Below are 144179 nucleotides of genomic sequence, written 5' to 3' on the forward strand. Positions count from 1 at the left end.
GAAATCCACTTGAAAAGGAGGTCTTTTGGATCATTTGCATCCAAGCTCAGCCCCGTAATGGAATGAAATATGACACACCAATTTAATTACTGCTTCAGAATTGTCTCGCCTCACAGTATAAATATTGATTCAGGTTTCTCTCTCCTTGGATTCCCTTTCGCTCCTTCTTCTTCTGCTGCTGCTGCTGCTGCTTCCACCTCTCTCATATTGTATTCCAGTCCCTTCTCTTTCTAAACACTCCCCCTCTCTCTCTTTGTGACACATACTCAACGCTGCCGCCTCCCCCTCAATTTTCCCTCTCAGTCCATCCACCTCTCATCTCCCCTCCCCAGCTGCCCGCTCCCCAGTCTGTCCATCCCTTATTCTGCTGGCATCAGGTGATGCATGTCATGTTGTCGGGGCAAAGACTGGCAAAAGGAGCATCGAATATGAGATTCTGCCCTGGGTGCTCCAGTGTGATGATAGCAGCGCTCTATATGCATGCCTGCACTTTCACCGTTAACGGGCCCTGAAATTACACACAATTTCCATAGCAATAGGCTTTATAGAAGGCAAATGGGTCCCTGAGGGGGGCCCGGCCACGCCTTTACAGTGCAGGACAGAGCGGGGGAAGAGAAGATAGGCAGCGTGTACAAAAGCACAGAGGAGGAGTAGGAGGGGTAATTTCCCCTCAGGCATCTCCCATGTGGGCTTCTATAAACTCTTTGGCCCCGCCGCTTCTCCTAGAGTGTGTGATGGGTCAGCCTCATGGCAGACCTCAGCTCTTAGTGGGAGGGATAGCGGCCCAGAGATGTGGCCCTGACTGTGAATTTGTCGGCTGCGTTGTGGCTGTCTTGACTTCAGCCACTGCCAAGAGGCAGGAGGAGAAAGAGGGAGAAGATGCTGGTCCAGAAAGCCTGTAATGAATTAAACACATTGAGCCAAAGATGCCCTTTTAAGCCTTTAAATGGAGAAGATCAGAGAGCCGGTGCTCTTAGCTCCTTGGACCTTTTTCTCCCCAAAGCTTTTCTGAGTCAGAGGGAAGAAAAACATGTGGCATCCGTAAAAGCCAAGGCGTTTTGTAAACAACAGATCCTTCCACTCAAGGACTAAATGTTCCTCATGTTTTCACAGCTCTTAACAGGCTGAGTGCCTAACAGGGGTGTCCAAACACGAGATGGAGAATTGAATCCTTGTCTTAGGAGTTTATCCATGAAAAGTGAACCGTCAATATGCTCCTAACAGCTCTTGTTGTCTTATTTCTATTAAATGGATTACGTTTTTACAAGTTTTAATGAGTGAGTTTTAATGAAGCCTGAAGACAATTAAGAAGATGGATCTGTAAATGTGTTTGTGCACAATGTCTGTCTCACACGCAGGGAGAGGGTATGTGGGCTATTAAGGCGCCTGTCTTCCAGAAAGCCTGCACTTTCAACCCACTCGCTTTCCTCCTCACAGGGTCATGAAAACATCCATTTCCTAATGGCTCACTCGTGTGAATCATCACAATGTAGCCTTAAGAAAATGTGACAGCGCTGCCCGAGCTGACGCATCGTTAACACAGTGTAGCCGGAGCAAAAGGAAAGGCAGAGGCATGACCCGCCGGAAGATTAATCCACCAAAGTCAGTGGCCGCAGCTACGGCCACCAGCACAATGCAGCCATTGTCACCGATGCCGAGAGGCAGACAAAATTAATGTGACTAAACTTTTTGATTAAGAGAAACAAAACAGGAATTTAAGAGGTGTGAAAGGAGAGAGAAGAATGTGTAGGGAAAGCAGATGTTTTGTGTCAGTGATTAAACATCTACGTCTGCAGGGATCTCACCAGCAACGATTATGCGACAACTGCAGTCTCTGATTTTTGTCTTCATGTCAGCTTACAAGCTCTCATGCTGAAATGTTGTGTTTGATCTTTCAATTAGCTTTTTTTTTGCAGAACTGTTTGTGCAATCTGTGCATAAAATAGAATTGAAGGAACCATTTTAGGGAGGGATCGGAATTTTTATAAGGCAAATGTGATCATTCACCAGAGTCCTTGCAGTCCAATTAAACTGCACTTTTATCAGTTCATGCTGGAAGTTGCAGCATTTATTAGCAATGCAACTCAACTGAAAAATATGTGTGCCTCTATTTCAGCCAGTGACACTAAGTTTTTTTGGATGGACAGAAAAGACTTCCAGCTCACCACAAAACAGACCGACTCATCAGAGACCCCAACTATCCCTTTAAGGAGGCAATAAGTATGGTTTTTACTGCCCCATAGCACAAAACGACTATAATATATCTGCAGAGGGTTGATAGGGTTATGCTTTAAAAACTCATTTTCTGCCTCATACTCTGTTTTAAAGCTCAAACTTTAAATTCCCAAAAGTCCACTGGCTTTTAAGACACCAGTATCCCAAAGTTTATTCTTCTCAGGGCAAAGCTGTCAGTGACAAAGCACTATTTATATTAGTTATTAATGTGACTGGGATAATTATTGCATCTTCACGTGACGTTCCTGTGGGACCTCCACTTTAATTACCTGGCTCACGTCTCTCTAATAGGAAAACGTGACTTAATTGTTTGTCAGTGTTGATAGTCCCCACAGAGTTTGATATGGGTTTAGGGTGCAGAGATGACTCAGTGATGCTGTAATTCCTACTGCTCATCTCCTGAGGTGGATTTATTATCAAATACCTGATGCACCCGTAAGTTATGAAGCAGCTTTTAGGGTCTGATGAAATTTATACTGACAAGGACGCCAATCAAAGCATTGTCAAACTGCGACTGTGCGCTGGCAAAGATGGAAATAGTTTGTTACAGATGCTGCCCTGTGCCAGAGATCTTATTGGGATGCAACCTAATCGCCTTTTTTGGCTTTAAATACCTGTTTTGGTCACCACAAACACGGCTGGAGATTTCCCGACTTTTGTCCAAAATACCCAGTTTTTGTCATCAAAAACACGGCTGGAAAATGTCCTGAGCTCTCCTTAAAGGAGCACTGTGTAGTTCTGGGAAGACATTTTAATTTGACTGACTTTTTATGCCTAAAGAAACTAAATAAACAACCTCTTTGTTTCATGACTGAATAAACTGAATAAACAAACTGACCTTAAAGGGCAACACAATTTCAAACAGTTTCACTTTGTTGATATTTGGCAGACCCTGCCACCTTTCTGGCTTCAAACAGTGTACCTTATTTTCCTCTGAGAACAGCTTGTTCATTCAGTAATGGAAAAAAGAAATATTTCTGAGTTTGTATTATCATCTTATTAATATTTCTTGAATTTCTTGAATTTCTTCTCCAAAACTTCACAAATTAAAAATATCTAGTGGAGTCACGGTTACAAATATTGAAACACAGTGGTTTGGCACTTAAAAATGTTCAAAAGGCAGTCTCAAACTGCGGTCACTGGCTTGGCAGCCTTCTTCACCTCCTAATATGAAAGTCAGATCATGAACATGTAATGTGAATTTTAACAACGTCCACTAACATAAGCTAAAAACTGGCTTCCAGCAGAACACGGAAGTTTCAAAGAGCCGCTTTAATGGCACCGGTAGATCGTGTATCAAACCTCATGTGACTACACTCTTAAAAGCAAACTCGTGAACTACAGTCTTGTAAATCTGCCGGCTAGCCAGCCATTAATCAGGCCATTAGAAATGCTTGGGTCCCTGTGCATCTACTGCACTCTATTATGTTAGTTGTACAGAATGTAAAAGCTCAGTAAAGGCAATGATACTGCTAAAGTGAACGTGTGTAATTGTGCAATACAATTGAAGGTCTCTGAGCATTTTTCAGTGAGAAAATGCTAATTTATGTGCTTTCCATACATGTGAAAGTCCATCGGGATGAAACTAATAAAAATATGTTTGATAATTTAAATTTTAATAGAGCGTAGGTGGGGGAGATAGCGTCATTTTGCTAACAGTCCCAGAAGAGCTGAAAGAGCAGAGAGCAAACACTTTGAGCCGGTAAACTGGAACAAATTTAATTTTCTTGCATACTCACATTGAAACATAAGACTGCTTAACCTTGATACATATTTAATCTTTCTGTTCAGATATATAGGCAATGTTGGCGCACTACAACTTGCCCTTGCGTGGTCACAAAATATAGAAAATCATTAGATCTTTTTATGGTTCAAAAATGAGAGAATGAGGATGATCAGTATCTTTTTATGCATACTTCCACCTGGACGACTTGCAGGCGAATCTTGCAGTATGTGGAGTCATTTTATTCCTTATCATAAGAACTGCTCAGCATATTTTACAGAGCAGGGTCTCTTGCTGCTGGAATGAAGAAAGACAAAACAACCGGTTCACTTGGACAGTTTATGTCAGTCATACTCTGAACATAAAACACAGCCCTGAGACCTGCAAGTATTAAAGAGTTGATAAAATGTCACCATTTTGACTTGGCAGCTTATTTCTCATTTCGTTTTATTCGAGGATGCACCTCCACTCAAGAAAAAGTTTTCTTCTAATGCCAACTTACCAAAGCTTCAATTTATTGGACTTCGCTGTCAGGTGCTGCTAAGTTGACCGCTTGTTTTTCCGAGGTCGACCCAGGTAGTGAAATTCTGCAGGCTAAGCAATTTTTCACACCTGGACAAACCGACCGATATCTTCATCCCTTTGAATATGCGTCGGCAGTGGGCAGAAAATAAACTTTGGCTAGCAAGTCAGAAAAGCTTGTCTGGGACATAATGAAGCAGGCAACATCCTTAAGCCTTCCGGTTACCAGCGCAGAGCATTTCTCTCTATCTGAACAGCATGTTGTCCCATGCAGGCTAATGTCAACTCAGCTGTTACATCTGCCCAGGCTCTCCAAATCTCCTCCTTAATTCCTCCAGCAGGCAGCTGGAATCAGCAGAGGGGACATGCCAGAGATGGAGAATCAGGTGGCAGCCGTTCTGAACTCTTTATATATTTTATTACACTTTTTTTTGTGGTGATTCCCTTTTCATAAAGGGTTCTCTGTTCAGAGCAGTAATGTATAACAGTGACTTTAAAAGCTATCACATATCTATTCAAGAGTGCGCAGATGATATGCTTACTCTAGCACTTGCATTTGCTCTGCCAGGGGACTAACCAGTGTTAGAAAGTACATCAGCGAGTGGAACATTTAAGAGATTTCGGGGAGGGCTGTGAAGATAAGTGTAATGGCTGTAATAGTGTACTAATCCAATTACAGCTATCCCATTACATTAAATTACAAAATTTCTCTTTAATAAGGTATTACCATGGGAGGGGTCACGGTGCAGCAAGGTTTCCATGGCTACAGCCAGAAACCCAGAGTTAAATGAAATATAGAGAGGAATATAACACCCACGCACACTACACAGCTTCAGGACTTCAAAATATTTCCCCTATCAGCCGGCAAGTATTTGTCAGGCAGAGAAAACAGATGGAGTCAAACCCACAGGATGAGTTCATATAACCGACAGATAGGTGGAAGATGATATTTTGTCAGGCGGTAAATGAACAGGTAAGATAAAAGAAATGAGCACAGGTCTTATTGAGATGTATCAGTGGCGGGAAGAGGGAGAGAGATCCATACTGAGGTGGGAGACTCTGATTAGCCAGATTCAGACTGTCTGCTGGGGGAAATATATATATTTCACATGACCTATGCTGTCAAAAATGCTGCTAAGATCCGACATAGTACCCAGTGGAAACACGCCGACAGACAAGTCAGATATAGCTGGCTACATTACATGTCGACCATCTGCTTTATTTCTCTTCATCTGACTTCCATTCAACAGCAAGTGGGTGTCCAGCTCCAAAACAACCATACCACATTGCTCTTTGAGACCAATTATACAAGACAGTTTCCAAACATTGAGGTTATTATGTGATTATTTTTGACAAGTGGCCTAAAAAGGGTTTGTTTTTATATTATTTATATCATTTTGAAAAGGGAACTGTGAATCAGGTAAACTTGTGGCCAGAGATATTTCTAGAATAGCTAGAATAGCAATTAAATCCAGTAATGATGGCAATTTTTCATCCTGACATATGGTTGAATTAAAATAATAACACCAGTGATTCTCGAATTAAGATTCCAATGTTTCCCACTAATAGATTCAATTGTGTGGAAGATAACAGTCATTAATTTCCATTTAGCTCGGTGGAGAAGGTGTTTTGTGGAAATCTGTGCGGGAGACAAATACCCAGGAAAGAGCAGGACTACATTCTGGGCTGTCAAATGAAAAAGAATAAGATATCCTAAGCGTGTTGTCTACCTCACAGGCAAGCAAGCCCCTCGAGAGGCATTGAAGTAAACATCAAGTTTGTCCAAAAAAATGAATCAAGGGGAGGCGGTGATATGTGGGACGATACCTGCTGAATGAGCTTTCTCTGCTGCAGGTTTGACGAAATATCATGATGTTGTCTCTTCCTGGCTGAATTTTCTTCTTTTTTTTTTGGATCCATGAACTTTGTTAGCTCGAGATGTGTCGACAGTTTTGCTTAAGCAGCATGACTGGAGCTGATCTGAGGACGCGGTGAGCTAGCGCCGGCAAACAATCCTCGGTGCTGCGGCGTATAACTAGCATGAAATCAACTGCAACTTCCTGACAGCACGGCTCCACGTTAATGCTGACAATGCACCTGCACTCAAATGATTCATATATATCATCACATTTAGCAGTGTGCCATTATCTGTGTTGTCTTATTTTTGCGCAAGCCTAAGTGAGGGTCCACGGAATTACAGCATACAAGCATCATCGATCTGTCACTGTCAGTGAACTCCTGCTCTCCTGGCACAGATTCAGGCAGTGAATTAATCAAAGGAACCGTTATTGCCAAATTACTGACATGGGTTCAAAGATAAATGTCTCCTGGCTGACGCCAACTGACAGCCCAGAGAGTGATTAATCTCATCCTACTCCTGTGATTGGCAAGAGACTCAAACTGAGGCTGGGGCATCGTCATCATCACATGTTGCTCATGTTTCTCAGAATTCAGAATCCTATTACTTTGCGAGCTGAGGTGGACAACATATTCTTGGGTTTTTTTATAGCTGAAAAGGCACCGAGTGAAGCCCGTGGGTCAACGGCACCGGACTCTCTCAAAAGCCTCAATTTGAGCCGGTGACAGGATTGAGTTATGTTGTCGCTTTCCTGTCAGATGCAATAAGGAAAGCAAGGTAGAGAAGAGCCCAGTGTTTTCTTTCTCGAGAGCCTCATATAACACAGCTATCCAACCACAGCTATTGTAAGTGGAGCAAAGACATTATCACCTTTTGATCTCTGCCTGTTAGCCTAAACACCACTATCAGTCTTGATATCGGTCCCGTGGAGAGAAGCGAGATCAATCAAATCCATTTTCTAGCTTTTGTGTTTATCACGCTTTAAAGTTGCAGCAGGGGCTTGCGTTGTCATAGAAACAGCTGCAGTAGAAAGAGGTTAGATTGTTGTTGAACTTGGTAGGATGCATGGAGTAATGAGAGTCATCATTATGTGAGATATCAGCAGCACAATTGGAGAGGGGACTGCTTCTTTTGTTTGTTTGAAAAGCAAGGCCTTACAAATTAATGTGCGCCGGCGACTGCAGATTCTTCTCTTCCCTCCTTTATGAAGGTGCGGGGGAATATGGTGAGGCTCACGGACAATATCGAGTCAAGGCAATATACTGCCACAGGTGCAGGGATTTGGCTGAATTCCTGCATAGTAATAAAACTCACTGATAGAATTTTGTTTTCAGGCTCACAATTGGTTTGTGCCTGCACCACAATGCAATCATCTTGTCTTGCCTTCCTTCAGAAATGAATCCTGTCTGGCCCACCTGCAGTAAAGCTGTGGCACGATGTGATGTCTCTTTTACTTGAGGATTGCACATTAGCATTCACACCAACTGGTGAGCTTACCGAGCACCCGCAATACTGCTTACAATCTCTGAGACGCAAGGCTGTTTGGAACAAGTGTTTGTGCTTCAACTCAATTTTACAAAGACATGACAGTAAGAGATCTGTTATGTGAAGAGCCATTTCATTTTCACACATGGAAACCACATTACTGCCTGGTGCGTTTATCCAGGCAAGAGAGGACATTTTGTATTTGATGCAAGATCAAAATCCGATACAGATCTTATTTCCACATAAGTTCCAAGTAGCAAACTTACAGTTTGTCAGTTATTGGAGGAAAACTGCTGTAATCAGATCAAACAATTATATGCATGTGAAAGGGGAAGCTTGAATCCACAGAGATTATGTCTGATTCTGTTCCCTTAAGCTCAAAATGGAGCATTTTGATGTCTTTCAGCTGACTGTTTTTGTTTTGTTTTGCTTCCCTCCCGCCGCTCTCATTATTGTCATTTTCAGCATAAGCAGGCAGCTAATTTAAAAAATAAAAAAAAACAACTGTAAAATCCCAATCTAGGCCATCTGCTCCAGCACAAAACAACAGACAGGCAAAGTTAGCAACTAGGTGGTGAATATATAGTAGATTATTTCAGTGCTACAGAGACAATATATTTCTCAGGGGCTGGTGGAGACAAAAGCAGGGCTAAATGGAGATTCACTGTATCAAATCTACACAGTGATAATTTGTCAATGGCATATTATTTTGCCATGGAAGTGCCCTCTTGGATGCCCCTATGGTAGATTAAACATGATAAAGTGCCCTCGAGGGCACTGCGCTGGTGCCCCACCACATATAGCAGGTGCCCTTCTTAGTTTTTTGCCCCTGCCCCTCAATCATCCTCAGCCTGCCACTGGTCAGAGGTGTATTTTTAGCTTTTTGCACTGCCCTCAGGGCTTACGTTGGTTCAAAGTTCATGCAGGCAAGCAAAGTGGCTCAATTGGGCCAGTAAACCAATCCATTTCAATCAATCTTTATTTGTAAAGCACCTTCCATACAGGTCATGAAGGTCAGAGTGCTACAGTTATAGGTGACTCACAAACTGGGTCACATCAGTTATAGGGTAGAATAATGTACTAAAAGAACTAAAACTATAGAGAAATAAGATTAAAATGTGAATAAAATTGCTTTAAGATAAGATAAAAGGCAATAAAATCATTAAACAAAACAACTAAAGATAGGATATATATATTATTATGATATATATTTTTGTAATTCCACTCTTATGATACAATAACCCTGATGGTGGTCACCTGGAGGGAGGGTGGGTTGTGGGTTTGAGAGCTTACATCTGATATCATGATACTGTATTTCTTCAAATTTCTGTAATTTTATGATGGAAAATCTATAAATCTGAAAATGGAATTTGTAAGGCTCAGTCGTCAGCAACGATAGACATAGACAGACATCTAGTATATAACTATGAAAGATGAAAATATTTCCTGACAGAGGCAGCATGGTGAACGTTTCTCTCTGTTTCTTCCGTCTGAGTCACAGTTTGCACTTGATGTTGATGGCTATAGATTACTACTCAAGTAGATTCACCAGGAAGTGCAGGGAGTACAAAAGTTTTATCTTGTGAGAGCCACAAGGTCAGAGTGGAATCAGAGTTGAATCCAGTGTTTCAGCGCTGTGCAAGATATTCAGACAAGATGAGAAAACAAAGCGGCCAGATTCGAAGCGTGGACAATGTGATTGCTGCGAGATAAACAGCGGGGAGTATCGGCTGCAGCATCGCAGAGGAGATAAGGTGAGGAGAGCCATCTCACCAGAGGTGAGTGGTTTGCACTCAACTCAGCTGAAAGTGAATGGCTGATCTGTTTCCACACACATACACCTTGTTTAAAACCCCCAGTTCTTCTCTTTCAAAGGCTTTCAAAACTCAAGAAGCACAAAGGGGCCTTTTGAAGCAAAATCTCCTGGTGTTTCAATGGGACAGCCGAGTGCGCCCCAAAAAATTCCTCTAAACTTGCGGATCCACCCACCGCCTGCTGCTTCACAGATGTTTGGTTAAAACCGGACCCTTCTTTTCCCCTGAGGATTCTACTCAGAATGGTAGTAAACATTGCAAATATTTGATACTTGTTTTAATTGGACTATTTGACTTTGTAGATGCAAACATATTAATCTTTGCAAAGCCACACATGCAGGTGAAAAAAAATCCTGCTGTAAAATATGGAATATCAAGACCCAGTTAAGTTTGAAACACGTTTTCCTGCACAAGCACTGCAGTAGAAATTGGGTTTTTCTGTACACCTTTTCCATCCTTAAAAATTTAGTAGAGTAAGGTACAATAGTGACCCCATTTGCACACCCATAACAAGTAGCTGGGTCATGACTTTGTTTTGCTAGCAAACAAGAGAGACCTAATATTCACCAGTGGCACACTTTAAAAATCAGACTGATTTGAATAATGAAAGGAAAAACCTGCCATCTTCTGTAAATCTTGGAACATACAGCAACATAATTTAGCGGGCTCACAGAAAGGAAACTGATAATACGGATTACTTGATAAGTGCTTTTTTTATGGGACGATTACCCATTCTGAGAAGTCAAAGGGATTTGAAGATTTGGCTGCTCTTAGTTCTACAATCACGTGTGCACAAACACACAAACATGCTGTGTCTAAATGCAAAGGCCTTTTGATTCCCCCAGAAACCTCTCAGCAGGGCCTATATCAAAAGCTCAGAGGAGAGGCTCGCACCTCTGGGAATTACCCACACAAACATGCAGCCGAGAAGAAAGGCGGTTATTGTCCAAGTGTGTTTTGATTCGACTCATAATTACATTCATTGACGGAAAACAACAAAGCAATCTGGAGTGCTTGAGATGTCACATCCATAGTTTTAATGAACTGATTCCCCATTAAAGGTGACGACAAGATGTTTACGATAAGCAGAAAGTGGAGACGATCTGCGAGAAAATGGATGAGTGCTTACCCACAGACAAATAGCAGTATTTGTTTCATGCTGCCAGCTTCTATTTTCCAATACGTTCATTGGATCACGTTAGCAGACATATATATGGGACAAAGTGTCACCAATATGCATGGCTGGGCTCAGACTAGAAACCATATCAAGGCACATTCAAAACTAAGAAAAGGAAAGCGGGAGTGAAAACATACAGAGAGCAATAGGTTTCAAAATAGGCCAATAGTTCAGGAGCTTTATGGAGCGGCAAAGACGCGGCTTGGTTAAGCGATGAGGCAAACAATATAAAAACGTGGATTAAGGGGCGGGAAGAAAGCCTTATAGTGGTAGATTATAATTCCATTACCACCTGGTGAGACACAAGCACGCACGGCAGGTTTGAGGTGTCTGTGGGATGACGGGTCTGACACTCAACGTCTGAGTCACACAGCAGCCGAGCGGAGGGGCGAGGATCATACAGACTGCTGCTCAGCACCAGTGAGTCATTCTCCATCGGTTTAGACCTTCGTCAATCAGACCTTTCATCAGCTGTGTTTGTATCCACAGCTGAAGTTTGGATTGTGTTTGTACTCCATCATTATGAGCCAAATAGTCTACATTTTCAGTCTTAATGTGACTAAGAGAACATTATGATTAAGGCATGGATCACGAGAACACATTAATCTTATTATGGTATTTATGTTTAGGCCATATGGAAGTGATTCATATACTGCAATTATGACACGCACTATTAGTCACGTTGTTGGGGGCTTATTTAGACACTTTAATCCAGGTAAGATTGTTCTCCACTGTTTTTTTAAGATGCACGATTACCCATTATTCCTCAAATAATTTGGTTTTTCACAGGTCTCAGGTTGGGTTGCAAGAAAACAACATCTTTAATACAAAGGGACTATTCTGGATGCTATGAAAAATGAAAAACAAAATAAGCCCCAGCTATTACACAATTCCAAATAAATGAAAATAAATATTTAGGTATTAATGCATGCAGACAGTCTCATTATTATTCCCACTGTGTTACAGGAATGATTTGAAATTTTGCGAAACACGCTTGATCGCTTTCTTGCCGAGAGTTTGGCAAGAAGATCAGAACTACTTCGTGTGTGCATTAAATGTGAAGCTACAGCCTGCAGCTGGTTAGCTTAGCATAGCATGAAGACTGGAACAAAGGGAAACCAGCCAGCTTGCTTTTGCTCCAATGTAACAGAAGCATACACTTGCATGAACTTAACCCACAGTGCGTCATTTCTGCTGCTAGGAGTCCCTCACTGAAAACAAAAGATGGAGTTTGATGATGTCGTGACATAGCGTGGGATCATGGGAGTTGTTATCCTCATTGTTAAACAACCAGTATTTCCGAGGAACAAGACTTCCTTCCTCACTCTCTCACATATCATCAGTGTTTTCTGGTGTTTCTCTGGAAGTTATAGGCTCTAGCTTCATATTTAGCAGACAGATATGAGAGTGCTATTGTTCTTCTCATCTAACTTGCAACAAGAATTTGAGCAAGCTTATTTCCCAAACTGTCGAACTGCTGCAGTAACTAACATAACCAAGAGGAAGTCCTCATACTGGGTCATGTAGACTTGTTTAGAATATTTGAAATAACCCAGTGAACCATGACCAGTAAATCTAAGTAAACACTCTGGCAGTAGCAGTAAATTGTGTAGTGTGCCTGATGCTGACCTAACTCATTCCATGGTGGCCCCATGTACCTAGTTCATTTTGCCAAGCTTTCCAATCCAAGTCAATTTCACAGCCCAGCTGTAGTGAGGTTTTTTCCCCCCCCCCTGCCTTTCGTCTCTTTCAAACTCAATTTCAAAGAGTTCTGGGAGACAGCAGTGTCTTCAGCGTTGGTCGATCACATTTTCTCATTAATTTAAAGGCGCCATAGATGCCTTCCGATTACAACATGAATAATGAATAGGCCTGTTAGTCTCCTTGTGGCGGGAGAAGCCCTGTTTAATTCGCTGTCTATCCATGTGTATTAAGGAAACTGCTTCTCCGCGGCAAAAAAACCCTAAACAGCTTCAGACACATGACATTGTTGTTCCAGAGTTAATAAACAACCAGTCAGGATGTGTTACAGCAGGATGTTCCAGCAGGGCTCTGGGGCACAGAAAACACTGACATTGTAAAGCCACTAATAAACACAAAACGGTTTAGGATGCAATGCTAGTGTGTGTCAAATAACATTTTTCATATGACATATGATCTGATCGTTCACTTTCTGCTATCAGATTGAGTGACACCTCCCATATTTCAGTGTGATTACACCTGTATCAGTTTCTCGGATCAAAAGCCATGATGTGACCGAAACTCCAATTTGCAAAGTAATTACAGATTATTACATATTTTTTCTATCATATTGAAAAAAAACGTGAAACATTAAAGAGGGAAATTGATGAATTTACATTCAGTTGCCCCCATCAGTGCGCTGCAGGCATAGATGTACAGGGGTCAATGTTCATCAATTTATGAGCTAGAAATTACACAGATCACAGATCTTTGGCTCATCAAGTGATTATCATTCAGTGGGGCATTCCTTATTACCATAGCATTAATGCTACATATGAAGCCACCATTAATAATTCAATAGGCTGTCTCCCTCCATAAAGGACTTCCTACTGGTCTCACATCCACTTCATACAACATGTACTGCTTCTCTGCATGATGACTGTCAAGGTGTTATGTCTCCACCTAAAGGTAACCCGAGGAACTGAGTGAGAGCCCTGCGTCTGTGTGCGAGTCCCACATGACAAATGCTGAACTGATAGGCAGGATAATCATATAAACACTCTGAGCACCATTTTAATCAGAGCCTGTTATAGATCGCTGTCATATTTAATGATGCATTGGGTACAAGTGGATATGATTAGGCTTGTGAAATTAGTGGAATTCAAGGGGGATACTGTATGCATCAAATTAGACCCTCATATCTAGCGGTATACAGCTTTTAATCAGAAAATAGCAGATTAAGTACAAATCACCATTAATTCAGTTGTGTAGTATACATTAAAAGTAAAGTTTTATTATTCAACTTGAGCAATACATTTACATGAGCCCAAAACAAATGTACAATAATTTGTGTGCTTCTGTGCAAAACTTTTTAAAAGTAGCTAAAAATGTGAAGTGACACAAAGTGGAACTAAAAGTTACATTAAATCAGAAAGTTTCTCCTTCACTTTCTCCTCGATGTTTGCGTAGTATTTCATTTGGGCAAGCAGTGCTTTTGCAGTCTGAAGATCTCCTGATAAAAAATAAAGAAAAAGAGAGAGAGTGCAAAAGGAAGTTCAATCAATGACTCACTGAGCGACTTAAAGCAAATCTTTCAGCATAGATCACAATACAAACAAAACAGTGAGTGGGAAGAATAGAAAGTGTTTCAATGCAACGTCTGAATACCTTTGAGCAGGGCAGCATCTATCTCCTTTGTCAAGTCTGCCAGCTTCCCTGCAAGTGAGGAGGAGACGAGTTCCGGTTCAACAAAGCAACTTAGAAAAAACAAATAATCATACATGTTGTGTTGACACACAAACCAAACAGACCGTATACACAGAGATAAATCTGTTGTGCATGCATCAGTCATTGGTCTGAAGTTTTCAACCTTGTCGTGCACTGCTTTTTAAGATTTTCATGAAATCACATCCCATTTTTGCTACTATTTATGGTTTGCATTATCCGTTCAATGCATTAACATTGTGTAAATATCATTCTTTATAGTAGTTTTCATTGTTGGGAATTGGTGGGAATGGCGCCATTCCAACTGGCAGTGAGATATTGCTGTTGGGTATAATTTATAGAAGACGCTAGCAAAGCATCACAGTTCATAAAATAAGCACAGAAGAAACAAACAAGTTGGCCGATTTCATGTATCTCTCCAATGCAAATCAACCGCCAGTTGTCTACTTGGAAGTAGTCTCACATTGCCAGACCTATCTCCCAGGACTGGACAAAAGGTTTGGCTGTACCAATTATTATTCTGGTATCGGGGAGAACAAAACCTCTCTGGCTTGTTTGTATTTCTCTAAACCAATCGCAACTGTCTTGGGCGGGGCTAAACCCAATATGCAGCGAGGGTGCCCCCACATCCATACAGTTAGCGATCAGTTTAGTGTTAGACTAGCTTGCCATATTCAGCGTGTAGATTGGTAGCCAAGAGGTTATTCTAAGTGCTGTATCGTAGGCAAGTGGACTTGTTTCAGTTTCTTGAAGACGTTTCACCTCTCATCCAAGAGGCTTCTTCAGTTCTAACTAAATGGAGGGGAGTTGCAGGCTTTAACACTCTGTGTGGGAGTGTCCTTACAGAGTCGTTAACGACTGTAAAAGCCTGCAACTCCCCTCCACTTATTACCATGACCTGGATGACTGAGAGCCTTCATCAACATGTAGCTAAGAGGTTGTTGTTGTTTCCTTTTCCAACAGGGTTTTTGAATACAGTAACACACAGGTAGCGGAAGGGAGGAGAACGCAATGGCAGGCTTATACCTACAGTCTACATCCACCGAGTCAGACTTACCTGGAAGTAAATGTTATTAGCTCAACGTCACATTGATTCAGTCTATTACACTGCACTTGTTGTTACCATGGTAACCATAGGTGTCACCAAATCAGTCAGAACTGAAACCTTAACGATTAGCCATTTAAAGCCTCGAAACAAAGCATGTCTGAGTCAGTAAGTTCAGTCAAATAAAGATTTTTTTCTTTCTTAATATTATTATTTTTTTGCCTAAGACGGATTGTGTGCCAGCGCCAATTAGCCAGGCGCATACTCTCGTCCTCCAGTGCTAGTTTATGACCAACAATCAGCTCAAATCAATCAACCAGACTTCCACTCAATAAATAGAACAGACATATTCGTTTACCTTTTGTGTCTTGGCCGATCCTATTGGCTGCTTCTGGAGTCTGTGCTTCATCAAGGGCTTCATTGATCTCCATCAGCTCCATTAGAAACTCCGAATCAGCGCTGGAGTCGGTGCCCTCTTCTACAGGCATCCCCTCCAGCTCCAGCTGAAACACAGGATGGGGGATCGTGAAACCCGGCTGCTCCTTTAAATGCATGTCACTACTCTTGGCTCTCAGATGGTGGAGGTGTTTAAGAACACGTGATCAGACAGACAAAGCTTGCAGTAATGAAAATAAACTATTCATTAGAAGTTTAGTCAGGGATTTCAAACTCACCATATAAAGACCTCGACTCAAAGGCTTAAGCAGAGTCTTGTATGCTTTGTTCACAAGTGCCGACTGAATTTCTGAATACTCCTGTTCTTTCTGCAAAAGAGGGTTCTGTTAATTTTCTATTCATAGAAAGTGCAAATGCATTCATTTAAAAAAATATATAATTTCTGTTTTTAATTAGCATACTGTGCATTTGGAACAGCAAATATTCACATTATCTAGAGTTACAAGTCAATCTGTTACAAAAGGTAATAACATCTGAGCTAGTTTACACCTTGCCACCCCAATGTATACCGCTGTCAGTTTCTGAAACACTGAATCCTTGGTGATACTGACAATTAGGTGTATGACATACAGCTACTCTTTTGTAGTCAAGCAGTTTGGGACCCTTCAAGGGATGCAGGTGTAAGTTCGACACGACAGATGTGTGGAAACAAGCCGGGGAGGAAAATATCTTGGAAATGGTTGGCAGATCCGAGTACATTTTGCAGCTATCAGGTCTGTCAGCTCTTGTGAAAATCAATAGTCTCAAGCTCTGGCCCATGGGCCCATCGTGTGGAGCTGTTTCTGTAATAACAACCAGTGCAGTAGGTGGCTGCCTTGTAGCCTTGTATAAGTAATGAGTTTTCTATATATGATGAAGACCCCTGAGGCTGGAAGATGTCTAATTAAGAAAAAATGGCCAGAGGTGCTGATAAATAAAACACAGTCGGTACAATATTGGACAGGCTGTGTGTGAAGAAAGCATTTAGGTTACCCTTCCTCTCTCATAGTCTGATGAATATGAGTTTAGCTTTCACATCATATGATGACAACATTCTGCATTGTGCTTTTCCACCTGAGTGTACAGAATAAATTACGTGCGAAGCAACACACCTCCGCACCACCTTGTACTCATTATGCTTATTCTTCTTAACTGCGGTGCGATTTTTTTTAATGATCCACGGGGGGGAAACTGGATAATGTGAAAATTTTGTCAATTGTTTACCACTTTGTAAAATAACCTATAAACAACTTGCTTTAAACTCCTCGGCAGCGTTGGGCCAAGTCTTAATTCTTTCCCGGACGTTTTTAAAGCTGCACTAGTCGAGGCTTTTATGTAAAATATTGGCCTACCTGTCCCGTCAGCCTAACTGTGCTTTGGGCTGTATGTGATTTACCAAGTGCATGAGACCAACTTTTCCACACACAATTCTGCCGTTAGTAAAGTGCACTTGTCACTCTATGAGAAGTGATAAATCAAAAGTGAAGACCAAATTCATTTCCTTCAGAGCAGGTTGATCGCTCCATCACAAGACAAGTGGACAAACCAGAATTGGATTTCTTTCCTTCCTTTCTTTTATTATAAGTCATCACCATGAGTTTGCTGTGTGCATTTTACTGATGACATTCTATACGATTCCTAAAAAGCAGCAGAGGCTGAGACGTCCTGACTTTAAGTCCCTACTATGAGTCAAGCTCCCATGATACTGCATCGTACATTTTAATGACTATTGTCTTGATTAATTTCTTAATCAAGACAACAGTCATTAGCTCGGGCTTATATTTAATTTTGCCAGGTGTTTTGGGGGTAAAAATTTACACTACTTAATTTTGCTCTACTGCCCAAATACACCTTTAAGCCTAAATTGGATGGATTTCAGCTTTAATTGCATGGCTTATTTGAGGCATGTAAGCCAGTATTTCTTACGTAACAACTCTGCAAGTGAATTCAGCTGTTAGTTGCATAGATGCCATGCAATTAACTTGGAACGACTTTGATACACTCAAAATCTACCATTCAATTTGTCCAGCAAACTTTATTTGTTCTGCACCTTTGGCATTTCTTCATTGTGTTTTTAACACTTATATCTCTACTTTGTTCTTTATTATTGAAAAGGGAGTCATTTGCCCGCTTTCTTTTTCCTTCTTTGCAATTTTCTAAGTTTCAATGTGCGGTAAGTTGTTTTTCACAGTAGACATCTCGACATGCCGTCGCAGGAAAAGCACGGGTGTATATAATGAGTCATTCCATACTGACTCACCTAGGCCCTCCCAGTTTATGTCATGGATTGTCTTAAAAATTCATGTGAAAACTTTTATTTAATTCATGGGACTTGGCAAAATCGTATAGCTGTACTCCAAATTCTTTTTTAGTGATAAACTTTGAAGTTTGGTCCCAACAAGTATTCATTTAAATAGTTGTTGCAGATTTTACAGTAATCACAAAAATATCTAGCTTCAGAGCAGTGGATATCTGTCTATGTGTGATTCCCTTTTGAGCCCTATTCTTTGGGTTCAGGAATGTTACAGCTTATAAAAGGTTTGGTTAGTTACATAGTAGATGAGGTGAACTAATTTCTGACATCAACTTGTAGTATTAGAAAACCATACAGCAAGTCCTGGCTAATCTGACCTAAAACAGTTTTGGGAGGACTATTGAAGCATTTAAAGAGGGCAATTATAATTAATTTCATCATGAAGCAGTTTGATGTGGTAGTGAGATCATTTAGACCCGCTCACTTGGAAATTATATATTTCATTAAGTTAAAGACTAAGCTTGGTTCATTGACAGACACAGGGAACAAGATGACATCATCTCGTATGCAACAAACCAAGTCATTACATGCTGTAATTTGCAGTGAAAATAAGCCAGTGGCGAGGCTTAGAATACACAGATTTAGCTCAGAGGGTCAAACCTCTTAAAAAGTATTTTGAGTACAGCTATAGGATTTTTGCTTTTGAGTTTAATCAAAGTTTTTATATGAATTTCTCCGGAAAGAAAATCCATGATAGGAACTGGGAAAGTTCTGACGTCAGGCCGACTTGGCATGATATGACACAATAGTATAATGGTATTGTGTATACTGGCTTGCTGGAAGCGCCTCTTGAGATACTGGCAACTGAGACATTTTTAATGTCATTAGACACACTTTTGCTTTTTCTGAGAGAAAATATCATTCACCCCCGTTTCCATTTTTTGCACGTTTTCCACTTGTCTTTCCTCCTCTCTTTCATCTTTTCAGTTGTTTAGCTTTTGATTCCTCCGACTTGCTCTGACCTCATTTGCTCAATAGCTTAATATATGCAAAGCTGCCTTACAAACAAGGACCAAAGTTTGCCGTGTCTTGTTACAGACCCATTTTTAAACTTTGTCCGGAGTTATTCCCTTGGCAAAATCACAATGAATCATACAAACAAAACACAAATGCACAGAGAAGTGGCGTAATAGGGACACTGGGTCAAGCCCAATTTCCTGTGTCACACTTGCACTAATAGATAGGCCAGCCTCAGATGACTCATACACCATGTTACTCAACTAATCCCCATTACATTTCCGTCCCTACCGCAGATTTCTGGCTGAAGTTGTCTGGATGTAGAGATCGCTGGAGCTGCAAGTATCTTTTCTGCAGCTTTTGTGTGTCCAATGTGAATGTGTGGTCACTGAAAAGAGGCAACACATGGTAACATGGATTTTTGTTGCTCACATACTGACTTGTAGATACAATTGTCATGAGTTAGATAATGGGTAAATTAGGTAAAAAATAAATAAATAAATCTCACCAATCCATAATTTTGAAGAAGGATGTCCCTTCATCAGGAGGCTGGACTACTTTGCATGACATGCAGAAGAATGCAGGCGATTTCTCAAGAGGCTGTTTGCATTTCCAGCAGTTCAGTTTGACTTGACCTGTACAGTAATTCCTGGGTGAACGGACTAGGCTGGTGTAATAAAATGTCTTTCTTTCCTTTCCCAGTGCTTTGAAGTTCGTTGTGTGGTGCCATGTGTCCTTCGTGGGGAAGCTGGTAGACATGCAATGTGCTGAACATGTAACAGCTTTATAAACAGACTGTCGCTTCGTCGTCATGAGCCCGTTTGGGCGCAGTGAAGCCCGAGGTGAGCACAAAATCCGAAGAGAGTTTAATGCCAACATTTCCGCTATTCAAATACACAGTTCAATACTGTTGTGGACTCAATCAAACACATAAGGGAGGCTCCTTACTGTCATAACACGAACATCTCTCCTCCAGAGAAGGGAGCGGAAGTGCGTTCTTCTTCTACGGTTTCAGCATGCACCACACTGACACCCGTCGGCCTGGCGGTGTAACTGCTCCGGAGGTGCTGGGGAAAACAACAGCTAGCAAGCTGAGCTGCTAGCAACAATGAACGCAATTTGTTAGCAACTATTGATATTAAAGTAGAGTTGGATTAAATCGCAGCACATCGAGCGTCGTAAGTTGAATATCGTAGTAGTTTTAATACATGTTAGCGGTGTAGCACTGTCATTAAGTTCAGCGTTTGATAGGATGTAAACTTCCCGATGAGAGAGAGAGCCGGTGGTCAGTATGTAGTTAGCTAGGTTAGCGCACTAGCTAACAGCAGCCTAGCCTAGTTCGCTAACGTGCTTAACAGCGAAAATTGTGCTTCTCTGTGGTCGGTGTTAATATGCAGCTTGCTGTCAGATATCGTTGTACTTACATAAATACATTGTGTGTCATTATTTAGTCGTAGATATAATGAAACAGCAAGTTTTAACAAACTTTCTGTTCAGGAGCGCTTGCTCAGCTACCTAGCGAGATGACAAAGACATCTCATGCTAACGTGACGAGCGGTGACAGATGTATAGTCGGTACAGTCATCTTAATTAACACATGTATCTGACAACACGAACCATATCTGGCACGATGTATTATATTACCAAAACCCGTAAAGGCAAACGTCGTTTGTTAGAAAGTATTGTTGTTTAAACATAACTTGGAGCAGTAGGACGCATTCAGATAACTTTCTTGACGCATTGGTAAAGTATATCACTCCCGAGTATGCTAGAAAAAAGCTGAAACCACATTTCTATCTGCCAATATCTCTGTCAGGTTTTCAATTCAACCCCATGGCGATGAGAGAGGCAGTGGTCCATGAAGAGTTCTGGATACACAGAGAGTGGCTTGTCCACCAGGGACATCATCAGGCACTGGAGCACAGATAACACATCCAAACTGGTGAGTATTTTATTTACTGAGTGTACTTGCTGCTGATCCATCATCTACCCAATCCAGGCTGTTACACTGGAATGGTTATTATGTGTGCAAAAGTTCCTCTGAACTGGAGCCAGTCCAAATATGCTTATTTGGCCGAGGATCAGACTAGACGTCTTGACTCCTCGCCTTTACAGCTTCCTAACAAAGTACAAGCTCTGATGAATGCCCAGCCCCGACACTTGTTGTGTATGTGTAGGTGTGGGTTTTTGGGGGCGGTGGGGTTGCAAAAGGTGACGGTGGAGTATTCCAGAGAGACACTGGTTGGAGACAGCGGCTCCTATAAGGTAAACAGGATCTCCTCCTGAAGGTCAAGGGAGGTGCTTCTCAAGGCCCCCGCAGACAATACTCTGGGTATTATTAACGGAAATGGCTAAGAATAGAGAGCAGCCGAGCAAGGTGGCTCCTCTGGCGGTCGTGTTGTTTGGGTTAAACAAGCCAAAACGGAACATCATCTTTAGAAGAGTGACTTCTCAAGCTTACATGCTGGGTGTGTCACACTCACACAAGGCTAGAGGTTGATTTGGGTGGTTTTATCCAGGAGTAGTTGTGGATTGCTCTTGACTGTTTAGGTATGGAGTTTTGTGCTTTCAGATCTGTAAGTAGAACCTTTTTTTAAAGTGTATTACAAACATTTTTATCTGGCACCACGAGCAAATATTTCTCGTGTGTTTTTTGTTGGGTTATATTTCATACCAACAGCTTGAAGTAATAACTTACGAGGGTCTTCCAGCCTGTGTGCCTGATGTAGAGATGAGGTGTCATGGTTACATACAAGATTTACTCCTAATTAGAGACAGTAAATATTGATAAAGTCCTCTTTCACAGTATTTGTAATTTTATTTCATAATATAATTATCTAATACTTTTTCTGGAACATACATTAAAATTGTTAATGGATTACATAATCATGCAGGAATTTGTGGTTTGGGCTAATCCAACAACTTTAATACCTGAGTGTATAATGTCTCACAGCATGTTATTATAGCACCTTCCTCTATTCCAAGTTAGTGGTGTTGCATCTATAACACCCTCGAACAACAGTATCAGCACCATTACTGACTCACAGGATATTTCATTATAATGACTGATCTATGTTACTAATTCTTTGTGACTGTTATTTTTGTGCAACAATGCAATTTTCAGTATCACAGTACTTGATACAGTTTGAAGTACTTAGTTTCAGTGGTATAATCAGAATTAGATGAGGAAAAGTGGGATCAGTGCAACCCTGCTAATTACAGTGCTCTCCCAATGAAAATCGGGCACAAAGGTTTTTCTTGATTAAGTCTATCCGAAGTGATTGTTCTGTTAATTTAGTCATTTATTTTGTTTATAGCCTGGATAGACTTTCAAGGCAGCTGCCTCATTGTCTTTTTTTCATTTGCTTCAACAACCACTTAAATCTTGTAGGGACTAAATAAATTGCAGATAAATTACCTTAAGATTCCATTGATAGCTGATCATTTGGCCAAAACATTTGAAACACTATGTCCAGTGTGGTAGTACTTTAGAAAGTGAGATTAATTGAGTCTGTTTAACAAAAGTTAAATCGATAACATGGTACCCCACTCAGTGGAGTCAATCAGGCAATTCTTTGTCACAAGCATGAATCTTTATTTCATTACTCCTGACAGCCTTCAAATTAACCGTCTGCAATGTTCTGATGTTTGACCTTGTTAGTTAGCATTCTAGTATTGATTTGTCATCTTGCTATTGTGTTGTGGTTGAGGTAAAGGCTATTCAGGCATTAGAGGGATTTTGTAGAAAACCATTTCTGCAGTGTCTTGATGTTTAACAAAGTTATTTAATTCAGCATATCTCTGTCTCATGATCATGTCCTCAATTCATTTTCCACAGATAAACCATGATTCCCATCACTGAGCTGCGGTACTTTGTGGACACACAGCCAGCATACCGCATCCTGAAACCATGGTGGGATGTATTCACGGACTACATCTCCATTGTTATGCTTATGATTTCTGTGTTTGGGGGGACGCTGCAGGTCACTCAGGACAAGATGATCTGCCTGCCCTGCAAATGGGTAGTCAATCAGACCTGCAAGAAGAACTTCAATTCTACCCTCGCCACATCTTTGTTCTTGGAGCCCAAAGGGATCCAGTATGATCTGGACCGCCACCAGTACAACTATGTGGATGCTGTGTGCTATGAGAATAGATTGCACTGGTTTGCCAAGTATTTTCCTTACCTAGTATTACTTCACACACTTATTTTCCTAGCTTGCAGCAACTTTTGGTTCAAGTTCCCACGGACAAGTTCCAAACTAGAGCACTTTGTATCCATCTTGCTGAAATGCTTCGACTCCCCATGGACAACTAGGGCACTGTCGGAGACTGTGGTTGAAGAGAGCGACCCAAAACCAATGAAAATGAATGGCTCAATGGACCACAAGGAGTCTGTTATCAGTGAGGATGTTGAAGCAAGTGTTCCTATGCTCCAAAGGACAAAGACACGCTTTGAGCAGGGGATTGTAGATAGAACAGAAACCGGGGTTTTGGACAAGAAAGAGGGCGAACAGGCGAAAGCCCTGTTTGAAAAAGTAAAAAAGTTCCGTATACACGTTGAAGAAGGAGACATTGTGTACAGACTGTACATCCGTCAGACTATCATAAAAGTCATCAAGTTTATTTTGATAATCTGCTATACAGGGTATTACGTGCACGATATTAAATTCAGTGTCGACTGTTCGGTAAATATAGAGAGCCTGACAGGTTACAGCGTGTACCGTTGTGCTCACCCACTGGCTACACTTTTTAAAATTTTGGCCTGTTTCTACATTAGCTTAGTGGTGGTGTATGGTTTGATCTGCATGTACACACTTTGCTGGATGCTCCGGCGCTCTCTGAAGAAGTACTCCTTCGAGTCGATACGGGAAGAGAGCAGCTACAGTGACATACCCGATGTGAAGAACGACTTTGCATTCATGATGCACATGATCGATCAGTATGACCCTCTGTACTCAAAACGCTTTGCTGTGTTCCTCTCAGAAGTAAGCGAGAATAAGCTGAGGCAGCTCAATCTCAACAATGAGTGGACACTGGACAAGCTCAGGCAGAGGATTACGAAGAACTCTCAGGAGAAGTTGGAGTTGCACCTTTTCATGCTGAGTGGCATACCAGACACAGTATTTGACCTGATGGAGTTGGAGGTTCTTAAACTGGAGCTTATCCCCGATGTCACCATCCCCCCGATCATCGCCCAGCTCGTCAACCTGCGAGAGATGTGGCTCTACCACACCCCGGCCAAAATCGAAGCTCCTGCACTGGCTTTTTTGCGTGAGAACTTAAAGTCTCTGCACATCAAGTTCACTGACATCAAAGAGATTCCCTTATGGATCTACAGTTTGAAGAACCTGAGTGAACTTCATCTTACAGGGAATCTGAGCGCGGAGAACAACCGTTACATTGTCATTGATGGTCTCCGGGAGCTCAAGAGGCTCAAAGTTCTTCGTCTGAAGAGCAATCTCACCAAGCTACCTCAAGTGGTGACAGATGTGGGCATGCACCTCCAGAAGCTTTCCGTCAATAATGAAGGCACCAAGCTAATGGTGCTCAACAGCCTGAAGAAGATGGTGAACCTGACAGAACTGGAGCTCATTCGCTGTGATCTAGAGCGCATACCGCACTCAATCTTCAGTTTGCACAACTTGCAGGAGATTGATCTGAAGGACAACAACCTGAAGACCATCGAGGAGATCATCAGCTTCCAGCACCTTCATCGGCTGGTCTGCCTTAAGCTCTGGTACAACCAGATCGCCTATATTCCCATCCAGATTGGCACCCTGACCAACATGGAGAAACTGTACCTGAACAGAAACAAGATTGAGAAGATCCCCAGCCAATTGTTTTATTGCCGCAAGCTGCGCTTCCTGGACCTGAGCCATAACAACCTGACCTATATCCCTACAGACATTGGCTTCCTACAGAATCTTCAGTACCTGGCAGTGACAGCCAACAGGGTGAGTACTTGAATAATCACTTTTTCATTTTTGTTGATCGAACACATACATTGCAATATTTCTTTCTATATTGTTTGCAGCCATTTGTATGCTGCTGAAAACTTACAAATTGTTATTCTGCTTCGCTTCTCTCCCGTTAACCCCCACACACACACCTTGAAAATGAAGATTGAGGGCCTGCCTAATGAGCTGTTCCAGTGCAAGAAGCTTCGCACTTTGAACTTGGGGAACAATTGCCTGCAGTCTCTGCCATCACGGTTTGGAGAGCTGACCGGGCTGACACAACTAGAGCTGAGAGGAAACCGGCTGGAGTGTCTGCCCGTAGAGCTCGGCGAGTGCCGACAGCTAAAGAGAACCGGTCTCGTGGTAGAGGAGGACCTTTTCAACACCCTGCCCACGGAGGTCAAGGAACAGTTATGGAAAATTGACAAAGAACAAGCTTGAACAGGACTGTGGCTGTGAGTGAAAACGGATATTATACAACTGGGCTCAGACACAGGAGAGAACGCCTGTTCTGTCTGCAAGAGCTCGTTGAAGCAGGCAGTAGTCCTGCTGCAGTGTACTGTCAGTAAGGATGGGTATCATGAACAAGAGCCAGTTTGGCAGAACCAAATTACTGATAGTTTCAGGTTGTTCTCTTGAGTCTTAAGTGTGCAGTCGGTTTTCCATCTTTTACAAACAACTTCTCAGGCCTACCATTATAACCCAGTAACGATGCTTTTTAGCAATAATGTAGCATTGCCATTGTGATCAGCAGTGTGTGTTTACATTTTATGCTTCGTGGTTGTGGTGAAGTTTAAAAATGCAAAACTGCAGACCAACTTTGCTACAGACAGAAAAGAACTTGAACAAAGTTTTACCGCTCACAATAACTTAAACAACAGGTCTAATGAAGATAGAATACATGATGAAAATAATCTTTCCAGTATTGTTAGATTTACAAATGACCTTTCCATTTTTAATTGCAGTGTATGCATTGTCAAACTGCAAACATCACTTGTTCCACTTATTTTAAGTTTTAGCAAATTCCTAATCCGGTCATAACATTGATCAAGAAATCCTGACAGGCAAGAGGCTGTAACTCTCATTTTCTCTTTTCTTTCAGAAAGAAATATGCAGATGTTCACTCAAAATATTTGACAAGTGATCTGATTATATTACCAAATGCTCTATTTGTGTATAGGGAATGATATTAACCTTTTGTCATTGCCTTTCTGCTGAAGAGGGATGGCAATGGCGGAAATAGCTTGTGTACTTGTTTTGAAATTCATTGGAAAATCATGAAAGTAAGTAATCCAGGATAACTAATGATGAGACATGTAAAAAAATTAAAAAGAAGGATTCTGAGGTCCTTGTGTCTGAAAGGGTCGTCAAGGAGACTGTTAGTTGTACAAGTCCTGCAGAAAGGTTGTCCTTGGTTGGCCTGAGTCTTGGTAGCAGCACAACGTGTGCTATCAGACAAGAAAGTGGGGAGCCAGTTTGGTAGAGTGAATTCCTTTTCCTCGGGTAAGATTGGTATTGTGTTTGACCACCAGCTGTGCTTGAGGAAAGGCAGTTTTTCCACTGTATGCTACCAAGTGTATGAGTATTACAAAACATCTGCCTCATACAATTACATCTGTGAAGCATGTTATCAGCACGAAGATACCCAACTCCTTACTGCCAGTATACTATCACTGGGAATTCTATTCTAATCTATTTTATGATCATGCTGCATCTGCATTGTTTGTTTGTAATGAATTGCACAGAAAAAAATGAACAAATCTGGGGAAATGCTGAGAAGGTTTTGAATGAGATGAATCATGTCTGAGTCAATGGAATTAGAGGTTTATGCAGGATAATAGCGTATTGACATTGAAATTGAGCCTCCAAACATTGGTAATATGTCTAAAACATACATAACACTAGATTGGTTTCTGACCCTTTTTGTAGTGCATATGTAGTAAGCACTGGTCTGCTCTTATGTCCTGAAAGTGGAGTGATATTGTCTGCAAATGACAATTAAAAAAACAAGACTTTTCTTAAGTTAGGTTTTCTAAGCACCAGGCCTTGTGTTTATTTCAGTTTGTTATCATAACATTGTTTATTAATTAATAAATTAATTCATATGTTTCTACCTTCAATTGGGTAGTGTGAGATTACATCTCCAATCTAAAAATATTTAAATAGCTATATTAGAATTTTGGCCATATATGGCAATTTCTGACACATTTCTGAAATTCAAATTTGAAAGCTTTTACGTTGAAAAGCTTAAAGCTTGTTTAATCTATAAAGCAACATTCCAGTTAATGGAAAGAAAAATGGTGGTTACTATAAATTAATTTGTCATTGGCAAGAAAGATAATGAAGCATTTTTTTTCAGAAGAGCCATGACTTTCTTGTCAGTTGCCTTAACTTAAATTAACTCCTTCTGTGTTATGTACTGTTTCTGTTTTTGTTGTGGCATCTGTGCAGTTGAGAACAAGTCATTATACTCTTGATCATGATTTTTATGCAGATAAATGTCTTTAAATCTGCACTAGACTACCCAACCCCAAATGCTAATGGGAGTAACAGGACAGGTCTGCTGTTTGTTTTATGTTTTGGTCTAATGGTTCATGTCCTCACTTCCTGTGTACTTTTCACAATTGACCCAACTTGACACCAGTAATTAGATTTGGGCAAATTAAAGAGAAATATGGTGTCTATACCATCTGTGATTAATGATACGTTATTTTCTGTTGGAGCTTCACTTTGTCAAATTGGCTGTGATTAACTTTATTTTATTAGACCTCTACTTTAATGCCGCTTTAACTCTCTTTATCAGTGTTGATGTGCACTGCTGACAACTTCTATATAGTGTTAAAGTAAGAGGGGTATGAACATTTTGATTTAAGTTAACCAGTAAAAAAATCTGTTTCAGTTTGATTTGTAAAAGTGATCTAGAAATGTAGCAGCTGGGTTTAGATTTTGATTATTGAAGTGACACAAGTTCATTTTGGGCATGAAAGTGGTTTTGTTTAATTGTATGATGGATTTCTTTTTTGTTTGTGTGGGGGTTTATTTGTGCCACATACACTCACCTCTTATGGAAACCCCTCCATGCCAGGGGATTAAAAAATACAAAAATATAGAGAAAAAAAATTTTAAATCTCAAAAACAATTACAAAGTAATATCTAATTTTAATTTAAGGAATTATCTATGTGATTGTTAAATCTCACAGCCATGTTCTGGTTTTAAACCTACCAGGTATTACAAATTCTATCTTGTGGGGGAAATGTGAGAATTTGTATTATTATAAATGTTTCTTTTCTTTTTTCTGTCGCAAATGGGCCTCCATACATTTTAGGTCAGGTCATTTAATCGTCATTTATTTCACAGCTTTCAAAGTGTGTTCATTTGTGAGGGATTGTTAAAAACTTTTTGCCTGCGAGTGACTGTTCTGCCCTTGTATTTTGCCACAATAAGCTGCACGATGCTAAAATTGTGGAATTCAAAATCAATGCACAGCTCTAACAGAGCACAACACACAATAGGGGTGCTGGTGTTGAGAAAAAATATCTGTTTATGTCTTGATAAACCTAACTGCAAAGAAAACTTGGAGAAGTAGCAATACACAGTACAGGAACTGGGTTAAAAAGTATAGAAATAGTTTAAGCTATGTACATTTATTTCAGTAACATGTTTAACTATGCTATATTGTGCAATATTGCCTTTATTTAAACTATGTAAAGGTTAGTCGTGATGTAGTTTTCTAATGTGCATGGGCATTCCTTTTGTCACATTAATTTTTACTAAGGTGATGGTGAGAGGTTAACTAGATTAGAGGTGATTGTTTTGGTCCTAGAGAATGCTTTTGCACTACAGCACCTCTCCCACAAGTTACATTTAGGTAAATGCAAATCATGGTATACAACTTGACGTATACAACACATGTTTTCTATGTTCTCCGAAATGGGAAGGTTCAACTGAATGACTGCCAGCCATGAGATTTAAATGGTCTTAGTTCAAATTAATTAATGTTGGTCCTTTAAGTCCCAGCTGGAGCATTCTAAATGACACCTCAGCAATACTCCTCCAATTAAGACAATCAACTATTAACTAATTAAGTGTGACTTGAGAACACCTTGTGTCAAATGTTGAGCACTGAAAGTTAAATGGTCAGTACAATAAAACATGAATAGTGTAGGTTGCTAGTAATGTGCTATAAGTAACTAAATTAGCTTTTGGTCTCATAGTTTTATTCTCTTTGCTTTCTGCATTTTCCTTCATTTTTTATCCTTTGACTTTTTTTTTTTCATTTTGACAGCTATTAGTATTATTACAATACAACTAAATTTCTCAGGAAGCCAGCTAGTACTCACTTCTTTTTTGAGTTGATTGCCTATTTTTTTATTACACCTGGTATTTTTATTAATTTAAACAGTTGTTTTATACAGTTACAGTTTTATATGCATTTCTATACATTATTTTCTAGTTTGGTGTATTTAATAACGACTGCTGGTTTAAAACAAAATGTGTTTGTGTTTTTAAAGAAACCACTCTGTTTAACCTTGATTCTGCATTTTTCCTCAATGATGATGTATAAATTGAGCTGTGTTGTTTCTCAGTTGTGTTTTCATTGTGATTAGCACAGATGAAGTGTGTGTGTGGGAGTGTTATGTGTGTGTGTGTGTGTGTGCGTGTGTGTTGGCGTGATGAGACTTTCTCACCCCTCAATGTTCATCTTCGTTCTTTCTCCTCATTCGTTAAGTTTGGGTACATTTCTTTTTCTCCCGACTCAAAACCGGTCACAGGTGATGTACAAATTTGGTTTGGTTGCCAAAACTTTTTCATTAGTAAGGAAATCATCAGTGCATCAGTATTGACATGAATGATGTGACAGTGAGTATTCTGTTTGAACACGTGTCCCATCCTCTCCTGCACACCATCCACTAGAGATAAAATAAAATAAATTTGTTCGACCAAATTTGTGTTGAGCGCCTTTTTTAATGTTGTGAATGACTCAGTTCTCTGTTATATTTCTGTGTTGGCTAGAGAACCTGACTGTTACCTGCCCAGATAACATATTAGATATTAGTCATAAGGTTAATCATATTATTCTAAAATTATTTATAACCCCTGTACGTGGCATTTTAGACAAACCCAGGGGCTGTCTGGTTATGGGACTGTCTCTTTTAATACAAGGCCACTTAAAGTTAAACTCCAGTTGCCGTTTTCAAAGTTTGTTATTCTGGATTATGATACACTAATGCACAATATCATCTAACATCATGAGGGCCTAAAAGTGCATCCTGTATTGTTATTTAATGTTGAGGCCTCATTCTTCAGACAGTCCCTGTATCAAGATCCAGTTTTAAGACATCCATCATCTCAGTTTTGTGCCTATATGTTGCATGTTGTGAAATGTCTCCAGTCATATGCATGTAGTTATTGTATATATGTCATACATACATCTGTATTATGTGACAAAACCAAATCAGTAAAAGAAAAGACAAAAACAAAACGACAACAACATAAATAATTAAACACTTTGAGGCTTATGACAAAATCATACAAATCCTTTAGAGATTGATTATCCTTAGATGGCATCTTTATGGATGAATAATAGTTTTTAATTTCATTTTTTAAAATATACAGACCTATGTCACTTTATTAACGCTATGAACGTGCTCTTTCTAAATCACCGTAAATTCCTTGCGGAACCATTGAGCGCTGAGCTCCTGCACCTACACGGACGTGTTTCTCCGACACACTCGTTCACAGACGCGACGTTCAAAATGGTAAATTGTGTTATAGAAATTTCTAGTACATTAGTATCATTGTGAAAACAACATAACAGTTAAAAAAGCTATTAACTTATACGGTGATTACATACGGATACGCTTGTTCGGAGCCAGTTCCGAAACCTCCTATTTGTAACAAGAACTAGCTTGTTTTAACAGTCCGGATAATAAGCTAAGTTAAGCTAGGTAGGAAACGGTAATGAATAGCCATTCGTGAGCCTCTTAAAATGTACCGTTTGATGATTTTATGGCTTTCTGTCTCTTGTTAATTTCACAGGCTGTTACCCTTCACACAGATCTAGGAGAAATTAAAATTGAATTGTTTTGTGAGCGCACACCGAGAGCATGTGAGGTGAGTAACGTTACACTACAGTAAACTAGGTAACGTAACTTCAACGTTACACGGTCCAGTTCTTCCGGGGGCTGGTTTCCGTTCATTTCTAAACGGGAATTCATTTAAGTTGTGTGTATTAGCATGAATTTTGCAGTTTTTTTCTAATACTCTGTGGCACCCTCTGTGATAATAAAGCCACAGTCATTTTTAAAAAACTTAAATGTAGATGTACACATTTGTCCAACAATTTAATAGAATATCCTAACATATTTTTTTACTTCTGCAGAATTTCCTTGCGCTATGTGCCAGTGGTTTCTACAACGGCTGCAACTTCCATCGAAACATTAAAGGTTTCATGGTTCAAACTGGAGATCCTACAGGTGCGGGATTGTTGTTGCCCCTGCTGCATCTTAATACTGAAATGTCACAACTCACATTCTCACTCCCTCTTGTGTTTTCATTGCACAATGTAGGCACAGGTAAAGGAGGAACAAGTATATGGGGCCGCAAATTTGAAGATGAGTACAGCGAACACCTCAAAGTGAGTACAGGCTTGACTCTGGGCTTGTTTCGGCTACATCAGGAAGAAGTTTCACCAAATGTATCACGATGGATCAGGATGTAACATTGTCACTTTTGTGTTCTGCTTTTTTTTATTTCAGCATAATGTACGAGGAGTGGTCTCTATGGCAAACAATGGCCCCAACACAAATGGCTCCCAGTTTTTCATCACATATGCCAAACAGCCCCATCTGGACATGAAGTACACAGTGTTTGGAAAGTAAGCAACCTGTATATCAGTAAATGGGTGTTATGTGAGATGGACATGATGATAGCATTGCAGCTGACACCTTGCTCTCTTCAACATGTAGGATTATCGATGGCCTGGAAACAGTGGATGAACTGGAGAAACTGCCCGTCAATGAAAAGACGTTCCGACCGCTGACTGAAACCCGAATAAAGGATGTGACCATTCATGCCAACCCTTTTGCTGGATAGACGACTTCCTCTTCGAATATGCAGATAGACCTTTGAAACAGATGTGGTCTCTGTGGACAATATTTTACATTGCCGAAGTTAAAGTGGATAACTAAAGTGGATAAATGCTGAGTTTTCTTCACAAAATTATGTATACCAGCATTTCAAAATGGGTATAACTCAGAATCTAAATGTCATTTGTCACCTTGATCACTGTTCAGGGAGTAGGGGAATGTTTTCTCTAGTTTCTAGCTGCATATGATAACTGTTAGATGTGACTAAGTCTTTGTAATGACGAGGTACAGGTCATTCAAAACCAATTCATCTTTATTCAGTCTAAAAACAAACACCTGACTTTTCACAGCAATGTTATTCAGATTCTCATCTTTTTTTAAAGGTCTGTGTAAATAAATTGCATTTTCTTTGTCAAATAAAACTTTTATAATTCATGTGTTTGACCTGGTTTTTAACATTTTCTGCATGCAAAAATACATATTGTGTATTCATATTCATATGTTCTGCTTAGAGGTTTAGAGGAGGAGTAGTGTTGTAGTCATGTACGAACTACAGAGCAGGACCTGACGCGTCAAACTGCGTCATCACTCGTGGACGAAGCACACGCTCTAGCACAAACAACACGAATCATGGCAACAAGCGATGCGTTTAAAGTAAGTTTACTTTCTTGCACGTGATTTCACGTTGCTTCCTTGTATTTTCAGCGCTGTGTTACTTTTACAGATTGAACCAAACTAAACTAATCTCAATTCAAATCGGTTAATTTATTGATGGTGAGGCACAGCGTGAACAGCTGATAGACGTGTGTGTGTGTGTGTATTTAGGTTTCTTCACTGAAGGGCAAAGTGGCTCTGATAACGGGGGCCAGCTCGGGCATCGGGGCAGGTACGAGCGTCCTGTTCGCCAAACTCGGAGCTCTGCTGGCTCTGAACGGCCGCGACGTGGAAAACCTCAACAAAATAGCCAAACAGTGCACCGACTGTGGAGCTGCTGAGGTAACTCTCATACTGAGGACACTGTGTGGTTTACATAACTGGAGTAGAGACACGCCGACACTGAAAAAATAGCTCATTGTGGAGCAGGATACGTCTGAATACGAAGGGAACCTTAAATGCACTTTAAATCTGTATTTTTTTGAATGGGGTTTGGCGTGACAGCATCCAGCTGCAAAGTTGAAAGTCAAAATGTTGCCTTAATATGTAATCAATAAGTAGCCGTGGTGCATTGTGGGATGAGCAAAAAGCATTTTTGTTTTCAACATTTCTTTTGTAAATGAAGCATATTTAAAAACACTGTCTGTATCTGAGGGGGAAACTAACTTTAATTTGTGTTAAGCCATTTGGGCATATGCAACATGAATGTAACAGATGTAAGTACATGTAGGTGATATAGAGTGGGATTTAAAGACATGCAAACAACCATACTTTATCATCCAAACATTACTGCCTTTAACACAGTATGTGTTTTGTACTATGACCTGTCTGAACATAATGAAACACTGAATGTGTTTAGCCTTTGCTTGTTCCTGGAGACCTCACTGATGAGGAGACGGTGAAGAAGACGGTGGAGCAAACTATCGCCAAATTCGGCCGGCTGGACGTCCTGGTCAACAGTGCTGGTATCTTGGCCATGGGCAGCATCGAGGCGACAGACCTGGCTCAGTACGACAAGGTCATGAACATCAATGTCAGGTAGGATTTCACCTGATGTCGTGACCTCATAGAGACATGTTAGTGCTGAGGGTAGCCCGCATATGTCCCATGGCTGTTATGGTGTTCATTTTCCAGGTCTGTATACCACCTGACTCAACTCTGCGTGCCCCACCTGATCAAGACCAAAGGCTCCATCGTCAATGTATCCAGCATCAATGGACAGAGATCAGTGGGTATTAATGACCTGGCCAAAACATGTTCCGCTACATGTCTTCACAAGAATTGTGCCTCACAGTTTTCTCTCTGTAGTTCCCCGGTGTGCTGGCATACTGCATGTCCAAGTCGGCCATTGATCAGTTCACACGTTGTATTGCACTTGGTGAGTGTGCCATTTTTCCTCCACATACTGCATGTTCATCATTGTAAAAGTTCACAATGAAAATAACACGACTTTTGTTTCAGAACTGGCGTGTAAGCAAGTCAGAGTGAACTCTGTCTGGTGAGTGTTGTATACATTATTCATTAAGGTAAAACACACTATGAATTTGTAATTTAAAGAGCGTGATGTCAGTTGTTTCAATATTATGTATCCCTGCGCCTGCTGCATTTCTTCAGCCCCGGTGTGATCGTCACCGATGTCCACAAGAGAGCAGGACTAGATGAGGATCAGTATGCCCAGGTAAAATATCATGTCAATACTTTATGGTGCCACTAAAACTTTTTTTTTCCTTCAGAGGTTCTGTACAAGAGTGTTGGACATGTTGAATAAATACATTGAATAAAGGTAAACATACGCCCAAATATCCTTAGGCTCATTCTGTAAATCTTTATCCACCACCAGTTTCTTGCAAAGTGTAAGCAGACCCATGCCCTCGGTCGACCAGGGGAGGTGGAGGAAGTGGCCCACAGCATCGCCTTCCTGGCATCCGACGCCGCTAGCTTCATTACTGGAGTCAACCTGCCTATTGACGGGGGCCGCCATGCCATGTGCCCAAGATGAGATCACGTATAAGATACAGCTGTCTGCTAATATAGTGATTTCAACTTCTATGTCTGCCTGTTTTTTGTAATAAATATGGCTACAGGTGAATGACAACTAAAACTAATGGAGGTGTCACTTCATGGATAAAATATTTCTCCATGTTTACGGGATTCAATGGTTCTAGTTGTGAAATGAATGGAAGGAAGCTAAAAAGCAGTGCAGGCAGTTTAAATGCGTTTTATTTTCTCACTTTGCTTGAAGTTTTCTTTGATGGAAAAAAATTTGAAAGCTGCTTATCAACAAAGGTTTCAGACATTTATTGAATTACCTGTTGAGTCACTAGACTTCATTCACGCAGCATGAAACGTCTGTACAGACCAAACACTGTGAGCTCATGTACCATTTGTGGTTTAGTGTTGTGTATTGTAAGAAATCCTCTGAGTTTTTAGATTGGCGGGACCAACCTTCATTGCTGCACCTTTGAGTGAACAGTTATAGAGAAGAAAAAAAGGATGGAGATCTCCTAGAAATACAGTTGATTTTCCAATTAAAAACAAACAGACTGAAGAATCCTTAAAGCTCCAAATGAAAAAAAAAAAAGTGATAAAACATGACTGATGCCTGGTTTTGTACTTGAAAGCTTGTCAGAATTTAAATACAATTTAAATAGAATCCACTGTAGATAATAAAGTTTGCATAATTACTGACATTTACATTTTGAGAGATAAAAAAAAATAATTAACTTATAGTGTCAGACTCAGTGTCAGATAGTACAAAGAGTATCGAAAACGTTAAAATACTACCTTGAAAATATAATTTAATGAATTTGGCCTGCGTGTATATTTTACAATCTTCCCTTTATAGCTTTGCTGAGAGCTGACAAGACGTTATCATTCGCGTGTCAACTGTCGCAGCACCAGGTGTCACCTCTCTGTCATCTCGGATTATATCAGGTAACATCTTGCTTGCTGCTAGATGAGAGGTGCGGTACGAGGTAGCATATTGACACACTTTTCTCGGTCCACACTGTGGAAAGCGTCGGTCCACGCTGACATGGACCGTACCACACAGCAGTTGTTTGTGTGAAGACATCTGTATAAACGTGGGTTCTCTCAGCACTGGACAGTTATTAGAGGCTCAAAAAGACTTACCTGGAGAAAGTACGCCTGTGTGTCTGAGGCACACCGTATACCTGAATGAGTGATATGATGTTGATACTGTATATGCCTAAAGGCTGTGGAACAATAACTATTGCACTTTATATTACAATATACAGTACATATACATGTATAAATAATACTTAAACATTAAAATAGGAATTATTGCATTTGCAGATGTAACTGCTCCATGTCTCTGTACAGACCTTGAAAAAAAAAACCTTTTAGGTATCAGACCGTGAAGAAAATATGATACAGCATGGTCCGAGAGATGACAGAATGAGACGTCCATATTACTTCCTCTCAAAAGCGGCCTTCAGGTCTTGTGTCACACAAACAAGTCTCTGAAAAAGAAGCTTATTGTTTTCCATAGGCTGATTAGTGCTAGAAGTCTCTGCATTTTCAACGGGCCTTCTCACTCTGGTGCCCCCTCCTGTTCCTGCAGTCCAAGCATATTTTGTGGAGGGAAAATTGAGAGCCAGGGTCTGTTGATCTGGAAACCACAGAAGCTTTAGTCTCCCTCCCATCCACACTCCTCTATGCAGTAACTCCTTTGAGGAGTATTCCCAGCCCCTCCACAGGGTCCTATAAGAAGCACACGGGTCCAACCTCAAGGTGATAGCGTGCACCGGGTTCTGTGGTCGGTAGGTTGTACACATCCACGATGGGGAGTAAGTTTGGGTCCTGGGTCTGGAAGATAAAGTGGGTCTGATGCCAGCGGCCATCTTTGATCTGAAAGTGAGGGTTAAATGATGTCACATGAATTGAGGATGTGGAAGACTTAAGAACATGAAAGGGTCATCGATTGGAGGCAGAAATATTACAAACCAGTGTCTCAAAACCTGGACTAATGAAACCAAACCTATCCGCATGGCCAGATACAACAAGAGGTAAGTGAGAATTTGTGTATGTGTGTGTTTGTCTAATTAGGGAGCTAGCACAAAAAGGTGATTAGCTTAGCTTAGCATAAATACTAGTAAGCAATAAATACTAACAGCAGAGAACACAGCTAGCCTGGTTCACTCCCAAGTTTAATAATCCGCCTACTGATGCATAATTAACATCTTTGTTTAATTTGTGCAAAAACAGAAAAGCAAAAACAACATTGTGGTTTTACAAGGACTTATATGCAAGGCTGCACAAAGTCCTTACGCCTGGCCAAGAAACAAGTCACAGCACGTAACTCCTAGGGTTGAGCGGGTTCTTAGCTGAAACAAGTTTCTTGGTATAGATAATGTACTTTTGCTGATTAGACAGGTCGATAATCAGTAGACCCATAGTGCACAGTATATACGCCCAAATGTGTTTTTTAGCTTTACTTGTATTTTTGAGACTGAAGTACATTTAATATCAGCTACTTAAGGACTTTCACTGAAGTACTATTCATATGGACGACTTTCACTATTACCAAAGTAACATTTTAACACAATGTCTTTTACTAAAGTATGACTTGTGGATACTTCTAATCTTCTCATCTAACTCTCAGTAAGAATCTCAAAGATGTCTACTTTGAATTCAGGCCAGAGAAGTAGCAGTTCATACCCAGCAGTCGTCCCTGGGTATGAGTGGCTCCAGGAGGTCACCTGCCTGAATCTTCTCTCCTGTCCAGGCTTTGAAGCTCACAGCCCCGTATGGAGGCTGCAGGGATGGCCCTGCTGCCCACACAGGTGTGTTGAGGCAGTGAATGGTGATGTGCTGCACCGCCTCGGTGCTCAATAGGTGGATGAAGTTCATCTGGATGCGACCCACTCCTATCTCCAACTATAGAGTGGATTATAAAGTAAAGTTTTGATAAATTGATTTGACAAGATGAAGAATTAGTGTTTCTCAAATAATCATTACTTTCAGAAAATTATGACCGTGTCAATGACCGTTTGCTCATAAACATTCCTACATGTCGGCAACTATTAGTCTTTGTAATAGAAGAACTTAAGCACAATCAATCTAGGAGCTGATAACAGACTCCAGTTCTGTTATTTATTAGAATGAGTTACATCTGGATCACATATTGTGCACATATTGTATGACTGTCTGCCCCCAGTGTTTCAGTTACAGTTAATGCAGGCAATGAGTCTGTCTGTATTTGTGTTTGTGTGTGTGGTGATATTTTGTTGCAATATCTCATGGCTGAAGTAAAACAAAACAAGACAAAACAAAACAAAACAAAGAAATGTGAAGAAAAACTGAGGATTCACAAGGTTTTCTTGCCAAGCGAGTGTGCCTTTGATGATGCCAGCAGGACTAAAGGGAAAGCCTTAAGATTCATTGTGAGAATTATCTATTGAAAAAGAGCTAAGGTTTACGGTTTTGAGCCAGAAATTGAACAGCTCTGCGCCTTCATTTATCACATGAACAACATTTAACCCTTAGCATTTCTACTTCTTAAGAAAGACAACGGAGAACATTTCTCACATGCACACATGCAATCTGGGATTTGATATCCATCTACTGTCTACACAGTAAGCTCCCAAAGTGATCTTGTCTGCTCCTAAGTGATAAGAGTTAGCAGCTCACTGGGTGTTTTGTCTGGTTGGAGCAAATTGCTTAAAATAGAAGTGATCTGAACCTTGGATACTGTGATAGGTTTCAGGCAAGTCTGTCCTCCACCGGTGAAGTTGCACGTCACCTCAATAGTGTCAGCAGCACAGCCGAGGTTTGGGTCGATCCAGTAAGTGCCTGTCATAGAGCAGCAGCAGAAAAAGAAGTGTCAAAGAAAATTTGTCTAATCAGACATTTCAGACTGACTGTCCTCACTATTATTTGTAAGTTATCTGATCGGATTTCTGTGTCCAGACATCACCGACCTATCTGCATTGGTTGCTATAGTAACAATGTAGGTGTCAGTAACTTGTGGTGGTGACACGGCTGTCCAACACGGAAGTGTGAGAAATGGAAATCCATCATCTCACCCTCCAAAGAATCGCACTGTCAAGTGTTGGAGCAGCAACTTCTACGTTCTTGTCCTCAAAGATACTCTGCAAGTGACCAAGCAGTTATATTGTCTCCTCACCATCGTACATCCTCTGTTCACAGTTGTAGAGGTCTCGGCAGATTCGTGCAGGGTTGTCGCGGGTTCCTAGCGGGTTCTTAAGACTTTGGATCAGAGTGCTGAGATGCTGCAAGGTCTTGAGGATCTCTGTGCCCTGGTCTAACATGGGCAGGTCCATCCTCTGATGATTAGACATAAATAATGGCATGATTATAAATGTAATTTCTATAAAAATTGTATCCGATTAGATCAAGTAACTTTTTTTTCATGGACTTTAATTGTATCTCTAACTTATTCTTCAAGTTTATACAGACTCACAATAATAAAGACCATTAGGCTCACATCAATCAACGGTAATTCCTTGCAGCAAGCATAATTTCCCTCAAAACTAACCTCTGGCCTTTGTGCAGCATGGGAATCGATAATGACTTGAAAGGCGGCACCAAGAGCCTCATTTGTCTACAAAGAAGACAGCGAGACAATGAGGAAACCACAACCACGGTCATTTTTACTTTCCACTTTGTACAATAACACATCATCGTTCCCAAAACCCTGAATTGACAATAAAGACAAACATACTCACAAGTGAGAGGGCAGGCGTGGGAAGACCCTGAAAAACAAAGAAAGAAGCCTGTATTATACTGACACACTTTGGTTGTTTTATCTTGTGAGCACTTTTGTAGTGTAGTGTATTAGTGTTCAGGAAGCATTTCTGTAAAACCTAATCTCCACTCTCGGTGGTGGGTTCTGCCATCCTTACACAAGATGCAGATATGCAAAGAAACAATCATGAACGCACAGGAAATGAGGCATGAATGCACAGGAAATGAGGCATGTCAAATGCAGAAAAGAAGAGCCGCTGGCTAACAGCTATTTGAGTCAGATCACAGTGGAAAACAAGCACAGCTATAACTAGTTAGATTATTCTCTAAATTACACAATTGATATGCTCACAGTTTAGTTTGGGTGTAGAGTCACAAATGACTTTTTCTTCTTTCTCAGATTATTTTCCAGCATGCTATATGCTGTGCCCACAGCTTAATCTACTTTTTTGTCCTTTATATGCAACTTTGGGATCTCAATTACGAGAAACACACTCAGTGTGACCCCCTCAAGTGTCATCAGATCCACCAGGAGACCATTTTCAGGATTAATACCAACTGGAAGAAACTGCCAAAGGTGTAACATATGTAATCTTGCTTGTGTTCAGTGCAGATCAGCTTATTCTAATAATTAGGCTTGACAGATTTATTGATCAAGTAACCATATTTTGATCCTAGTTGAGGAATATAACTCATGTCTAAATGCAGTTTCTTGATTCATTATTCATTAACTTTTTAAAATGCATAAAAAAGTAATTTGGAAACAAGTGACATTTCATCACTTCTGTGTATGTGTTGCTATCTCTCTTCGTACAGTTTGACACTCATGAAGACACAGAAGAGTCAAAACACAAGTCTGTCACTGTAAAAGACTGCAAATCAATAAGTGTTCTCCAGTCTCTCCTTGACCTCAGACGTATCTAATTCAGCTGCACATTTCAGTAAAATATACGAAGAACTCCTTTCATCTAAGCATACATCTGATGGAGAATGTTTTCCTCTAGTTTAGACACTCAAATCTACATTGAAATACAAAAAATGCACAAAATGAAAAACTTACTGGTGGTCCAGGTGGTCCATGAGGGCCAGGAGAGCCCTAAAAAATTGCATAATCGCATTAGCTTTCAAATTATTTAGAAGTTGGCTTTATAGTGGACGATAGCAGTTTGTTCATTTCTTCTAGTGCATAGAATAATTAAGCTACATAACTGAATGACTACTCACCCTTGGTCCCTGCAGCCCCTGTTTGAGATGAAAGAAGAAGAAATCAATATTCATAAGCAGACAATCCAACAATAGGAGAATGAGTTTAAGAATCAGGTGCAGTGTAACAACGTATTTGTGCTGCCAATTCAATAGAGTCTTTATCTGCTATACATTGGCTTACCCTCCTGCTTCTTTGCAAGCCTACACTCAGAAATCTTATTTCTACACAGCAAATCCTATTCCCAAGCAGCAAACCCACACATTAGTGTTGGGGTTTTAAGAGTGAATTGTGAATTATGCCTGTGTACGAGCACTCAACAAACCTCTTAAAAAAAGCTTGAGATGAGCATGCAGCCAACATTTATCACCCTGACAGGAATTCCACAGCAGCTAAGTGTCACTGTGAGTGTAACAACAAACAGCGGAGCACAATAGGAAATGAAAAGTGCTAAGGGCAAAGGAGGCTGAGTGGTGTGCTGTCTCCATACTAAGTATCCTATTCTGTGCTCACAGTACAGACAAGAAAAGGATTCATCAAAACAGCGCCACGCACCGTCTCCCCACGACTTCCTTTGTCACCCTGGGGTCCCTGATGGAGAGAAAGAAGACAGAGGATCATTCCATCACTGCTGAAAGCAGCGAGAAGTCACATAAAGCTTGGCAGATAGGATGAGATATGAGGTACATACAGGATGACCGCTGGGGCCGATGATGCCAACGGGGCCCAAAGCTCCCTCCATACCCTGGAAAGCGGAGGCATGTTAGCGACTGGAGACATACAGTATATGATGGAGCATCTGATGGAGCACTGCTTATTTTTCATTGGAAGTGTGCAGTTTGTGAGAGTTCAGTGCACTTGCATTGGCTGAAAGACTGCACAGAGATACCAAACTACCATTAATTTTAATCTTACCATCAAACCTCGCGGTCCTTTTGGTCCCTGTATCCCTGCTGGGCCAATGTCTCCTGGGGGTCCCTGGAGAGACACAAATGTTTGTTCTTATCACGGTGGATAAGGTATGGTGAGTTTAAAGGATAAACTAGTGTGAGGTAATCAATGACCTTTGTTGACCTCTATTGGCGACAAGTATATACAGAAGTATAAACAGAGCATTTCTCTGCAGTTTGCAACTGGCAACCACTGTGTTACATGCTTAAACACCTGAAAGGTCTTAAGCTGCAGTAACTCTAGGTGGTGGCACTAAAACTATAAACCTCCTGTTTTCAGACTACATGCTGATTACAGTCTGTACTTTATGCGACTTATTGTTGCAGTGTGCCATTTATGCAGTTTGTGTACAGAATCTGTTTTCCATTTTGTACTTAAAGTAAATAATACAATATTATGATTGATGTCTGTCAAAATATATGTTTGGACTGCCAAGTAAAATTTACAAAGAGAAAGCACTTTCCTCAAAGTTTAAACACATTATCTGTTATTTGAGGTGTTTCTACTGTACACCATTTGTAATTTACGTATTTAAATTAATTTTAATTGACTGCAGCTGGGAGTAGGTTCTTTATTTCCTGTGTGCATTGCATTTTAGGAAGAAGGGTCAGCTCACACAGAATTCAAATGGGTTTACTGAGAATACAGACAGAAAAAGTCTGTCCTGAATTGTGTCACTTTTCAAGAGTGAACAAAGAGCATGTGGAATTAGGACACAGTTTCAGTCTCTATGGGAAACAACTTATTTTCAGCTTCAACCTTGAAAGACAAAATCTATATATATATAATTTGTATTAATCAGTTATCTTCTGTCAAATGTCAAACAAAAAATCTGTCATTCGATCATGGTGATCATGTCTTAGGGGTGATTACCGCCAACTCATCCCACCGCACCTCCACCTAGGTACCCCTGTTCTAAAAGACCTCTACACAACCTCCAAGATATCCCCCTCAGAAAATGGTTTGTGTCATAGATGATTATATGGTGAAATGTTCCTTAATCATACATAACAGTTTCTATTTGTATATTCACGTTGTAAAACCGCTTGAAAATAAACTGTTTGCCAGTAAATGTTCTGGCTACATGTATTATAATAGCCCATAACTTAGTGACGGCTTATGCTTGACAAACACAACAATTCTGAGGAAGTGGAAAAGTTTTATCAGAAACTCAGACAAGCAGCTTTATCTCTCCTCTTGTTTGGAATAAGGTCAATATTGTCGCTGTGATGTTATTACAGACATTAAACATCACTCCAGGGCAAGTTTCCACATATCGTTTCAGAGCCTTTACTTCTACACTTCTATCTGACGACTACTCTAAATATCCTTCCTCATTTAGTTTGAACAAATATTATAAACGATACTGAACCCCAACACAAAGCTCATCTGCTTCACACTCCTGTTGAACTCCCACAGTAGGAAAATATCCAACATCACTCTCAGGGTTTTAAATTAAAGAGTGAGACTCCAGTAAAGCCTGTTCTGTTTCTTCAGCTGGCAATAATCTATCGAGCAGCAGTGCTGGAAGTAAAGAAGACTTATGTTGTAGCAGATGTCATCCTGGGGCATGTTACAGTAATACCTAACAGCTTTCATACCAATTTTTACTCAAGACAATATAATGTAATGCACCTCCGGAGAATTTTAGACGTTCAAAATTCATAAAAGTACATCAACCAAAAGGTGAGTTAAACCCCAACATTACTTTTAAGGTCATCTAACTGTCTCACAGCCTTATCATATCTCTAGTCTGACAGAAAAAGAACTCCATACAGAATGGAAAACTAAAACTTTATAGGTCATCATTTTGGTTTTGAGTGGAGCTTCTTGAGATCACATACCTTTGGTCCAAACAGACCAAACACCCCTGGAAATCCTTGTTCACCAGTATCCCCCTGATGAACAGAGAGAAGTGAAAGTATCATTACTGAACAAGCAAAGTATATGTCAAGGAAAACAACTTAATGTTATTTGACAAATCAGTGCTCACTGGTTGTCCTTTGGGTCCGGGGTCTCCTTGTTTTCCTGGTAATCCCATTCCGCCAACTGAGCCTTTTTTTCCTGGTGCGCCAGTTTGGCCGGGAAGACCCCTCTCACCCTGAAGAACAGACAAGCCCTCATTAACGCATGCACATCCTTCTCAAATACCAACCGATAACCACTGAACAGACACCTGGACAATAAGGAGAAGCCGCTTGTGCAGCGACAAACTCATGATCCCTCACAGGCTTCCCATTGATGGACACTGCTATTTATATTCAACTGTCCAATTTGATAAATGAATAAAAAATCATTAAATATATGATCCAGTCAGAATGAAACTTTATTGCCTAGCCATGGGCATCATGATATCAGTTGCTTAACACCACAGGTTGAATAAATAAGGCCTCTGTGTTTCTCGCCATCATGTCTATATAAATTCGATGTAATATTGGTAAGGCCATGCAAATTAAGACTGTGCCAACTCATTAATATTTGCAACAGTAACTTCCCAACAGTATGAGGTCTTTTGAGAAATGCTGTTAAAGACTTTGTGCAGAGCTTGGCCTTTGAGATCAGAACACACTCCTAATACAAAGGCAGCATTATGGTGCCAAGTGAGGCAACAATGGCAGATTAAGGCTGAGTTGGCAATTTCCACTTCATATTGGCAATAAAACTCCCTGCACTGTGATCTATAAAAAGGATTGTGCCATAACTTAACATTATGGTTCTTTGTGAATAAGATCAAAATGTTGCACTCTTAACTCAAGCAGCTGAAATTAAGATAAACAATGTCCATCTGTCATTCTCACCTTTGGGCCAAAGGAGCCTTGACTTCCTGGAAGCCCAGTCACACCAGTGTTACCCTGTTGCCCAGGTTTGCCAATTAAACCCTCTCCTCCATCCTCTCCTTGCTCCCCCTAAACACAGGACATAGTTGGTGAATAATATTAAGAACTGTTTTTCTTTTCATTCATTCTAAAGATCTACCACAATCAGTGTCCTCACCTTGACCCCTTGAGTTCCATCTTTGCCAGGCAGTCCATCGATGCCAGACGGGCCCTCCAGTCCCTCCCTGCCCACAACTCCCCGTGGGCCAGGAGGACCCTCTGGACCCTTAGAAAAGACAATTAGTAATGTTTACGTCAGAGTTTACATTGGCTTTAAATAGTAACATGTAGCTGGACTGTGAGTTATGTAAGACAAGAAATGTATCCAACTCACTGGTGGTCCTTTGGTCCCAGATGTGCCTCTCTGCCCTGATTTTCCTCTCTGACCCTGGAACAGAAAGAGTCATGTTCCACAGTTCTGACATGGTTGTGTGATGGAAAATGCAATCCAATAAGAATGCATGAGGTAACTGGGTTTTCTCTTACAAAAAAAACATGCCACTATTATTTATGTCCTTACTTGATCACCTTTGGATCCTTTCGGTCCTGGTTGTCCCCTTGGCCCAGGATGTCCCTAAAATGATCATTACTGTTTGATTTGAATTACACTGATTGTGTTTGGGCACTCTGACACAGTGTCTATATACATATACAGTATATATCTGAATTTTACATTTTGAGAGGCATAAATTAGAAACTTACAGGAAGCCCTGGTGCACCAGCTTCACCTCTCTTTCCATCAAAACCTATTTGACCCTGGAACACATGTTCTGCTTTTCAGTGTACAAAACATCACTTGAACCTGTTCAACACTATATCTGAAAACAATAACAAGCAACATGTCATTTTTTTATTTTTATTTCACTTACAATATGTCCAGGGTCACCTGGCTCTCCTCTCTCTCCTCGGTCTCCAGGAGGACCCTGGGTTCATATGAAAACAAATTAGTAGATCAATCCAGCTTACCGCTAACTAACAAAACATAAAAAAATGGTACATGTCAGAAACTCACTCTGTCACCTTGGGGACCTGTAGGACCTTCTGCCTTGCTGTCATCTCCCTGTTCACCCTAAACAAGCAACACAGAAACAATCAGGCAACCACAATTGCTGGAATTTCCCTCTAAACCCAGTAGTCTGTGCAAAATCAATGCATGCTTGGTTTGAAATAGTTTCACAATGGAAACACATTGCCCACTCTCCTCATATGAATGGCAAGTCATTATATGCGCTATTACCCACAATAATCCCACTTCACATAAATGGAGCCTGTGTCTGTTCAAGGGGCTTTATGGGATTCATTAAACAATAACCAAGGATGTGTGCAGGAATTTAATAGTCATGCGTCGTGCATGTGTCACATGAAATAAATAAATGAAGAGCCCAACGGACATCTAAAAGTAGGAGAATAATTAGTGATGGCCACAGGCCAAGCATAACTGACACTTATATTGATGGAAAGCAACATATTGCAGCATTAGTGCTTTTAACATAACTGTGACAGACATCTGCAGTTAACAGATTCTGTGGCATGCTTTAGTGCCAGGGTTACCTGACTCTCTCAATTGACTATCATACATTTTGCATCGACCCGTGTGATAGCATGATACTGATTTAATTAGCAAGCAAGCATAGCCATTATATCGTGGATATTGGCAAAGAGAAAATAACAAATATCCTCATCCAGATGGCTCCTGCCCAGGGACTAAAAAAATGCAAATTAGCGCCTCACTAAACTCTGGTGCAGTGTGTTCGATTGTGTGCCGCGCTTGTCACAATAAACACAAATTATGGTGCTAATGTCCTCAAAATCATGGGTAGAATTGTCCAGGTGCTTGGCTAATTATATACATTTGACAGCACTGAGTTAATTGGATGTACAGTTCATATCATTGATCAAATTAGGGATGACTTTAGGAATACTGCAAGGACAACAAGACAGACAGAGGAAGCACTAATTAGGGACACAACTGAAGCTCAAATGCATCAAAAATACTGACCGTGCACTCAAAGACAATGAGCTGCATGACAGTTTTACATTGTTAAGTAATGTGACCATTACAGGCCACCAGACCTAATTAAACACAATAAAAGTGCAGACAGCGATGTGGGCCAGAAAATAAGTGTGCAAATGTACCTTTTCACCTCTTGGCCCTGGAGGGCCCAGGGGGCCCTGCGGTCCCATGTGACCCTATGACAAGACAAAAGAGTACGTGGCTCATTTCACAACTGTTAGCAGCTCCAAACCTTCACTCCAATTTACATTTAAAATGTAGAAAGGCATTTATTGAGGTAGAGACGGATACAACTTCTGAAAACTGAGAATATAACAGTGTCATCAATCACCACATTATCTTTTGTTACCATGGAGAATGGAATATTGTGATTCATCAGTCAAGTCCTGGTTATGTGTGTCAACAATTTGATTATACTGTAGACTTAAATCGACGTAATGATCGATTTTTCAACCCCAGTCTCATCCTAGATCTATTATGTGAATAAACAAATATGGACAAGTAATATTGCTATTCCTATTTTCATCTCTTTGGACAAGAAATGGAAGTTTTGAAAGTGTCAAAAATCCATTGAAAACAAAAAGGTTCTCCACCACACCAATCTTATAATCAGCAACATAATGTGTCCTCTTTGTTAGTCTGGTTAGAAGAGGAGAAGTACATTTAGCTAGCTGCTTGCAGGAATGGCTTGCTAGAAAACAACACCCCACTCTCTTTTTGCTATCAAATTTTCTTTTTTGTTTTCTTTTGGTTTTTTTTAACATGTGCCTCCATACCACATGGAGGCACACAGTTGTTTTGGTGTCTACTTTCTGCCCCCTAGTGGTCAGCTTAAAGTAAAATATACATTTATATAAATTAAAAATTGGTTTTACCTCTATCCACTATTGCTATCATGATAATATGTCATACTTAAGCCTTGTTTATCCCTTTAAATACCAATTAAACAAGAAATCACAGTTAACACAATGGATGAAGAGACACCAGTGACTTGTCCTGCTGTCCATAAAAAATTTAAATCAGACAAAAATACATAAGGGGTTGGTGATGCATCTGAGTACTAAAGAGGATTCCCCCCACTGTGGGGTCAAGAGGAATTACAAATAAGATTCAGCCTATGACTCATCAACACTTGAATGACGCAAACAAACATTGTATCTACTGTCAAGTCATAAGTGTCTCTAGGTAGTTCGTTGTGAGGGAAAAAAGTGCCAAGCCTTTCTTGGTAAAAAAAATATAAAGAAATTATAAAAATTCCATACAATATATTAAACTAAAATATAGAGAAAAGGCTACCTTAAAACAAGATCCTTTGATTGTCACAATATTTCAAATTGACAGCAGATTAAAGACTTCTGTAAGGTTTTGGTACTGCTGTACATCTCACACTTTTATAACATCCTACGATGTAATGTATAACTCCATCAATGTTAATGAATGAATTGGTAAATTGACTTTTTTATGGACATTTCTATAGCGCTTTTCCAGTCTACTGACCACTCAAAGCGCTTTACAACACTTGTCACATTCACCAATTCACACACACAGTCAAACACTGATGGCAGAGGCTGCCATGCAAGGTGCCGACCTGCTCATCAGGAGCAATTTGGGGTTCCTAAGCCACAGCCGTCAAGAAGAGCTTACCTCGTAACCTGATAAGCCTGGATCTCCTTGTTGGCCCATTCTCCCCGGAGCACCCTAGGGGAATGTATATATTTAGTCCACATCCGCCAACCACAGAGCAAGTCCTTCAAGCCATCTGTTGATGTCTTACCACTGGCCCGATGGTTCCTCTCGCTCCCTTCTGCCCGACAAACCCCATCTCTCCCTGCTCTCCGATTGGCCCGATTTCACCCAGGTGACCTTGGTGACCCTTGCTCCCCTGGAGAGAGGCCGCAAGTGAGCAGGTATGCAGTGAGTGTGCAGACTTTAGCGAATAGTTGTGCTGGTAGTTTGACAATCCAAACATTAAATGCAAACATTTAAGCACTTCCAGTGTCAGGCTTATGGAGGTTTCTGGTCTTATTGTTTACCACTTCATCAGAGAACTATGTAAGCCGTTACACAAGAGAGGAAACTGGCAGACATTCAAGAGTGAAAAGTTTTTTTTAGCCACAAGCACGTGAAGTGACAAACCTTTTCTCCTTGCTTTCCTCTTTCACCAATTTTGCCAGGTTTACCCTCCGGACCCTGGTAAAAGAAAAATCGAACCGAGTTGTAAGTGAACAAAAAGAGCTGTCTCTTCATGGGAATTGAATGACACTTGGAATTGGCTGCGGAGACACTTACCCTTACACCCACCAGTCCAGGAGGCCCTGGAGGTCCTTCCTTTCCTTTCAGACCAATTTCACCCCTGTCTCCTTTAGCGCCCTCTGGACCAGCGTCCCCTTTATCACCCTGAGAAGAGTCGAACAAGTCCAATTTTGGTGTTATCACAGGCAACCTTATGCAGGATTTGAGCCTATTGTAGTTTGAATACTTTTAAAGAAAATAACTAGATCGGAAAAAATATTTATATGCAAAAAACAACAAAATGTTCAAATAAAATAACACAGAACTTTGCAAACTGCAAAGCCTGGGGGCCCACAAAATTCAGGAATTTGGACAGCAAGGCCTGATTTCATCAAGAGCCTTCCAATCTAAGTAGGAGTGTGATTCTGGAACCATTTAAAGTTATAAATAAAATCTTAAATTGTATCATGAATTCACACCCCACACACAGCTGGCTCTACATAAAAGTATTGATGCAGCATTCTGAAGGAGATGAAGTTTCTACAGTGACCGCTTCAGCATGTAAACAGAGAGTTACAGTAGTTTAGCCAGAATGACACAAAGCTTGTCTCATTTCTTAGAAAAACACAATAGGCTGTAACTTGGAAATGTTTCCAATATGGAAAGAAAGAATGTCACGTTGACTTGGCATTCTTTGAGCATTGTTTGTTGCCTGAAAATGGGTTGAGGTTCAGCTGTACAATGATGCTATATCATCAGTTTTTTTGCAATTTTACTGAAAGGATTTGTTGGCCATGCAACCCCCTCACAGCATACAAGTAGCTTTGTAGACGACTAACATGTACAGCAAGCCCTGTCTATTCAACAAGAGTAAGAAACAAAAGCAAAAAAGGCCAATGGTCTGTCCGAGTGGACATATGTCAATACAAAACAAGACTGGACCAAGTATTAAGCCCTGAGGAACACCATGGATGAAAGGAGCAGAAGAAGGCGGAATCCTATTCTTATACCTCATCCTCCTTCACAACACCGTTATACTCGCCACTCCCAACATGCCCAACATGATCTTCTGTTTAGAAATGTTTAAAGTTTTGAAGTCAGAGTCTGAGTTCTCAATAGCTTCTAGTGTTTTTAGTTCACCTTCTTTCCACCTTGTTTCTTTACCCTTAATGTTGCCTCCCTGCTCAACCTTGTATTTAGATACAAATATGGCTTCTCTCTGAAGCAACAAATACTGCAGATAAACAGTGATACAGATACTTGATTTTTGCCTGGAAACAAGAATTAGGCTTTTAATTTGCTACAGGCGCCTGGAAGGAGTTAGTCAATAGTTTTTAAAATCCTCCAATTATTTGCTAAAATTAAATTTTGCACAATTCAACAAATAAAACAACAATGAGCCATGACCATGCACTGATTTTCATTCCCCTAACAGCTAACAGCAACAGCTGCAAATCCCTCTTGAGCTGCCGTTTTCCATCCAGGAGCTTCACTGTGGCCAAGAAAAGCTCAAAGTAGTTTACTCTCCTGACTAACAGAAAACGTCCTGTACACAGCACAGACCAAAACACTCTCGTAGGTTGACTCTATTATAATCCTTAGTGTTCTCAGCGCTCACATTTTACCACCTTCTCTAAGCCAGCAGTTGTTTGTGGGTCTGTCAGCCATACTTCCAGCAGTTTGGCTGTGCTGGATCAGCAGGCTCTTTGTGCTTCCCAATTTCTTTTTTTTTTTTCCGATCTCAATATTTGCCAGACTTAAGAGCTCTTAAAATAGCACGACTATCTGTTTTCACTGAGCGTCAACACAATGCAGCTCCAACTGTACAAAGGCCAATATCTCACAAACAATACGCTCCTTGCTGTTATTACAACATGCTGCCATAGTCAACAAGAGAGTTTAGTAAGTTCACAGACATAAAGCTTCAGAAAAGAATGAATGAATCTTTGTTGAAGTTATTGACAACAATTTTACCACAATTCAAGCAACATTTTTTCCATTTACTGTGGGCCTGTACAGTAAAACACATTTCATCATTTCAAAGTGGTGAATAAATCAAATTTTAAATCACAGCATGTTTTGTATTTTTCAACTTGCCTTGGCTCCATCAGGTCCACTTGTTCCAGCTTCCCCATCAATGCCTGGCTCCCCCTGATAGAGAAATAATATAAATAAGATCATTGTGGTGTGTTTTTCTGTTACAGTAGGACAGTAATGACAGGAAGCAAAAGCAGATGTGTAGCAAGCCAAAGATTGTATTTGAGTATATTTTACAACACATTGAGCCCTAGGCTTGTGATGCTTCCACTTTTAAGGATTTTTGAAGGTTCGCAAAAATAAATCCACTGCACTTAAACTCATAAAGACTTTGAAGAAAGAAAACATGGGACACTCACTCTCTGGCCAATCAAACCCTGCTCCCCGATGTTGCCAAGTAGACCAATGGCACCCTGTCAGGAGAAGAAATGTGATGGTCAAGTCACCAGTAAGGTGCTGTATCTCTTGATGAACAACCTTTGCTTCCACCAGAGTTGTTTAACCAGTGTTACCTGCTCAGTAATGTCAAGTAATATGGCTTTACATTTGGGGCCCCAAATCATGAGTATGCACATGGACATTTTGAGTAAAGAAAGTAGTTTTTGGAAGGAAAATAAATTACATTTTGTTCAGAAAAAAAAAAAAAGAATTTGATTTCATAAACATAAATGCAAAATAATCCTTTTCAGTTTCACTTTACCACAATTACAGCCAACTGGAAAACTAGAGCAGGTTATTACTGATTGGCTGCCCTACGATTACTGGGGCAAAGGCATGGAGGCACTAAAGCGGTTTAAAAAGTCATACCTTTTTTTTTTTCCATTAACTTTCCTGAAATTTCACTCAGGATTTTAGTCTCTACATAGCTATCATTGAGGATAGCTGGCTAACTTCTAAACCAACCAGTTGTGCTACAGTAATTTACAGAATTTACTTCATTCTGCGAGTGCTTCCCTACTTCTTGATAATCCTACAAGCAGTTGTATTGGGGAAAAACAGCCAGTCTAGTCTTTTTGGCTGGTATTGTGATACACTTTAACACCATGTCCGGCTAAGTGTGCATGCAGGAAAAACTTTGAGTGCACGGAGCACTGTGACACTGTGAGGCACTTTTTGTTAGCTTAAATTAAAGTATTCGTACATATAAACAGATATGTATCTGCTTGTTTTCTTTTTGCTCAAATTTCCCATCTCACTCTCAGGTTTGAGGGCCAAATATAATTCCACATCCACCAGACAGATATAAATATCAATAATCAATGAAAATGTCAACAGCATATGATCATCTTCACCTTCTCTCCAGGTTCACCAGGCAATCCTCTGTCTCCAGCCTTGCCTGGTGGCCCCTGTCAAAAGCAATCACAGCCTTTAGTGTTGTGCTAAAGTAAAGTCAGTTGGAGTTCTTACACAAGCTGTGTGATCAAACTCACCTTCAGCCCCATCTCCCCCAGTGGCCCAATCGTTCCTGGTGGCCCTGCTGGTCCCTGCGGGATAGCAGAGGCATAAAAAGCATAAAAAGGTTAAGAGTGCTTTCTAATCTTGGACAAACACCTCTGAAAGTGACAGTAAAGGAGGAAAAATGTGCAAAGAAATAAGAACCAGGCACAAAGTGTGGATTTGTGGAGATAAGTTAATCTGCAGGGCTAAGAGACTTCAAAACACAGAGCCAAAGCTTCTGCAAGTGATGGAAACAGGCCGGCTGTTATAGAGACACATTCAGGCTACAATAAAGCTGCCTCTCCAGGAAAGAGATGGTGTAAATCAAATTGTCTCAGACTCACTACTTCTCTACTTCTGAGACTTGGGCAGAATGAGAGAAAGAGGATTAGGTTGTTCAGGGCTTTTTGACCAGGATAAGGGTTTCTGGAGACACTGAATAAATGGTGTCAAAGTGGAAATTCAGAGTTTATATGCAGAAAAAAAGGTGCACAGTAGGTGTTGGAGAGCCACAGGTCATTGCAGATAATGAGACACTATGGTTTCTGCCTACAGTACATGTTCTTTAAGATATTCTGTGACTGTTACATTTTACATAATTGAAACAAGTATAATGGAAAAAAACCAGAGTAGGCCATTGATAATTGGGTTAATTTTTACATATGGACCAGAACAGGGTCCCGTACACAGCATTCATGTAGGCGAATAATAAACTCACTGGTTCTCCTGCTATTCCTTTGGCTCCTGGAGGTCCTGAGGGTCCTTGAATACCCTAAAAATATTACACCTGTTTACAACACACACACTACTGATATTCATGCATGTGTTAAAATGCTACAACACCCACTAGAACAACAGCGCGCCTCTCTGATCCACCCCAAAAATCAAGACTGACCAAAAGAGACCTCTGTTAGCCCCAATCACTTACTGGAAATCCCTGAGGCCCAGCTTCGCCTGTCTCTCCGAACTTGCCCTGCAGCAAAATTACACAAAGGGAAAAATAAGCTCTAGTCTCCCAGCACTCTGAGCAGTGAGTTTTAAATGGTGCTGTTTGTGGTTATACCTTGTTTAACTTATGGAGGGTTAAATAGGTGTAGTTAGCATAGGTAGGTTTTACATGAGGACAACAGACAAAAGAACACAGGGAGGATTAAATATGTGCCTGCAAGTAACAATTATCTTTATGATCTGTCAATTACTTTAAATGTCTCGTCTTCAAATAAAAAATATAGTTGAAAATGACAATTGTATTTTGTGGGCGCCCAAAATTATCTTCAAATTGCCTTGTTCTTGTTCCACCAATACTCCACATCCCAATGATATTCAATTTAGAGTGATATAAAACAGAGAAAAGCAGCAAAATTACATTTCAGGGACTGGAACTGGAGTGACTAGAGTGAAGGTTCAGCCCTTTGGCTTGATGAATGAAATAAAACAAAAAACAGAAGTGGAAAGTCACTAAATAGATTTATTCAAGCACTGTATGTTGGTATTGTTTTAAACACTTTAGTTGAGTATTTCCATTTGTGCAACTCAATACTTCTACTACCCCCACTGCATTTCAGAGAGAAATATTGTTGTGTTCACTCTACTACATTCGTTTGAAAGCTATAAGAGTCACTAGTTACTTTGAAGAATCAGACGCTATATAACACATTGTTGTTGATCAAACTATTGTGTACAGTGTATAAAGTAGGTAACATTCGCTCAGCAGCTTAGTAACACTAAAGTGATGCACTTTGCCTTAATATTTTCAGTACATTTTACTGATAATACAGATGTTACTTTTACATACTTTTTGACTAAAAATAAAGGACTTCAGCTTGCAATGGACCTTTTTCACATTGTTATATTGTTACTTTAACATAAGTCAATTATCTATATACTTCTTCCCGAACTATTACGATGGGAAAGTAAAGAAACCCCATTTTCCTTACCACCTCTCCGGGGAGACCCAATTTTCCTGGTGGACCATCAGGGCCCTGCAAAGAAAACATCCAACTCAGTTAACTCAGCTCTCTGAAACCCCCAGAGTCAAAATGTTCTCGACTGCTAAGCACTACCAGCGCCATCAATATTTTAAGACTCTTTGATTTAGGGTTCTGTTGTTAAGATTTCTAGTCAAGACTGTCCTCTAAAGATTCTTTAGATGTTAAATATAGCTAATAATTGCAGTCCGCTGAACAAAGCTGCTTGTAAAAGTTCTCATGATTTTTTTTTCTTAATTATAGAAACATTGTGTTTACCCTTGCTTTCTGTGGGACAGATTTGCTATGTGCAATTAGGAAATTGGAGGGCAGACATTTCTCCAAGGCAGTCTGGCATGTAAAGCAACATTATCAATAAAGAACCATAACCTTGAATAAAATCTAAGACTTTAGTTTTATTAACTGTTGTCAAATTTGACTTTCTGTGCTCACCTTTACTCCAGTGGACCCTTTCTCCCCCACTGGGCCATCAGGACCCGTCAGACCCTACACAGAAATAAAGTAATAAGAAATAAAAGTTGTCACTGATGAATAGCTTTGGAAAATTTGGCCTTTAACAGACCCGAGGCACATGTTGTTTGACATATTAAGTCAATGAATTAGGGTACTTAATCTCCATTTTTGTCATCCGTCTTTAGTGGAGCCTGGGAGGCAGTTCTCTCGGTTTTATTTCGTGCTGTGGTTTAGCCCACACCGAGCAGACATCATCAAAGATTGTGGCGATTTTGCAAATACTTGGCATCAGCAAAATAGCTCCAAAGCATGCCCAATCCACACTGTGTAGACTTTGTCCCCATCTTTCCACAATCACACACACACAGTGGTACCGCCTGCACACTGGAGTTATTGTAAAGAAGCCTTGGGAAAAGGTCACAAATCCTGTCGCTGATTCATCCTTGCCATTAAAATGGAACCAAACTATTCACTGATGTTAAATATTAAAGGGCTGACTGTGTATTTTGCTGGTTGTTCACGTAAGCACTTCATATAAAAATGATCTAAACGGAGTCAGAGCAGACTTAAGTTTATCATCATTATTAGTGCCCGAGTACAGAGGGTGCCGGGATCCTATTGATTTTGTAGTGATTGTTATTATTCTGCTGCGTAACACATTTTTGAGGGACTTAGTAAATTCAAAATCTAAAAAAAAAAAACTAGAAAGCCCATCAGAAGTGGCAAAAATTGCAATCTGACATCTCAGGATTGGTTGTGGCAAAATGACTCGAGTAAATTCATTCATGTGATGCTGCAAATCTATCTTGCCAGGTTTCAAGCTAGGCATTTCTGTCCAAACACACAGGCGATGAACCACTTCGCATCCTTTGAGGAAATATTTGGCAGCTAGCAATGGTTGCTACGGGTGTGTTTTGGTGTGAAGACAAGAAAGAGACTCTTGGTGCCAAAACCTGAACCCAAAGGGAAGTTGGCCATTTTGAATTTACTGTCCTTTTTTTGGTTGCCATTTACATGTTCTGTACTTTAATGAATTCCTCTTAGAGAATTACACAGACTGACTTCAAACTTGGTCGGTGAAATCTAAATACCTTTGCAATGCTGAAAAACCGATACCCCAGAAAATCTCCCTCTTTTTTTACAGCCTAATGTTAGCAGATATGAAAGCAACGTTGACTGTGTGACTCATTAAGATCGACATGTTTTACAGAGCAGACATTTACCATCCATTCCTCTCGCCATAATTTGTTTTTTTAGATCCATTCAACCTGAACAGGCACATCAGCCAGAAGCTCACACATTTTCCCTGGCTTTCTTTTAAAGTGCACCAATTTTAAAGCTTTTTACTTGAAACCGCAGAGCTGAAAAGAGGGTAATGACATGCTTACATATCTGAGAAACGCATGACATTAAGATTGAAAAGTTGCTTAAATTCAGTGGAGTCACTTTGGATGCGGGCACTGGGGATACAGCTTTTAAACAAAAATTGGATTACAGAGTGACATGATGCTGACTAAACCTTAAACTAAAGTAAAATGTAATAACTTAACAAGATATGAGAGCAAACAGAAAGAAAGTAACAGGATTGGATATATCTTCCAAAAGGCTACTACTGCTCTTGGAATGATTCATTTATTGTGCTACACATATTGTTTTCACCCAGAAAAACTTTTGAAATGAAATGTGTATCCGGCTGAATAAAGCTATCTTCTTTTTTGGAGGTAATATCACAATTTTAAAAAGAAAACACTGGGCAAGGGGATAGGTTCTTACTTGTTTGTCCCCTTCTTGTTGACTGGGACTGACTTCAGAAAGTGAAATAAGGGCACTAGTGTTTAATTATACTAGTCTTTATTCTATATCCCAAGGCCTTCATGTAATTTTCAACTATTATAGTTATTAAATATTACATCTGTGACTGCTTGTGATATCAGGGGAGCCGTGTAAAACCAATCCACAGAATTAAATGCCTTAATTATAGCACTTATTCATGTTAGATCAATTATTCATTTCAGTCCAATGATCCTGCTGTGCAAACCAAGGGCTATTTTCCCAAAGCAGAGCTCAATTATGAAAAAGTGAGAACACTGGAGTTGGAAGACAAAGCCAAACACATACATTTCATGTACAAAAAAAAAAAACTAGGTTTTTTTTATTGTATGATGATGGGAAAAGCTCCTTAAATTCATATGCTTAACTAGTACATATTCAGATTCAACCTGTTGTGTCAGCGTAAACATGTGACAGTACAATGTTTCTGAAAGGTTGTTCTTTCTTTGTTATTATGCAACCCTTTAATGTGTGGTGTTTTTGCACTGCACTATTTAGAGAGTGATGTGAGAGTGAGAAGGGAAGTCGGCAAACATGACTAAACATAAGATCAAACTTTAATATATGAGCTTGTCACGTTCGATATATTTCCAATGCCAGTTATGGTTGTCTAACAATGAAGACAACGATTCCCATGATCCTGCGCTATCTCATTATGTCAGCAAACTATGTCTTTCGTTTACACTGTTTTGATTGAGAGACGCGACCATCAGAAATGACATACTGTCTTTTTAAAACAATTTATAGCCATGTTACCATGTGAGGCTGGAGCTCAATGCTAAAGCAAACAACAAGCGACACGCTCACATGAAAAATGCTACGTGTTTACCAGGTATAATGTTTACCATGTTCACCATCTTTGTTTGCCGTGTTAACATGCTGACATTTGCTATTTACCACTAAACAAAATAACAGCAGAGGCTGACAAAAATGTTATTAGTCTGGCAGCCATTTGGACAAATTAAATTTTTTTGGGACCATTTGTCTACATAAAATGTAATTGGATCCATCAGTGTGAGTGAATGTGAGTGATGGACCAACCAACACAACGACCTACCTTACCTCTTAGCTAGAGCCATGATGCCAATGAGATTGAACTGCTGTGTCATATTATAACAACAGTAACCGACATTAGTTGCATATCACCTGATGGTTATATAATCTTATAACACAGATTTCAGTTATGTTACTTACCCTCCTGCCTTTAGGTCCTCTGATGCCGATGGCTCCCCGCGAACCAGGAGGTCCCTGAAATGTGAGAAGAAAATGTGTTTGAGTTTGTAACAAACTGTGGAAACTATTAACTATTAACAGTGGTAAGTTGAATGCCGGTACACAGAAAGTACCTATTTTAACAGTAAACAACAGTTCAGCTTTTTAAGATAACATGAAATATCAAGTGCCTTTATAGAAGTTAGGCTGATATATTAAATCAATAATGGATTTTTGTTAAAGAGTGACTTCACACTAGCTGACAATGTTTTTGGTGAAATCCAATGGTTTAATTTCTCACTTTGCTGCAGTGACGAGTGCAACACAGCACGTTTCTGACCACACCAAACAACTCCCATCACCGGCTAGGTTTTGGTTAAAGAACATGTGATTGAATGCTTGGTACCATCCACTAATGTTATACAAATATTAAGTTTGTTCATCGAGATTAGCAGGAGGTGGCGCCAATTCTCTAGTTGGGTGCAGTAATGCCATTGCAGAAGAATAGGGCGCAACAAGATGATGTAAATTATTTAGCGCCAGTCAAATCTCAAACAGTGAAAAAGGATATAGAAAACGCGATGATGACATTTGGCATTTCTGTTTGTGACATGTATTAATTTCTAAACACATATCTGATGTTTTACTCTGCGGCTATTTCTCGTCTCTTCAGTGGAGTGGAGACTTCAGTGGATGTTTAAGTCGCATGCTTCATGAACATGAATGTTTTTCTGCCAAGTCTGTTTCTATTGCACTTTGTTGCTTTCATCACCAACTCATTTTTACCCCAGCCAAGAGTAAAGACTTATTTGCAATATTTCCACTCAGGTTTTTCAAGCGCAGATTTAAAAAGGTGCATAAAAACAGGTGGATTGAAAAAAACCCCACTGATGCTGGGTGAAAACACTTGTATTAAGTATCAGACAAGGTCCAGTTATGTAGTCCACACATCAGGAAGGTGTAGTCTCTGGCAGTAATAACAGTAAACTTACTGGTATCCCTTGCGGTCCAGGTGGCCCAGTCACTCCAGGTATTCCAGTGTGACCCTGATGGATACAACATTACTCAAATGATATATCTATGTGATTTATCTGTGAAATCTTAAATTGGCTCTCAGATGACAAAACTCAGTGGCCTTGTTTTACCTGCCTACGGATGATTATTGTTAAATCACTAAAATCAGTCTCTCCAAACAGATCATACCCCCAAACCCTTATATATGTAGAATTGAATGCCCCCTGGAACGAGAGACGGGGTCCAGACTTACTCCTTACCATCGGCCCCAATTCACCTGGCGGCCCAGGGGCACCTGTTTTCCCTCGATCCCCCTGAGGAACGATGAGCCATGATTAGTGAAGCATCACCAGAAGGCCTGCAACTGATGTTTCATCTGTCTAAAACTTTTGTAGATTAATTGATGAAGCGTTAAGTGCAACACTCAAAGATATTTTTTTGACATAAAACAAAGCAAATGTTTGGCATTCTTGCTTTGATTAATGACTTAAGATATTCATCGATTAACAGATTTGTTGTAATTGACCTATTGTATCAGCTCTAATCACATGCTACATCAACAGAGAGCAATATAACAAATTCAAACGGACACTACACAAGAACAAATTGTGATCCTTGCAAAGTGTGACAAATTGAGAGCATGCTAACCTTTTCCCCGGCAATTCCCATCTCTCCAGCAGGCCCAACAAAACCAGGCAGTCCCTGAAGGAGAGAGATTACACTGTCTCAACTCTCCCTTATTTCTTTCGGTTCTACTGAAGTTAGATTTCTCATAATAGGCTGCACAGCTTTGGGATTCGAATGAAAAAGACACACACAGAGACACACAGTGAGAGCATCAGACAGAAATCAGCAGAAAGAGGGAGAAAAGCCTTTACCCTCTCGCCAAGCTTTCCGACCTCGCCAGTTATCCCGGTCTCGCCCTACAGCAAAGTAGACAATTAGCATATCACAAACTTATTCATGCCTACGTTTTAGTCGAAATCAGTTGAAATGTGCTCAGAGGCTCGTTCCCCTGTGGTAACAAAGAATTAACATCTAATTTACACATATTCAGATGATACATTATCATAAAAGAAAGCCGGGGAGACAATGTTCAGTTAAGGATGACAGTGTTTCGGTGGTGTGTGTGTGTGACTATTAGGTCTGACCTTGAGTCCATCTGGGCCTGTCAGTCCAGGGAATCCCTGCCTCCCAGGCCTGCCCTGAACAGAAAGCAAAAATGACACAGAGAAGTGTACCGCAGCTCCACACCAAACACACAATAAACTCTGTATCTCCTGTAAAAGGTGCAGTCTGTGAGTCTGCCGTCCCTCGAGAGGCCACGGCACAAAACAAACTGATGCCAAAACAAAAACAGCCCTTTAAGAAACTTAATGATCCATAAAACAAAGAGCCGTTTGCAGCATCAAAGGCCTCTTATTACTCACACAAGTCATTGGGTCATTTGTGTTTGTTTGCAGTAATCACTTGTGGGTTACACTTCTGGGAGACAGCAGACTGGAGTCAACCAATGCAAAAATAGAGTGTTTCATTGGAAAAGTCGTCTCTATTGTTTCGCCTGGGATGACTCCAAACAAACACTTTTTTTTGGTACAAGATAATTACTATTTTATTCAAACTGCAGAACAGTTCAAAGGCATCCCTATTTGTCTCTTATAAAGTTCTATGTTTCATTTCATTTACAGCTGCAATGATCAATTCACTGATTAGCTGTCGACTGTTGAATTAATCAGCAATTACTTTGACAATTGATTCATCAGTTTGAGTAATTTTTAACAAATCAAATTCTCCGATTCCATCTTCAGTCAGTAAACTGAATATCTTTGGGTTGGGGACAAAACAAGATATTTGAGGATGTCATCTTGTACTTTGGAAAACACTGATCATCATTTGTCACCATTTTCAGACATTTTATTAGACCAAACATCTAATTAACTAATGAGAAAATAATCAACGACAAAAGGATTGTCAAAATTTCTCTTTTGGTTATATTTATTTCCTTGTTTTAAACAGCATTATTTAGCCCTTTTCTTTTCTTTTTCAAAGCTTTTTTCAAATAAATAACTTTATTTTTTACCAAAACCATCTGGTTTTATGTTGCTTCCCTTCCGCTTACGAGCTGGGTTGTAACACCCTTGATTCAATAACTTTAATTGCATATTTGACGTCCCGAGTAGACACCAATGTAATAAATTCCTGTGAGGTTTAAGGTTAAAATGTTCCTTTTTCCTGTATATTCATCTTAAAATGAAATCAGTCATCTGACACAGCTATACATTTTGGTTTGACACTTAAGTTGCTTTTGTTTGTGATTGCGGGTGATGATTTTATGATAGAAAAGAGGATAGCAATTTGCTGACCAATCTCGTAATATGAGTATCCAGTGTCCAATAGGAAGTCTTTCAAAACAGCTTTAGAACAATAGAGAAGTCAGTCAGCCAAGGACTTACTGGCCATACCAGGTCATAGTTATTCCTTCACAGTTAAATTTAGGCAGAAACACATGGTGCACTTGTGCGTAAGCAAGCATTGCGGTGTTGAGTGTGGATGCTAAAAGATAATTGTGTTATTGTATTTTCTAACTGAACTGCTGGGCTTATCCAATCAGCACTCACCTCGAGTCCAGCAGGTCCAGCTGGGCCAACCGGTCCCTCATCACCCTGACAGAAAGAATCATGACAAAAGGTCAGGAAGGGACAAATTTCTTATATATTTCATCTTCAAACTATATAAAGTCAACCCCACCTGAAGTCCTGGTATCCCTCTTGGACCTGGCAAACCTCTTGTCCCTTGCTTTCCCTGTGGAAGAACCGCTGAGCGTGAACTTTCACCTCATTTCTACTCACTGAAAAGTCATACCTAAAGCGTTAATGTAACTTCACTAACCTTGGGTCCTTCAGGGCCATTTTGTCCCGGTGGGCCAATGTCACCTGGAAAGCCCTGTGAAATGACAGGAAGTAAACCACAGCTTCATCAGCACACATACTTTATGCACACCATATTATATTGACACATATAATGATGAAATAACATAAATATAATGCATCTAATCAAAATATAACACCAGTAATCCTACCTCTGGGCCAGGAGGGCCAGGTAAACCATCAGGGCCCTTTTCACCGGGTTTGCCCTAAGAAATGTCACAAGTGATGGAATTATTATTATCACACAGATCAGAAACTTAAAAATAACCAAACTGACAATACCATAGCCAAAACTCACTAGATGGTGCGTGCAATATAATGTGATATAACCCTCAAATATAACCATACAGTATATGCAAGTTACTTGGAAATCTCATACCTAAATATTCTGACAGGAGGAAAGAGCTACATCATGTAGCAGGTCAAAGCAAGTACGAGAGTGTTTTTTCAAACCTCAAATCAGATCAGAGAGAACTTAAAATATTAAGGAACCATAAGATCACACGAGTGCCAATTTTGGTGGATTAGTCTTAAAGCTAAGGCAGCACATGCACTGGCGGTGCCCTGCGCTTTGAGAAGTTGTTTATGCCACAGCTTTATTAACACACATTTCTTAGAGCAAACTTCTCCTACACGCATGAGTGCCTGAAGTTTGCTTTTGTATACATTTGAAGATTTCCACCCATTTTTCATCAAAGTGCCAGCATTTTTTCCTGAGTTCATCTTATGACTTTGTGTACTTTTTTAGCACAGCACTGTGCTTTCAGAACTAACTTCTTATCTGGAGCAGCTAAGGAAACAAGTAGAAAAAGCCTTCACAACAAAATGTTAGAGAAGCTGTGACTACTCAAAGCCAACTCTGTGCTCCATTAGATAGAAGGCACTTTATTTATCATTTATTGATCACAAAGGAAAATCTACACAGTGCTTCAGACACTGAGAACAAGCAACCGAAACAGTAAAGCATGAAAAGAAATCACTTAAACTATATGTCCGCAAGTGACGCAGTACAATGTGTCATGCCTTACTCCTATCACTCATGCTGAATGGGCAACATCAAAAAGGAGCGGTGGATTCATAAAGTTGAAATGAGGAGTTATCTGTACAAAACTGTCTATTTTTACAGCAAAAATCTGAATAAGCTGCGAGCTGGCAGGAGGGAGATCACCAAGTGAGAAAACACACCATCTGCACTTGCTGTTGGCTATATAGTAGTCTTTTCCAATAGAGTAACTAAATCTAAATATCACAGTATAAAATGTGTGTTTGCTCTTTAAAGAGTACAAATGTTGGAAGATCGGCTATCTTAGCAAACTCACTGATCTTTAACTTGAGCAGTTAAGGCTCAAATCGGATCTCCAGTACACAGCTGCTAAGTACCCAATAATGGACATCAATAATGGACATGTTGCTAATCAACAGACCTTTGTCAACTTTTTCCCCACTGGTATTGCGTGTTTTAGTGGAGGATAGAAAATACCTGTGGTCCAGGATTTCCACGAGGACCTGGCAACCCAGGTGAGCCACGGTTGCCCTGTAACATAAAAGACCAGCTCAGTGTAAACAGGTCAAGACAAACACATAGGTCAAATGTAAAAGAAGCAAACTAGCAAAATCACATTCATGAACATGCTGATTAGATACAGAAACACACCAGCTACATCTCTGCGATAGGAATAAAAGAAATTTGTTGAATCGACTGCGCTTTTACAGCTCTTTTAGACAGCAGAACAAGGTGCTTTCTGGTGTAAACAAACACACAGATGGAGGCAGAGATACCCTGCAAGGAACTGGTCTAATCATGAGGAGCAATCTGGACTTCAGTGTCTTGCAAGGAACACTTTGACATGCAGATAAGAGAAGCCAGGCATTGAACAACAAATCTTATTATTTATGGATGACCCGCTGTACCACCTGAACACATAAAGAAACATTATACCTACCTTGTCACCTTGGTATCCACACTCCCCTGGCTCTCCTGATAAGCCAAAATCCCCCTGAGAAAACACAAAGAAACATGAAAAAAATTATCTGAATGTTTGTAAAAAATGATTTGATCAACATGCACCACAGGAGTGCTGGGTTACACAAGTCACGCATTATAGCTTTTCTGTTATCTGTTAGCTTTCTCGGAAGTCACAGATACAATTTTGTGATTTGTCACATCTAGTATTATTGTAAACACAAGGTTAGTAGTCTGAGAAAGACATAAGCAGGTCACCTTATCACCTTTCAGTCCTGGCTCCCCCGGGTTTCCAGGCACTCCCTTGCAAGCAAAATAAAATGTAAAAGAAAACATGATTATTGAGCAGTCTTGGTGGTTCACATACACACAAGTGGCAGAGTAACTGAATCCAAACAACAACTAAGTGGCCTGAATTACCAAAATGTACGTTATTTATAATTCATCCATATCAAAACCAGATGTAGACGGAACCAGAAAACTGCATCATTTACCTTGAGTCCTGGTGGTCCTGTCAAGCCTATAATGCCAACAGGGCCCATGTCTCCCTGCAAAAGACAAGACACACAAAAACCAGGCAGTATACTTAGAATGCTGACTGTCCAGAGAAATCCCCAAAACCTTAAATAATACTTAGATTTCAACATATATTTTATTTAACAACTTCTACTATTACCCAGGACTTCCACAGCAATCTGAAAATTGCATCCTGGTGTCTGTATCTACAAAGAGCCTACCCTCAGCCTGTATTTTCTTATTTTCTTCTTATTTTGCTGTGCTCCAGACGTTTCTGGGCATCAGAGATCTGGAGAGAGATAGTTGATTCCTGAGTCTCGTTCCCAGGCTGCAGACACTTTCGGTTGGTGACTTGCCAACTCAAAGTGTCGTTATTTGTTGACCGCGGAGTGAGACTCAACAATCATCTATCTTTCTCAAGAATCGCCTTCTGCACTTTGTGAATTTACAAACAGAAACTGACAAAACCTGCATAGTGTGCCTTTAAAAACTGACAAAAGATTGATTCAAATCAGAACTAACTTATCAGGGAATACAAGTTTACTAAGAAGGCCTGACACTCAATGCCAGCTTTCTGCGTTCGACCTGTTTTTAGAATATTCAATGCTTTGAACACATTTTTATTATTTTATTAACCATGAAAATATTGAAGTTTTGTATCAGGACAAGAGATGTGTGAGAATGACAAGAATAACAAGTAAGGAATCAAACTTTTTTATAACAATTGTTAGTTGCAAACTGCTTTCCAGAATAAATACAAGAAGGACTTAAAGAGACAGAGAAGACTACATAAACCGTAAAATATAAAAATATAAAATATCAGTGAGAAGAATACAACAAGACTCACAACAAGACCAGGGACTCCAAATGGGCCAGGAGCTCCTAGTTCACCCTGAGAGGACAAAGAAAGAGATGCATAAAAAGATTCAACACAAGCACAGTCAGATAGAGGTGAAGAGCTATAGAAATGATATGCATATAAGAGCTTTCAGTTTGTGTCTATATTTGTTTAGTAGTGTTTTCCACCGCTCAATGATAGCCTGCGTAATGTTTCTCCATTCATTTGAGCGTAGTGAGTGAGCACTTGGCACTTGACACAGAGAGGCTTGTTGTCTAAATGATCTACCCCGCAGCCACACACCATGCCCACATCCTCTCCGAGCTAAGCGTCCAATGGAGAGATGGATGACACACGGCCCAGTGTGGCCTTCCTGTCGCCTCCTCTATTTCTCTATGAATGAAAGGAGATGAATTCAGCCAAATGGAACGTCCCCACTCTTCCCTCTGAAGGCAGAGGAAATGAGGCCTGGAGGAGGCTCTCACGGGGCAGCCAATCACAATCTTACAGTGACCCTGTCAATCATGAGCAGTGTGGGTCACACTAGAGCAAGAGGAGAGGAGAGTGAAACTGCTGATGCTGCCCTCATATCAGTACGGCTTATGATGGGTGAGTGAGTCACTGGCATGGATTTGACTCAAAGCCAGTCCAGCTCAGGAATACAATTTTTTTTCTTCAGGCTCGACAATGATGTAGTAACACAATTTTTTATTATTGCTGTGTTATGCTTTTGTATAAGAAATGTACTACATTAGGTCTGAAATCTGGTGAAATCTCAGGTGTAATGTTGTTGGTGTCCAAGTGGAGACAAACTGCAGTGAAGGGTGCATTTATCTCCATCATTTCACTTACTGGGTTCCCATCAGGGCCAGGAGGTCCCCTCTCTCCAAAGTCACCAGGAAACCCCTGAGCACACAAAGAAACAGGATAGTTATGTAACCAAAGGGAAGGGGGGGGGGTTGTTTACACTGTCAAAATGTCTTTTTCAATGTTGAATTTATTAATATGGCATATGGTTTGCCAGTGAAGTAATCACACCACAGACAGGGGATCAATAAAGTCAAGTGAATTTTATTAATATAGCCCAATTACAAATTTTCCTCTAAGGCTTTTACAATTTGTACAGCATGCGACACCCTCTGTCCTTAGACCCCCAAAGTGATTCCCAAAACAGAAGTTTGACGGCTAAAGCCAAGCAAATCCCATCAAATGTGCTCCCAGCGCTTCATTCCTGGGAGACCAGCAGGAAATTCCATGGCTGAGTGTTTCCGAGCGACCGGGTGTCTGTGTGTGTGCACGCGCTGGCAGGGAGCACTCAGCAGCCCGCGAACCAAACCCCCAGGACTTGCCTAAATGGCTGAATAAAGCTGCTTGGCCTAGGAACTGCTGACTGTGTTCTTTTTTTTTGCTTGGTGCTCGTAATTCTATTATAGAGGCAGAACAAGAGATGTGATGCAGCCGCGAGGCCACACGCTCATCGTGCGCTTGTAAATGTGCCAAGGTCAACATGCAACCCGCCGCACATCACGGCTCAGCACTCGCCCACAGAAGGCGAGAAGCGAGCGCTGTGGTTAGACAAATGATAAACAGCAGAACAGAGGAGAGATCTGTCGTTCTCTGTCAACAGGCAGAGAGGAAAATATCAAATGAAAGCATGAAGACCTCAAGAGGTGCCAGATATAGGATTGTTTGTTTGGCAGACTGCTGATTTAGGACATTCAGCATGTGGATAACAGTAATAAAGTAATAAGCAGTAATTGGTGCAACATGAAGCTCACAGGAAATGTGGAAAAATGTGCCTTTTTCCAGAAATGTCAATAAATGGCTTGGTTTGATCAGAAACACATGCAAGTCTTTGTCTCATATTGACAACACTTTCAGGGAGGTTGGCGAGACCCTTTTCAGTCTGCCAGTCTGTTATGTGAAAAATACAACATCCACTACTCTCCATCTGCAAGGAAAACACAAGAGGAAGGGACTGAATAAAATAAAATCCACATAATCTCAGAATTTGCTTTTTATGTGGCAAGTTAGGCTTTGGGACATGTGAGTCACATGCGTCACTGCTGGATCAAATATGCCAACTCTGTCTCTTGTGCATCTTTCTAGATTTTGTTTAACTGCATTACTGCTGACTCAGGACAGAAAAAACTTCTTGCGTAAAGTGACTGGCCTCACTTTTTACCACAGAAGAAGAGTAATGGCTTGCTCATGACTTGGCTATTCTGACCATATTTTTTTCTGTCTTCAGTCTCTGTCTATGACCATTGTGGAATAATAATGTTTTTTAAAAAAGCATGTTCAACCAGACTTGGCCTGGGAAAATATCAGATTTACATAAGTGGTTATGTGCAGCTTCAGTATTTTCCATGTAAGCCTGAGAGGATGGGGAAATTTACTTCCAGGCGCCAATGACGATAGACTTCCCGGATCTGTGGGTAAAGACTCCGGAGAGCCAAACCCACAACTGACACATTACATTATCATATCAGTCTAATGCAAAACAAGCACAGTAATAAGCACACACTATAACGTACAATGTTTCCTAATCAACTTTAGCCAAAGGAAATGAATCATACAAGATGTATATAAGGGGATTCACTGGTTTTAGTCATTTCTTATTTTATAGCGGTAACTGACTAAGAAATTCAATGTAGGTTGCTGACACAGGCACGTTATGCTGCTAAGGGTGCATATTTCTCCCCCCGTATTAATCCATAGCTTTACTGTGCCAGTGTGGAAGTTACCACAACTTTTCTTTGCAGATTTATGATAAAGGCTAGGAGGGGTTTCACACTGAACCAGAGCCTCTCTGTCAGAGTAATGGTCATTTAATACACTTTAAAGTAGTTCTGCACTACAGTAAGAGTCCATAGATCAAGACAAAACACTCTCACTTTCATGAGGCTGCATTACAAATGTGCTCTGAGAAGTATGTTGAGAGAAAACTTTACCGGCCTACCCATCTTGCCCTTCTTCCCATGAATGCCAGGAATTCCCTGGAAACAGGAAAGAAAACAGATTTGAGAGACGGAAAGAGAAAAATGGATAAGGAACTAGAGGAGAGATAAAAGTGCATAATGTAAAAACAGAGTCAAACAAAGTCTTCAAAGTCTTTAGCCCCACAAACTGCTCTTACACAACAGCCTTTGACAAAACAATCCCAAGGGTCCCTTTAGTAGCTATCCGATGATCGAAAAATCAGAACAGCTTCTATATCGACCTCTAGGGGAGAGTAAGTAAAGTAAAGTCAAGTAAATCATAATAGCTTATCTTTTGTTATCTTTTGTAAGACAGTTCAGACTCAGCCTGTCAGGTTCAAGTTCAAGTTCTACATTGTGGCTCAACTTTAATCAGACTAAACTGCACTTTGTCAGCCTTAGCTGTGCTTGTTAAGCTGTGCTTTGAGCTTAATGCTACATTTGCATGCTAATTTGCTGATTAATAGAAATTGCACTTTCACTTCAGTCTCAAAAGACAAAAGTATTGTCATTTGTTTTTATTGTCTGAAAATGTATGTATTTTCTCAGACTGGACTCTCCCCAATCTACATCTATATTTGTAGTTGCACTAAAAGCTGAATGAAGCACCCTTCATTAAGGTGTCGGGCAGAGGCAAGCTTCAAGACGACCTTCCCTCTCTCTGGCGGAAACAAGAAATGCAGTATTTTTTCGTTTCATATCTGCATTCTTCGGAATTGGCATTTCTTCTTTTTTTGTCAATATTTTCTAGTTTTTCACTCTGATGTTGAGAAACTGTTTGGTTTTTGCAACAGTCCAAATTTGAACACATATACCATTTTCTGGACTAGAGAAGGGTATATTCGATCTTAAATACAATTTATCATTAAAAGGTGTTAAAGCCACAATATCAACGATATCAAATGTCTATCTTAGTTTGAGAAGTTAACGTTTGCAGGGGTAGTCGCACAAAATGTCTTCCATAACGAACACAACACTACGTTGCACAGTGTCAGTGAGTAAGCACAGGTATAGACCCCTTTATCCCACTTTCATTCTAGGTTATTTGGTTTGGGATGGCACTATATGTGGCGGACCATTGGCAAGGATTCGCAAACAGAGTGGAAGTGGGTGGTGAGAGGGTGTAGGACAGACCTAGTCAACTTGCGGCTAGTGAGCCGAATGTAGCCCTCTAACAACTTCATTCCAGCTCTTTGATCATTTTGTTACTGGGGTAATTAGGCCATTCATTACTCAGCTTGGATCCTAAGCACAAAAATGCTCTTATTTTATTAAAAAGGTTTTAAACCAGCCTGTTAAAGCAGAGGAATTTATGCGAATCAAACTGACAACCTACTTCTAAGATTAAAATGGTGCATTTTCCCTTCTACTTATGTAAAATCTGGCCCTTCTAAAAAACAGAATAGGCCTGGTGTAAGGAGTAGTTTGAGAAAGGCCCTTAATATATAATAACTGGTAACAGAAAACAGACCAGAATCCAGTCTCCATCCAGCATATCAATAAATTGAGACAAGGTCTCATCATATTTCCAGGCAGACAGACTGGACCTCCTCACATGCTTGGCAGAGTAGGTAAAAGGTCAGGATCAGTACAAGGAGAAACACAAGCATCTTATACCTAAAAATAACTTTTCAATCACATTTTCTAACATTCAATATGAAACCTTAGCATGTTAGCTTCTCTGCATGTCATGTCAGCTTAAACCTTAAGGCAGACCTGAGGCTGTCATTAGTTTCATTTTTGGTGCAAAACTTGATTCGTCATTATTTGCCTTGATGAAAAGATGAAAAGTCAAGGAGTTAGCAAAGCAACTGGGATTCATCCTCTCAGGACCATGCTGTAAATGTTTGAAATATAATTTCATGGAAACCCATGCCAATGTTCGTGACATGTTTTACTCAAAGCGATGGATCAACTGACCGGACTGACTGACGCACTGGAGGCCCAACAGTGCCGAAGAGCCACTTGGCTGGTGTGGCTAATAACAAAAAACGACCTCAAATTCCTAATTTATTCTGTGACACTGCCCTAGAGGTTTGTGGGAATTTTAATTGTGACCGGGTTTTAAGTAAATTTAAATCCACCTCCAACATTTTAATCATATCCTAGACAACTGAGGTTTCGAATGTGGGTTGTTTTTCCGAGCTGGCTTGATCCAATACAGTATAAAGGGAGCTTGTGTTACTTTGGGCTTATAACAGTGATTTGGTGAGGTGTGCCTGCAGTGTTTCGAGAATGAAATCTATTTCTATTTCATATAATGCAACCCAGTGGGCATTTTACTCTCACAGCCCATAATACTCACTCTCTCGCCATCAGGACCGGGAAAGCCAAAAAGCCCAGGGAGGCCAATGTGACCCTGGAGAGACGAATAAAGGACGGAGTGGAAGAGCAGATAAGGCAAAGATAGATGGAAAAGAAAAATAAGGTGGACAATGAGACTGAGCAGAGAGGACGGACATTGTCAGGAACAGTTAGGTGCCAGCAACACTAACACATGTCTAAAGATCTCTTGAGCTGTGATGCTTTGATCTGTTACAGCACCGCAGGCTGTTTGCTACAGTGGAGTGGGTCTGGAAGAGCCAAGCCTTGAGGCAAGTGTATATGCCCATGGACTGCATGGTGCTGGCTTCCACGATGTAGTCCAAGGGCACATACCCTCACATCAGGGATCTCTGAAGTTCTCTCTGGTCAAACCTGCTCAGCGGAAGAGGAGAAAAAACAGCGAGAAGGCTAGAAACAGAAATTACAATTCCGTTTGACAAGAGGTTAAAATCTTAATGCATCATGGTTATGCTCATTGGCAGCTTTATGATATTTGGTGAACTTTAACAAGAAAAGCCGAGCATGAAAGGGATCTGAAGAGAGCCAGAGTTCATTGCTCATACAGTGCTTTAAATATACTCACAACACCAGCTGTCATTATCATCATGTAGTTAACAAGGGCGCATAAGTGGCGTTTATGACATCGGGCTTTTTATGCACCCACACTGGTTATGGCAATTTATTTAGCGGGCCTTTCACAGGTCGTTTAAGAAAGTTAAAGTTCAAAAGCTTTACTATAGAGAAGAGTCATGCTTCTCTCCCCTGTGGCCTTCAGAGGAGGCTAAGTGAGGGTGCACAGCAACAACATAAAATACAAGTAAACAGTCATTCTGAGGGTGCTTGAAACACTTTACAGTGCTAAATATACAGTATTTACTTACAAAAGACCTTTTCACTTGCAAAGATCAAGCATACTGCCTTAAAGAGTTTACATTTAAACATTTAATAAAACAAAGCAGCAGCTTCTTACCCTGACGCCTTTTGGACCCATTTTCCCTACAGGCCCAGGTAAACCCTGTATGTAACAGAAGACAAGACATATTTCTGTGGTTACAAACGGTGGCAGAACTTCATTTGTGCCGCTGGGAGAGTACTTAATTGTGAAAACAATGTTATGATATATCTAACCAGATTAAAATTCCTCACTACTTGATGTTACGCATCAACTTCATCCAGACTTTTGCAACTTTTTTAAAATCCTAATTAGCCTCTTGGCGAGCGTCTGCTGTGTTAATACTTCAGCGGCATTCACATCAATTTCTCAGAGACGCTGCCAGCAAATCCATCGGTGCAGAAAATCTCCCCCTGCAACTGTAAAGATCAACTCTCAGCTGAGGAGAACTCCCCACAGCAAAGTGCGACGCCTTGACATAAACCGACAGCCCCAGTGATTCACAGCCCACAGATGGTAGGGGGTGCTAAAACCTAATCCATCACACACCACTAAGTGTCTATAGGGATCAGGGTTCAGACATAGTAAGTGCGCCAGAGCACAGAGGCAAACACTAAAACCCATGCCTGAACTCTACGTTATCATAAACATTCGGGAAGCGAGTGGGTAGTTGTCCGACTGTGTGAGTTTAAAATTTGCTTAAAGCTACAAGGAAACAGATTTTAAACGTAGAGAAACACTAATGCTCCCCAGCTCAAGTTTAAAACTATTCCTAGAAGTGAGGTGAGAAATTACGCTCACAGTTTGGTAGGTCAGAGGAAGCTTATATGTACCCGGGGAGCTGCGGCATTAGTCACACTTTTATTACCTTTTCTTTCTCCAGAGTGGCACTTACGATGGAAACCTTTTGACATTTTATTTCCCCACTCAACCTGGAGCTTGCGTCGCTGAAATTCCAACAGGTGCTTCTCAACAGCTTGGTGCCCTTTGTCGGTCTTTCTGAGGCATTTTTTTCCCTTTCATTAAACTCTTTTATTTGGATTTACCAATATTTTCAATGCCAGTGGCTGAGATTTTCTACCAGCATACAGGCACATACGGGGGTTTGGTGTTTCCCCTACAATTCAGGTTTTTTTCATCATTCTGACAGTAAGCAAAAATCATTCAAATTGGATTTATCATAAAGGCCAAATATTAAAAAAAGCTGAATTCACAATAAAAATAATATCCTACCCTCCATTTATTGTTTTATCTTTCTTTATGTGTGAGTGTGAGTGTGTGTCTCCATGTCGGTGTGTGTGTGTGTGTATATGTGTGTGTGTGTGTGTGTGTGTGTGTGTGTGTGTGTGTGTGTGTGTGTGTGTGTGTGTGTGTGTGTGGCCCTGCTCAACCAGCACCGCAACACTAGATTTACTGCACCTGCCTGCCAGGATAGCCTTTGGCCCCAGGGCTTCCATCATATCCCCGCTCACCCTGTGGAGAGAGAGACAGGAGAGAAATCAGTACTAGAGGAGGGGAAGAGACTGAAAAAAACAAAAGGAAGGGGAAAAGGACTGAGGGACGGAGGAAGGACGTTTCTTTAATGCACACGTGGTTTCTGTTGGAGCCTCACTGATTGTCTTAATAAGAAGCTAATGTAAAAAGAAGATAATAAAAAATGAAAACAAGCACTTTATTTATGTTGTTATAAACACTAGTCAACTGGGCCTATAGAAGAACTTAAATCTCATGGCTTTCCAATAATAATAAATAATAATTTCCAATTTTGTTTAGTTAAGTCAGTGTTGCCTAAAGAAAGAGGCGCCACTGCAGACATCACCACTCTAACTGTTCAATTAAGCCGACAGTAAGTGCTATTATAATGTGGTTGAGCCACATGCTGTGAGCACAGTGTTGCCTTTATATGTTTATCCTCATCAACAGTACAGTACAATACATGAGTCATTCCTTCCTTGTGGTGAGACCAAACCAAATGCATCCCTCTGAGAGGAATGTTTAATTTTGCATGTATGGGAAGAATAATGCAGGATTAGTTAGTGAAGGCATGCAAGAAATTACAGGCTGTTCATACAGCATACTGAAGGCTGACCACATTCATTACACACTGGTGACAGTGACGTTTCAGTTTCCTTGGAAAACCAGATAATTAATGTTATGTAAGAGATCAAAATGTTACGTACTATTATCAATGATGTGAGAAATGTTGTAAAAAGCCACAAAGAAACAGTAGTCATAGCAGAAGTACTAGTAGTAATGGAAGCATTGTTGCAATACTAGATAAACTGCACAGCATGACGGTTATTATTGCACAATAAGCCTAAAGAGGTAAAAAATCATAGGTACCCTGTTGTTCTTCTTGGGTTAGATGTTCTGTATGTGTCTGCAGAAAGTGATAATCCAAATGTTTTGTGCATGTTAACCACGCTATTCCACTGACTGACAGTTGGCGGCAGTAGCATGCCAAAGAACATCGAAATGTACAAGTTAAAGGCAGTGAAGAAGACTGAGAATCAGCATAAACACGGGCTGCTTAAATCCCTCCCTGGTTTTCTCTTTTACTTCTTCCTGCATATCAGACATTCACTATTTTACTTTATACTGAGCAGTATGTTGAGATTTGGATGCTTAATTATCACTTATAGGTGTAGCATACTTGCCAACCTTGAGTCCACATAAAAAGGGAGGAATTTGAGAATAAAGCGGAGTTCTGGGGGTCACAACACCCAATAAAATTCAGATTCAAGAACTGTGTTTCCTGCATTCTGGTGACATTTAAAGAATTATAAAGGACAAAATAATAAGAAACAGCATTGTTATGTCAAATAAAGCGTAAACTGGCATACATCTGTGGCATAAAGTAATATCTATCACTTTTCATACATTTTTTGTGAGTCTTTGACACTACTGCCCTATGTTTGTCAGCCTCTAGATGGGGATTGACATGGTGCAACCCCCATGATTGACAGAAAAAACAATGTTTACAGGGCCTTTCCTTTCGAACTTTACGCAAGAAACGTGTAGTCTTCTCTCCAGGATGTCTGAAATTTGTTTAAATATTCTTTCACACCGCCATCTCTATCCATCTCTCACTCACTGAGGAGGACGAGGTGCAACAGAACAGCAGAATACACGCTCGCAGTGCCAGGATATGAAAACTAAAAGGGGTCAGAAGTCGGGAGAAATATGGGAGAATTGCGACCCCAGAAGGAAAGTAGGAGAGGGCAATGAAAACGGGAGTCTCCCGGGACAATTGGGAGGGTTGACAAGTATGAGGTGTAGAGTTTTGTATCACATCTATAAAATGCACTGCATTACAGAACACTGCAATACATGTTATTAGTTATACATTATAAGTTTCATCATGTTAATTAGGTAAGTTTTCTGTATCCTAGAAGTAACTTCTTTTTGGCACAATAATTTTCCACAGAAAACCGAGTGCATCGTCCTTAGAGAGTGCTGTACTCAGGAAAAGTTCTTTTTTTCATTGTGACACAGCACATTCTTCTCAAAGATAGTACACAGGATTTGGGCTCAGGAAGAAGGGAGAGAAGGAAGAGAGGGAGGAGGAGGAGGAGGAGGAGGAGGAGGAATGACCTACGGGTGTCCAAAATATTTAGCCCACTTGTACCTCTGCCAAAAATCTCTCCTTCTTGATTCCCGCCAAGATTCCAGAATAACTCATGTCTAACGTCTCGTCTCTCGAACTGTAACCCTCCACCACTCCCACACCTCTTTTTTAACGTCCCGATGTGTCTGTGTTAATATTTTCTCTCTGTCATTCCCTCCTTTTCTCCTGTTTTGTAACTATAAATGGAAAGACATGCTCAGGCCTTATGGGAACTGTTTCTGTGGACTCTTGGCTCTTCTGTTTGATGAGTAAACATACGATGACATACAGCTAACACACACGGCACAGCCATCAGACAGACAAACAGCATGCAGCAGATTTACTCAGCATGATAACACTTCAAAGAGGCGGAGGAGGGATTGTGTCAGAGATATCAGAGACATCACATTTTGGTTGTTTTTCAGATGCTGCTCAGAAACTGTCTTTGGTTTCCTCATGACTGTTTTTAACTCCTACGATAAAATTCAGACACTGTTGATCAAATTTTATGAAGCATGTCGCCTCAGAGTTTACTGGAAGCATTTTCAAAGTAGCATAAATTGCAGTGTAGCGCTTTCACATGATACTTATTGGCCCAAGGGGGCGCTACAATTTACAGACAATTACTGATGTGTTGATTAATGTTTGACGCGAATAGAAGCAGCATTACAAATTTGCTGGTGGACTGGTGAGGATACTGAGAAAGAAATACTACATATTGTATGTTACACATGAGAGAAAACGTATGATATGAATCAAACTGTAACCATAAAGTACTCACAGGTTCACCTGGGAGACCAGAAGGACCGGGATGACCTTTTTGTCCCTGTTTAGAGAGAAACAATAAGTTAGTCCAAGTCAAAATACTATGGCACTGTATCTTATTTAAATTCTGATCACAAAGCCGCAGAAGTACAATGCTTAATGATGCACTTCAGAGAAGAGATTGTGTTGGTCATGTGTAAAGAAAATAATAAGTAAATGGTCAAATTAATCAAATATTTGTTGTTCAAAAGTTTATCACCTTGTGTTTAAGAGCATCTCCATCAACACTGCAGGGGCTGATATTATGATGAACGATTTTCAAAAGAGGACTTGACTTTGTTTCCTTCTAAAATGTTCAATAAAATAACATGATAAAGACCCGGAGGGTTCAGCTTAAAAGGGTTCACAGCACAGACAAACTTAATAGCAGTGTAACTAATGGACCACTTATGAGCAACACTGGCTGGTTAACCCTGAATAAAACACTTCTTTACAATTTCTACCCAAGAACAATGCCATTTTTTATTTATTGTTTCAGCACAGCTGCTCAGCCATGAGTTTGTCTAATCATCGCCACCACGGCACCCTGACAAATTTATTTAGAACAATCTTGTGTTCATTTAACCAGTAAACCAATTAGACGGGGACAAGTGAAACCCAAAAGGGTAATTAATGGTCACCTCAAAGCCCTGTGGTCTTAAATGAGCGTGCCAGCTGGTTACAAAATGTATTCATCTTTTCATAAGGCCTACAGTCGTGCAGATAGAGTCATGTGTAGTCATGTTAGAGGGAAGAAGAACACATCTACTCCCTCAAGTGTAAAGTCATTAGCCACCAGCTGTGTTGGTCGACAGCCGAACAAGTAAACCACGGCGCCCAGCGGCTGATGTTAAAAAAAAATGTATCAGTGTAAACAAACAAGTCACCATCAAGAGAGCCGTACCAAGTACTCTCAAGCCTGCAGCCAGAGTGTATACATAAGGATCAAAATGTCCTTCTACAAACGTCCTGTGAGACATTTGGTAGTATTGACGTAAAGCAGAGCTCAACTTTAAAGGTTACTTCATTGAGTTTATACAAGCCTGGGGATGATGATGTGGAATGGGAAGATTTTTTATTTTTTATCAGCACTGGGCTAATTTCAAGACTGTGAATGGCCAAATTTTGTGTTGTTCAGGTTAGATTGGATTGATTCATGTGAACAGGAATCAGGATGAATTGTTTGTTTATACTTAGTAAGATGCTAAAATCTTTATACTTAGCAAGATGCTAGAATCCTCTGGTATCTGGTTTCCAGCCTTTACTTTAACCTATGCTAACTGTCTGACTGGCTGTAGCTTCATATTTACCATTGTGAGAATAGTATCGATCTACCTGTCTGCAAGAAAGTGAATGAGCACATTTCCCAAAATGTTGAATGTTCTTCTAAACATGGGCTTGTTAAACTGTAACACATTAAACTTTAAATTTAGAAAAAAAGTCCAAACTGTGTTAAAATACCACATGCCATACACAGTACAGTCTGTTTCTGCTTCAGCACATCACATCATCAAGCTGATCTGGTGCTTACAATCAATAAAAGTACAAAACCTCTTCTTGATCAGAATTTAAAATGAGGTGTGTGGTTGGCAAAATCGTTTGTCTGCACAACATGAGGTAAACTAGACAAGGGCACAGACAGGGCATGTGAGTGGGGAACAAGGAGAGCAGGGCAGTGTGTATGCATGAGAGAAGAGGAATGAAGGGGAGACAATATCCAGGTTATTATGTAAAATATTGATTCAAAGTGAAAATACCAACAAAAGACCACCACTAACTGCCACCTATGAAGCAGTTGCTGGTCACTAACGGCTCCTACCGGCCGGTTAAGAGGATTGGAGTCAGCAGTCGATGGCGGTATAATGAAGAACAGTCAATAAAAAAAGTTTTTCAAAACTTGTGAATTACTGCAACCACAAGAGGTGTTTGAGCATACGCTCATAAATGTCCACAAAAAATATTAGGCTAATGGGTCCAGTAATATGCTCCAGACAGATACACACATGCGGTCATACACACACTAACCAAACTAAAGATCCCCTCCAGACTCATGCCCTCCAGAGATAATGATTAAAGCCTGAGTGATATATCAGTTTGCCGATATTATGGGCCAATATTAGCCTATCACAGATATATCAGTATCTGCATATATGTTGTTGATATCGCTTAACAATATGAAACAATAATATAACAATAAACTATATTAGTTATAGTTTTACAGTAGTAGTTGTTTAACAATAGTTAACGTTTATTGTTAAACCTTAAAATATACTGCCTTCATTACATATTTTTACATTTTTACATCTGCCAATACATCAATATTGGAATTTTTTACTCCATAATATTGGTATTGGCCCCAAAAACTGCATAATGGTCGGGCTCTAATAATGATGCACCGACTGGTGGGTCAGGCAGGGTTGAGAGGCTGAGGCAGAGTGAGACTGACATGCCCAAAGCTGTTAAGTAAAAACATGCTGGCAGGCTGACATCCCATGTTGATAAAAAGGCCAATATTTGTCCCGTGTATCATCTCAACTCAGAAACACAGTTATACTGATTCATTAGAACATTTCTGAAACATCACAACTAGAATGGCACTCGGTAGGACACATCTCTCTTCACAGAATTAAGTAACAGAGACTTAAAACAATCATGAGTTGATCTTTGAGAAATGGCCAAAGCTTGTCCTTAAGTCCAATAAAAACTCAGTACAAAGAAACAAAGAAATAAGACACACTTTGAAAGTCGACTATTTTTAAGATTCAAATTTTCTGTCACATCTCCTGCAGCTTTCTGAGAAGTGAAGCCAGATGCTGGACCATTGGCCTCAGTGATTTAATCAGACCCTGTCACACTTTAGTTCTGTCAAACTCCTTATTGATGATTATTTGCCTGTTACTGCCAGGCAGCAATATGCTTCGAGTTGGAAATATCTGACAGGATTTTAGAGAGTAGATGAGTCTCCTCCTGGAGCCAAAGCACTGCAGCCACGAAAAAGACAAAAGAATGTGTCTGGGCCTTCCAGCAAGGCCAATACAGCTGAGTACAGTAAAAGAAGGGAAAGGAAATCTGTCCCTGAAGTGTGCACGTGTGTGCATGTGTATCTACATGTGCATCATATATGGCTTTTAAAAAAAAAAAACTGGACAGCATTCACAGCTCTGTAAATCCATCGTGTGACAGAAAGATGGCAACGGATCACATTCTGCATTAGTTCTCCCTTTATATGAAGAGCAAACAGATCTAATTAGTGTAACTCACACCAGAGCAACCCTGCAGCCAACAGCGGCAGCAGTGTCTTTACTGCTTACAGAATAAGTAACAGACTTTCCTTAGCATACAAAATATATGTTGTGCTTTCCATAGTTCTTATTTTTATTATAACACAAAAACATATTCCCACCTGGCAGGCCTCACAATTCTTCCTTGGATAAATCAGACTCGGCAAATAAAAAGGTATAAGAGTGTTTTTTATACAAAGCCGAGGAGCAGGAAGGGAAAATCTTGAGGGCTGCGCAGCTAATAAAAAGTTGAATGCTATTCCAGCGTGTACTAAAAGGCACACTGGTCCAGGGCTGGTAATACTCCTCGCTGTGTTTCGGTTTGACATACACACACACACATACACGAGTCTCCTCTTACTTTACAGTGCAGACCGCTGACTGACTCCCAGGCAACCTCCCCATTACAACTTTACACATTTCCCACAGTGAGGAAGGCTTTCTCTGGCAGCAGGCCAAGGACTGAGCACAAAACTCAGCGAAAAGGGTCCATAAAGCAGCGGCAGGTCATAGTTTTACTGGCTGCTCGGACAAGAGCAGAGAAGAGAACAAACCCCAAGCCTCATCTATGGCAGATGATGGAATTTCAGTGTAATTTGAATACAAAAGTGCCCTGTAAGGACTTTTTGGCTTCCAGTGCCAGAGTATGATCGAGAAAAATAAGAGAACAGCTAAGAACAGCTGCAAGCAATGAGGTGTCTGGTGGTTTTCAGCATAGCCAGCTAATTGCCTTGTCTTTATTAGCTGGACACAAACACATTTTAATACTTTGTTTGGCTGTCAGCAGTTCCTTGTGGGGAAGCGAATGTGTTCAAGGTTGACACAGACTTGATCAGTGGAAGCAGATTCCACCTGAACTGATCATCAGAGCAGGAAAAGGGGATCTGTTACAACCACTTAACCTCTGCCAGGACGGTGGTCCACGCCCAGCAAAGATCCATAATTACCATAAATCAGGAGGACGACGATCAGCTTTTTCCCATGACTCCCCGTTCCATGACTCACAAGGCGAGAAGAGGTTTTTCTTGTTTCGAGCTGGAGTCCTCCCCACTACTACACTGAATGGAGGAACCTTGAGCACACCAGATGGTTTTTCACAGTCAGCGCTGTCCGATTGCATAACGGATGTTGGAGCTCTTGCCAAGGCATTATTGCGCTCATACTATTGTGTCCCAAATGAGAACAGAGGTGTGTGTATGTGTGTGTAAGCGAGAGGGAAAAAGTTGCTTACAAAAGGTTTTCTTCTATTGTGTGACAGTCGTTTTCTAATTAGCACTCTACCACTGTTCAAAACCTTGACCTTACTTTAACCTAAACTGTACTGATGTACAATTTTTGTTTCTTTCTATCTCCAACAAATTATAATTCTCATGACAGACCACAAAAGGAGAAGTGTGATGACAAACTGCTGAGCACAGACTAAAAGAAGCCCTGTCTGGGGATTTTTTCCACAAGCTTTAATGACTTTGTTTTTCTAAACAGATGTTACTGCAACACTCAGACTGTCAGGTAAAGCAGCACTTATTCCCTTTGCAAATGTTCCCCTTTTCATTCTCATGTCATGCAGAATTAAATGTACATCCATTTGAACATCATCAGAAATACATTCCTGATGTAAATCTTAGAGATTCCCTGCCACCAAGCAAGTAGGGTGGGTCCGCCTGCTTGAAAAGATGATAAATTAATTTCATGCATTTGGGTTTCAGTGCAGAGCTTTTGCGTCCCACAATGCAATTATCCACGGGTTTTCCCACTGCAAACACGATGAATCCGGGGGGAAATGATGAATTTGTCAATTTTAGCATGCAAATTAACTGCACATTGTTGTCCTCTCCTGTGGTGGGAGGTAACTTTTAGCAAACATGGAAGATTTTGTGAGGTCTGCTGTTTATAAGAATCAGCCATCGCTACAGACAGCTAGCAACCATTTAACCAGACTCATGTTGCTGATTAGGGGAGTGAAACTACAAAGAGTGTGAAACATATCTCTTCCACTGGCTCCGCTTTTGAACAGAATGTGTTCAACATTTGTCAGCAGCAAATTTAACATCATTAATGGATACATTTGGTGAGATTCTCCATACTGGTAACAAATCGAATGACAAGACAAAACCAATTCTGAAGCGATCCTAAAAAGTATATCCATGCAAGCAAAGCCTGATTTTGTTATTCCTCTAAGACATTGCTCTCTATTGTTGACCAAAAACTATCCACGTTATCTCAAACCTCATGATTACTTGCATCATTATGGATACGACTTCTAGTTATTCCTCACTGATGCCAGATCTCCAGGTCATTCTCCTGTCCCTCGGTGGCATAGCTCATAGCTCACACAAGGTAATACAGAGCTAGGAAAGCTTGGCTAACATAGACGAGCTTTGTAATGGGCAACATTTTTCTGCATTATGATACACATGGCCACTGCTCATTTTAACCCCCACCACCATACTGTTGCAAATACTTGCTAAAAAGCCTCAAATCCGCAGCTGAAAATAGTCCTGAAAAAAGAAAAAACAGTGCCGACCAGTTTAAGGGAATTGTTAGCCTTTTTAAGAAGATATAAAGTATGTTTGAGCTGTTTTAATGATTCCCATCTTCAGTGAAAACCAATGGGCTTGGGTGCCACGGACAGGGTAGGGAAGTATTGAGAGACTGACTATCCCACTTCTGCTCAAGGTCTTTTCAAGGGATTTGTTGATATACCAAAAATATAGAAAATGGCCAATTTTATTCTTCAGTCAAAGCAGGTTTTATGATTTGATAGACTGATTAAAATGCATTGCAGTTACCAAAATAAAAAATATCCATATGTAAACACAAAAACAAAACAAAAAAAACAAAGCAATAATATTGTCTCAAAACAAACAAAGTCAGTTTCAGTGTACTATGTCATTTGCACGCTCTGCATAGTAGGAAATCCAACGAGCTCTGGCCCACTTGAGATGTGTAATTACTGTGAGCGGGATAACAGACTTTGGGAAAAGGCCAAGGATAAAATGCACAAGGCCATGAAGAAAGCACTCTGCTGCTAACCATCACTCTCTGTCAGGATAACCCAGCACAGCAGCATGTAAAGAAGTCAAATAATGTCAGTTAACAATTCAGAGCAGGACCTGATCAGAAAAACTACATTCATAACTTGTCCTACTTTTTAGAAGAACAGTTCTCCAGAGAGTCAATGACATAACATGCATTTGGAGGAAGTGCTTAAAACTTATGTTTCACTTAGGAAACTTCAGCTCTCCTCAAATGCCTTCATCATTTTGGAGGCCTGTGATACCGATGATGTAACAGCCCAGATATCCAAGCCTTTTGGTGCTTCAACTCACAGGGGAGACAGAACACAGGTGTGCTCCTTGACGCCTGCATTATGTGAGGCTGCTTTCCAAACAAGAGCTCAAACATCATGTTTGGCTCGAGCCTCTAAACACTGCAATTTCACAGATTCTCTCCTCAAAGAGCGGGCCAGCAGCGAGAGTTTACGTTTGATTTAGTGATCCTCGATATATATAACTCCACTCTTCCATTTATTCATTCATTGATGGTGTCAGATTTATGTCTGAAAACATTTGAAGAATGGAATAAAAGAGCAGACACACACATGCACAACATGAATGTTCAGACATATGGGCCAGGGCCGGTGATATCTGATAAATATCAGTTGCTTCTTTGTAGGGCTGGGGAATAAGGTTGTGACGATACCAGAATCCTAAACTTCAATATAATACTACTACTACAGAAAAAACCTCATTTGATACCAAGGCAAAAAGAAAAAAGAATCCTTGGCATACAAAAAAGGACTATTTTCTTCTTTTTATTGAAATTAACGACCTGCATACAGTGCTGGTACAGAAAAGGTTACTGAACATACCAACTCATTGGCAATAATGATAATATCTGTGCAGCCTTGGTTTGGAAATCTGAATGTAGATCTGTTTTATAATAGCTTATAGAGTCATCTGTTAATACTGTCATATCATATTGGGATATTGGAACGTTTTAAACACTTGGTATCGAAAAATGATCCACATTACTATTGATCCTTTTTGACAACTTCAGCGCGAAAAAAACAAATGATTCTTAGATACATCACAATTGTCTCTTTAAAGATTATGTCTCGATGTAGAAATGTTAATAATTGGAAATTTAAAACCAAGTTCTCGACTTTATGATAGCCTGTAACAATTTTGTAAGACCACGCTGTACGTACCTTACGGCTGAACCGACTGGATGGTCAATCCTATCTTTCAAAATCGTGTGACGTGATTATGTTCGAAGCCAGGCTACTTCCTAAGTTTAAGTGAAGATGGCTAACCATGAGCAAAGATAACTGAAGTAAATTCACCTGTGTATTTTAATTATGGATCATTACAAATACACTGTTTTAGTCACAGAGTGAGAGAAAATAAATGGCCCTCTGAATCAAAAATCGAATCGTACTCCTACTTCCTTGCAGATTTATACGCAAACAAACACACAGTTTGAGATTGTGAGACAAAACAGATTTTCTACCTTTCGTCCATCTTGGCCAGGCCGTCCAGGGGGGCCAATGATACCAGTCTCTCCCTAAAAAAAGACAAATCGGGTCAATATGGCAACATAAATTGCAATAATGTCCGCTAACAATCAAGTAACTCTATGAAAGAAAAATTGACAACTTGCATACTTTCTCTCCTTTTGGGGCATGACCGGGGGACAGTCCATGATCTCCCTTTTGTCCCTAGAACATAAAAAAAGAAAACATTCACTTTTTCATACTTTTAAGAGGCACTTACACCCCCTCTCACTTTGACACGGGCACAAGATTTGTCATGGTCTGCACCAACGTTCACTGCATATTTCCTACGTTGCCAAAGGATTCCAGTTCACAAGGTGCAGAGGAGTTTGCCGTTTGCATTTACACTATCAAAGAGTAATGAGTTCATACTACTTATTGGGGAGTGGAGCGGTTGTATTTACACAAGCGTGCAGTCCATTTATGCCCTCCGGTGACTCGGTTTACACCAAGCCAGCAAGAAGTGACAGGGAGTGTTCATGTACATTCTTCTCCCTTTTCGGGCAGTGGATTCTGGGTCAGCATTCAACATCCAATGCCACTGGTGAAAGAGCAGCCCGGTTATCTACGCAAATATAATGTTAGAGGTCCATGGAGGAATAGATGAATTCCTGTGTTAGTGCTTGTCATATTAAAGTAACCAGAATTAGGAGAAAATGCCACAGCACTGAGTTGGTTGGACTGAAATCAAACAACGGCTGTTATCAGCTGATTCCAAGAAAGACAAATACCAAGACAAATTTATTTTTAAACAAACAGAAGGTTCGAGCATGGAGATAATTCCAGTATTGTGGCCCACTTTGATGTTATCCTAATGCTAACACTACTTTTTTAAGGAGCACAAGGGTTAGTTTTTTCCTGACCTCTCAGCGCAAAAGACAACAGTTCAGTCCTCAGTGGAAAGAAGTGCACTGCTCCAGAAGGTTATGTTTTATTTTACTGGAGAATGGAGTTCAGTATAGTATAGTATAGTACTTCCCCATCTACACAATATCAGCCCATTAAATCTACATGTTCATGTCAGCTACAACTTGGCAGTGGAAAGTCTTTGTGGGAATTTTCTCCAGACTGATTTCCTAGCAGAGCCAGGAGTGCAGCTCCAGCCAAGAGCTACATACAAACATGAACACTGTGTCTTTTCACTGTCTAATATGTTTTCACTTGAACTTCATCCTCTGAATAGTTTAAAGCTGAAGGAGATAATTTCTCTTGAAAGCTAAATGCCCTAATAAGCATCTGTACCTCCCATGTATTTTACTTCTTCATTCATTTCATTTTATGTCTGATGGTAGGCTACTTACAGCAGTAGGTAAATAGATCATCATCTTGTCTTAGTTTGTCATCATTAAATCCAGATGAGGTGACACATTCAAAACAAAATTCAGCTAACACACAGCATGTTTTCATCCGGCTTGTTCATTTTTCTTAAAGGAGAGAACTGTGCCAGACCATGCTGTCTATTTGAGGTTTGTGTGCAAATGGGTCAAACTGAGCCGGGCTGGGTTTGGTCCAACTCCAGTATCACATATGTATGATATAAGAGTTTTTCCATGGTTGAAGCAGGCCAAAGCATGGTATCAATTATGTTTAATTTTTAATGTTTAAGGACTGTGCGGAAAATGCTGAAATTTAATGCATTTGTATGGATTACATACGGCCTTGAAATATAAGCAATTTTCCATTTTATTCCAGCAAAGTTTAACATACAGACTCCTTTATCAGACTGACATATTATGGAGCTAACCGAACCCCTCTGTTGACAATTCAAATCAGCTGGAACACAGACTCATGTCAAGTACTTGCAAATGAGTGAGTCAGAAAGACTTAAAACTGCTGTTCTCTCCTGAGGGGAAACAAATGGCTTTTTAAGAGTCTAGAAGAGTAGTACTGAGAGGCCAAGAGGATCTGACCTCAGACATGCAAGCTAAGTGAAAGCTCAAACAAACATTGGATAACGATGGAAAAACAAGAAATACTTGTTCTTTAAATAACCATTTTTGTTGAAATGCCCTTGTTACATCAGTTAATTATGGACCATTAAAGCCTGTTTAGGCTGTATGTACCATATACAGCTTTAACATGAAATGTATTTTACTTGTGTCATCGTTTTGTACTTTTTGGAATCACTTGCATTCTCAAGAGGTTTCTCCCATGCCTACATGTAAGCCTTGAGGATCCTGAATTGTTTTGAGACAGATTAAGTTGAAACTTAAAATGTTCACTCTTAATTTTCTGACCATATGACCATCACAGTTGTCCTGATGGACTGTGCTGCCGCTCTATAGAGTCATGTGCAACACCTCGTGGTTAAATTGCCGTTACATGTCCGGTCAGCTATTTGGCTTAATATCAGAACATTTTGAAAATGTTAACATCAGCCCAACCTTAGGTATGTATTACAGGAATATGCAATTATATATGTATTTGTAGAGTTCAATATAACTATCAACTTGAAATACCGCCTCACGGTTTTATGCCTCCACACTCTATTCCTGAGCTACGGTGTTGAATAATGGCCAGATCATTTTTTGCAGAACATTATGATGTCACAGTGATGCTGACCTTTGACCTTTTGGATATAAAATGTCATTACTTCATCATTTTATCCTGTTGGACATTTGTGCAAAAAGTTGCCCAATTATACTCAGTTGTTGAGTAATGGACAAAATGTGTTTTGTGAGGTCATAATGACCTTTGACCACCAACATCGAATCAGTGCGTCCTTGAGTCCAAGTGGACTTTAGTGCCAAATTCGAGGTAATTCCCTCAATGCATTTCTGAGATATTGCTTTCAAAAGAATGGTAGGGATATACAGACCTATGGACAGACAAACCAAAAACATAATGCCTCAAACAGAGACCTGACTCAGTGTTGGGTTCTTGATGTAAACAAACCACTTAGGAATCAGAAAAGGCTGCTGTTATTCTGTAATTTTCTTACTGAACAAATCCAATAAAAAGACCAAAACAAACAGTGTGGTATTCAGTCTCTCGATAATTTCAGACTTCCTACTCAGTTTTTGGTTCTCAGCTGAAGACGTTAATCCTTAAAAACAGGTCAGAAATAAACAGTATTGTTGTTGAAGTAATTTTCTAAAACAGCTGACACTGCAGTTTAAATAACAAAATAGCTCGAACAGAAGTATTGTGTATTTGTTCGTGAATACTTTCAACCGCAGTTTTGACTTTTTTTTCCATGGGATTTGCTGACATAAAAAAATATAAATACATGGAAATATAGTTGCCTTCTTGTGTTGTTTCTATGTATAACATTTATTTGGCTGGTGGTATCTGGAGTCATGGATTGTGCTTTTAACACTTCGGCTGACAAAATCATTATAGTCTGGCCAGGATACTCTCATTCTGATAGAAATTTGACATAAAAGAATTTGCTGACGCCGTACCTTCACTCCAGGAGATCCAGGGCGACCAGGGTTTCCATGTGGGCCGGGAGGACCCTGAAAACAGAGACACACATGATTAAGGAAGACACAGAGTAAAGGTGATCATCAAGGTCAAAGAACAGGCCTCCATTACAGCTGAGCAGTAGGGGTGGGTGAATACTATATGTTAGGCATTCACAGATGTAGTCACACATTGTTCCCTTTGCACTGTTTGTGTTACGGGACAGGTCAGCGGTGCCCAGAGGTCCGTGTTTATGTATAGGTGCTCTGTGAGACGTACTGTGTCTCCTGCCTGTCTGCCTGCCTATCCAAGTTATGACATATGGATGTGATTTTCCTTAACCCTACACTTTTCCACTGGTTTCTGGGGTCCCACAAAGTGAAGGCCACTCATCCATCACACCATCTGTGCCAAATGTTTTATCAAAATGGACTATCTCCTGCAAGTCAGGCAAAACAGGAGCAGAGAATGAGGAGACAAAACCAATTTATTTCTGGTTGAAGAGACTATAAATTCAAGTGAGTTGCAAAGACGGATTGTTTGGAAAAATGAAGCCACAACTTCCCGAGGCATCCAAGTGAGCAGTTCAACTGCGCATTTGGGTCATAATGCTGAGCATGGAAAATCTTCCCCAGCAAAAACTGAAAGCATTGAAACATGTTCAGATGGCCCGAAGAGGAAGCTACTGTATCTTCAGCCCCTTTTTTGACTTGTTCAGACTTTCCATGGGCTGTGAGACCTTTTCCCCTGAGCTGGAGGTGAGAGTGAGGGATAGGATTACTCCGAGTTAAACAGACAGAGGAGGCCAAAAGGTGTAAGTGTACGGTTGGGTGATCCAGCTCGTGTCTGTTATTTATCTGCACTCCATTAACAGACTGTGGAGAGGAGTCGAACAGCCCAGGCAGCTCCCCTCCCCTCAAACTGGCCAGAGCTCTCTCCTCGCAGGCGCTCACTGCTGGGCATATGGAGACACTTAACAGAAGCTCATCTACAGATTTCCTCCTCCTCTATTCAGAGCATTCCCCCTTTCAGTCGCGCGATATTAAAACGTATGGAAGTCATTATCTCCAGATAGGAAGCAAAGGGAGGAGGAGACATGGAGAAAAAGGGAGGTCGGGACAGAACGTTACAAATTGCATACTCGCAGTACACAAGGTGAGGAGGCACGGCGCTGATTACCAGGTGGGTGGATATTATCCCGATGGAGACGAGCATAATGGGGAGAATGAGTCACTTTGTCCATCTATCTTTGCGTGGGTGAGAAGAGGAATGAAGCACCTCCTTGCTTAATTATTGAAGAGAGTTCCTGACAAGGAACCAATTAGAGACCACCAACACAAACATACACATGAGGGCTAATGTAAACTCAGGTCAGCACATATGCAAAAACACACACACTCACGAGAGGCCTAAAGATGAAGGGCACCTGTATGCCAGAGCTGTGACCAGGTTTACGATGTGGGCCAATGACTTTTACAGGAGTGACACGTGGAGTACTACTGTTTTTATTGGCCATTAACCTTGAACAGACCCACTAACACCTTTACTGGACTGCACGGAAGGAAACGCTATGTCTTTAGTCCGATGATTATTCAATATAATGTATATAAAAAGGATCATAACTCTTATTTATTTTATTTTGGCAAGAACTTTGGTGCTAACCAGGTGCTAATTGCATCCCTTAGATCCCTGATCTGGCGGAGAAACAGTGTGACCAGAAGTGCAACTAGTAATGGTTTTTGATTATCAGCCAATCTTTTTTTTTTTTTTTAATTAATTGACTAATTGTCAAGTATTTAAAATGCCAAACAACCGCACAAAATACAACTGTAAAAAATAAGTGCCAGCACAGTGCTATTTTAATCAATAAATGAGTAATTAAGATGGGGAAGAGGGGAATTAAGAGAGGAAGAAACAAAGAACGAAGACAACATTGTTATTTTAAAATGATAATTTCAAGTTAGTGTGGAAACACTAGCAATATGCTGAAACATCTTTCTACTCAACAGGGGCTTGAATTCCAGGAATGCCAGGATGATCACACACAGACTGTTGCTACAGCTACCTCTTAGGCTACCTCTCAGGCTACAGCCAGCTCAATAGAAACTAATCAGGAATCCATAAGGGAATCAAGTCAATAAGTACAAGTAAATATTTTCACCAACAGGGATTAAATGACATTACATGCAAAGTTGTTAAGATTAACGGCAAATCTAGAGGTTTACGTATGCTTACTTACAGTTTAAGTGTCAATGCTCAGGATCAATTCAACAGTGATTAAAAAAACAGATTGCTGTTTTTTCTGTGAACCCCCTGCCACCTCACTTCAACTATCTTGACGTGCTCTCCATTAGCTTAAGTACAAGCAATAGCTGAAAATGTCTGTCTAACAAATAAAAACCTAATCAAGCCTCTGAGAGACTCCTCATTCATGCCTACACATGTAACTCATTTCAGACTAATCCAAATTTTACAACAAACATAAATCAGTTCAGTTTTTCTGCACCAATCAACCTCAAAAACAGAGCCTCCATTGACTCCTTATTTCATGTCATAATAGCAACGAACCATTCTTTAAGGAATTATGCAAATGTTTTCAATTTCACAGACACCCAGCGTCACATACTGACTGCACACTGGCAGGTCCGTTTCTCTGCACAAAGCCCTCTTTGATCCACTCTCAAGCCTACCCCTCAGGGCCGGGTGAACTCCAGCGATCTGCCGGGCTCGTGGCTGTGTCGGGGAACGTGGACGCTCTCACGTGTAAGGGATGCTGCTCGGAGGTCGCAGCAGTGAGACTGCCCGGTCAGACATGACACCTTACTGTCAGAGAGGTAAAGCCTTAATGGTGCGCTGTCATCCATACTGGTGTGAGCTCGTGTGATGTTTAAGAATGCCCACACAGGTCGCACTGTGACTATATCTGACTTAAAAGGCCAAAATCAAATGAGATAAACGCCTTCCAAAGATTAAAGTTGCTCACTGAAAATCAGACAATCCTGAGAAGAACAAATTTATCGCACATGTCCTCAATTTCCTTCTTTTTTTTTTTTTATTTGACAAAGGCTACCAAATATTGTCATACTGTCCTTAGCAGTCTTTCCAGTGTTTTTTTTTTATTCTTAAACAAAACTTGATTAATCTATACATAGATATTAGTCTTTAAAAATTCACAAAATGAAGAGACATACATTGCAAAATGTAATTCTCGATCATGTATCTATCAACCATTAAGAAGAATTGACTGTCACATTGAGCTGTCTGTACAGTAAATCTCTTTCAAACAAACCTTTATCTCTAAATACTTAAAGTTTCAACACATCACACTTAATAAAATGGACATAAACTATAAACAGCTGTTTAAATATGGGAGTTGTTGTTCATCAACTTTGTGCATATGCAAGTACAGTACATATAAAATCTTCCATCACAATGAATGTCACTTTTATTCCTAATGTTTGTTCAAGTTATGCCAAGACCAGAGTCCACGTTAGAGCTTTCTGTAGATCATGTGTGTAGCCGTGAGGTATTTCTTTCTAATCACGTGATCAATCCAAGAAAACTCTGTTAGTTCAAGAAAACAATCAGTAAAAACCTGAACTGCACCCTCCGGTTCGTTTTTTTGCTCTGAGTCGGTGTGGCCTGCAGTTGGGTCTCAAGAGCCTGATGATGAATGAACTCTATAGAGGTTGGTGTACCACTGGATAGAGCCGCTGAGCTCCAGACAGGGTCTTAAATGCCTTTAATAAGATGGGGACAAAGCCCTCTTTCTTTCTTGTTTAAAGAGATTGGGTTCCCACACAGCCCACCCCTCTGAGGCCTGACCGCAGGGCACAGTCTCACGGGCTGCGGCAGGTAGCTCATATGCACACTCCTCAGTAGCACAAGTACACTGCAGGAGTACTTCAGCAGGCCCTCTGCAAAAGAGCAACCAAAAGGGGAATCATTTTTTCACTGTCTTAAGTTCTGGTATATTTATTTCAGCTTAGGACTCACTGTAGTGCCAAATTCCACTTCTGCTTCATTCATTTTCAAATGACAGGAGGTGAAGGGGCAGTTTAAAGGGCAGCAACTACATACATAACCATCAGTTAAAGGTCTTAGATATAAATCAAAATAACAAACCATCTCTCGTGGCAAATCATCTCCCAGTGTTTTCTCTCCTCTTACATTTCTTATGAAAACACAAGCTTAAAATAACATCTGCACTCACTCCATGTGGTTCCAGCAGGAGCTCACAGTTGTAGACGTTGAGCTCCAAAATGAGAGATATGGCACCAGAGGACTCAATCCAATACACTAGAAGCATTCACCGATGTTAACATAGGATCTATGCCTAATTTAAGTAGTGTTACTGTTTATGTATGGGATGGAAAGTACTTATTCTGGAAATATATATACACAGTCGAACAAGTTACCTTATTTTTTTCAAGTCTATCTAATACTTACCGTATGTGCTCAATTAATTTTACATTGGCAACCCACAGATTTGCAGCTTATAGCTGTTTGCTCTCCAGCTTTACAAATGGACCTTGGCAGCAGAGAAGCACAGCTTGATCAAACTCAGAGCCAAAGCAAACTTACGTCTGGCTGAATAATGCTCTGTAATCCAAAGATGTCACTGAGTGCTCGATCAAAATGCTCAAAGGTCTTCCATATCAGTGCATTGTTGTGGTGTACTCTCACTATAATGTACATCAGACATGATTACAGCCTCATTCAGATGCAATGTTAAAACATATGGAAGATTTGGAAGGCGGATGGAAAGCGGTAATGGAAAAAAGAGGAACTATGAGAAGCTATATAGGAAACTTGTCACTGGTTGGGAGACACTGACCCTTGGGCCCCTTTTTCCAGGCTTTCCTGGTAACCCTGGAAGTCCTTGAGGGCCCTGAAAAGAAAAAAGATAAAAGATGTCAGGGACAGATAAAGTAAGTCTATAAATACAAAAAAAGGAAATTGCTGTGTCACTTCAAGAGAGTTTTGAGCAGTCTTGAATAGCACAAGTGTTTCAAGTGATCATGTAAAAGTCACTGAAGCGTGATATTCAATCAGAAAATACAGCTTAAACTTGTTTTTTCTCATTACAAATTAAGTGATGTTAGCTGAGAGCTGCAGAGCACTCAGCCAGTAAGATGCTGGCAGGCATGATAAGTCTTGTTAGAGCAGCTCTGTCCCTCTGCAGCCAATATGATTTCAGCCCAAAACCACTACAGTGCATGGACTGCAAGTCTGACTCATTGTACTGGCAGGGAGGTCGGCACTGGTTCCAACTGCAGCCAATCACATTAATTATGGGCATCAGCTAGCTTTAAAACAATTTCATACATGGATTAGCAAAGCTCTGAAAGGTCAAATCTAATGAGGGGTCAATCCGAGGAACTTGAGTTTGCTTGACATGTTAGGATTTGTTACTTATTTTCCCATGGCTCCACAACTTTAAAGAAAGAGGTAAAAGTAATAGGCCTAAAAACAGCTCGAGGCAGTCCCGCTGAAATTGGGCTACTGTATTAACGTCAGATGTATAGTGCACTTTTGTCTGACTCGGACAGGACCAAAAGCTATAATTATACTCTTACAGCCAAGGGCTTTCAGCAGCTTTTAGATTCTATAGACTGTAACCATCAGGCTGTCCACACATGATAAGCAGTCGCAGCTACAGTCGCTGCCAGTGTGGATGTCAAGGGGAGTGCTACAGTTTCCAGAATGTATACAAAATATAAGCAATAAATGTCGATGATTTTGAATATCTAGGTTTGAATCATACTTTGAAATAAGATTGTTTTGTAATAACTATTGTGAAAATAGAAGAAAAACATTTATGCACTTTTTTCAAAAGTGACAACTATATTCTCTCTGAAACTCAGATGCTTTCCCTTTCTTTTTCTTAGACAGCAGCAAACAAGATTAAAGATCAAATTATCTAAATTGTGAACGCAGCAACAAGGTGTATAATCTCAGTGGTAGCACTTCTGCGATGTTCAGAACATTGCTCTCTCCCAAACAAAAACATTTCAAAAGGGCATAATAGGATGCACTAAGCCTGAGGATATTTGCTGATACAAAGTCTGTACCAATATGACGTGCTTTCTTTAAGCCTAATTAAAGGATAACTCAACCAATTTTACACATTAACGTGTGTTTTACAGGTCTTGGGGAGCACTACTGAATATGTGAAAAAAGTAGTTTAAAGCCTTTTGTGGCTCCAGAGGAAGCTGCAGGTAATCTGATGAATTCCCTCCAGTGATGTCACTCGGTGGCTATGTTGCATCGTGGGTAATGTAGGAGACAGGTTTTGAAAAGGTCCACTGGTCTAGCATTACACTCCTATAACACTGTTGGACTCATTGTGGACAGTTTAAAAACAAATCAAAATCTTTACAGCAGAATCAGAGATAGTCTTTTTTATTCCCTGCTTTCTTCTTCCTTTTTTGAACCTGGTGCCTACATTACCCCAAATGCAACTTAGCCACTGAGTGACATCACTCGAGGCAATTTATCAGATTACATGCAGCTTCCTCTAGTGCCAAAAAAGGCTTTATACTACTTTTTCCACATATGCAGTAGTACTCCCCAAGACCTGTAAACACACTTCAATGTGTAAAACTGGTGAAGTTACCCTTTAAAAGCAGTTTACCTCATTGCTTGAGCCCGGACTGCTGTGGCACTAAAACAAAGAGTCAGCTACAATCCATAACTGAATAAATGTAACTGAAACACTGGATTTTATAATGATATTGACACAGAAACTGTATCTAATTGTGGATCGTAGCTGACAACTAATGCTCAATTAGGTCAGTATCAACTAAGACCCAGCATACTAAATTGATGCATCACTACACAATGTGCTGACAGTCTTCAGGAACCCCAAAAGGGGCTTTGAAGAACCTCCTCCAGTATGAACTTAATAACTTTGTCTGAGACTTCCAAGAACATTGCAGGTCATCAAGATACACGATCTGGCCAATTTGGTCAGTATCTGAAAACATAATGATCCTGCATGTTAGATCAGTGCCTCCTACTCAGAGCAATTTTGCTGCTGATCATGTGTTGACAGTCTTCAGGGACCCCAAAAGATGTTTGGAAAAACCTCCTCCATTATGAGCTCATTAACTTTGTTTGAGACTTTGCAGGTCATCAAGAAATGTTTCAGAAATGTCTATCTGTGGATACACAATGAACTGTAAACAGTCCCTAGCCCTCCACTGAAGAACTCACTTGATTATCTAGTCATCAATTTTGATCCTCCCTTCTTCAGGGCTTAGGCCTGTTGAAGAATTCATGATTACTTTTGTTATCTATCAGAGCTGACATGCTGCGGTAGGCTCTGTCATATTTACTTTCAAAGACATTCCTGCTCTTGTGAGCAGTTGAAAGTTACGCCTTGTTAAACAGTCCATGGCCCACTAACGTCAACCCTAATCCCAGTGGAAAGGGATCAAAAACTCAACAAGCTCATGTGCTTCTAGTCATCACTAAAATCATTCAGATTTATAAAATAGCTTGAAAATAGATTTGCTTCTTTATCTGACTCAGCAATCTGTTTCGACTTTCAACAAAAACATTTGCAAGCAATATGATGGTGAAAAGTCCTCTGGATTGTTTCTCGCTCATAAAAATGGTCTGAGTGGCTTCAGGGGCATGCAGAGCTGTGGTCTCCCTCATTGCCAATGCAGGAAAGCTTTACTTAAAACATTCCTCTCTGTCAAACATGACCTAATACAACACAGAGAAGCTGTTTTACAATGGAAAATGTGGGTAACCATTTTATGTTGAAAAGGGTAACAGTGCCTGACAAGACCACATGGTCAACATGAGTACAGTTTACAGTCAAGCTGGTCGATGAATAACAATATGAAATACTTGGACTATGTACATCTCTAGTCAGTCTCACTCTGCAGCCTTAAGATGACCTCATAAAAAGGATTGTTTATATCTCTCTTCCTTGGTTACTCTTCAATTCTTGACACTGATGCTGGTCATGTGATTGAAATTGTTTATTAGGTCTGCAAAACTTCGGGCCTACTACAGGCACAGTTGAATATTTAAAAATAATTATACATTTGATTGAAGTTTTTTAAGTCTATAACAAAAAAATTGCATTTCCTAAAATCCCTGCATGCCACCACTCTTATACCAAGAAAGTCGGTGGTGCTTAAAATGAGAAAAATACTACTGCTCTCAACAAAGGGGATAAAGCACTGTCTTTAAAGTGTATAGGAATGTATATTTATATTCTAAATGGTTAATTGTGCGCAAGCAATGTATCCTTATTTTACCTTTGACCCTACTTTAAAAGTATCCCTTCTCTGAGCAGCCACACTCCCCCTCAGAGGAATCTAACACCTCGCCGCCAGCCTGTTCACCCAGGCAAACACGAACAGGCAAAGGCCAGCTATGAACCTGACTATTTCTACCACAGCTGCTAAAAAAGAAATCACACATTAATCAGCAACAGTTTGACAGGGCACCACATGCAAGTATTTTATCCAAACAAAACTGAGGACTAGGAATGGAGCAATTCTTCATCATGAAGACAGCCTTCAATTGTCAAATAAGCAAACATTTCAGAGATGCAATGATGATGGTGGTTTTGTGAATCTGGCAGTGACCAAACAAATAAGAGACACGGCAGCAGCTGCTCTGGACATCAGAGAGAGGCAAACCAACTTTTAAACAACAATCTGGACTTGAATATCATCATGATCCATAGATGCATTAGGAAAGTGACCAAACGAATGGAAATGTGGCATCCAAGTCTTAAAATATGCATCTATTACAATTCAAATGCACTAATTCGTAAGATATTCATTCATAAAATAAACACTAAAACACTATACTGTTGGGAGGTTATAAGACAAACAAATATTTCTGCAGTTTATGCACAAAGAAGCACTTATTGTGGCTCATAGGTGTGACAATAAACCTATACACATGTATGGGTTTCAGGGGCAAATGTGTGTTATGTTTGTTTAGAACTCATATACTCACCGGCGGTCCTGGTTCTCCCTTTAGTCCAGGTGGTCCAGCCAGCAGTGAGAACTGGGTCGGTTCCAGGTCAAATGTTTGGAAGCCATCTGTTGCAGCTGGAGTGACTGGAATAAGCGAGGTGGGTTTAACATCCTGCACACTGGTCACTTTTGGCTCAGGTTTCTTTGAAGCTACTGTGCTCAACTGCTGTTTATGGGGAACGTAGGCGTTTGAAGGCAACCCCTGTGTGAAAGCAGCTGCGGTGTGGAGGTTTGGCTTCATCTCGGATGGTCTGGTGGAAGAAGGTAAATCCATACTTTCGACAAAAGGTTTCTGAGAATTATGAGTATCTCCTCGGTTTGTGTTCTTTCTGGCACTGTCGTGTGAGGTTGGTTTGGGGTTTGGTGGTGTCACGCTGATCGTAAGAGATGTAGTAACAGTCTGAGTCGGAAATTTAGACGGACTTTCCAACCCTGGATGAACAGGTGGAGAAACAGACACAGCTTCAGGTTTTGGAGCGCTCTCAATCTGATACACAGATGTTTTGTTCAACATTAGCGAGCGGTCAACTGGAACAAGGATGGTAGTCCTGAAGCTTTCATCAGTCAAGGCCAAAGTAGGTCTCTGGGCCTTTTCTGATATCTCCGTCAATGACAGTGGAGTTATATGAGTGACAGTAATGTTTGGGTCTGTGGGAAATAGAGGTAGCAGGGGTGGAAACACGGGCCGATACGTGTCAGCTTCTCTGCATTGTTTCTTAATGTAATCACAATAATTATGAGCTGCCTTAGCAGAGGGATAAATGTCAAACTGACAGATGGCACCTTCAAACGGTACCGAGTTGTGGTTCATTTTGCCCAGCAGGAATGAGCCCTCTGCATCCAGAGCCTCCTGTCTTTTAGAATGCAAATCTGCATGTACACTTTTCTGTCCACAGGACGTGTGGAAGAACACCTGGTGGCCTTGGATATCCAAGGCCAGACTGTGCCACTGGCCATCGTGGACATCATAGTCAAAACTCACAGTGCTCCTGTGCCCCACGTGCACCAGGACCTTCCCCGGTACGAACTGCACTCCGAGCTGCAATTTCCTTTTCTTAGATAGAACCGAGAAAAGAAAAGCGCTGTTGATGCGATGAACAGACAGGCTGAAGATCAGGGACAGATTGGTGGAGCTGTAGGTGGCAGGGATAATGGTGCGCAGAGGCACCTGGATACGTGCCCTCGGGGTGAGGATGAATCCAGACTTGAAGGGGATGACGCCATTAGGGATCGATCGAGCGCCTGAAGTTGAAGACCCACCTGCCCTTCGCCCAGAAAGCCCAAGCTGCTGCAGAACATCCACATCTTCAGAAAAACAACAGAGAGAGAGAGGCCAGTGACTCCTTAGCATCTAGCGATACTGAACAATAACTCAATATAATACCATGATTTTAAAGGCATTTTTTCCTATAACTCTAATTCAAGACTTAGGTAAAGGCACAAACTGCAATTGGGATTTACAGAAAGGCATTAAAGGAAATCTATTACAATATGTGTCACAAGTAAATGGGATACAGAAAAAGTAATTGCATAACACATTTCACTTTATATGGGCACCTAATAAGTAATTTAAAAGACAATACCAAATTAATTTGTTTGAGATACCAATTAACAGCCTCCATATGTGGTGCACATTAAAATATAAACTGGAAAACAATAACATAAGTAATATAAGAAATATATGTGACCATTATATTGTGTTTCCAAGCTGTTTACAGTTAGACTAATGGAAATCCTGTGGCAAAAGCAATTTAAAATGGCTGCATAAAATTTCCGATAGGGCCGCACATCAACATCCAGTTTTGAGGATTGCTGCAAATTATGTAATGGTTACATCAGTCTTAATTAGAGCGATCTCAGGAAACTGAGGCTAAGCGAGTCCCTGGCGAGGACATAGTGCTGGGGTTTCTTACTGGAGAGAGAGAAAAGCCATCTCATTTTACGTATGTTGATTAAAGATGATTGCTCTGACAAGGGCCGGAGCTCGTGAAAACATACTGCAGTGTTTTCTGCAGGTTTTAATTGCTACTTGCATCTCACGGGAGGAAAATGTGGGTAATTTTCACACATTACAGTGTTGTGTGTACTGTATATTGCTCCTAATTGGAGCCACGCCTTTGTGTAAGAGTTTTATTGAATCCACATTTCACTGTAGCAAGAGGAAACAACCTTAATCTCAAGAGTATTCTTTACATTAAATGTGCATTTTTGATCTAGCCTTACAGCTCGTGACACTTATAGCATCTCATTGTCTACTGTTGGCTATTATTACAATAGGCACAGAGAAAGGATAACATAAAAGCTCCTCTCTTGGTTGTGATAATGAATTGACACTAATTAGTATTTCATAAAAGCTGAAATCAAAGGGGGAAAAAGACATGCTGTTATCCTCTAAATCATCTCTCAACTATAAAAATGTCATCCTTTGCAGCCCCTAAACCCAATGTGGTGGCCCCAAACCCCAAACAGAGAACCGCTGAAACAAAAACACCAAGGTTATGCTAAATCAAGGATATTACTTTCACAATCATAACATTCAGCACTATTTGAAAGTTAAATCTGTTTTTGGTTTGAACATCAAAACAGGTTGGAAATTTTCCCATCATACTATTGTCTATTGTTAGGAACCGGTGCAAGTCATCGGTTATGTCAAACAAAAGGATTTTGTGTGGTTTAGCAAGGTTGGAGTTAAAGAAAAATTGATTATCCCTAAACAAACAGCATATTCTGAATACACTACCTCAATCCTTCCAGTACAGAAACTAAAAGCTTACATATAGATCTAAAATATTCATCCTTCTCCCACATTAATAGCGAATAAATGTGGGCAAGACTAAAATAAACTGCTAAATGATGAATTACAGCTCAGCAGAGGAGAAACTAGTGTAAACAGTAGACATGTGAGGGGGGAAACCCTGCTCACTATGTGCAGGCAGCTGGAGGTCAGAGTGAGTGAAAAACCCACACAAAGAAAAAGGCTGTCTTCAGCTGAATTTCCCATACAGAACTCATTTGAATTGTTAATATGGTTTGAGGAAATCAAAATTGTTCTTTCATTTTGTGATTCGTGATCTACTCTCAGGGCTTTTCCTTGCATATCTTAATCTAAGCGGGTAGACGGGCTGCCTGTGGCTAATTGTGCCCTCCTGACGCACTGAGGAAAATAAAAAAAATAGTATATAAAGTATAACACATCCTGGAGACAATGAACTGCAAAAGATTAAAACCTTTCTCAGAAAGCATGCACGGACTAATGCATTTCCACTATTGGTATGAAATCAATGTAACATTTCCTGCTTCACAGCAAAAATGTTCTAGTGAACATGAAGAACACAAATAAACTGAAACTTTATTAGTTCATCCAGGAAAAGTGCAAGCACTAAGTAATTAAACTGGTTCCTAACATTCAATATAACCCTTGTTGACAGAAAGATGGAGAAGGTGTTTCAAGAACGCTGCATCCAGAGAGGTTTTTAGGCTACAGTGGGCCTTTCTCAAACCACCATGGACACTCTCTCCCTACCCACTTCCAGTCCATTTGCGTGTCCATGTGGAGGGTCTGCCAGATTAAGTGCCATCCCAACCAATTAGCCGGGAGCGGAAGTGGGTTCTAAAACTTTCCAACATCTAGTCTACATAGATGCAGACTTAGTGACTGCGTGCAACGCTCGGGATACGATTTTATTGATACCACTGTCATTATCCATTCTGCTGTAAGTCCATTTCTTAATGATTCTCTTATTGATTCCCTGATCAATTTTTTTTGAGCTAACTGTGGCCTCAGAGCTAGTTGTAACAACAGTCTGTCTGTCTGTCTGCTAATCCTGCCTGCGTGGTGCTAATGTTGTTATAACATAAGATATTTACTCTTAATAAGACACCTGCTGCTCAGTGAGAAACAGTTGCACTTGTATCATTTTACAGACGTTACACTGTTGTCATTTTTCGTCTTGAAATGAAGCCACCCAATGGACCGTTTCTTCCTCTCTGCAAAGACTCCTTGTTGCAAGTTTCCAGATCAAATGTACCCTTCTCCAGACTGGAAAATGGTAGACGTGGTCATTTGATTGTTAAGTATGACAATTCTTGTTTCTGCCAGAGAGAAGGAGGTGGGGAGTGATAGGGGCGGGTATGAGAAATGGTTTCTCAAGAAACAGGGGATGAATTACTGGCCTGTGACTCAGCACATTAATGTACTGGCCAAAAGATATTACCAAAGGAAACTCAGTAAAAAAGTTATCTCAGGTACACATTTTCCTTTTGTCTTGAAATAAGCAATGGAACATAAAAATTCCTTACATCAGTGAGTGTATAGTTGAGGGTACCCACAGGGTTGCTGGTTTGATTCCCAGTACTGACAAGTGAGCCACCATCTGGAAAGCGTATGGCATTGCGTCTACAGTGACATACTGAGCCCCCAAATCTGCTGCCGGGATGCTGCACTGTGGTTGACCTTGACCAAGCCCTGACCCATCAGAGAAAATGTGTAGGCAGTCTATTCATGTGTAGCCATGGTTACTGTGTGAAAAGAGTACAAGGCCTGTGCATATTGACAGTTAAGCTTTCTTCTGGTATCTGAGGTCAAAATGTAGACATAGCGGTCGATGGGGTAGAACCCTGATGAAAGGGTGCAGTGCACCAATCCTGGATTTGCCGTATAATACGCTGGAGTATTCAGCACCACTCAAACAAAAGCAATACAGTAGCTTGTGTTTGCACAGCCACTTTCCATATGCACCTCTTTCACTGCACGTCATTTTCTCATGAAACAAACAGACAACAAAGAGTATTTATCTTACAAATGATGCAAGAACAGTCTGAGGATTTCAATACAAGCAGCACTGTTTTTCCAGTGCACTCACTTATACTCTCACTGGAATATGAGAGTTTGCAAATTAACACATCGTCACACATAAAAAAAAATCTGTCTCCAGGCACTCGGTAGTCATCATTGGAGGAAAATATCAGGCGGTAATTGCCTGAAACAGTTATCACTGAGCACGTACATTATCAAAAGGCTTCTAGAAACTGGGAAGAGCTTTGATTACACGAGATCTGGCAGATTTGATTGGCAGGGACATCAGACAGTTAAATGTGAGTCAACATGAGGCAGAGTGCACTCTAACTTAACAGGGATGACTTTGGGAGTCAGGGGTCAAGGGTGATGTAACTCCTTAGAAACCTTTATCAGAGAGGGGTATGGAGGAGTAAGTGACTTAAGAGCTGAACTGCTAGAGACTGGCAAAAGGTTTCACCATTGAAACCATGCCAACAAAATAAGCATGAGCAGTCTGTTTTCATCTGCTCTGAACCATCACATATTCTCAACGCTCAGTGCGAGTCCTCACCCTCTGGAAGACGATACACAGTAATGTAAACTCAGCAGGTTTTAAAGCTCATTTGTGCCTACGTCAATTAAAATTTAAAATAATGTTGCTTAAGGCTGCAAGGGGTTATGCAATAGCTTCATGGTTGTTTTTATCACCGGTTGTTCCATATTTATTGATATACATTAAATATGTGTAATGCTCAATAAGTATATGTTGCGGTTGTGATTGGCTATAATTTGTGCTGCTCTTTTTATATATTGGTTGTTTTCAACAACAGCCATATACGTGTGTACAGCAAGTCCAAGATAAATGTTCCCACAGGGGCAGTAAAGTATATTATCGTATTTTGTAAATGAGCACTTCAGAAATGCTGTTTTTTTTTCCATTTTGGGGACTGTACAATGACTACTTTATACAAAATTGCCAAGATACTTGATTGAAAACATGAGTGTGCTGTCTCTTATGCTCAATTTACACAGAATACAATTCCATGAATAGGAAATCTTGCTCTGAGGGGCGTCATCGGTTTTCAACTAATCCAGTTCATGTGGTCAGAACGCAACATCCACTTCAGGGGAAAAAGGAGGAGAAGTGTGGAAATTCCTACACAAGGGTTAATATAATTTCCAGGGAAGAGTAAACTCTCTGAATCAGAGTTTTTGGCAATGCTGACAGAGGCACAGCTGACCAAGCTGTGAGTGTAGTTGCTGATCACTTCGGTCAAAGATAATCCCTGGATAAACATGTGCACAACAAGGGGCCCATGGAGGAGTACTGTACTTACAGTTATTTTCACTTCCTTTGTCCATTTTGTGGCCTATAGCTCTTCAGCATCATATAATAATAATATTACCTAATCTCAGATGTGAATCGTCTCAGTGAGGTGTAGTGTATGAGAAAGTGCTACTGTAGCTTCCCATAAATCAATTTTAATCGCCTCTCTTCCACACTGCTTGTAAGGCACAATTGTGACACAGCCCGCTCAATGTGTTTCCGTAAAAAGAAATCGAAACATTCAACCATCCTTGGCCTAAAGTTTGCTTACCTTGTGCCTGTGTTAGCCTTAGAGAGCAGGTGCAACAGAGTATAGTCCAAAGAATCAGAACTTTCCTAAAGAGAAATGAGAAAAACTTCAGACAGATAGTCGGGTACAGGTCATCATTCTTACAATTCATCAAATGCAATGATACGACACATCAATGGGCAACTAGAGCCATAATAATATGTGATGATATGAAACAGAGAAAACCAAGATAATCTCTGCGTGTTTGAAGCTGCAACCAGCAGATGGGCCTGATTATGTTATCAATCAATGCTTCAACACTCATTAATTGCCATTAACAGCAGCAGCTCCAACATCTGTTTCAAGTCAACAAGCTTCGTCTTATCTTGCTGCCTGACCAGATAAGCTACTGCTCAGTGGAGCTAGGTGAGCGCTTTCACAGGACGAGGGGGAAAAAACCCTGAAAACCTACAACTCCAGGTGAAAGTGGGTTTTCGTGGATCAAGTCTCTTCACATGAAAACAATTGACGTTCATCATGCCTTATCAGCAAATTTTACATCACTGATTTTTCTGCGGGATTCATTTCTAAAGACAAGACATAAGGAGGAATGTTGACTGGTCACATGCAGAGGTGATATGGCTCTGATGGTATTAGAATATCCCTGGCTAGCGTAGACTCATTTTCAGCCGGATGTCAGGTTTTTATACTCTTGGAGCTAGCAAGCTGCACAGTCGTCTGCACTAGATGAAACTGGACGCCTGCTCAGTAAGTGCTGTTTGAAGTGAACCCAGTGACAAGTGCCATGAAGCGGGCAAGTCACAGGAAATCTTTTATATTTGCGGTTTTCCAGAAAGCCACTGGTCAACCGCTGACACACTGACTGCTGGTTGAAGCTTTAAAAAAAAAAAAACTTTCCCTCTCCCCTCTTTGACTGCCATTCACTGCTCTCACAATTCACATTAGCTGAATCCAAAAAAAAAAAGAGGGGGGCTGGGCAGTTTGTGAGCAAGTCTCCCATATGTCCAGCAGTTATATGATGCAACATTTTGACTTTTATTTCCCCTCCTTAAGGGACAGCCGGGCCAACCAGCTGAGTGAGATGCACAGCAGGGAGGAGGAGGAGGAGGAGGAGGAAAGAGAAGAAGAGGACTGTCTCCTCCTCTCATACATTTCCCTCAAATCAGTCCCAGATCATTTGGCAGCTCATTGTGATACAAGCTGCGGAGGCACAAGTCCGAGAACAGTTACACCAAACTACACCAAAGCTCCCACTGAACTGTCTGAAGAGCGTAGAAAATCGTTTCCATGAGCTTCCCTGCAAACTATTAAACTGTACCACCTGTTCAAGTGCATAACCGCCTACATTTTTTTTTTTCAGATATCAACTTAAAATGTGTGCCATTTCCCAACAAACACTGCCTCACAACTTCTGCAACAGAGTGCAAAATATTACATCTAGCATCGACGCTTCTAGAAAATGAATACCAGTGTCAGATAATGACGCAGGTGATGCTAACGAGCACACAGATAACAGACAGGAGAACACAAAAACAAGCTTTTTTTGTTGTTTGTAGCTACTTTAAAAATGTGTCGACTCACCCCCCGACTCCAGTGGTTTTGAGTTTGGAGTACGGGGCATTGTCCGGCTCCATAGCGGTTACTTCATTCTTTCTTGGGAGTTTTTACTACAGTCCAGACGAGGTACGTGATAAAGTTTTTCCATTCCAGGTGGTCCCTGAGGAGTGAACGTGCCAGGAAGCAAAAACAAAAAAACACTTCAAACAGTGTGTGGGGGTTAACCGGCAGTGAACAGGCTGCTTTCTGTCATTGTCCTATCTCCTCTGGTCCCTGTAGTCTCCTTCCAGAAGATGACACCAAATTTCAAAAAGAAAAAAAAAAAAAAAAAAAAAAAGACGCTCCGGAGAGCTCCACCTGTGCGCTTCCTATGTTTCTCCTTCCTCCTTTCGCGCGTTTTGTACAAGTACAATGAACGTCAAGTCAATAGTCCGGCTTTCCTTCCCGGGGAGCCGCTGCAGGACAAGATGAGGAACTCCGTTGTGTATGTGTGTGAGTGTGTGTATGTGTGTGAGTGTGTGTATGTGTGTGTGTGTGCGTGTGCGTGTGTGTCGACTTTCCAAAATGAAAGTTTATTGTGGAGTGAGGAAAATCTTGAGAACCGGGAAGGGGGAACACCTCCCTCTGTCGCCCTCAGCTGACATCGAGAGAAACGGACTTGTAGCACAGACTCTGCAGCCAGCTCCTTCTGCTGAGGAAGGTGTGTCTTTTCTGGGAGGGGGGAGTAACAGTCAACACCCTCGGATTTGTGTCACTTGTATATTTCGTGTGTGTTGCCGGGTTATCGTTTAAATGAATGAATGAACACGCCCGTGCATGAGTCAGCAACTGGGGCTGCACGTTGTAGGCTGTTTGGAGTTTGTTTTTTTTCAGGGCTGCAGCAAGGATTTAGAAAAATCCCACGCACACACACCCACCTGAAGGAAGCGTTCACCTGACACCCAAAAAAAACTTTACTATTCATTTGCATTTTATTTAAAGAGGTGTATTCTGCTTTTTGTTTTGTTTTTTCCTTTCCTTTATTGTTGTTTTGTAGCATTTTAGTGCATGTAAAAGGTCTGCAAAGTGAAAAAGCCCAAAGTCCACGCCAAAGGAAGTTACTCTCTCCGACAGAAAACGCTGCTCCTGCACTGCCTGAAACGTGTCATATGGAGTCGAGCCTTTACTTCCGTAACTTATGTTTGTCACTATGTAACAGGCGTTATATTTTTATATATTTTTATATATTTATTATAAAATATATACACTCCAGTTAGCTAGCAGACATACTGCTGTAGGCGTTATTTTAGATCACACTACCTTGCTCAGCATGACCCACTCTACTCTGCCTCTGATTGGCTACATCCTGCCCATTAAGTAATGCCCATGTGCAACGCTCACCACAGATTGAACAGAGGCAAGATGTCTCACTCCGTAGCTAAAACGGAGCGTTCAAGACACAGTGTGAAAAGGGATGCTGCAACAGTGCACCATATGAGAAACATAATGTGTTTTTTGAAAAATAAAGTATGTAAACCTGTTCTACTAGGACCCCCAAATAAAAGTATGAACCTGAAAATAAGCATTATCATTAGTTTAATGTCCGTGACGACAGACTGTCATCTTTTTTAGCCACTCGTTAGCAACCACCGTTTTTAAGACACTAAAGCGCTTTTCTAATTCAATTGTGGGACATTACATGATGTATTTCATGTCATAGAACAAATTGTGTAAATATCTTAAGCCTGTGGTAACCACAGACATTATTTCAGGCATTTAACCAAAAACCAATTAAAAAACCCCACAGACTTTGAGACGAGGGAGCCGTTTTTTATGCAAAAACTGATTTCCTGGTTTTAGGACTACAAACTACACCACTCTGTAGGCCTATTGGTTGATATCCATTAAGCATCATTTCAGTTTCATGGTATTGTGTATGCTGACTCACTGTCATGACAACTGAATAGCACAGAGGCATGGATGTTACTGTTATTTTTCACAGTCAGAAATGTGACAAGTCATTTTCTTCCAAGTCTCAAGCAAGTCCCAAAACATTTTTTTTTTCCTGGGCAAGACGAGTAACTAGTTGTGTCAAGTTCTTAGTTAAGGCAAGTCTATACTCTACTATATTACTATAATATCAGCTAATTTTCAATGTATCTAACCTGCTGTAAAGACTTAAATATTCCCTCTAAAAAAAAAACTAAACTGAGAATATAAAATGAATACAGACGAGTCATTCCAGTCATCATGTTTCAAGTTAAGTCATGTCTCAAGTCATTTATTTTTTCTTCATGTCAAGTCGCAAGTCATGAAAACAGTGACTCAAGTCAACTAGAGTCCACATCTCTGGTTACACGTGTGCTTTTCTTCCTATGACACTTCAAAATGTCTGCAGTGAAAAAAGTGGAACTTTTAACACATAACAATTGCCTTACAGGAATAAATAGAGATGCACTGAAATTGGAATCACTTCTCCAGTATACCATGTTTTATTCACCCAGTTTTAGCCTTAAGCTATAATGTCTGATGAATAAAGCACGGTGTACAAAAGCGGAGTTGTGTGATGTGTTAATCTTTGATAGATTTCCACTGAAGCTCACTCTTGTCTGCACATTACAGTGTTGGTTGGTTCGAGATGAGTTTTTGGCTGAAAATTAAGTCTGAATTTTAATTATTCCCTAATTTTAAAAAGCTCTTTTTAATGTAAAAATGCACTCTGCTTCGTCATACTGATACCAGATTTTTAAGACTAATATTTCAGAGGTGATATGTCGTCCCATAGTCATCTTTTAACTAAAAGTTAACTTAAATTCCCAAAGATTCACACCTCTATTAAGAATTGTGACCTATACTGTACATATGCACTTTGTCACAGCTCTGTTAATGATTAAAACAATAACATCTCATAAATAAGATGTAAAAATAAATACAAATAAAAAATGTACTCTCAAATCAAGGTCCACTTACTCACATGTTCTGAAGGTTTGGGCCATATGACTCAACTTTAAATACAACATGGACGAGATATCCGAGAGGCGCTCAAAACCTTCAAGTGCCATAACAACTAAGGAAACTAGCTGCTAATGAAGACCATGTCGTAGGTTTGAAAGCAAGTAAGTGGGCCTTTATTTACTTAATTATTTGCACCATGAGTGTGATACTCATATATCCAGCTTACGCTAATATCAGTCAATCATATTATCAGTCACACTCAAATAAAAATGGCATTTCAGGTCAGAAAAACCTGAAATTGTTGGAACCAAAAACACAGGACATGATCTTGGTATCCAGAGCATTTTTCTTCCTTGTACTGTATAATCATTTTATGTTTAGCCCAATCACAATAAAGAACCTCTGTGTAATCACCTCAAAAATAAACTGTCTCTTTCTGAAATGTATTTAATTTCTTTTGAGGGGGCTGGTGTAACTTCCAGAGTGTAATCTGTTTGACAGATGAACATTTGCAGCGTAAACACTCCCACTGTTAGTACTTCACAACTGCTCGGTTGGACTCCAGCTCCAGCAAACTACAGTGCAATGTGATGGATGTATTTCTGCTGGGACCAACTGACCAATTCATTTCATCAACTCAAAACTTGAACTAATAGACCAGCTTTTTGTGACAGCCTTCCTTCACCTCCTGCTTCACCAACATCCACTTCCGTTCTCACCAGAGCAGCAGAGGTCTGGGTTGCAGGGCTGTACTGGTTCCAGTGTGTGTGTGTGTGTGTGTGTGTGTGTGTGTGCGTGCGTGTGTGTGTGTGCGTGTGTGTGTGTGTGCTGTCGTGTGCTGTGAAATTCCTCTGCCAAAGAAAGTCCTCATTGACCCGCCTTCAGCAAACACGTTATGACAGTGTCCAGGGGAGACCCAACAGAGCACCGATTCAGCTGCCTGCAACTGGATCCCTCCTCCTCACACAGAGCCCCCTCACAGCTCGTCCTCTCAGGGCCAGGAAGGAAGGGAGCTCACCACCTTGAAAGAGCACTTCCCATGTACCTGTCTGAGCTACGTCGGATGTGAGCTTTTGTTACCATGAGTTTTAGTTCACAGACAAGAAGGGCAATGTCCTCACGGCCTGTGGAGGAGAGCAGAGGAAGATCTCCAATCTGCGGTGTAGTGTTTCATGGAGTTCGTAATGGTTATTGCAGCGGTCTATGGAAGCAGCTCTCAAACTGTGGCCAGGGGACTGTGTTCTTGTAGGCATGCCAGCGGGGGACAAGTGAATAGAGGGATAGTTTAAAGGGATAGTTTGACATTTTGAGAAATATGTGGCCTATTTGTATTTTTTTTTTTGCTGACTCGGTTGAGAATATATTGATACCACTTTCATTTTTGTACAGTAGATATGATGCTACAGCTAGCAGTTGGTTAGCTTAGCTTAGCATAAACACTGGAAACAGGGGAAACAGCTAGCCTGGCTTCCTCCAAAGGAAACATGGTAGCTCACTAATGAATACAAAAAAACGAAACATGATGTTTTAACACTTACATTTTTTGTATGCAAATGAGATGTAGAATGCTTTAGTTAGCTTAGCTTTAAAGCTGCTGGTAGGTGGATTGAGAGCAACGGTCTTGTGTCACTGTTTGCTCCCCGTCTGATGTGTGTTTCCTCCTTACAACCCGGACTAGAGCCGGGTCAAAACCGGCATTCTTTCTATTAGAGCAATAAGTAACTGAACCTGCCTACTTATTAATACAACTGGGTCTTTTACTCTGCCTTGTCATAGCACTAAGATCGGCATTTCTTTCTTGGGATTCTTAGTTGTTTTTGCTTTGAAGAGCCAGGCTGTTCTCGAAGGCCATTTTGCTAATAGTAGCCTAATACCACAGGGAAACATTCCAAGGTAGGAAAAGTTGAGAAGTTGTCTATTTCTGCTTTAATGATAACACTGGTGAAAATCTTTATTTTTCTTATTGGTGACAAGCCTATGGATCCATACTGATGATGCAAACCCTTATACAGGTAAGAAATATACTGTATGCATTCATTTAAAAAAAGCTACGTATTAGTATTTACGCCATGGCCTAGCGATGTGCTTTGTGGAGCTCTATATGTCTCAGCAGAATAAGCTACGTATACCAGACACTTGGGCTTTTATAGAATATCACCAGACCTTTAATGGATACAAAATGATTGAGGAAAGGTGGTCTGTAATAGCTGTCAGCGTCCATCCATTTCCATCTAACAGAAACTTATGTAATTGTTATGTAAAGTCGTTCCACATATGGTTCCTTGGGACACGCCAGGGTTTGTGGTCTGATATATTAGCTGGTGGTCCTTGACACAAAAAAGTTTGAGAGGCCTTTTCATGTCGGCCTGTGGGATGTTGTGCCTGAGGGCAGGAGTGTTGCAGTTTTACCACTGATTTTCTACCTGACAGCAGTTCAAGAAGAGTCTCCTTACAATCCGGGCAAAGACTTTCATCCACTTAGTTGAGGCCAACATTTTCATGGAAACCATGAAAGAGCAGTGGTGGAAAGAGAAATTAAACAGAGTAGACTTTTTTTTTTTAAAGACGGATCCGGAGGCAAGTTTTCCTGAGTGTTTTATGAGTTGATTTTCTTCCACTCATCACATATGACTGCCATGCTGGACCCCATCTTTAACCATTGACAGGTGCGGATAGGCGCTGAGACTGTTTTTACTTCAGATCAGTGGTGGGTAATAGAAGTCAGCTGGCCTGTATACGCTGACATTACGATGGATATTAGAAGTTCAGTGTCTGCAGGAAATTGGGGGATTTTCCTGCAGACGGATGGTGTCAATGTAACGAGTGTCCCTATACCATATGTATGTGAATCATCTTTAGTTAAAGGAGCAGCAGAGCAACAGTTGGCTGTGCGCACCCCGAGGATTGTGGTGATTTATTCCACTGACTGTGACTATAAATTTTGAGGTTTTAAAAACATAATAAAAAAAAAAAACAGTTAGATTATTATCGTTTTAGAATGAAACGTCTCGCTTTTCTATTTTTATAACAGGCCTTAACTTTGAAAATAGCACATGTATCCTTTCATGTCACGCTCTAGTGATCGAAGCTCTTGTCTGATAAACACAGAGTCTTTTGTTCCACTCCCATGTCTTGGGGAATTGGGGCCAGCTGAAAGCATCAACCTCTGTCCGGGCACAGCTGGATCCAATAAGCGCATGCCCCGGTGCTGTGTTTAGCCTTTCCATACATTACAACAGGAAATGTAGATAAGAGCTCTATTCTCTCTTGTTGAGTAAGTCCAAATTAGAGCGATATAATTGTTTCTCTTTGTTTGTATTGTGTTGCCGCCTCGGGATGGAACCGTACCCTCTAATTAGGGGAATGTTTTGAATGGGTTTAATGGTTACATAAGTTACTGATCTCAACTGACAAACCATGAGCTCAAATGAACTAATAAATTATAGCTGAAACACGAGTCGATTAAAGATAGAAGGAAATTAATTGGCAGCAATTTTGAGAGTTAACTGTTTATTTTGGAGCACAAATAACAAATAAAATAACATTGATTTACTCGCTCCAGGTTCTGAAATGTGCTGCTGCTCTTTGTTGTCATTGATTTAAAACATTGATATGACCTGTGACCCTAAAAATGCAGACACTGCACTCTGTCTTCATATTACCTGAAAAAGATACACAGGTAGTGCAGCGGCAAAGTGCAGTAACTTCTAAATCTGAATTTTATTTTGTTTTTATAACATTTGTATTTAATTGTTTAAATGTTTGCATGTCAAAAAGACCACAGACCGCAATAACTGCAGCCGAAGCTCAGGAAAACCAACGCAGAGTGCAGTAACTACTCTTACTGTGGTCTGCCTTGGCTTTTGGCCGGATTTTATAATTACTGCAATTTTGACATCGCTTTTACTCTAAGATAAAGCAAGATTGAACTTAGCAATTTTGTCACAAGATAAAAAAGACATTTAAAAGTTCAATTTCTGTCATAACTGAATTTGACCAGAAGTGTAGTTACTGCACCTTGGCTTTGTGGGGCAGACATAGTGGAGCGTTTAGCTGTTTAAAAGCTAGATATTTCCTTCAGGAGTTTGGTGGAGAGGAAAACAGAGTTTAAAAGAGAGTAAATATTTGACTAACATACGCTGAGTGGCCTGAAATACAACACAAAATGAATTATATTGTCACTCTGTGTTTGCCAATGTGTGAATAGGCAACTTTTCCTAACCATAACTTAATAAGGTGATGTGGTTACAGCTTCTCCAGTGCAAATGAACAGCTTTCAAACAAACTTTAAGCTCCACAGCTCAAAGTTTCATGAGGTTCTTGCCCGTGCAATTAACTAGTGATTAAACATCAGGGACTTTTGGGCTTTTTATGAATGGCAGGTCATCGATTACAGAAATGTTTTGGGGTCAAGCTGCATGTTAAGTAAACACATTTGATATTTTCTTTGTAGCCAGAGGTCTGTTACATCCATCAGTCATCTGAGGCATGTTAGGCTGCAGCAGCTCACACACTGAAAGCATCAGGCGTCTTTACAACTTATTTTCAGGACATCATGAGTCAGAGTTTAAAGCACAGAATTGCAGTGATGTGGGAAGCCGAGATTCTCATTTCTTTCCTTACTTCCCAATAAAACAGTAATCATAATAATTTGAGAGGCAAAAGCGCTTGAACACAGAGTCTGAATCTTTCTGAAGGCCACATTAGACGTGGTAATTATTGCCAATTCCTTACCCCGCAGAGCTGCAGAAAGACAGACGCTGCTGCCAAGTCAGAGGCATTGTTGTGGTGACATTTGAGTGGAGGATCAAACCGCTGATGAATAATCCATATTGAAAAGCTGCTCTTTCTGCCAAATGTCAAACAGCAGCAGGAGCCATTGTTCGAAGAGCGGACTCCAAAACTTTTCATTCACCGTCATCACAATGCTGTGTCACATACTGTAGAGAACGCGGCGATGCGGGGTGCAATGAACATACAGTTGTTAAGCAGAGTTTAAGGACTGTTGCTTTAGATACACATATTATAGTAACGTAATCCACTGCCATAATAATGGCCGTCCCTCGCTGAGTCTTTCTTTTACTTGTTTTCTAATCTAATGAATCAACAGGAATCATTTTAAAGGCAGTGATGTATCCCAGAATTCAATCTTCTGGGTCTGACAAGTATAGCCAATGCCTAAGCTCCTTAAATCTGAATTCTTGATGACGAGCAGAGGGGAAACTCGTCTGATTTCAAAAAGAAGTCTCATCGTACGTAAGCTTATGAGAAAATTACCCTACTTCTGACTTTATTTAGTACTCAGAAAACAGTTTCCTCGTGAGTTTATGATCTCAATCGCTTGTTTCAAGTCCTTTTTTAATACAACATGATGCTCATTTTGAAAGTTACGGTCCCATTTTGAGCAAAATGGACACGTGGCTACCTCGTAATTGAAAAGTCGCCACCACGGCATGTCCTCGGGTTTCCAGTTAGATCCAGTCAGGATATCCTCCCCGGCTCCACCCTCTCGTCCAGATAAAGTCACTTCTGGCTTCAGAATACCAACATGCTGACGGCAATATACGGCTAAACTTTACAGTTAATTATCCAGCATTTATGTCCATTATTTCTTATTATGGTCTAAATCAGTGGTTTTGGCTTGTGTGCGCTGAAACTGAAACATTCAATCCCCTTGAAGTAGGTTTATCATAAGTGAGCCTACGAGTTATTTGCCCTTATCAAATTGATTTTAATTAAATTTTAAAACCCTGATAGACAAAATTGTCTGGAAATTTCCAAGAAAATAGCAATGTTTATAGCAAATTGTGAAAGATAAACATAATTTTGTGAAGCAAGATACGCTTTAAGTCTTTCCTGTCCCATTAATCATCTCATGACTCCTCAGATTTCCTGTGACCCTAAGTTGGGAACGGGGGTTTTAATGCTGGCCGGCCCACCAGTTTGAGAATAAAACACCACTCTAACTGTGCACTAAATGTTTTGCTTTGCATGCGTCATCACAGCAGGATCCAGTCTATAAATTTCTCTCCTATTCTGGACAATAAAGATGGATTTGTCATAGAGAGGCCCCGCAAAGAGATGTCAAATCTAGAAACGTTCACTCTCATCCTCAGCCAGGTCTTTCTGCATTTATCCTCGGCTACACTGCATGCACCAAGTGAGAGCCAACATCAACTTCCTGCTCCTCTCTCGCTGTTTACAACAGCCCGCAACAGTTGAGCAGATAATACTGCTGCTAATGAAGAACACACCACAGTCCTCCGTATGAGCTGTAACTTACCTGATTATCTTTCCATCCATGAAACTGGCAGAGTGATTCTGTTAAGCCAGACCCTTCAGGGCTTGCAGCAAGTCTCCATGTGAAAAAAAACATTTTCTGAATTGACAACAAACAGCATTCAACTGGTCAAGCTGCACAAGTAACAACTTCTATGGACAGACTAGACAAAACAAATTAGTGAGTGCCTGCGGTCAGTAGAGAGCTTTAATGGACCCAACAGAGGGTTTGCTGTTCTGACAGAGGTCCACCGCCCCCGGGCTTCCGTAAACACAAACACAGCACCTGGCCTTCTACATGTGGGCTGAAAACAGGCCCGCTGTACACAAACACACACCCCTGCCCATCTACTCCCTCACGTCATACACTGAGTCAGACTGTTCTCATGGCACAAACGCTCCGTGTGGATCCAGTCAGTCCCAGCAGGCTTTGGTGTTGATTTTAGTGGTGATGGAAATGACGCAGTATAGAAGCTTCAATGTGCTGCTGTTTTCTGTTTGGAAATGCTTTCAAATACAACCTTGTATACAGTAGCTGGGTTTACAACAATGTGTTTGGGGCATTTTGAAGTATGACATCAGAAAAGTTGGATGGAAAATGGCAGAACTTGAAAAGAACGTCCTCATTTTTACACTCATTTGAGGTTGTTTTTGCCTTTTTCGGGAAAAAAAAGGGTTTAAAGTCTAGTGCAGTTTGTTAGAATTGGCCACCACTAGAAAAACTGCTAACTGCTGCTAACTGTAGCTGCTAGTTAGCTCAGTTAGCCGTGCAGCTAGCAGTCTGGACTTTAAACACCTGAACAACTAAAGTTCATACATATTGCACCTTTAATGTGCTTCATGGGATGGAAATACCTTATTCGAATAATTTCCAATGTAGCAAACATGTATCTCACATGGCTAAAGCTGATTCCAAAGAAACGAAAAAGGAAGAAAAATAGCAGCAGATTAAAACCGTTTCGTCATCGCTCCGCACAGATCTAATGTCACCTTCCACATATTAACAAGCAAAACAAACAGAGATGTCATATTTCCGGCGTGTTTCCCTTTCTTTCAATCATTTAAGGTTCCATTGACGCTCTTTTAGTCGCATTATCTTGTAGCGCCCTCTTCTTCTGCACTTGTGTATTGTTCCAGACTGGAGAATTGGTACCACCTACTGCTCATCTCTACAAACCGATTCCTAGCAATTGCATAATGCAAGTGGATGGAAACAAGCATTCATTTGCATTTTCTTGCGAGTTTCTCAAAATCCGGTTACAATTTGTAATACATATGGATGGAAACAGGATTGGCTAGTGTCTCAATAAAGGCTGTTTTGTCCCAGATACAATTTACAGGTAGTTTTTTGTACATATACAAGATTGAAGCAGATGAAAAGCCAAAGCATCACAACAGTAGTTCAAATTCATCCTCTGGGGATCCTGAATGCACAAATGCCAATCCATCAAATAGATAGTATAATCTGAGCCAAAATGGTGGCCCAGCCAACAGACAGACATCCCTAGAGCCATGCAGCCACTGAGACAAAAAATCACTCTAAATTTGAAAAAGCTTTCCTCACCTGTGTGTATCCAGAGGTACTCGATTATAAAGACATCAAAAGTTAATGCCCTGCAAACGGCAAAGACACTGGCCTTCATACGCTGTAAGTGGAAATAAATTACATCACCCTGCCCGGGAAACTTAAAGGAAGTCTGAATCACTGAACTTCCCATGAGGGTAAGTAACCATTGTTCACTTCATTTGTTCTGTTTGTGCCCTAAGTCACAATCAAGAAACTCAATTCCCAAGACTTTCCTCTCTCCATCTTCCCCCTGGCACAGCATTGCTTGTGTGAAACTTAACCCCTGTATGCTACTTTTCAGTTATAATTGGCCTGTTAGTCTTGTATATCTGTTCTTATCAGCAAAACACTGATGAATCATGTGTTTCACCTGTTTATACCTGGGCTATACAGCACTAGCGAGGCCTTGTGTGACAGTACAGCTAAAGCACCAAGAGACACGATACAGTAACCTGCAAAGGTCTGAAAGGGGAAACTGTTTCGGGAGTGAACCTGTAAATTCCTAACAGATTGAGCTCCTATCATTGAGGGCCTTGTTTTTCAAAGAGTGGCTGAAAGAAGCTTGTAACACTGCAGGATTTGTTTCAGGCCAAATACAGATAACATTAGCAGACAGACAATGGGGTCACTGATCTGAGTTTTACTTGTAACAGAGAAGCACGAAGGCCTTATCGAAGGAGTCCGTGAATTACAGTGAGGCTCTTGTTCGCCAGCTTATGCTCAGCCAGGCATGATGGTGTACCACTTAGTTTTGTGACCAATCTACTACAAATGCGGCTGTTGAGATCGTAGTGGATCAACAGCCAAAAAGAAAGGAAACTCAGGCTCTTTTTAGTGCTGATAACAGAATCTTATCTGCAAGATATTGGATGTTACGAATTGACCTTACAAAATAAGACACCCTGAACCAGACACCTTTTCTTTTGCAATAGGGAGTTTTAAGTTCACGCCACCGCAACATCACAAATAGAAGCTTAGTCAGTCTGATACAGCAGAGCAGGATGACTTCTGCAGATGTAATCTTCAGGTGCGCCAGTCTTATTTATCTGTCATCCTCCTGGGGCTTCGGAGAGCGTCTTTATCAGGGTTCCACAGAAAGGAATTCGCAAAGACTGCAGATGAAATATGGAGGGATTGGTTTCAGCAGAATCACCGCTGGCAGCCCTGAGAGGAGGAGATAATTACCACTTTGACAAGCTTTGATCACAGGTACAGTTATTCTCAGAATGTCGGTGTTGATAGAACAATGAGATGACGGCCTTGAAATTCAGATGAATTTGCCCTAGTTTTTTCTTCCCCCCACTACATGCTTAGATTGTGAATAGAAGCTCTGTCTAGCACATAAGGAGACAAGGATGACAAAATGAGGGTAGTTGACGTGGCATGGCTTAGCTGTCCATAACTCTCTTTTGATTTATAGAAGTGGAGAAAGGGGATCTGATGATGGCCACTGGGGGGGGGAGTCGTGTATAAGTCATCCATGACCTGTAAATACTGTGGGTGGAATGAATCACTGTGGTTTCTTTCTTGTCAGGAGGCAGCAAATTATTCAATAAAATGACAGAGGGATCAGTGAGCCTTGTGCTGGAGTCAGTTTTAGCAAAGTAGGAGGTGTGGAGTCAGGAGGGGTAACGCTGGTGGGAAGGAGCGAAAAAAAAAAAACTCAAGGTGAAGATGTAACCTCACCACAGAGAAGAAAGGTTCAGTTTATTGAGATCTCTTTGAAAATGCATCCAGACCACAGCGCAGGCCTAAAGCAAACATGCCTCCTACACTACCTGCCAGGGCTAAACTCAGATGCAGCATTTGTTAGCAGGGCCACCCACTCATAGGAAGGAAGAGATCTTTGTGTGTGTGTGTTTGAAGGTCGAACAAGTCAAATGACTCAGGTTTTTCCTCTCTGACCTCAAAATGTAAACAAAGAAGTTCTCAAGTCAGCGCTGTGTTTATGTCACATAGGTTCTCGTGGTTTGGAAGTGATTCTCCCATTCCTGCAGGATTCATTTACATTTCACCTCTTCCTGTATCCTACTCATTAGCCCCGTGCTGATGTTGTTCTCCTGAAGGCTCAGATGCCGCAGTGGGAAATGTGTCCTGCACAGCAGCGCCCCCATAATGTCATTTCCTCCCACGTCGCTGATGCCGTTCCTGTCCAGATCCACCTGCCGCAGACACATGTTCTCTTTCAGCATGTCGGCCAGCAGCCTGACCCCTGGATCTCCCAAATTGTTCTCATCTAGGATGATCTGAGTAAGTGTGCTGTTTCCTCTGAGGCTGTCGAAAAGTTCCTTCCACGCTGCCAGATCAGCGCCGCTGGTCTGCGCCAGCCCCAAGTACTGAAGATATGAGTGGTGCCTCATATATGATGCTACTACCTTTACCCCGTCACTGCCCAAGCCATTTCCCCCAATATCAAGTTCAACAAGCGCAAACACCCTGAAAGAGCTCCATCCGGTGGGGAGCTGCAGAATCTGATCCGACGGGAAAAGCATCGCCTGCTGGATAGCGGCAGCAGCTCTTGCTGTTTGCCCTTGCAGCTCAGCTATTCCATTTAACAGGGTAAGGACTCCATGGTCACGCAGTTTGTTTCCAAATAAGCTGTAGAGAGAGAAAAAAGTGGTAACCATGGAGATTTTGATTCCTCTCTGAACTGCTCATTTCAAAGGATTTTCACTAAGGTGTACACTAGCAACCTGACATACTTTTCCTTTATTAGGGTACAAAATGTTTTCTTCTTTTCCATTGTATGACAGTGTTTTGTATGTGCTTGCTCTGCCTGACTATTACATCTAATGGAAAAATCCTGCCTGTCTTATGGATAATTTTAATACACATCTCCGTTATTAAAGGTGCAATATGTGAGCTTTTTAGTCGAAAACATTTAAAAATCAAAAATTGTCAACATGAAGAAATAGCAGTTTTAACCTCATGACATCTATGTATTGTGATGCAGAGATATCTACTGAAGTTAGCATGCTAACCAGCTAGCCCCAGCCCATCCAGTCCAAATCTCCTGTGCCATCAGTGTAAACCACCACACTCCCCTGAGTCTAGACCATTAAATGCATGGCTAACCAAGCTAACTAGCTAACAGCAGCTACAGTTAGCAGCAGTTAGCGGTTACTGTAGTGATATGCTGCCCCCTTTTTGTTTGCAATAGGAAAATATTACATATTGTACCTTTAAGATGGACATTTTTGGTATCTTTATTCAAAATATTCAGTCTATGGGTTTCAACAATTGCACACGTGATTAAAATGATGCATTCAGGTATTTTTTGAAATCTATACATACATTTTCATCATCGTTTCATAATTGTAGTTTCATCAGCTCTTACAGTTTGATCTACTGTACATGTTAAAGGAATATTTTGTTTAAACCACACAGAAAAGAGTTTTGAAGCAAACTACCCAACTCTACTAAGCTAGCTAACCAGCTTCTGGCTGTAGCCTTCTATTTAACAGACAGATAAGATAGTGGTATCAATCTTCTCATGTAAAAAAAATGAAGAAAATGAAGTGATGATCTATTTCTCTAATCCTATTAAGACCGACACTATTCCAGTTGTGCTCTCGCTGTATCTCACACATCTGTCAATATGTCTCTGAACAAAATGTCACAGATGAGCTCCTGCACATTAACTGTGTTTTGTGTGGAAAAAGAAAATAACTCAGAAAGGTAAGGCACTGGAGGCATTTCTTGTTCACATAAAAAAGACAGATTGTGTAATTCAACAGAAAAAGGCTAAGATTTTATACTTCAATGCCAAGGCCGTCCTTGGCTTAACTGTGTCTTTTTACTGTCTCTTCAGTTTTATTATGTTCTTTTCTAAAGTCATATTGGAACACTTTTAAAAGGCTGGTGTCCTCACATCAGCTTTTTATTCAGTCTGTTGTCCAGATTCAATTGTTCTCCTTTCATAGAATTGGATGTAACATGGACCAGTGGTGCATGGGACTTACTGTAAGCCTCTGACCTGAGGCTTCACTCCCAGAACGTCCAGCAGGATGTGAGCGCCATATGGGCCGATGAGGTTTAGGTTGAGGTTCAGCAGTGTGACCTCGGACAGGCTGCTCTTGAGGGCCCCCGCCAGGCTCAGCAGAAGGTCGTCCGTCAGGTCCGTGTTCCTCAGAACCAGCTGCTCCACCTCATCGGATGTGCTCAGCACCGTCATCATGGCATCGAGCTACAGTTACAAACCAAGAGACAATCATATTTGTGGATTTGGTTTGGCTTGGTGCAAAACAGCAGTGTTTATTTATTTGTTTATTTGACGGCGAGAGCATCTTAGCTATACCAGAGTTAGCTATAAGCCGATTTACATCTGTAGTCCCTGAGCAGGAGACAGAGATAACATCTCACAGTGATGCAGAAACTTTAATTCCAAAAGTTAAGATATCAAAAAGGTTGTCTTATCACTCAGGGTTTACCCACTGGGCTTCGTAAAGATTTTACAAGGCTATAGAACTGAAAGAATGTTGTTAGAAATGGAAAAATCGTACAACAACACCGATACATTTATTTATTTATTGTGTTTTTTATGTTCTATAATCCTGGTAGACAACGGTCTCCCACATGAGGATGCCCGACTGTAAAAAAGAAATGATGCAAACAGAAATATCTCATCTAACTTCTAGTTTACCTCCTCCGCCAGACAGGTTTAGGTTTTCTGAAATGATTTTTCTACCTCATAGCACAGATAGATTTTTTTTTTTCCCTCATACAGAAATACATTTTGCACCACTGCCCTGAGAGTAGAGTTTTGCGAGCGTTTGATAGTATTAACTGTCTGCATGAGAACGCAGCATAGCTCCAAAATGTGTTGTTGGCCAGGAATGAGACGTGAGCTGGACAGGTGCTGGGGGTTTTCTAAACACAGAGGGGGGGTTGAGAGTCCAGAAGACATATGGTCTGGCTGTGGGCCACAGCCACTGTGCCACTTTGCTGGACCTTGAGGAATTTTTCAGGCACCTTTCGAAGCTCTTTCATCATGATGGGTAAGTCTGAGCCAATTGCCTGCCTGTCTCAGATAAAACTCAGTGACCATTTGTTACAATCCGTTTGTGTATTAACCTTCACGATGATGGAATAATCCTTTAAGTTAGAATGACTACAAACTGATAACATAACAGCCTTTTTCAGGTATTGAAGTAGATTTTAGATATTTGAGTTTTATTTCTAACATTGTGTGTGAAATCGGTTCTGATCCTGGTATCATTAGGAGAACATCCCTAATTTAGATTGCATCATCTCATTTAAATGCTAATATTCAAAATTTTCATCTTGAAAATTACAGCATCATTTCTGCTGCGTCATTGTGAAAAGTTCAACCCAGTCACCATATGTGACATATGTGTCATATCACGTTCACACGATATCAGGAGGCAGAGGGGACGGTGGTGGAGTTACAAGTGAGAAGGGACCATGTCATTTCAACATTTGTAAGTGTGACACCACTGGAGATTTTTAATGAGACTTTGGGACATCTCCAGCCAAAAAAACTTGTTACAAAAACTGAATATTATAACCCTAACCCTTGTGTCGATGAAACAGGTATTTATAAGCCAAAACATGATCTTTTCCTAACCCTAACCAACTGTTTTTTTGTGCCTATACCTAACCAGGGCTCAGCATAGTGTTGTGACAAGAGAGAAATAGAGGATCCTAAAGAAATAAGTTTTAACTTATCTGTGGTTTTGCAGAATCATCATTTGTCAATATATTCACACATATTCTGGTGGCTGGGGTAGGAAAATGTGCATTATGATTTTCTGGCTGAATACTAAATAACTACTTAACATTAATGACAAATGTTTCCCTTTAAAAGGAAAAAAATGTTTTCTATTTATATTCATTATATTATTTGGCAATTGTATTATCAGTTTCACCTCATATTGCAGGGATACAGGTATTTTAAGGGCTTCTGTCAGTGATGTAATGCCAAGAGCATCTCTGGCAAAAACAGAGATTCACCACAGTAATTTGTGTTGAACACACACCTGAGCCTGCAGGTCTTGTTCTTTAACAGGCTCTTCTTTGCCAACATTCTGGCTGGCTGTGTCCTCTTCTTCCTCTGGCTCTCCATCAGGCTGCAGGACCGTGTCACTTTCTGCACTGAGCTCCACATCTGAGCCTGGAGCTTTGGGGCACGATGACAATCTCTTCTGGAGCCGGCACCTCTCCAAGACTTGGCATATGGAGAGAAAAAAAAAGAACAACTCAGGCGCAATAAAACTGTCTCTCCTAAAGCCAAGTGCACACAGTGAAATTGATACCCAGTGCTGATGTGAGAATGCAATCTAAAATTCAGTTTGAGCATTCGTGTTCAATAGAGAAAACAAATCCGCTGCAGTGAGGCATGTGTGCGTGTTTGTGTGTGAACAATGTCTGCATAACCTCTCCCACACGTCATCTGTCCTCCTTTAAGCAGACATTGTTCAATGCATGACTTTATTGCAAATTCACCATTTTCTGCTCAAGTGTATTATGTAAATCAGTTACAGCACTCAAGGGGGATTCCAGTACGTTCCTACTGTGCTGTGGTTTCTTTACTCACTGCTCCCCTTGAACCAGTTGTGTTTGTTTGGGCCCTGCTCCAATGCGGCGCTCATTTCCACACATTCTTCATAGAAGTCCTTCAGTCTTTCCCCATCTCTGCTTTTCCCATTTGATCCCAGGGCCTTCTGTTTCTCCCCGTTCTGCTTAGTCAGAGCTTCCTCATCCTGCAATGAATCTTGAAAAAGAGACGCTCTTGTTCTAAAGAGTATTTAATGGAAACACCACATGCGGATGAATTGAAGGTCATCTGCACCTCCACTTGACAAGCATTTTATCCTCCTCTATTTTTCCGTCTGGTCTTACAGGAATGAAACAGTGCTCACCGAGAACTTTGCTTGTCTTGTTCGATCGCTGCTGCTCCAGAGTTTTGACGTTGCTAGTGGATCTCTGCTCGCCTCTGGCAGGCGATGATTTGTCTTCACACTTTTCTGTCACTGTTGACCTCCGATCGACCCCCGAGCCCTTGCTGTCTCGTCCCTCTTCCCTCTTATTTCCAGCTGTCTTGCCTTTGCTCTCTTTTTGATTAGTTTGACCCTTGCGTCGTTTCCTCTTGGAGGTCTCTTTAAACCCAGCTACTGCAGGGTCCTCGCTGTCTGTAGATCCTCCACCGCCTTCCTTGATGTGTTTTCTTGTCCTCCTCACGGATTTTTTCCCTGGTTTGGCGGGGATAAACAGAGGGGATGATGGACATGACTCGACGGTGCCTGCATTGGAGGCAAAAATGAAAGAAAGAGAAAAAAAAGATGCTTTGTGGGACATTTTGTCTTTAAACTGGTCCATTAAAATCAAGAACTGGGCCTAATGTCAAAAAAATGTTGATGAATAAGCTTTAGGAAAATTGAGACACTCATTTCCAGGCTTTGTACCGTTGCCAGGGCTCTGCTCTAGGGGGGGAATTAAGTTCTCCTTTGTGCCGTTGTTCAGCTGCTGGCAGGAGCTGTATTTGTTTCGGAGACTTGTACATCTGAAAAAATGAAAAACTGTGCTTTCATCATGACTCATATTTCCCCCCTTGTACCACCACCAACACCATTCCCTCATGCAATATGCATCCTTTTCCTCCTCTGTCAACCCACAATACATTATATGGCTTTACCCAATCTGTTTTGACTGGAACTAATTTCTCATTTTCTGCCAATGCGACGCTGTCCGTCTCCCGGAGGATGAAATCTGACCTGTAACAGGGTGTCCCACCAGCCAGCCATGTCAACCTGAAGCAGCTCTTCCTGCCCTGCTGGAAGCCGGGAGCGTAGCGGTACTCGCAGCAGGAGCTGATTCTGGCCACCATGATGCCGTTTACATACAGGGTGGCACTGAAGGGGTAACCTCTGTGTCGCTGAGAGACAAACTGGAACTGCTCTGAAAGATACAAGGGGAAAAAATTATGTAATTCTCGAAGGTTGGAGATGTTTGATCCTTCTAACTGATTCAGCATGGTGGTCTGTCTGTCTTGTTTGGCTTACGTTGCTGTGAAGGTCAACAGGTTCGGGGATGGTTTAATTTGTGTTTATTTGTGTTATGCTCATGGTGCTGTAAGAGGGATGGCAGCATCTAGGAAATAGAATACAGCAGTGGTTCATAATCTATTTGGCCTGTGACCCTTCATAGTCAAGCAGTGCCCCTCATCACAGGCTGCATATTAGAGGTAGATTTATGTTCAGTTCACCTTCAATTGAGGCACTTATTTTAAGGTTAACAGCTCCACAACCACCTTTTTGCAACAGAATTATCAGTAATACTTTAGATTGGAGAGCACATACACACCTTTAACTATTTTGCTATTAGCATGCACATAATTCACCAGCAGAACCTGTGTAGGTTAATAAGTGTCAAACCTTCAAAGTGGAACATATTCTGATTTAGAATGAGTTTTGTGTTTTGTAACATAAGAATAGATCATATTCATTACCTGTGATGAAGGTGGAATGACTATTCTTGTGGGACCACCACTTTAAGGCCCAGACTGAGTAAAGCATATTAAGATCTTGGTTCATGTACAATGTCTTTATGTTCTGTCAATAAGCAGTAATCAAGAGGGTAAAATTCTTAGTTAATGGCCTGGTAGTTGTAGAATATGATCATGGAGGAATAGGGCATTAATAAGTGCTTTATAATAACTAATAAAGAGCCTCTATGCTGCTAATAAGCAGCTAGTTAATTGTTAATATGTGTTTCCTAATATAAACTGTTACTGAGTTATGACATCCAGATTATATCTGTGGTTTTCAGAGTGTGTCCTCATCAGAAAAACAAATATATAGATCAAAAATTGCATGCAGCTAATCAAAACCTACATTTACATTTGTTGTTAGGCGGTGACCTCTAGTGGCTGTAGTAATTACAACAGCTGCAAAGGAGAAGGTGAGGAGAAGTAGTATAAAGAGTGGAGAAAACAAGCACAGGACTTTCATTCAGGAGACCAGAACAGCAGTCAACGGTGAGTTCTTTAAGTTAGATACTGTATGTTTGTGACGGAAGTTACAGAAGTAACCTACTGTACATATCTCCCTAAAGCTAACCAAGTAGTTTTCACGCCTAAACCTATCCAAACAGCGACCATACGACAAAGGTGTGTCGTTGTAACACTGCAACAGTTATGTTGTTTTGGCCGAGGTAATATATGTCGTTTGGGAGACGCTGGCAATCAATGATTGTGTCTATAAGATATAAACAATGCAGCCAAAGCAGTCTGTAATTTTGTGTCTTTTAATTTCTTTCTGCAAACCCTCAGTTGGGAACAACCGTCACATTATTTTAAAAACAAACCACGTCAAGACCAACATCTGACTCTCTTAAGTCCAATTCAGGAGAATCAAGTGGAGTAAGACTTATAGGACGAGCAAGATCCAAGATCTGAGGCTAATTCAAAAAGACTGGGCCCTCATTTGCACTCATGTGTAACCATTGTAAGTCATTGTTACTGTCGATATGTAAAGAGTGTAAAGAGTGGCTCATTCACCCATATTATAAAAACAGCACTTAGCTTTAGTTTTACTGTGTTTATGGATACAGATAACTTTGTCTTTATTTGTCCAGTTTCTAGATGTCTCTCTCTAAGCTTTCTGTTTCCACCAGAATACAATAAAGGGGAGTGAAATTGTGTCTGTGGAGCTCACAGCTTTGAAAAATTACATTTTAAAAATTCAGTAACAACAGAAACAATGTCCTGTTTCTACGGACAATCCACAGAGCACCCTGCCAAAACCTCTCCTACAGTGACTCTTTCTTCTTTAAAATTTAATTCCAATGAAACTGTTCCCAAAAATGTGCTCGTCACAACAAAGTCACAAGCCACTCTACTACTGTATCTACAGTGGACGTAACATTATATTGTGTAAAAGCAATGCAATAAAAGTATTTTTTTTCTCTTTGTCTCCTTTGTTTTCATCTTGTACAGCTACAGAAGATTTTGTAAACAGATCACAACCACACCTCCAAGCAGAAATCCATAACCTCTTTCTTGTACATCTGCTTGAAATTGTGATTCCCTCCCTGCAGTGACGGTTGTACAGTGTGTATCAACATGTACCAGCTGCGAAGATGAAATAACTTGTCTTTTCTCCTGACTTGTGATGGTAGTCTATCAGGTCACCCATCAGCTCTCTTCTCTTGTTCTGCTTCAATACTGAACGTCCTCATCATCCTTTTTTACAATGTTGCTTTGAGGGCAGATGGGTAATTAAATGTGCGAAAAGAGGGAGAAGATTTAACACCTCTCATTTCACTCTATTATTCAGGGCCTCTGTTATAAATGAGGTAAAAAAAAAACCTTAATTTTTTTCCTTAAGATTGCTGAAACTCTGTAATAGATTGTATTATAAAAGCTAAATGCTCTTTTGTGCACATTCTTGACCACTCTTGCAAAACAGCTTTGAATCTCGCTGCTCCTACCTCCTGGAGTTACCAAGTCTTTGAAGACGCAGATATTCTCCCCTCCGTTGACTTGCTGGAGTACCTTCAGTTCATCCTGTGTCAACCCCAACCCTCCTGACCCCCGGTGACCTTGTCCCAGGTAGATCATCGTCACAGCGACGTTGGATTTCTTTGCCTCTTTCTGTGCCTTCAGGTAACTCTGATTTTAAGAGAGAGGACGGCAGAAAGAGCTAAATATTTCATGTTGAAAAGAAGCTCAGTGCATTTACTGGAATTTTAACAGATATGAGAGTACCTGCTTTTTAGGGTGAACTCCAGTTCTCTGAGAGGCCACTGAGGAGAAAGATCCTCTTCTTTTGTCGTACAGGTAAGGGCAGGACTGACTCAGAGCCCCTTTCATTGAGCTCAGACTGGGCACCTTGGTTGTGATGGCTGGAAGGTAAACGTTGTCTTTAGAGGCTCTCTTAGAATGGGCCATTGAATCGTCCAGCTGTGTTGGGAGCAATGCAATAATTAAAGGGGTGAATCCATGTTACATCTCATTTCAACCTGTGTGCCTTTCTCTTTGTGACAACTACCATGGGCTACAACATGAACACAGGAACACTTTGTAAAACCATTGTTGGTAAACACAGTTAGTTTACTAATGATTCCCAGATAGCATAATGATTGTGGTCCAGATCTGGCCCGCAGCAGACACTTTCATCTGGTCCACATACCGCGTGGAATAATGGCCTTTGGGCGGTCCGCTCCTGTTTGCCAGATCTGAGCCACAAAGAGGCCATAGCATGGTCACATGTCAACCAAGAGTGAACTGAATAAACCAGAACTGGCTGAAATCTGGGCCACAGTTCATTTCTGTTCTAGTGGGCTGGATCCGGCCGGTTAATGAGAAAAGAATAGTTTCTGTAAAATGTTTATTTGTTCTGGTCCTTTTTTGATATTCAAAAAATATTGCAAGAAAACATCAAAATCCTCCTCTAAGTCGATGTTCCTTGTTGACCTCATGCAGATTTGTCTGAGCTTTTCTGGCCATGTTTTCCTGAGAAACCCCTCTGTGTTCTCCTCCCAACCTGTTAATAAGTTAAGGCATCTGTCATGTCATGATAACAAAGGGGAGAAAATAACAAAAGCTGAATGCTGACCTTGTAGATCTCCACAGTGTCAGGATTCTCGAGGAGGAGGAGTTTGCTCTTCGCTCTGATCAGACTGGCGATGGAGTGGATCATTTTAGCATCTCTAGGCTGAGCTGGGATCTGTAAAAAATAACACTTCTCTTACACCTTTAATCCATTAAAACAGGATGTTCAGTTACACAACCGATAATATTCACAGTGATGCTGAACTTTGAAGAGTTGAATGGTTATAAAACATGACCAAGCTGTGGAGCTGACGGTCAGACATGGATCAGAAACATGCTGGTTAGGCACTTACAGGAGTATCTCTGTCTCCTCCATGGACTCTTCTGTAAAAGAAATCCTGGAGGAGAGTGTTGCTGTTTCTCCTGGATCTTCTCATTGATTCCTTCTGATACCACGGACACAGCTGCCTATCAGCACAGACAGAGAAAGCAACATATTGACTTTGACAAACTAAAAATATTGTTTTTCCATTTAGGGTTATGATCAGTATCACTCTGACCCCTCTGTAACCAAGGCGTTTCAGGTCCTGGTTCAGAGTGTTTTATTTTTGAACCAGTTCTTTGTGTTTCAACAGCCAAAGAACTGGCTCTCAGCCAGGAAACATGGTTCCACAGCGGCACCAACACTTTGCTGCTCTAGAACAAAGAACTGCTTACATCAGGGGCTGGGGGCAGGGTTATCATGACCATGCACTAACTAAAATCGCCTGACCACCATTTTTCAATAAAGTAGTTTAGCGTGTTCTGACTTATCCACGGGAGAATGAAACAAAAGATTTTCACTGTGGACGCCAAATCGAAACAACAGTGGTCCGATGAAATTAGAGACGTACACATCGACTGAATGATGCGACTCTAAGGTGGCTCGCACACCTGTGCAAACTGGTTCTTAAAAGGTTCACAGGTTAAACCAGCACTTGGTTCAGTTTGGTTGAAAGGGGGTACTGTTAAGTTACACACTGTAACTCTTTAGTCCAGACTAGCTGTTTTCCCGTGCCACTAGTCTGTAAGATAGACTAATAAGCAAGGCTAATAACTAATACAATAGTATGGGAACAACATGCAAACATGTTGAAAATCGTGCTTTTGTAGACATGCTTTTAAATCTGTAACTAGGAGTGAGTAAGAGTGAGTGGAGGATGTGGTGAATGAATAGCGTCAGGCACAAAATCTCCCCGTCCGGGCCTCATGTGCTCAAAACAAGATAAATCCACCTAGGGGAAACTGAATTAAGATGACAGTGATCTTTTCCACTCTGAGCTAACAAGCCTCTATTGTTTCCTCCACAGCCTGTCAGTAACTCACACTATCTGTAACCTGATCGCATTATCGTGGCCGTGTCATCTGCTGGGCTGAGTGCTTCTGGGACAGGAGGCAGCAGGCAGACAGCCATGTCCTGAGATTAGCCGCCTGTGTATGCATGAGTGCGCCTCAGCTTCAGGTGGTAAAAAGCGAGAACTATATGACTCATGAGGTAAAGAAGATTGTCAGCGTAGCATATTGTCTTGAAGGTTGTCAGACTCCCTCAGACGTACATGCCTTAGCACTTTACTGTAGCCATCATAACCTTTCTTTTACCCTTTTGTGGTAGGAAACAACAAACGTTTGCAGTTTGCAGCACAACAAGAATGGAAAAAAGAAGAATCCAGATCCTTTAATTGAAAATAAAAATCGCAGTATCTTGTACAAAAAGATTTTAATTAAATGAAAGTACAAAGGTATTGCAAACAAAATGTTCTTTTAGTAGCAAGAGCAAAAGTAATGATAAATGAATGTGTATGCAGCATTTTGATGCTGGAGCTGCACCAGGTAGAGATACTTTTACAGACTTTTTTAACCCAGGTAGTTTCTTCATTAAAGATGCATCATATTTAAAGTTTATTAAATGGGTTTTTTTTGTTTGTTTGTTTTACAATCTTTATGTAATGTAGTGAAGCAGAAGGAAAATGTGAACACAAAAAATATTCAGGTAAAGTACCTCAACATTGTGCTTAATTACAGCATAAACTTTTACGCACTGCAAATACATTTATTAAATATAAGTGTATTTAAATATACTTATTTCCCACCACTATGTAAAAATGTGCTTATTTTAAACATTAATTAGAGAGCTAACTATTAAAATACCTAATTTAAACAGATATAATATCAGGGATTACTCCTAACCCTTTTTATACCTGGTTAATAACTGCTTAACATTCTTTCCAATGACTTTCTGTGATAAAGTCTTTTCAAACTCTTTTGTCTGTTTTTCCCCACTAACTAATTTTCCATCAAACCCACACCACAGGACAGCGATCTTACCTGTTGTCTTGTCCAGGTACGGAGCTGAATGTGTCTTTCCACCTGGTGATCTGATCCCTCCACAGCTGCTGATCTCCTGTTCTCTGCTCTCTCTTCACACAGCCAGCCGGTGACACCTGAGCAGACGACACCTTTGGCACTGGGCCTCCGCCGCCTGCCACTGGTTCCTCATCCATCTTTGATCGCCTCTGACCATCGCTCTATACGCTCTGGCCGCATGTGATGTCGATTATGAGGCTGTCCCTGTCAACACAACAACATTAGAGATGTATCAACTGATTTGTGAGAATGTTGAGAATCATTTAATGTCCTAAGTAGGGTTTGATTGCTTTTTTATTTGTTTGTTTGTTTTGGAAGGCTGATGCTCATGTTTTTGATTATTGAATTCTCATTAAGCTGCCAAAAACTAATGCCAGTTTTCTACAGTTTTATAGCTGACCACTTCCATGCCAAAGATTTAGGGATTCAGCTTTATTTTTGCAGCCTCCAAAACAGTATTTAGACCACCATGGGATGCCAAAACGTGGCAAGACTAATTTAGTTCTGGTGTTTATCTGTTAAATGAAGCAATTGCATTATAATAATAATAATAATAATAATAATAATAATAATAATAATAATAATAATAATAATAATAATAGGGACATTGAGGAATATATGGCTCCATTTAAACAGATTATTTACAAAGGAAAAGAAGGAAAGGAAAGGTAAGGAAATCAAAGGAAAGGAAAAGAATAATTGAATAATAGTCCATGTACAACATGATTTATAGGAATTTTAGGACTGCTTGTCCAAGTTGGCTTAAAATAAAGCACAAGTAAAATGCTATAAGCATCCACTGATAAAGACCATATAGTGTGGTTGAAAGCCCTTGAAAAGGCAGGTGTGTGGAGTTTGACAAAATAACTGTCTCCAACGTTGAGAATGAACTTTCATGGCAAAAATAAGGTTATATTAATGCAGTCAGAGAGCGACCTTGGGCACACACATATTGTCAGATTATTGGCATAATTAGTGCCACGGAAGTTGTGACTATCACAGCTGGTCAACAGACAAATCGTAGAGAATCATCTCATTCCTCTGAGGGATCAAGAAAAGACGGACATGTGATTGCCATCATGTATATTTCCAGCAATGGATACAGAACATATGAAAACAATTGAAATCTCATTAATTAAAAAAAAATGGCTTAGTCCTCAAAATGTAGACATGCATCACTGCACTAGCTATTGAGAGACTGTGCAGTCCTTGCCATCATATGGTGTTATTGTTACATAACAAGCATTTTCCTGCTGTTGCCCCATAAAGACCTGCTCATTCTCTCTTCATCTCTCCTCTGCGAGCTTTCTGAATGCTTGTACTGTGTGAACGCCTCAGCTCTCTCAGAAAGCCTGACCCTCCTTGCATGCATACACTGGCTCCATGCAGTTTCTTATGTGCCGTGGCACATCCAAAGGGCCGCCGGAGGCCAACAGGCTCCGTCTGCCTGCTGGATCCATTACAGCCATAAACTGATAGGGGGTCTGAGTGTATTTGGCTTGGCAGAACAGCGTTTGCTTCCTGCCACGCTCACTGAAGCGATGTGTCAGTTTATTATGGGCCCACCACACACCTCCACCCTCCGGTGTCCATGATGTGACGCATTTTGTGCTTTGCAGGAGGGGTGATTTGTCTTCTTGCTCTGCTCAGCAACTTTTTGAGGGTCAAGATTTGTAAATGTCATCAATGATCAATGTGGAGATATAAGTGAATATTTGGAAGTGAGGAACAAATTGGTTGTTGATGTTGGAGTTTAGCAGCTGTGTTAAAGCCATATATCAGTGTGTTTTATAGACAGCTTATGTAATATCCTGCCTTCGGGGGACAGTTTAGATGACTGACCATTCATCCTGCCTCTCATTGTGAGATCCAAAGAAGCCGAATACATTTCATTTCCTCCTATTCTTCCTGTTGTATAATTTGTAACCGATATGAAGCATTGACCTGAAGAAGTGACTCCCAAACTTTTTAGGGAAATTAATCAGATGAGCTGAAGTATGCCATTATCCTACACCTTCAAGTGGTGAAATCATGTCCACATGTGTGAAATCGTGATCCAGTGATCCTTAAATACATCTCACTTGGAGTGGCAGTGTTTCAGCTATGTATTGGTTACTTTCTGCTAAATTGCTGACTAGTTTTTCTCTAAAAAAATGAAGAATGAATCAACACTGACCTACCAAAAACTGCAGCTCCTCGAATGGTCACTAATGGCTGGCTCCAAAAGCGAGTCAGTCCTCATAGACACCATGTTAACGTGCCAAAACATGTTTACAGCCTGGGGGAAAAATGTGTTTTTGGTCTTCACAGATGATTTCTACATTCATGTTAAGTGTACTGGGGTACCATTTCATATAACTCACTTTCAGCCCGCCTCAGCTCCACTTCACCTCTTTGCCCAGGTTTGGATTTGCCTGGACTTAAGCAGAGCACGGTGGCTCTTCAGAAATGTGCATGTGGCGATCAATTTACCAAAGGTAAGCCTCGCATTGATTTGTTCTCCTTTTTGCATGCTTATTTTCCTCTTCATCAAAATATGAATACTTGTCTGCGTTTTTTTTTATAGCAAATCATAATTTCTACTTCTTCCACAGTCGTTCCAAGTCCCTCCTGTTGGCCGCAGAAGTAAAACTTAAAGGGCACAAGTATCCCTCGACGGGAATTACTGATCTAAAGGTTAGAAAAGGCAGGACTGGGTTGTACCAGCAGGACAAATTTGGGTGTGGAAACGAAAAAGCAGGGTTCAGCCTCCCTCATTACCACCACTTGGGTGCCCTTTAGCAAGACCTTTAACCCCCCGTGGAGTGTGAGGAGCTGCTCAGTTGTTAATAGGCAGCTCCAAAGTATATAACTGTGTGTATGTGAACAGAACTTTTCTGAATAAGTGAGCATTGCTGCCTTGATTAAATAACGACTCGACCCTGAATCATATGTTACATACCGCTTATCTAGAAGCCAAAGACCTTTTAGTTGAGAACTGGTATTCTTCATCTGGCCACTGAGGTTGGCAGATTGAAAAATACTCAGAAGTAAAACAGATGTGAGCAGCAGTGGAAAGTGAGTCCCATTTTCTTTTGCACTGCACAGTGTGATGATTTAAGAGGGTTGATTTTCTTTAAAAATTGCTCTACAAAACCTTAAAATATGTTAGTGTGCAGATGACCAAAAAAAATTTATGATTTAAGGACTATTTTATTATTATTTTCTCTCATTTCTGCAGTATTCTACAGCTATTTTCATTTTGCGAGTGATTCATGACTATTGTTATAGAGGGTCTGAGGATTTTGATTGCTTCGGTTTCCTTTATTTCTGGACGTTTTTTTTGTTGTATTGTTTAAAAATGTCATGAATATGCAGTTCTCTAGATCTGACATTTATAAAGTAATGTGTCTTGTCAGTGAAAACTTCAGTTATTGATTAAAATCAATTAATAAATCATTCTGTGAGTGTTTGTGGAGCGACTTAAGGTCTTTAATCTTGATGTCTCAGACTTAAATAAAAAAGACTTAGTGAATGCACAGCAGAGCCCTGCCACAATGAACAAACATCAGCTGCCATGTCCTCTCTCTCATCCTGTCATGTCAGCGTTGCACCACTTGAGGGCGCAAGAAGACCAGTCAGACCATCACACCTTCCAACTCCCTGTCATCTAATTGCATTGAATGAAGGAGAGTGGGCAGGCAGCTCTTCTTGAAGCTCTCCCGGTGGTCTGTTTTTCCTCTGTGGCTAATTACCTCTCTGTCTGAAGTGCTGCATCATCTGTACCCGCTGTCAGAAACACTAAGTCAAGGCTGCTTATAACTGGCAGCTAGCCTATAGTTGAGTTTCCACATAATACTGGATGTGCAGCAAACACTACTGTTGTCGCCAGGCAGTCTGGGAAGGAGGTGTTTGCTCGCCTGGTTGCACCGCAGTATCACATTTCATGTCCTGGTTAAATTAATTTAATACCAAAACATCAAACGGGGGAGCGATATTCTCTGAAAGCTGGATAATGGCCGATGGGTGAACAGAAGCAGCACTCATTGCACGATGATTTCACACATTAGGAATTAATCCAAGCATGCAAACACGTATGGATAAATATGCTCTCTCGGCTACTCTGCACGTTGCACTTTGTCAGGTGTATATTTTTCAAATCAGGAATCGCTTGCTGACAGGTGACCTTTACCATGTTGCTGCAGGCTTTCACCTCCTGGGAGGACATGAGGCTGATAAACAGTGGTACCGATAGATTTATATCAGTGCATGAATTACCACCTGAACAAACAGACATGTTTACACTGACTGCATTGTGCTGTCACTGCTTTACTATTACCAGGGTTGGATTACTGCCCAGACAAATCGGCTACACCCAGGCCCTAAAATGCATTTTTTTACCACCAGATTATATTTAGCACTACATATTTAGCCAGGTTAATTAGGAATACCGGCTGATTGGCTAATTCAATTATGCATTTACGTCAATAACGGAAACATCAGTGACAAAAAGCCTTTAGGGCGAGTCAGAGAGTGAGGACGGAAGTTGGCGCACGCGATTTAATGTCACAAATAAAACTCTAAAACATCCCCTCCTGTGAACATTTTGAACATTCAGTTTCTAATTAGCAATAAAAGTTGTTTACCAATGAAGAGATCAACTCCCATGATCCCACGCTACTTTACAAATTCATCAAACCCTTTTTTTCCCCATTGTTTTGATTAGCGGTAGAAGTTACATACTGTGCTTTTAAGTACCAAATAATTACAGATTTTATATAGCTGTTTTTTCATGAGCTATGAAAAACAGCCCTGTTTTCAGCTTTTTGAATCCATTTTTCCAATAAAATAAATGGGCTTCTAGAGAGTTTACTGATCTTTAGAAGTAGGACAAAACATTCAATCCATAGAGGAACACTTACACTTTCAGCTAAGTCAAGTCAACACTTACGGTTAATTGTAAAACTGGCTCTTTACTGGGTTCATATTTTAGGTATTTTTTTACTAACAATAGCATTCAAGCTCCCCATAAATTTGGTTTAACAGTGGGACCTTATGTGAAAACCCCCGTCTGGGATCTTAAGACAACACAACATCCACGTACTGTGTCAGTGGACAGCAAGAGCGGCCTGTCCCTTCTGCATAGAGCAGCAGGGGTGCCGGAGCTGCTCCCAGCTGGAGACTGGCAGAGCCATGTGGCAAGCTGGCACCTCCCTGACCGAGGCATGGTGAAGGCTGCATGAGAGGGAGCAGTAAGAAAAAGGAAGTAATGCGGCTTGAATGTTGTCTAACCCCTAAAACTACATTCCATTATTCATCACAAGAAATTACATAAAAGTTTTCGCAAAGAATGCAACCTATTGGATACTGATAACTGTAAAACCACGAATGATATAATGTTCATGAATGGCATTCACAGAAATACTGAACCTAATTTTCTGCATATATCAAACGGCTAATACTGATTACTGGATTATTTGTGTGTGGACATTGCTTGTCTTTTTTTCTTTTTCTGAGATTTGTGTGTATTTTATATTGCACACTGTAGTTATCTGGTGTGAAGTACTGTTTTTCAGGTTATTTCAGGTTTTGCATGTAATTTGCTTGTTTTACTTGGGAAAAGGAACATCACACTCACTTCTTGGTCACCTGCTACTATTATCCCAGTGCTGCTGTCTCTACGCTTGGTTCTGAGTTTGAACTGTGTGGGTGACATTTTGCATGTAATTTGCATGTTCTCCCTGTGCTCGCTGAGAGTTTGCTGTGATTCACTCTCACACTTCAGATGAATAGTTATTTTCCTAAATGTGGATATGTCTGTGTGACTACGTGTTAGCTCAGCACAGGCAACCAGTCAAGTTATTTTCTGTGGTTTCTGCTTTTTGCATGCTGAGATCTAGGCTCCATATGGACGATTCGAGGATATAGCATTTTTTTTTTTTTTTGCACTTCATAATTACCCAAGACTGCCTGAGAATGTTCATCTTCCTTTGTATCCTGTGTTCAGCTTTCTATCACATATTGTGGAGTTACAACACTTAATGCAAACGTAAATTGAATGGATTCGTCAGTGTCATCACCTTTATATAAAACAAGACTTGCCGCACTGTCGAAATCATTTTTGATTTAAAAACAGTAATGATCACTGTTAGGAGCAGCCGTCATACTTTAAATACAACACCCACAGCCTCCTTTATGTGTTTTCTAAATCTGGGTTGGAGTTAGGAACACTACACTGTACAGTACTGCTGCGAGAGAATGACTGATGTCCAAGTTGCAAGAAGAATAGAGGGGTGATTATGTTACTGTAGGTTTGACCTTAGTTTCCAAGACACCTGAGAAACCACTGTGGTAATAGTGTAACTTACCATCCACTGGCCTGTTAGACAACAGGACAATAAGAGAGCTAATTACAAGTGTACAAAGAAAACAAGGAGGGACGATATATTAAATGATTAAACCAGCATTTCAGGTCATAATGTGTCAATTAATGTGGGCCATAAGTGCAATGGCATGTTGCTTTTGTCTTTATCATGAAAAAGTCTGTCCTTATAAAAGACAAACAGCAGCCAGACGGAGATCAAGATTCAAATCCTCACATGTCAGCACTTAAATCACAATAAGATGGAAAAAGCAGAGTGTAAGCCATGAGACAGGTAAAACCAGGACAAGCACCCTCAAACTGTGTTCAGCTCTTGGATGATTTCTGCCTGATGAAAGGTGAAGTGGAGTCATCGGTAAATCCCCTGCCGGAGTGTTACAGGCAGGAGATTAGTGCATCTGACATGAAGGGGTGCCTCTCTGGGTCTCCATCTCCATTTATCACACAGCAGTATCCTTTACTGAACAAATATCGTTCTTCTTTTTTTTTTTTTCCAAACAGGCTGAGTGATGGAGAGAAAGATCTGGTTACCAGGGGCAGAGGAAAAATCTAATCCAACGATAAAAACTCAATTAAAAAGCTGCTTTTCTTGTTTCTCTCATGTTGCTAAATGGTCAGATGGCATTATTGATGTCCACGTTGGAATATGTTCAATATTACAATATGGTGAATACCTTTGACAGCATCACGTAAACACCATGTAGAGCTGTCATCCGAGACAACTCCAAGTTCAGTCTCAAGTTTCAAATCAAGTCTCAAGTCTTCATTAGCAAACTGAAGTCAAGATGCTAGCCTTAAGATCTCTGAATGATGACCATTAAAGATGTGGACAATGGATCAGATTACCATGTGCGTCGGTCTATAATGTGAGAGGTGTCACTTGTATTTACAGATCTATTTTATCTCATTTAGCTTATTGTTTTGGCCTCGTGGTCTGCAATTCAAAGGATAAGTTCAACTCCAAAAAATATTAAAATAGCTCCATACAGTTCGTCCAGCTTAAGTCCAGCTTAAGTCCTGAGATCCCAAATTAATATGAAAATATTTGGACACCCTCCGTACGCAATCAAGCTCATGCACATGCTCCACATGGGGTGCATGCTAATACTTTTAGCTTAGCAGCTACGTTGAAGATTTCAGCTTTGAAAAGGGTGTAAAGAACTTCTTTTCAAATCAATTTTGGATCTCATTTTGGATGCCGGATAAACTGTATTGGGCCATTTTTTTTTTACATTTTAAAACAAGCCCTAAATAGCCTTCTTCATTTTTTTTTTGAGAATGCTGCAATGCTGTTTTGCTATGAAGCTCCAGAAATGTTTCAATTTATCCTTTAATAATGTTTTGACTCCCTCTCTAGTAAAAATTGCTCAGCTAAAGACAGTATACATGACCTGCCAAGCACCAAACAGAAGACAGATAAAAAATTAAGCAACTACAGCTAGCTAGCAAGCTGGCGTATATAGTTGCTTAAGAGCCGCATATGTCCTTCAGGAGGTGGTGGAGACCAAAGCGGAGTTGAAAGGAGACTCACAGCTGCCAGGTCACCAGAGACATGACTCCAAAAGTATGCTAATGAAGACAAGTAAATCTGCTGACAAGTCTGCCATATCAACTAAAAATTGTTCTACTAACTAATTTCTCAACTGACAGCAGCAGGAGGACAGGAGCAGAACTTATTGCTACAGTGACTTTTCTCAACAGGAAAAACTTGTCATTTGCTCTGGGAATTATGACAAGTTCAACGTATTTTCTGCTCATTAGCAGAGTCATTCTGGGAGTTTTAGGGGATTGCTAACTGAAGGAGAACAGACAGTATGTTGAGGAGGACACTTAATCATGCATCCTGCATTAAAAATTTATGATAATAGTGTAAAATGATCAACATTACAGTTATTTTAATCTCTTATTACACCCCTGTGTAACGTTAGCTGAAGGTAACACTGGCACAGAGCCTTGTGATGGTTTATAGTGGTGTGTGGGTTGCATATAAGGCTCTTCTGAGACCTGTCGAGGAAGTCAATAAAGATGTGAATCTGATTACTAAGCCCCTGTGTTTCAGGAATCGGCTACACTAATGAACTGCTGATCAGCATTAGAGCTGCCCACACTGAGTCTGTCTGTAATGGGTTTCTTTCATGGCTGTTTGTTGATGGATTAGCGATGACGTGATTATAACCATAAGCAGGAAACCAAAATCAGGGTAATTATGGTTATTTAGTGAAAACATTATGGTTAGGTTAATGAGGTCAGTGATAAAAACAAGTCAGGCCTTGTAGTGATATTTTCCCTGTGTGGTTCTTATCTGTGTCAGCCAGACATTAGTTGCACAGGCATAGAAGAAGGGTAATCTGCATGGACTGCTGGCAACTGTTTGCTGTTCTTTTACCAGTGGTGTTTCCTTTCATTTCATGGCTTAGACTTATCTCTGGCTGTCCTTCAGTGGTTTGGGAGGAAGGTTAGAGGTTACAATCTCCCCCTTTGTTGGGAAAATCAACAACTGCTGTCAAATCAGAGCAAACTAAGATCTTATCCAATGCAATGGAACGATCATCCAAGTAAACACACATGACATCACAGCAGCATGGCGGCGCACATAGGGAATAACTTTTTACCTCTTCATCACTTTTTACTTTATATAGTGTTTGTGATACAGATACAACTTTGTAGTTGTCATTTTCACATTCATTCAGTTGATCTGTGCTCAACAGAAGACTTTGAGAGTCTGCATTAGGAGCCGACTCCTCTTTCTTTTTTTTTTTTACAGTGAGTGCCTTCAACTGTTAAATCAGCAGCTAAGCTCGCAGTCTTTCCATTCAAACACCGGTTTGCAACGAACGTCTATGTTTTTCCGAGCAGATGCACCGGGAAGCTTGTAGATTGGAAGTCAAATCGGAAATTCCGACTCCTGACTTGGAATGCACCATTAAACCCGCTGGACTCGGCTCTGCGACTTCATCTGCAACCAGTTTTTAAAGGCAACATATCACTTATCAAAAGCTGTATGATAGTGTTTTCTGTGATTAAATTTGGCTGAAACTATAATAACACACCGTGTCATGTAGACAGTTTGTACATCCAACTATCCAAACAAATTAAAAAATTTAATTGAAAGCAGAAAAGCAAGATACTGTGCAACAACAAATCTGAAATGTTAGGTCATACCGGTTTCCTTAGCAGCAAACATAATCAAAACAACTTAATTTTTTGTTATCTCGTACATGATGGCCATGAAAACAAGAATTAGCAGGACACATGCAGCAACTTTACAAATAACAGATTTGTTGTGATTGGGCTCTCAATATCTATGAAAAAAGTTGGTCCTCTGTGTTCACTTTAGTGTAACCCCTTAAATATCCAGCTCACACCAGCTCCTCGGTCAATAGTATCACCATTGAAGCCTGACAGCTGTTAACTTTATAGTGTCCGGGGTCTTCTTCCTGAGGTCCATTTCACAACCTCTATATCACTTTCACCCCAACTGGGTTTTAACTGCAGCACTTTTACACCAGCAGAAAACATGTGACATCTTCAACAAGTTTTTATGTTCATACTTACCGCGCAGGGTCATGGTCGCCCAACTGCTGGCTTACTTTGTGTTTATTTAGTTGGACTGAGGACAACTTATTCATGCTCATTCTAAAGGAAGATGGACTGAAAATGCAACAGCAACAACATTATTTTAAGTGCTGTGTCTCAGGAATCCATGTGGGATTACACAATGACATCAAAGCCGTTTTTACTTCACTTTGTATAACCGCACCTATCTAGATTGTCTGTTTGTGCATTTTGTCTGCCTCTCCAACCACTTTAAATGTGAGGTTACAGCAGGGAAGGTATTTTTAGTACTCAGACACAGCTTTTATATTAGTCAGCACTTACCCTACTTTTCAAAATGTAAAGTACATGACGTTTGGCTTCAGCTGACTTTACTTTGATATACATGACTAAGACCTCACTAACTAGATGCAAATCTGATATGATTTATTTAGCCATCCCTTTAATGTGTCCTCTTAACATTAATTTAAGATGATGATCATTTGAAACACTGCACGGTAACTGGACTGTAAACTGAGAGTCCTGTTGTCACATAAACAGGGTTTTCATTTGGTTTTCGGTAACAGTGATGCTCCTGCCCTTTTGCCATTGAGTCTTTTTAATATGTAACTTTGAATGGTTTGATTTGATTCTGTATTTAAAACTGTATATACATGCTGTACAATACTTTGTTTTTTTTTAAAAAAAAAAATCCTTTAACTAAAAGTTTCCAGTCAAATCCTCCTTTTTCTCTGCTTCCTCATCCCTTCACTTTTCCATAACCATTTTTAAATCACCAAAACTTATACAAACACAAATACCCAACCTTCATTCACGTCCACCACTATCACCTCAGACACATTCCCGAGTATATCTTCTTGTGCTATGAGCGGGGGATGACGTGTTAAGGTTAAGGATCGCTTACATGCCTTATTGTTGTGCCATGTGATTGGCAGGAGGTCTCCAGAGACAGCTGCAGAGGTGGGTGGCAGACAGGCTCTCTGGCATGTGAGAAGGCCAATGACTAAGGAGAGCAGCATGAGGTCTTCCCTCACACATGACCAGAATACAGTACTGTCTTCTCTGGCTGAAATGATAACAATGATATCATATCAGTCAATATTGATGTATTATTATTATTATAAGAAATGTATTGTGTTATTCCCGTAGGTAAGAGCCCAAAGTGTACAGATTGCAAAGCCCACTGAGGCAATGTGATTGTGGGCTATATACATTAAATTGACTTTACTATGTTTAATGGCAGGTCTTCTATTTAGAAATGCGCTTTGCAAACTTTCTGAAGTCACTTAAAGGAAAACTCTGGGAATTAGTTTCCATTACAATCAAATGAATTTTTTTAAATTAATTTCATCTTGTTGCTGCTTCATGTATACTCGTTTTCACATAGCTTAGTTCAAGGGTGGTCGAGTCTCACCCCTGAGGCATCTGAGAGTCACCTTGCTTTTGTTCAGATTTATGAGTGTGAGAACAGGACTTTTGAAGCGCTCAACAAATCCACTAGACTCAGCTGTTGGTGAAGAAATAGCTCTGGTGCATATGTGACATAACTGCTTAAAAATAACATTGCATCTTCAATTTATTTTCTTTCAGCGCTGAACAGATGAAAAAGACCATTGAGAGGCAGTTCTTAAATAATGACTGAGGCTAATTGTTAGTTATCTCTGTTCTGAAACAGCAAGCAAAATGATTGGAATTGATAGAGTTGCTTTTATTACCATCATGTAAGCAGATTTTTCAGTGTTCCTTAAAAGAGCATGTGCAGCCAGAGACTTCACCTCATCGCTACCATGACACAGATTTAGAGAAGATTGCAGATGAAATTCTGACTCACCACCTGTTCCTCTGAAAAATGTCCATCACTTGCTTTCCACCGGCTCCTGTGCATAATAAACAGTTTGATTTACCCTTTGGTGCATTGCTTTTACAAGAACTACCTTTCTCTTGCTGCACGGTTCGTCATTTTAAATGTCATTTGCACCTGACTGCACCCAAATTATGTCTGATTCATTGCAGCACCCATCACTTATTTGGGTATTTAATTTTAAAAAGTAGCGTTTGACATTAGAATTTTTAAAACAAATGGACATTTGACTTTGACTAACTTTTAGAAGTCCAGCATAGGTCATCATGTTTTCTCTGTGAAGAAGTGTTTAAGTCAGTGACCCGTATCGTATCCACTTATTTTACACTTTTGAGTTTCCATGCTGACGCAGGTCAAATGCTGACACTTTTCATGTCAGACCTGTTTATGATCCAGAAGGTAGCCTGTCAGCAGTTTTTTTTAATTGCCACATACCTAAATAAACCCTTGACCTCCTGAAAATTTGGGATTTTACAGCCGAATGGCTCAAGCGGCCCCAGATGGGCGGGTGTGACCAAACTGCCAAGATTACAAACTGGCCAAATACCAGCTAAGTGTTTGGGTGTCACTAATGATTCTGGGTGAGCTTGCTCAAGACTTTTCAGAGGAGGCTTTTTAGAGGGATCTATCGTCTGTCTTCAAACCTCAAGACCTTGGATGAATATCTTGTTGGATTAATCCTGAAGGCCTTGGCGACAGGAGCATTACAGCTACTTAGCCTGGTGCGTCTATCAAAGCATCTTTCTGTCTGTCTGTCTATCTATCTGACCTTATAAGTCCTGATAAGATGGTTATAATGCAAGAGATAAATGGTTATACATATAAACAGTTAACATTACTTTTTGTAGCTGCCAGATGTAAAGTGAGAACAATGCCTTGTTGGGTTGATATTAAGTGAATCAAAAGTTTAAAAAAAACAAACAAACATGTTTTTTGTGTTTTGCACCACTAGAATATATCATTTATGTGTATTTTTTGTTCACTTTTTTTCAACCTTGACCATATGTAGTGCTCATCCCAGATGGGGGAGCATAGTTATCTGTTAATTTGTGCATCATTAAATGCAACTCAATCGACAAAAAGGTATGTTTTAATATTAATAAAGCAACAAAAAAGGCTAAATTAGGTTCAACGTACAAGGTTCAACAGGTAAGTTAGTTAAACTCAAAAGTGTAAAAAAGTTACATAATGTTGCCTTAAGGTTGGTAGTTATTCCTATCTAGCTATCTATCTATCTATCTATCTATCTATCTATCTATCTATCTGAGTCATCTGTATATGCTAATGACTCAAACACAATTTGTTAGTCAGCCCTGTGGAAGCCGTGTACTGATAGCAGAACAGCAGTGACTACACAGAATTTGCATTTTGACCTATCTTTCATGACCTACATGAGATGAATCATTACACCATCTGAGGTATTTCCACTGGATTTAAATATAGTCATTCTGGGGGATAAGGAGTCATGTGAACTTGAGAGAAATGATGGAATGGCTGAGAGATTTGCAGGAGGGCGCTGACAGGGGGAGGTCAGACGGTAACGAATATCTGGACCCCTCTGGTGAAAATCTGAAGCTGTGAATACTAATGCTGCTGCCAAAGCTGGTGATGCCTCCTTACTAAAGTAAGAGGGGAAAACCTCTACAGTAACCAGCACAAGATTAGTGTTGGTTACTGTAAGGGAAAACCTGAATCTACTGACCCTCCATGACACATGGTTGCCTGTCTCTGGTCTAAAATTGAGGCCATGCCAACAATTCCTTCAGCGTGACAGTTGTCAAAAAGAAGCTCAAACCAGGGTGTGGACAGGGAGTCTTGGGTTTCAGGATGCGGGGATAGTGATGAATCACTCAGGAAGTTGTGCGGTGTGAAGGGGAGGATGTTTCACTCCTTGGAGTGGTCAAGCACAAGTGTCCTTTAAAGCAGAGAGCCGTGACAGCTAGAAGTTTAAGGACAGACTGCAGGAGATTGATAGAGCACCAGAGGCCAGAGACCTGAGTGACACGAAGGTCCTGCTTTGAGGCAGAAGCACACATCTTGACTGCAGACCCTGAGCTGAGAAGATAAAACATGGGAGTGTACAATGAACAAGGGTAAGCAGTGTAAAGCTGACTTTGAGGCGTGTTTCGTAGCATTTTAATTCATTTATCATCCTTTGTGTAATTGCTGCAATATGATTAGCACATGAGGGAAACAGTGTGAGGTGATGTCATGACTGATCATCACATATTTTTAAAGAAATCACTGAAATAAATTGTGTAAACCCTATTTCAAGTTCATAGTTATTTTTAAGTGAGATGTGAAAATCTCTGTAATCACTGCAATTTGATCACGTCTACCCTGTCACTGTATGTTTCAGGGCGGTGTTGGAGGAGCCAGAGTCCCGCCACATGCTGATCAAACAAGCAACCGGCAAAGGAGGGTCTTCCCGCTGTCGACGCATGGCAACCCCCCTCTCCCTCCGCAGACAGCTCAGCAGACTTCCCCCCAAAGATGTCTTCAATGACATGATGTTTGTGGGTCAGTTGCTGCACTGGTATACATCTGACAAGTAGAGTTTCTGTTTTTAAAGAGCACTGAACCTTTACTTTGGAGGGCAGTTTAAGCTGTTCAAGTTCTGTGCTCGAGATGGAAGACAGAAAAAGAACCAAATGGAGAAATAATATGTAGCAACCAAGTCAAAAATCAAAATGAATTTAAAGTGGCACTCTGCTACATCAATTTTGATCTAGAGGCTTCGTAACTTTGAGGAAGACCTAAATTGTCGGAGTGCGCATTTAAAGGCTTTGACTAAATACCTGTTTTGCCCCACAGATTTGCTCCAAATCTTTGCTCAGATCTTTTCATATTTTTTCACAGCAGACATTTTGACTTGTGATAGTAGGAAGAGCACAGGTGTAACTAACTAAACTAAAAAGTTTAACAATGGCTCTGTTCAAGAGTCCCAGTGCGGAAGGTTTTATGTGAAAAAGACCTATTATTTAAATGTACTGTAGCTTTAAGAGAGTATCTGTTTAACTTTCTCACTCTGTGCTCATAAAAGACCAATTTATGCCGGATCTTACAGCCTCTATATGGATACCGTACGCTCTAGAGACTTCTGTGGTCATATATTACTGTAATTGCTCCAATCGATCCTGGACAGCAGTCTGTGCTAAAGATCTTCTGTTAATATTAATGGATGGCTGGACAGTGGTGGAATGTAAGTAGTTTACTCAAGAAATGTACTTGAAGTAAATGCTATTTGCACAATGAAATGTCTACAGAAAAATGACACCATCAGACCCTTTTAGATCTGCTTTCCAATCTCCGTTACAAACTAAGTGAATAGTAGTTGCTGCTCTGAGGAAAACTGAAAGTAATCTGGTCTTCTTAGCGACGGTGGCACCATACTCCACTACATTTATCATACACCTTTAGTTACTTTTACTTGTAGTGGAGAATTTTCAGTGTTGAATTGCTATTTTGAATCAAGGATACTTCTTCCACTGCAGCTGTCTAGCTAACATATAATCATAATTCATCAGTCTACTGTCGAAGATCTACATCATTATCTACACCGCAGCTATTACAGACACCACGTCCAACAATCTTAGCCAATCATAACAATACAGAGACTATGTATAAACCACACCTTCATCTAGAGTATCCAGAACAACTGTGCATCCCCTACATGCAGAGGCTGGCAGCATGAGTCAGCCTTCAGGTGCAAGAAACAGAGCTGCCATGCAAACACAAGATACATACTCTTTCAATAAATTCAGCCTCTGAAGTATTTACGGAGACTGTTGCTCATATTGTCTGAGAAAGGAGAGGATGCTTGGGACTGGAAATGAAAAGGGTAAATAGAAGTGGAACCCTCAAGGCTAAAGCAAAGAGCAATAAAACATGAAGACAAGTGACAAATTAAAGGGCAAGCTTCAATAAATTAGTGGAAAAACAGAACGAGTGCAAATGCAAGGGGGGCAGTAATTGTCTGATAATGATGCAAATCAAATGCTATGACCTTCACAATCAGGAGACCTCAACCCCACTGAAAAA

The 144179-nt window shown here is 40.5% G+C and overlaps 5 protein-coding genes across 5 annotated transcripts; 3 read left to right on the forward strand and 2 right to left on the reverse strand.

Moving 5' to 3' along the window:
* Positions 1-13768: 13768 nt before the first annotated feature.
* Positions 13769-19986, reverse strand: hscb (HscB mitochondrial iron-sulfur cluster cochaperone). The gene is made up of 6 exons (XM_073465937.1): positions 19479-19986; positions 19262-19358; positions 15939-16028; positions 15623-15767; positions 14163-14210; positions 13769-14007 (listed from the first exon to the last, which is right to left on the reverse strand). The coding sequence occupies exons 1-6, from the start codon at positions 19847-19849 to the stop codon at positions 13913-13915; spliced, it is 846 nt and encodes a 281-aa protein (XP_073322038.1). The 5' UTR covers positions 19850-19986; the 3' UTR covers positions 13769-13912.
* A 63-nt stretch (positions 19987-20049) lies between these two features.
* lrrc8ab (leucine rich repeat containing 8 VRAC subunit Ab) lies at positions 20050-29876 on the forward strand. Its single transcript, XM_073465936.1, has 4 exons — positions 20050-20148; positions 20787-20912; positions 22809-24927; positions 25096-29876. The coding sequence occupies exons 3-4, from the start codon at positions 22816-22818 to the stop codon at positions 25369-25371; spliced, it is 2388 nt and encodes a 795-aa protein (XP_073322037.1). The 5' UTR covers positions 20050-20148; positions 20787-20912; positions 22809-22815; the 3' UTR covers positions 25372-29876.
* A 744-nt stretch (positions 29877-30620) lies between these two features.
* Positions 30621-32454, forward strand: ppil3 (peptidylprolyl isomerase (cyclophilin)-like 3). Its single transcript, XM_073466492.1, has 6 exons — positions 30621-30690; positions 30971-31045; positions 31314-31407; positions 31501-31568; positions 31690-31808; positions 31900-32454. Exons 1-6 carry the CDS (start codon positions 30688-30690, stop codon positions 32024-32026), a joined length of 486 nt encoding a protein of 161 aa, XP_073322593.1. The 5' UTR covers positions 30621-30687; the 3' UTR covers positions 32027-32454.
* A 157-nt stretch (positions 32455-32611) lies between these two features.
* On the forward strand, positions 32612-34778 carry LOC140995905 (3-oxoacyl-[acyl-carrier-protein] reductase FabG). Its single transcript, XM_073466062.1, has 8 exons — positions 32612-32673; positions 32845-33015; positions 33533-33711; positions 33808-33901; positions 33982-34051; positions 34135-34171; positions 34288-34351; positions 34514-34778. The coding sequence occupies exons 1-8, from the start codon at positions 32650-32652 to the stop codon at positions 34670-34672; spliced, it is 798 nt and encodes a 265-aa protein (XP_073322163.1). The 5' UTR covers positions 32612-32649; the 3' UTR covers positions 34673-34778.
* Positions 34779-34875: 97 nt separating this feature from the next.
* Positions 34876-104262, reverse strand: col27a1b (collagen, type XXVII, alpha 1b). Its single transcript, XM_073466061.1, has 61 exons — positions 103691-104262; positions 102131-102195; positions 95736-97060; positions 91582-91635; positions 86744-86797; positions 83451-83504; positions 83297-83350; positions 75481-75525; positions 72512-72565; positions 71171-71215; positions 70181-70234; positions 67849-67893; positions 65747-65800; positions 64904-64948; positions 64035-64088; positions 63799-63843; positions 63521-63574; positions 63058-63111; positions 61730-61783; positions 61540-61593; positions 61399-61452; positions 61269-61313; positions 59802-59855; positions 59529-59573; positions 59299-59352; positions 58911-58964; positions 58629-58682; positions 57619-57672; positions 54574-54627; positions 54091-54135; positions 53082-53126; positions 52872-52925; positions 52147-52200; positions 52009-52062; positions 51076-51129; positions 50777-50830; positions 48737-48844; positions 48584-48637; positions 48222-48329; positions 48092-48145; positions 46570-46623; positions 45446-45502; positions 45303-45356; positions 45136-45189; positions 44954-45007; positions 44768-44821; positions 44552-44659; positions 44356-44463; positions 43551-43658; positions 43402-43455; positions 41522-41584; positions 41298-41351; positions 41162-41197; positions 40627-40644; positions 40463-40498; positions 39384-39410; positions 39194-39259; positions 38822-38981; positions 38378-38487; positions 37354-37572; positions 34876-36543 (listed from the first exon to the last, which is right to left on the reverse strand). Exons 1-61 carry the CDS (start codon positions 103741-103743, stop codon positions 36397-36399), a joined length of 5109 nt encoding a protein of 1702 aa, XP_073322162.1. The 5' UTR covers positions 103744-104262; the 3' UTR covers positions 34876-36396.
* Positions 104263-144179: the final 39917 nt, after the last annotated feature.

The sequence above is a fragment of the Pagrus major genome, chromosome 5 (genome assembly GCF_040436345.1).
Source record: "Pagrus major chromosome 5, Pma_NU_1.0".
In the NCBI taxonomy this organism is placed as follows: Eukaryota; Metazoa; Chordata; class Actinopteri; order Spariformes; family Sparidae; genus Pagrus; species Pagrus major.

What these genes read in the sequence shown, in the direction of transcription:
- col27a1b (XM_073466061.1), bottom strand. Translation starts at nt 103,743, where the DNA reads ATGGAGCCGGACAATGCCCCGTACTCCAAACTCAAAACCACTGGAGTC. An exon ending in TGGGAATTGCCGGGGAAAAG is followed by an intron (nt 58,965 to 59,298) that starts GTTAGCATGCTC and finishes ATCGTTCCTCAG; the next exon opens with GGGGATCGAGGGAAAACAGG. An exon ending in CTGGGACCAAAGGACCACCA is followed by an intron (nt 44,660 to 44,767) that starts GTGAGTTGGATA and finishes GTCTTTTCTAAG; the next exon opens with GGTCCAGAGGGTCCTCCTGG.
- LOC140995905 (XM_073466062.1), top strand. Translation starts at nt 32,650, where the DNA reads ATGGCAACAAGCGATGCGTTTAAA. An exon ending in CACACGTTGTATTGCACTTG is followed by an intron (nt 34,052 to 34,134) that starts GTGAGTGTGCCA and finishes CTTTTGTTTCAG; the next exon opens with AACTGGCGTGTAAGCAAGTC. An exon ending in ATGAGGATCAGTATGCCCAG is followed by an intron (nt 34,352 to 34,513) that starts GTAAAATATCAT and finishes ATCCACCACCAG; the next exon opens with TTTCTTGCAAAGTGTAAGCA.
- lrrc8ab (XM_073465936.1), top strand. Translation starts at nt 22,816, where the DNA reads ATGATTCCCATCACTGAGCTGCGGTACTTTGTGGACACACAGCCAGCA. An exon ending in TGGCAGTGACAGCCAACAGG is followed by an intron (nt 24,928 to 25,095) that starts GTGAGTACTTGA and finishes TTGAAAATGAAG; the next exon opens with ATTGAGGGCCTGCCTAATGA.
- hscb (XM_073465937.1), bottom strand. Translation starts at nt 19,849, where the DNA reads ATGTTGGCATTAAACTCTCTTCGGATTTTGTGCTCACCTCGGGCTTCA. An exon ending in ACTTCAGCCAGAAATCTGCG is followed by an intron (nt 16,029 to 19,261) that starts GTAGGGACGGAA and finishes CCTCTTTTGCAG; the next exon opens with AAAGAACAGGAGTATTCAGA. An exon ending in GATCGGCCAAGACACAAAAG is followed by an intron (nt 14,211 to 15,622) that starts GTAAACGAATAT and finishes CCTCACTTGCAG; the next exon opens with GGAAGCTGGCAGACTTGACA.
- ppil3 (XM_073466492.1), top strand. An exon ending in GCACACCGAGAGCATGTGAG is followed by an intron (nt 31,046 to 31,313) that starts GTGAGTAACGTT and finishes TTACTTCTGCAG; the next exon opens with AATTTCCTTGCGCTATGTGC. An exon ending in AAGTACACAGTGTTTGGAAA is followed by an intron (nt 31,809 to 31,899) that starts GTAAGCAACCTG and finishes TTCAACATGTAG; the next exon opens with GATTATCGATGGCCTGGAAA.